At 48.8% G+C, this 133,923-nt stretch overlaps 29 protein-coding genes and 3 non-coding genes across 32 annotated transcripts; 15 read left to right on the forward strand and 17 right to left on the reverse strand.

The window, feature by feature from the left end:
• Positions 1 to 4,019: 4,019 nt before the first annotated feature.
• On the reverse strand, positions 4,020 to 4,779 carry F5B22DRAFT_650969 (uncharacterized protein; the record flags this gene model as incomplete). Its single annotated transcript, XM_047979395.1, has 3 exons — positions 4,020 to 4,348; positions 4,476 to 4,563; positions 4,618 to 4,779. The coding sequence occupies 3 exons, from the start codon at positions 4,777 to 4,779 to the stop codon at positions 4,020 to 4,022; spliced, it is 579 nt and encodes a 192-aa protein (XP_047826384.1).
• A 5,659-nt stretch (positions 4,780 to 10,438) lies between these two features.
• F5B22DRAFT_t175 lies at positions 10,439 to 10,539 on the forward strand. Its single transcript has one exon. It is a non-coding gene; the product is annotated as a tRNA-Ile (tRNA).
• Positions 10,540 to 11,863: 1,324 nt separating this feature from the next.
• On the forward strand, positions 11,864 to 12,251 carry F5B22DRAFT_650970 (uncharacterized protein; the record flags this gene model as incomplete). Its single annotated transcript, XM_047979396.1, has 2 exons — positions 11,864 to 12,050; positions 12,109 to 12,251. 2 exons carry the CDS (start codon positions 11,864 to 11,866, stop codon positions 12,249 to 12,251), a joined length of 330 nt encoding a protein of 109 aa, XP_047826385.1.
• A 615-nt stretch (positions 12,252 to 12,866) lies between these two features.
• On the forward strand, positions 12,867 to 12,961 carry F5B22DRAFT_t176. The gene has a single exon. It is a non-coding gene; the product is annotated as a tRNA-Ile (tRNA).
• Positions 12,962 to 13,143: 182 nt separating this feature from the next.
• On the reverse strand, positions 13,144 to 15,966 carry F5B22DRAFT_474127 (malate synthase, glyoxysomal). The gene is made up of 4 exons (XM_047972180.1): positions 15,190 to 15,966; positions 14,259 to 14,994; positions 13,898 to 14,140; positions 13,144 to 13,761 (listed from the first exon to the last, which is right to left on the reverse strand). The coding sequence occupies exons 1-4, from the start codon at positions 15,548 to 15,550 to the stop codon at positions 13,473 to 13,475; spliced, it is 1,629 nt and encodes a 542-aa protein (XP_047826386.1). The 5' UTR covers positions 15,551 to 15,966; the 3' UTR covers positions 13,144 to 13,472.
• A 1,974-nt stretch (positions 15,967 to 17,940) lies between these two features.
• F5B22DRAFT_474181 (uncharacterized protein) lies at positions 17,941 to 22,274 on the reverse strand. The gene is made up of 5 exons (XM_047972181.1): positions 21,357 to 22,274; positions 20,581 to 21,306; positions 18,707 to 20,520; positions 18,357 to 18,656; positions 17,941 to 18,272 (listed from the first exon to the last, which is right to left on the reverse strand). Exons 1-5 carry the CDS (start codon positions 22,025 to 22,027, stop codon positions 18,052 to 18,054), a joined length of 3,732 nt encoding a protein of 1,243 aa, XP_047826387.1. The 5' UTR covers positions 22,028 to 22,274; the 3' UTR covers positions 17,941 to 18,051.
• A 1,126-nt stretch (positions 22,275 to 23,400) lies between these two features.
• On the forward strand, positions 23,401 to 25,075 carry F5B22DRAFT_474289 (P-loop containing nucleoside triphosphate hydrolase protein). Its single transcript, XM_047972185.1, has one exon. It carries the CDS (start codon positions 23,604 to 23,606, stop codon positions 24,984 to 24,986), a length of 1,383 nt encoding a protein of 460 aa, XP_047826388.1. The 5' UTR covers positions 23,401 to 23,603; the 3' UTR covers positions 24,987 to 25,075.
• Positions 24,819 to 27,667, forward strand: F5B22DRAFT_474280 (P-loop containing nucleoside triphosphate hydrolase protein). The gene is made up of 5 exons (XM_047972184.1): positions 24,819 to 24,932; positions 25,002 to 25,882; positions 25,934 to 26,006; positions 26,060 to 26,798; positions 26,913 to 27,667. Exons 2-5 carry the CDS (start codon positions 25,037 to 25,039, stop codon positions 27,280 to 27,282), a joined length of 2,028 nt encoding a protein of 675 aa, XP_047826389.1. The 5' UTR covers positions 24,819 to 24,932; positions 25,002 to 25,036; the 3' UTR covers positions 27,283 to 27,667.
• A 1-nt stretch (position 27,668) lies between these two features.
• Positions 27,669 to 29,924, reverse strand: F5B22DRAFT_474250 (Aldehyde/histidinol dehydrogenase). Its single transcript, XM_047972182.1, has 2 exons — positions 29,750 to 29,924; positions 27,669 to 29,670 (listed from the first exon to the last, which is right to left on the reverse strand). Exons 1-2 carry the CDS (start codon positions 29,806 to 29,808, stop codon positions 27,912 to 27,914), a joined length of 1,818 nt encoding a protein of 605 aa, XP_047826390.1. The 5' UTR covers positions 29,809 to 29,924; the 3' UTR covers positions 27,669 to 27,911.
• A 579-nt stretch (positions 29,925 to 30,503) lies between these two features.
• F5B22DRAFT_660664 (uncharacterized protein) lies at positions 30,504 to 35,607 on the reverse strand (the record flags this gene model as incomplete). The annotated part of the gene is made up of 3 exons (XM_047980311.1): positions 30,504 to 31,912; positions 31,965 to 35,083; positions 35,140 to 35,607. 3 exons carry the CDS (start codon positions 35,605 to 35,607, stop codon positions 30,913 to 30,915), a joined length of 4,587 nt encoding a protein of 1,528 aa, XP_047826391.1. The 3' UTR covers positions 30,504 to 30,912.
• Positions 35,608 to 40,776: 5,169 nt separating this feature from the next.
• On the forward strand, positions 40,777 to 43,249 carry F5B22DRAFT_474412 (uncharacterized protein). Its single transcript, XM_047972187.1, has 3 exons — positions 40,777 to 40,895; positions 40,947 to 42,303; positions 42,371 to 43,249. The coding sequence occupies exons 2-3, from the start codon at positions 41,050 to 41,052 to the stop codon at positions 43,196 to 43,198; spliced, it is 2,082 nt and encodes a 693-aa protein (XP_047826392.1). The 5' UTR covers positions 40,777 to 40,895; positions 40,947 to 41,049; the 3' UTR covers positions 43,199 to 43,249.
• A 380-nt stretch (positions 43,250 to 43,629) lies between these two features.
• On the reverse strand, positions 43,630 to 44,882 carry F5B22DRAFT_474330 (ATPase, V1/A1 complex, subunit E). The gene is made up of 3 exons (XM_047972186.1): positions 44,646 to 44,882; positions 44,033 to 44,541; positions 43,630 to 43,916 (listed from the first exon to the last, which is right to left on the reverse strand). Exons 1-3 carry the CDS (start codon positions 44,676 to 44,678, stop codon positions 43,766 to 43,768), a joined length of 693 nt encoding a protein of 230 aa, XP_047826393.1. The 5' UTR covers positions 44,679 to 44,882; the 3' UTR covers positions 43,630 to 43,765.
• Positions 44,883 to 46,396: 1,514 nt separating this feature from the next.
• Positions 46,397 to 48,336, forward strand: F5B22DRAFT_624903 (magnesium transporter NIPA-domain-containing protein). The gene has a single exon (XM_047976149.1). The coding sequence runs from the start codon at positions 46,477 to 46,479 to the stop codon at positions 47,980 to 47,982; it is 1,506 nt and encodes a 501-aa protein (XP_047826394.1). The 5' UTR covers positions 46,397 to 46,476; the 3' UTR covers positions 47,983 to 48,336.
• An 827-nt stretch (positions 48,337 to 49,163) lies between these two features.
• Positions 49,164 to 51,276, reverse strand: F5B22DRAFT_639389 (ATP-dependent RNA helicase SUB2; the record flags this gene model as incomplete). The annotated part of the gene is made up of 5 exons (XM_047977710.1): positions 49,164 to 49,212; positions 49,268 to 49,525; positions 49,574 to 49,934; positions 49,980 to 50,390; positions 51,054 to 51,276. The coding sequence occupies 5 exons, from the start codon at positions 51,274 to 51,276 to the stop codon at positions 49,164 to 49,166; spliced, it is 1,302 nt and encodes a 433-aa protein (XP_047826395.1).
• Positions 51,277 to 51,812: 536 nt separating this feature from the next.
• Positions 51,813 to 52,739, forward strand: F5B22DRAFT_474693 (RNAse P Rpr2/Rpp21/SNM1 subunit domain-containing protein). Its single transcript, XM_047972189.1, has one exon. The coding sequence runs from the start codon at positions 51,981 to 51,983 to the stop codon at positions 52,527 to 52,529; it is 549 nt and encodes a 182-aa protein (XP_047826396.1). The 5' UTR covers positions 51,813 to 51,980; the 3' UTR covers positions 52,530 to 52,739.
• A 711-nt stretch (positions 52,740 to 53,450) lies between these two features.
• Positions 53,451 to 55,037, reverse strand: F5B22DRAFT_660668 (uncharacterized protein; the record flags this gene model as incomplete). The annotated part of the gene is made up of 5 exons (XM_047980312.1): positions 53,451 to 54,088; positions 54,142 to 54,370; positions 54,505 to 54,649; positions 54,706 to 54,810; positions 54,873 to 55,037. The coding sequence occupies 5 exons, from the start codon at positions 55,035 to 55,037 to the stop codon at positions 53,596 to 53,598; spliced, it is 1,137 nt and encodes a 378-aa protein (XP_047826397.1). The 3' UTR covers positions 53,451 to 53,595.
• A 789-nt stretch (positions 55,038 to 55,826) lies between these two features.
• F5B22DRAFT_624910 (PTPLA-domain-containing protein) lies at positions 55,827 to 57,309 on the reverse strand. The gene is made up of 3 exons (XM_047976150.1): positions 56,735 to 57,309; positions 56,542 to 56,681; positions 55,827 to 56,447 (listed from the first exon to the last, which is right to left on the reverse strand). The coding sequence occupies exons 1-3, from the start codon at positions 57,145 to 57,147 to the stop codon at positions 56,368 to 56,370; spliced, it is 633 nt and encodes a 210-aa protein (XP_047826398.1). The 5' UTR covers positions 57,148 to 57,309; the 3' UTR covers positions 55,827 to 56,367.
• A 4,307-nt stretch (positions 57,310 to 61,616) lies between these two features.
• On the reverse strand, positions 61,617 to 64,023 carry F5B22DRAFT_650982 (ketopantoate reductase PanE/ApbA-domain-containing protein; the record flags this gene model as incomplete). The annotated part of the gene is made up of 4 exons (XM_047979397.1): positions 61,617 to 63,213; positions 63,281 to 63,713; positions 63,777 to 63,817; positions 63,869 to 64,023. 4 exons carry the CDS (start codon positions 64,021 to 64,023, stop codon positions 61,617 to 61,619), a joined length of 2,226 nt encoding a protein of 741 aa, XP_047826399.1.
• A 14,790-nt stretch (positions 64,024 to 78,813) lies between these two features.
• On the forward strand, positions 78,814 to 80,414 carry F5B22DRAFT_474888 (class I glutamine amidotransferase-like protein). The gene is made up of 3 exons (XM_047972190.1): positions 78,814 to 79,750; positions 79,844 to 79,915; positions 80,058 to 80,414. The coding sequence occupies exons 1-3, from the start codon at positions 79,322 to 79,324 to the stop codon at positions 80,193 to 80,195; spliced, it is 639 nt and encodes a 212-aa protein (XP_047826400.1). The 5' UTR covers positions 78,814 to 79,321; the 3' UTR covers positions 80,196 to 80,414.
• A 7,231-nt stretch (positions 80,415 to 87,645) lies between these two features.
• Positions 87,646 to 88,523, forward strand: F5B22DRAFT_624956 (hydrophobin-like protein). Its single transcript, XM_047976151.1, has 3 exons — positions 87,646 to 87,903; positions 88,008 to 88,093; positions 88,164 to 88,523. The coding sequence occupies exons 1-3, from the start codon at positions 87,747 to 87,749 to the stop codon at positions 88,212 to 88,214; spliced, it is 294 nt and encodes a 97-aa protein (XP_047826401.1). The 5' UTR covers positions 87,646 to 87,746; the 3' UTR covers positions 88,215 to 88,523.
• A 2,580-nt stretch (positions 88,524 to 91,103) lies between these two features.
• F5B22DRAFT_t178 lies at positions 91,104 to 91,193 on the reverse strand. Its single transcript has one exon. It is a non-coding gene; the product is annotated as a tRNA-Arg (tRNA).
• A 2,274-nt stretch (positions 91,194 to 93,467) lies between these two features.
• Positions 93,468 to 94,775, reverse strand: F5B22DRAFT_475392 (uncharacterized protein). Its single transcript, XM_047972193.1, has 2 exons — positions 94,479 to 94,775; positions 93,468 to 94,421 (listed from the first exon to the last, which is right to left on the reverse strand). The coding sequence occupies exons 1-2, from the start codon at positions 94,647 to 94,649 to the stop codon at positions 93,567 to 93,569; spliced, it is 1,026 nt and encodes a 341-aa protein (XP_047826402.1). The 5' UTR covers positions 94,650 to 94,775; the 3' UTR covers positions 93,468 to 93,566.
• A 2,310-nt stretch (positions 94,776 to 97,085) lies between these two features.
• F5B22DRAFT_475346 (uncharacterized protein) lies at positions 97,086 to 98,128 on the forward strand. Its single transcript, XM_047972192.1, has 2 exons — positions 97,086 to 97,678; positions 97,750 to 98,128. Exons 1-2 carry the CDS (start codon positions 97,366 to 97,368, stop codon positions 98,001 to 98,003), a joined length of 567 nt encoding a protein of 188 aa, XP_047826403.1. The 5' UTR covers positions 97,086 to 97,365; the 3' UTR covers positions 98,004 to 98,128.
• Positions 98,129 to 99,502: 1,374 nt separating this feature from the next.
• F5B22DRAFT_650989 (uncharacterized protein) lies at positions 99,503 to 103,108 on the forward strand (the record flags this gene model as incomplete). Its single annotated transcript, XM_047979398.1, has 3 exons — positions 99,503 to 99,969; positions 100,024 to 100,741; positions 100,898 to 103,108. The coding sequence occupies 3 exons, from the start codon at positions 99,503 to 99,505 to the stop codon at positions 103,106 to 103,108; spliced, it is 3,396 nt and encodes a 1,131-aa protein (XP_047826404.1).
• Positions 103,109 to 103,507: 399 nt separating this feature from the next.
• Positions 103,508 to 108,732, reverse strand: F5B22DRAFT_475263 (raptor N-terminal caspase like domain-containing protein). Its single transcript, XM_047972191.1, has 3 exons — positions 107,987 to 108,732; positions 104,184 to 107,791; positions 103,508 to 104,132 (listed from the first exon to the last, which is right to left on the reverse strand). The coding sequence occupies exons 1-3, from the start codon at positions 108,575 to 108,577 to the stop codon at positions 103,907 to 103,909; spliced, it is 4,425 nt and encodes a 1,474-aa protein (XP_047826405.1). The 5' UTR covers positions 108,578 to 108,732; the 3' UTR covers positions 103,508 to 103,906.
• Positions 108,733 to 110,209: 1,477 nt separating this feature from the next.
• Positions 110,210 to 111,440, reverse strand: F5B22DRAFT_639397 (kinase-like protein; the record flags this gene model as incomplete). The annotated part of the gene is made up of 5 exons (XM_047977711.1): positions 110,210 to 110,279; positions 110,363 to 110,522; positions 110,556 to 110,740; positions 110,793 to 110,865; positions 111,395 to 111,440. 5 exons carry the CDS (start codon positions 111,438 to 111,440, stop codon positions 110,210 to 110,212), a joined length of 534 nt encoding a protein of 177 aa, XP_047826406.1.
• F5B22DRAFT_624975 (phospholipase/carboxylesterase) lies at positions 111,183 to 112,881 on the forward strand. Its single transcript, XM_047976152.1, has one exon. It carries the CDS (start codon positions 111,562 to 111,564, stop codon positions 112,486 to 112,488), a length of 927 nt encoding a protein of 308 aa, XP_047826407.1. The 5' UTR covers positions 111,183 to 111,561; the 3' UTR covers positions 112,489 to 112,881.
• Positions 112,882 to 116,626: 3,745 nt separating this feature from the next.
• Positions 116,627 to 120,004, forward strand: F5B22DRAFT_475654 (uncharacterized protein). The gene is made up of 3 exons (XM_047972195.1): positions 116,627 to 116,902; positions 116,957 to 119,862; positions 119,919 to 120,004. Exons 1-3 carry the CDS (start codon positions 116,742 to 116,744, stop codon positions 119,957 to 119,959), a joined length of 3,108 nt encoding a protein of 1,035 aa, XP_047826408.1. The 5' UTR covers positions 116,627 to 116,741; the 3' UTR covers positions 119,960 to 120,004.
• Positions 120,005 to 122,139: 2,135 nt separating this feature from the next.
• F5B22DRAFT_475605 (uncharacterized protein) lies at positions 122,140 to 124,031 on the reverse strand. Its single transcript, XM_047972194.1, has 6 exons — positions 123,743 to 124,031; positions 123,540 to 123,686; positions 123,391 to 123,490; positions 123,250 to 123,335; positions 122,741 to 123,193; positions 122,140 to 122,676 (listed from the first exon to the last, which is right to left on the reverse strand). The coding sequence occupies exons 1-6, from the start codon at positions 123,885 to 123,887 to the stop codon at positions 122,243 to 122,245; spliced, it is 1,365 nt and encodes a 454-aa protein (XP_047826409.1). The 5' UTR covers positions 123,888 to 124,031; the 3' UTR covers positions 122,140 to 122,242.
• A 3,941-nt stretch (positions 124,032 to 127,972) lies between these two features.
• F5B22DRAFT_639401 (putative nuclease S1 precursor) lies at positions 127,973 to 129,197 on the reverse strand (the record flags this gene model as incomplete). Its single annotated transcript, XM_047977712.1, has 4 exons — positions 127,973 to 128,148; positions 128,223 to 128,447; positions 128,607 to 129,041; positions 129,131 to 129,197. The coding sequence occupies 4 exons, from the start codon at positions 129,195 to 129,197 to the stop codon at positions 127,973 to 127,975; spliced, it is 903 nt and encodes a 300-aa protein (XP_047826410.1).
• A 1,598-nt stretch (positions 129,198 to 130,795) lies between these two features.
• F5B22DRAFT_660683 (PQ-loop-domain-containing protein) lies at positions 130,796 to 132,454 on the forward strand (the record flags this gene model as incomplete). Its single annotated transcript, XM_047980313.1, has 5 exons — positions 130,796 to 130,879; positions 130,944 to 131,043; positions 131,231 to 131,696; positions 131,750 to 131,799; positions 131,853 to 132,454. 5 exons carry the CDS (start codon positions 130,796 to 130,798, stop codon positions 132,086 to 132,088), a joined length of 936 nt encoding a protein of 311 aa, XP_047826411.1. The 3' UTR covers positions 132,089 to 132,454.
• A 600-nt stretch (positions 132,455 to 133,054) lies between these two features.
• F5B22DRAFT_475844 (uncharacterized protein) lies at positions 133,055 to 133,625 on the reverse strand. The gene is made up of 2 exons (XM_047972197.1): positions 133,277 to 133,625; positions 133,055 to 133,200 (listed from the first exon to the last, which is right to left on the reverse strand). Exons 1-2 carry the CDS (start codon positions 133,417 to 133,419, stop codon positions 133,185 to 133,187), a joined length of 159 nt encoding a protein of 52 aa, XP_047826412.1. The 5' UTR covers positions 133,420 to 133,625; the 3' UTR covers positions 133,055 to 133,184.
• Positions 133,626 to 133,923: the final 298 nt, after the last annotated feature.

Below are 133,923 nucleotides of genomic sequence, written 5' to 3' on the forward strand. Positions count from 1 at the left end.
GTAAAATTTTGCAACCTGGTACTGCTGGGCAATGTTTGTGGGTTCGTTGGGTTTTAATAACTACCGGGGCACCCTGTGTTGGCAAAATTCGCCACCCCCCCCCCCCCCCCCCCCCCGAGGTGGGATGACCCAGCCCGGCGAGGGGGAAAGGATCTAGTTCCTCAGATCCTCATCAAATTTCGTTTCATCTTCTCTTGAGACAGTGGGGCCTCGAAAGCTTCTAGCGCTTCTCACTCGTCTCTTCTAGAATCTTGCCGGAAACGGTAAAAAAGAAATGAGCCATGACGAAAATATAGCTTCGTCGGACCCCTTGTCATCCGGTCATTGATCCGGTGAAATCCTCCCAGCCATATCGAATGCCAACAACAACCCTGACGGGTCCCCGCAGCCATGGGTCTTTCTTGGTCTTTTCTGAAGTGGTGTGCGGAATTCTAACACATACACTTCCTGGCACACATGTAGGTACAGTACCTAACCAAGCGCCGAAAGCGCACTACTTACGCCATGCCAAGGAAGTATGCCGCTAATGCGTGGTTTTTTCTAATGATAGAAATTCTCATGGCCCGTTAAATACCTTCTTACTAATGCATGGTCTAGCGCGCGCTGTGAGTATACTTGGTACGTAGCTTGACAGTAACAACCGGATAGGCCTGTTGGGTAAGAGAAACTTGACATACCGTATTATCAAGAATTACGAATTTGTCCTCATACAATGAGTGATGGGTTCGAATGATCACCTGTTCAGACAGTTACGTTATGTAGAAACAAACGCTCTCTCTCTAATCTGCATACAGAAACAACGTCGGGTTTACGTGGACAAATCTTAATTGTTGCTAATTAGGGAATCCGTCGTTGCTCTTCTCTCTGTGCCAGTCCCAGGATACGTCGTGTCGCGGTTCGTTCTTCGCTAGCTAAGTTAGACATCATCCATCCGGGGTTCGGATACCGTTACTACCAGGGTGCACGCCGCTCAAGGGCACCCCGGCTCTAGCCGTCTCTTTACCCAGTCGGGACAGTAACCCTTTCATACTAGTCAAGACATAGGCCGCCTAAGCAACATCTGGGGAGTTTCATATGCATCCGATGATGCTACTTAGGCTCACTTGTCTGTAGTGATGAAGTTTGAAGTTGATACATTACCCGGTATAGTCTTACATGGAGGCCATCGTTGGAACATACGGACCACTCCAACTCTTCCAATCAACCAACCATGGTTGGCATTCGCCAATGGTCAGCCCGGCGGTCAGCTTGAGCCCGTACCCACGCCAGAGAACATTTCGATCCTTCGATCCTTCAACTCTAGTTTGCTGACAGCATATAAGTTCGGAATAAATTGAGTATCTCCGTGTCCATAGAGCCCCAGGTGTGAGTAAGACGGGGCAACTCCTAGTTTAGAGGGCCCACGAAAGTGTCAAATAGAAACTAGACGCACATTAGGTCTAACAGGAGCCTAACACGGAGCAAGTGGAAAGTGTATGTATCTATACCTGGTGTACAAGATCAAGGCTAGGGTTGTGATAATTTCTTGGTGGACGGGATTTTTACCCATGCCACATGCTAGCGCCCCTGATTCCCCGGTCCTTGCCGCGCGCAGGTGATCCTAGCCAGGAATGTCGTAAAGTGGTCAATGATGGAAAGCAGGGAAAAGGCGAGCAAGATGGTAATATCTCCCGACGTCGTCCGCTCCGAGAGTTTCAGATACTCATGACGTTTCGTTGGCAAAAGTACTGTGCACTGTACCCAGTTGCATAGTCCGTCTGGAGAAAGAAAAGTTAAACAAAGTGGCCGATGGATACTGTGACTAGGCTGCCTTTATGATGCCCTGTTATAACCGCATACTAGCTTACGTATTACATATGCACGCAAGGGGAGATACCATGGTGCATGAACCCGCGGTGCATGAAAGATAACCAGAACCGTGGTCTCCGTCGTACTGTATGTACGTAGAAATAGCTATGCAGAGAAGCTTGTGATCTGCAGGGTACGCAGTCCCCAACTTTTCGGCTCTAGGTACAAGAGCGTAAAGGTACCAGGTTGCCCGATTACGGCGGGAGAGCGAACTCTTGTAATTAAAATAGAAAAAAAAAAAAAAAAGAAAAAAAAAACCCGACGCGTGCGGCTTCAAGGGGCGTTGGTACGGCGCATGTAGATTCCTTTTTTATTTCGTTTAAAGATTCAGTTCGTAGACGAGATCCAACTATATACTGTGTTTCTCTTATTGAGGAAAACCCCGATGGAGATTGTATGCTCTCAAATGACGGCGCGGGGAAAGTATATCGGCGGCAACGAAGCCATTAATGAGGAACTTGGGGGGTCGCATCGAGAATGCAACGCTCGCACGTTTTTTGAGTAGCAGTGAGCAAAGCTAAGAGCAACATTCCCTGCACGTGGGAGGCACAGCGGCTTATTTATTCCAAGGTAGCGTCCAAGGTAGCGTACATGGAGCAGGATCGGTGACGATCTACACTAACAGAAACTCGCATGAAGTCGGTTAGAACGCCCCCTCTCTTGGGTAGTAGTCAGTGAGGGGAAGATAGCAGCCATTGGCCTATGCGCAACTTGAAACAAGACCTGATGAGCAGTAGTGTTCGCCGCTGTTTCACTCCTCCTCCGACAACGTTCACGTGGAGTGTCCAGTTTTTGTATTTGTCGGCCGCGGTCGGATTGGTCGAGGGCCTGTGTCGTCAATAATGCGAATGATGAAGAGGTGGACTAAGCAGTAGCAGGACTACTATGCCAATCCAGGCCCAGCGCAGCCCAGGTAACAGTAATGACGCCTTGGCTGGGACGGTTTGGCGACAGTATATTCCAGATTGTCCACAGCTACCGGTAGGTAGCTGATACCAAGCACATGGTCGAGACCACCAAGCAAGGCCAAGCAGGGGACTGTAAGTACTGTATGTGAAGCAGCAGCAAGACCAGGACCGAGACAAGATGCCAAGGCAGTGTACGTACGATATTGCGACACAGAAACAAGAAAAGGTACAGGGCGCGGGTGATCGCCGCTGCAAGATGGCAGAGCGAGGAACTCAGTAGGACACGTACACGTTCATGTACCGAGCCGGTGTGTATGGAGGAATAAATCAAGTTCGCTTATGCTTCGATAGTCCCCAACCTAAGCCCTACCTATACTCCAGACACCAAACACAGGCTAATCTACGGATACTATACAATACAAGACGCAGACGCAGACGCAGTCATCCCCCGAGCTGGCAGCGGATGCGGCCGCTCCTCGCAGTGGTCGGTGGTCAGCGCTGACGCCAGGTCCACTGCATGAAGAAGGGTTTCCCAACGGTGTGATACCCAACTTCCAGTAGACTTGGCGAACCCGCGTGGCACAGCAGCAACCTCTCCGTCCGCCGGTAACCAACCAGCTGTACGGAGACCAGAGCTGAACCTAGCTTCAGCCAGTCACTCGATGCAGCTCTGGCCCCCCTCCCTCCCCCATCTCCCCTCTCTTCTCTTTTCCCCTGGCATGGCTGAGTTTGCTTGCTTGGTTGCGTGCATGCTCGTGCCTGTGTATCCTGCTAGTTCCCATTTTCGACATGACCATTATTACATTGTGTATAGAATTAACAAGAGCCTCGAGAATCATATATCCGTGACACACGGACGGGTCGCAGCCAAAGAAAAACACGGCTTGCAAGGCAGACGTGCAGCGCAAGCCGATGAACCAGCAAATCAAACGAGTAACTGAGTCAGTGAGAGAGTGTGTGCGCGGGACGAATGGCGGAATTGACGATCTTGCTGCTGCTTATGATGATAAGCAAATGAGTAAGTGGGTGACTGCAGAGAGGGTGATGAGAATGAGCATGAGCGGGAGTGTATGAGCCAGCAACACTCTAGATGCTACCCTCATTCCCCGGGTTCCCTTCTCCACAGCGCATGAGCTCTGCTGAGCATATTCCGAAACCCATGTCGCATATGGGATTGATTGACTTCTGACGGGTTGCGACGAGGTCAGAAGAAGCGAGTGTAAAGGGGAAGAAAAGAAATGTGGAGGGTAATGGACTCTCAAGTCAGCAAAGAGCTGACGCCGGAACCGGGACTTGTAGGATAGCAACTGCGATGCCCTCTTCTCTCTCCATTCTTTTTCGTCTTCCGCCCTTCCTCCCTGATTGTTTGTTCGTTGCTTGACCCTTTGTCCCGCGTGAGCGTCCGTTCGTGGAGACGGAGGATTTCCGTTGTAGGCCACCCCCTTCTGGGATGGCTGCAGGAGAAAGTCCCACGACCCATCCAGCAACCTCTTTGCCTCCTTTCCTATACCCCTTCCAATCTCTTCTCCATTTCTGCCCCCAATCCCACTCTAGCTTGCGGTATTCGGTCTCAATGGTGGCTTCCGCGCGGTCTGTTCTTTAGCATCTTCCACTTTGCAAGTCTCGTCTTGTACATCTTGGCACTAAATACGACATATTTGAGTCAATTACCACATTACAACGCTCGGGACCGAAGACTGCTTTCTCTTTTCCCCTCACGTGTGTATAGAATTTGAGATTTTGATATTTCGCGGGGGAGTATGATATAGTGCAACTTGGGATCCAAGAATAGAATGCCGGTTTGGGACTAGGGATTAGTGACTTACGTAGCGCGAAATCCGTACTCGGTCTCCATTATTACCACGACGTCTTTGAGTGGTCTCTTCTCGTCCAGATACAAACGCCGAATCGTCTCTTGGTGTCTGTCCCAGTCTTCTGGCGTTGCCCAGTTTGGGTGTCTCGAGTACTCATCCTGTACATAGTCTTCCTGTGCGTACCCATTACACAGGTTATCGATCGACATAGCGTGTGAAGGCATTCCGAACTTTGGTTCCCTTTTTATAGATATCGACAGACCGTCGGGATAAGTCTGTGGCGAGATGTCAGGTTTAAAAGGCCTTGTTTGCTTGTTTAGTCTTAAACTATGCCAGGGAGGAAAAGCAAGAACATAGGTGCATATGCCACTAGTGTTGAGAAATAGGGTATGTGAAGTATATGAGTTTCGAGACGCTTTGTATCTGCCCTGGTTGCTGGTTGCTGGTTGCGTAATGGATGCACTGCTCAGAGGTACGCCGAGAGCATCGTCTACGGATGCTTTTATACCATTACTTCAAACGAAGCTTTCTAATCATCTCGCGCCTAGTGTTATTTTGAATCGACGCCCTGAGAGTAAACTCGCACAGCCACGAAAGAACCTTGCATACGTACTACTGACTCTGTAGTGAATATTGTTGTTGGTACTGTACAGTATCGTTACGTCTACACCCCAGCCTGTTACCTAGCTCTTCAGAGCGTAGGATTTTGCCAAGCGAGTCATGGCTGACGGGGTGCGTTGCACGAGTTCTGCAAGCACCTCAGCTGCAGACAGATTCCCTGTGCTTGCCACGATACACACAGGGTTCCGAGACGTACAAGGGTAAGAACGAATCCTCTGTTAAGCAAGCACGTTTTTGGCATGCACCCACAAAACCAAGCAGGCTCGGCAGGGCAATTCAGCGCAGGGCGGTTGTCACCTGGTTGATGGAAAACAACACCGGATACTGGATACTGACTGATTGGACTAGCAAGGGTCGTGACTGATCAGAGGGAAACTCTTCTCCTTTCACTAGCTAGTGGGGATACTAGTGACAGACGGGCAGAGACGGGCTCTGTTGCGAGGAGCGCCACAACGACAAATTGCCCTATCCAGGGTTTACTGGAATGGGATTTGTCAAACACTTGATCCGGATTCTATTACGAAAATTCCCTGTGCCCTCACCACCCTTTCAGTGAGACCGGCGCACGCCGTTGCCTTCTGATACAGTACAGTAGATGTTCTGTATTACGGCATGACCAGAGGATGAGGCGAAAGCGGCTGAGAGACTCTACAGTGCTGCTAAACTGAGAGCACACGCTATTTGGTATAAGCATCTCAAATGATCGTGCTCAATCTGTATCACGGCTGTGGCGAAAGCCGAAGAGCCTCTCTTGCGAATAACAACAACATGCCAACGCCGCTTTTGCCAGAAAGAGCCGCTTCGGAGGCTCTTTCTCAGCTGTCAGAGTGTGTTATGATTCATCGATCACATCAGCCTCCCATCCGAACAACCCGTGGGTACCAGCGACACGACAATACGCCACTCACGTCTTCATACCCAGTAGGGTAAACAATCATTGCCAACTAGATGAGCCCGCGCAAAAAGAGACCGCTTCGGGCCACACTCGCTCGCCCATCAGCTCCCTCTAAGGACTCAGCTCGTTAATACACCAACGACGGAAAACAGACCCTAGGTAGCTATCACCTACCCAGGTACCTTATCAAAATAGAGCACTTGTGAACTACGAGGAGCTGGTTAAGCAGAAGGTAGCCGTCTTTAGGGACGTATGGTCGCATCGGCTACCAACGCTAGGTTATAGCCGTTCCAAAAACTCCAGATACCGCAATACACTACATCATGCATATGCACCCCATTTCTGAACACTAACCAGTGACGTGGTACTCAAGTATACCCTACTCGTGTGATCAGTCAAAGGATTGTCTCGTGTTATAATTAGGTCCATGTCGCTTGCAGCCACGTGGGTGAGAAACCAACCTAGTCCTATCATCATCCCGTACCAAGTTACTCAGTATACTAGAAAGCGGACTTGAAGCGGATTCCCAAGGCAACTTCTATACACCACGCTCACTCGGGCCCTTTGGCGTCTCTAATTTGATCGGCGGCCACCTTGGTGTTGTTAGCGTAGTATTGTTGACAAACAGTTGTTACTTCAGAGCCATTTGGACAGCTGTATATCGAATGAAATATAGGCACAACACGGGTTGGATTACCTCGGACGATGATATCGCAACGAGTACAGCAACGCAGGCTAGTAACGATGGCCCATTGACAGAACCCCCTATAGCTCTGAACGCAGGGGTTCCCACGAGCTCGCATCCGATACTACCTAGTGAAGCTCTGGGTTTCTGCAAATGGTTATGTCGACCGCTAGCAAACTAACGATAACAGCTTACGTGCTTAGAAAAGGATTCAATCGAGCCGTAACCAGCCAGTGAGAAGCTTGAGTACTACGCACTCGATAACCCCTTTCAGAAAGGGGGGCATGGCACTAACCTTTGGGTTTGGCGATTCAGTTTCTAATTGATGACTGTGTGTATGAAGGTATCAGTCGCGACAACAGACTCTCGATCAAGATACTTGCCATCCCACTGTCACATTCAGGATATCGTGCCTACTCCTGGTCTTGAAAGATGTGGAAAAACATGTCATCTTTCGATCATGTCTCGCTTGCTATTGTCGTAGCCCCCAAGGCACGGTCACCGATCTACAGGTCGAAGAAGAGTTACCGTGCGACCTGCCGCCGAACCTCGGCCAACGTGGGGTCCGTTGCGGTCTCATATACCGGATGAGTGGCATTTGGTGATACTGTTCAATCATGTTATGTTTTGTTTAATTTTTTGGCCCCCCTCTCAATGTCTTTCCGCTCTAAGCTTGAGTGGCCCAACATCGTAGGTGGTCGCTATATGGCAGACCGCGCTGATGCCAACTCATACATACACGCGCACGCAACAAACATCTACACGTAAATTTATGACGTTGAAGGTGTCGTGTTAAGGTCATGGCCGAGGCTATGTCGCAATGTCTTACTTGCCATCATGATAATACCGCCGATAAGGCTCCTAAAGACAACTCAGAGCCAGGCCTACAGGTAGGGGAGCAGCATGACGATCCGACTTTGAACTCGACACTGCTATATTAAGAAGTCCGGCGTCCAATGTAAACAAACCAATATCGGAAGCGGCAATGTGGCATATGAACTACTGACGAACAACTCATCAATCCAGTTCCGAGAACAACCCCTATTGCCCCCATTCGTATGTGTTGGTTGTATTGTTTCGTAGAGACGTAGCATAACTCTAATGCATGAACTCCAAGTATATGTCACTGTTAGGTCGCAGCGTGGTCAGTCTTAGTTTCCACTCGATGCCTCTGGAAATATATCGGTGATCGTCCAGCGTTTGTTGTTGCGCTAGAGCGTCACGCGGAGAATTAGAGGCCATGCGTAACAGCACTCGATCGCCATCTCGTAAAGGATTCCTATCGCTGCGACTGTGGAGGCGGTGTCAATCTAAGACATTGAGTAGGGTCTGCCGATAACCGCGCCCCAAGTCGTCGGCGATTTTTGTTGTTTTTCTTTGAACTTCAATGTTACCAGAGATTCGGGAAATTGTCTACCCGAAATAGAGTGTCCTGACAAATATCTTCGCGACTCCCGCCTGGCTTGGGCGTGTGGCCGTCTGTCCCGCAATGGCAAGAGCAATTGTCTAGTGTCATCGTCTTAGAGCAGCCATCCTCCTCCTCGGGCTCTAAGTCCCGCCGCCTGAATCCTTCCAAAATTTCCCCTCACATGGACCGGGAATATCGGTTAGGGTATCTACTCCGGAGACACTATCATATTCTTAGACATGGTAATGACAGTGCCCATTCCATAGCTATTATCTCGAGTTAGTTATTCTTTACCAAGCATTCCAAATCATTCGAACCTCAACCTCGAAATAACGAATATTCTTGATTAGAAACCATACAGTGGCTACTGGGAGGTATCCCAATCAGCTTTGAATATCTGCGGCCGCCTCCGATGTAGGATTTTCTAGGATGGCCTCTCTTCATGTTGGTTCCTTTGAATGTAACCGATCGGAATTTCAGTTTCTAGTAAAGCTCGCCAATTATGGACGAGGACGGCATATCAATAGCCGTAAAAGGAGTCTCTTGGCTTATTTTGTAGATCTATCATATTATTCAATATCAAGGGACACATACTAAGGCTGCTATCAGCCTTTGGTGACTTGACAACCCATTTTCTCCAAAGACTGCTCGCTTCCACGCAGTTGAAGGGCCGCGGAGGGAAATATGCTTTACGAGCTTACAACAGAAACAACTATTACAGCACCATTCACCAAACAAAGTAATGATACCCTTCTCCGCATATCTGCCATCCAGTGAATCTATTAATCATCAACCCTTTTCCTGTTATGCTACGATGGTGGATTACCGTTCAACTGCAAATAGGGGATCCTCGTGAAAAAATCGCCGAGAGCTTGCTCCTCCGTCTGATCTCCGCATCTATACATTGGTAACAGGGTTCCCCACGAATACCTATCCACCCATACATGAGACGGTTTAAATCATATGATATAACCGAAGTAGGCACCAAACCTCACAACGGGGACAAAATCCAGTGTTATCCCAATCAGTGTTTTAGATCCGTTTCTTCTCCTTGAACAGCGATTAATACCTCATTTCAATCTGGATGCCACCGAAAATTTGTGCAATACCAATTATAGTTTATGGAACTCTGTAGCACCTCGTTCACATATATCATTTAAAGGCCTGAGATGTTGGCTTTTAGGACTCGGACTTTTTGGGATCCGAAAAGGAGTCGTCATACCCTTCGCCACGAAAGCTGGCTATGCTCGTCATGACTGATACATAGCCACTCTGATTGAGCAGCAGATTGCATTTAAGCTTGAAACATTCTTTCCGAAGGAATAGGACACACAGAAAGCTCAAGAAAAACATACCGAGAAAAAAAAGGTGCGAAAATTAGAAGATAGGGGAATGAAACTACAGCCAAGGCAATAAAGTTGAAAAGTCATCACATCATATCATGACACAGAAAAGCAAGCCACACTTTATATTTTTGAAGCTAGGACTAGAAATCCTTAAGCCCATGCATGAATCTACAGAGTGCGTAATATTATGTGGCTTAGTCCCTACAACCGAGTTCATATGGTATAAGGAGAGGCCAAGGCGCTGTCTGATATACCTTAGTCTGGGGCCCTGATTTCTGCCACAATGAGTCAGAAGACCCTTCCACTTTCACAAGATTCAATTCAAAATCCAAACATGGTTAAAATTATGTCTGTATTTCAACTTTCGTGTTGCTTACCTGGGTATTTGCCGCTTACATGATCACAATATCGTAGACTACTTTTATTCTAAACCCTTAATACAGAAAGTCTTTAGAAATCCAGGAATGAAGATATTCAATCTCTCTAAGATTAACTGTTACCTAACGATATCTAAATAAATTTATAGATTACATAATACGTATCGTTTTCCCTACTTCGTGGTGTCTGGCTCGCGCTCTTCTCACATAGACTATGAACCAAAAGGCCCCAATGCTCCATCATTCCACGTACTAATACATGGCACCAATTAAACACGGAGACAAGAGAATTGAAAGACAAAATAAGTCAAGGAAAAATAAGCAACCCCAAAGGGTTCCCTCCATTAGTCGAAACTTACAGCATCACCACCTGAACTTTCATATGATGGGTTTAAGTAACAGGCTCAGCCTGTTAGGTTTAGGCTAATGCTGTCAACTTTGAGACTGTAGACAAGCTTGGTATGAGTTACCGGATCTGTTAAGCAATTACAATTGTATGGTAGCTAATACACGCAGTTCATGCCATCAATCTGATTGGTCGGTTAGCTCAGTTGGTTAGAGCGTCGTACTAATATAGTATCATCATATACTATACTAAGTGATGCGAAGGTCATGGGTTCGACCCCCATACTGACCAGTATTCGGTTTCTTCTTTTGATAATCTTCATTATGAATAAAAATATTTCCTTTTTCTCCGTCTGGAGATAAGATCCAAGTAGTCTTCTCGGCGTTCACGAATACAGTAGCTCTAAGTGGCTTACTCTCTCTAGGTTTGGCAAGCCGTTGCAAGCTTTTAGAACTGTATTCGGTGCCGAGTTCACCCAGCCCGGCATATGCAGCAACATAGTTCATGTACTTGGTTTCCGGTTTGAACAAGGTGATGATGGGGAAAGATGGCCTCTCGGTTTACCCCCCTGTACTTTTATACCCAGTATGAATAGCAGATGGATACGTTACCGACAGTCAACGGTGTCATCCCTCTTTGTATTGGTTGCTGGGTTAAGCTCGAGATGCTGAACCGAAAAATTGGGTTTGTTTCCAGGTATTTCGGAGTACATAGGCTTCAATTAAACTTGAGCAAAGCGTGATCTCGGATATCCCGGACACGGCATGGAGATGACTCCGGTCTACCACGGCCTCACCAAAGTTGGCTTGCGTGTACTATCGGCGAAGAGAAACATGTGAGAGGGGGGGTTTCCCTTCCTTGACCACTCACATTCGGAGGTCAAGTCTGATTTCAAGAACAGCTCTACTAGCCTGCTGCAAGGAACTTCGCTGCCCGGGCCACTGTCTGTTCTACATTTCGGTCGGACCGGCGTCGACATGAATCAAAAGTAGATACAGGTGGCGACCCATTATCTATCAAGGTTGGCCAGCGATGATGTGGACGGACGCTACAAAGGTACCTGTGAACAAGGGATACCTTCACATCCGATCTTTTTGGGCATGGACAATAGTAAAGGTTTCACCATATGGCAATAGTTCCCGTAAGTTGCGCCTTGCTTGAGGTAGTTACACATGTCGAGAATGTTGCGTCATTTTGAGGATTGGCAGGTTCGCTTTGAAGAGCTACGTGGCTTATGCTTTCCCTATACCAACTTTGATAGTAGTTCAATGTTTCTTAACGTGATCGATACGCCGTTTCTCTTGCCAATACTATGAATCTTGACCTTGAGAGCGTTGTCCATGTTCAAGATTATCTTGCGTGCCTCATTTTCATCGAAGGTTTAATTGAGATTCCGAAGTCGTTGGAAATAAGGTGCTACTGCAAAAGCCACCCCTTTACTCTATTGACAGTGGACAATGAAGAGACAGTTGTTTAAGGGGGTCGCTCTAAGCTACTTGCTCAGTCAATTGCGTCAGCCGTTGAAGATAGGATCGGGAACGGCAGATAGCAAGCCAATACGCTAGGGATCAAATGCTGTATTAGCTGAAGTACAATGCATATTGAAACTGCAATCATGGGGTACTATATCGATACTTGTTGTTACGCGAGGGCCTCGGACGCCCTCCCACACGCCATCGAGGACATGGTTGCTAGGCTCAACGAGTTGCGCCACTGCGTCCAGAGCTTGGAGAAGAAGGTTGCCATACCAGCTTTGACTGAGGAGGTCAGGCTGGACGAGGAGGCGTACTTGGACCTGGAAGGTTAGGACTCAATCGATTCCTCTATTGAGCCGTATACTACCTACTTGGCTGCGACTAGCCTTCTATTCACTCTGGGACACCCGCTTCGGACACGAGGGCAGTCAGGGCGCAACGGAGTATTCAATCGATTCCACCTCTCTCAACCATCAAGGGCGCACTACCCCTACACATACCCAGAAGGACCGATATAATTCCCCTTAGAGGTCTCTGTGACTATATCTCCCGAGATGTCCGGCGGTTATTTATCTGCGCATTCAGCACGCCAGAGCAAATCGTAGACGAAGAGTATATCAGGCTCTCGTCCTTTGCTACGGATCGTAGCACCGAACAGTCTTCAAATAGGTAGTACGTACCCCTTGGTACTAACCTCACGATGGGTACGCAAGGAACGCCCGCAGTTAATCAGATCTTATTCTGAAGGGACCCTGATATCAAAGCCTCCCATAGCATCGTGACCTCGTATCTGGAAGATAGTGTAGTTAGTAAGCGCGTGTGAAGGCTGAAAGCGCATAACCTATGATTCGGGTATCTACTGATTTCCGTCTAATTCCAATGATACATATCCTCTCCGTCACACGCAAGTGCAATGGGAACATTGGAATAACTGAAACACAGATACCGACTGCAAAGCAGTATAGACGCTCGATTTTCAACTCAATATTGAAGACTGGTTGGTGTCTATTATCATAGTAAGCAATCTATGGGATGAATGTGGTTGGAGGGTAGGTAGGTATACTGGACGTTGATTGATTACCAATATAGTAGTAAATACATCGCCGGAATTGCATCACTTGCGGATGGACTCCAGCGTAAGGGGTCGGGTATGGTAGTTGGTTAGAGCGTCGTACTAATGCAGCATTGAATTGCATCAAGTAAATGCGAAGGTCATGGGTTCGACCCCAATACTGACAAAGTGACGATAGCTTTTGTCATGTTCTGTTCTTTTGTTATTTTTTTCTTCCAGATGTTCCACAACCTCACTCACTCTAAGAATTAATATCTTTCTCCTTTTTAATTGTAATAGATTTCTTTACGCTATCTTTTTCAATAAAGCTTATATAAAAAAGTAGGTAGGAGGTTATGAAACTGCTATTAGGTTAATTTAATATATCTTATTCAACATCTACTTCACTTCCGACAACCTATGTAAACACAAACCTACTTCGTCGATGAACACGGAAACATAACATATGATAACCATCAAGACGAGACGAACGAAAGTGACCCATAAAGCGAATGAACTTGAAAGCTCATGAGATTCGTGACTATATCATTACATAATACTCCTACCCTACCCCATACCAGTAGATAAAACAATACCCAGCCTAGACAGACATCACCCAAACAGTGCATTTTTCTTCATTCTCTTTTACAGCACATTGCTTCCACCATAATAGATACTCCTATAATTACACGCCCTCTCTACAACTTGCTCGCAGGCGCCGCGTTCCCAACGGCCGTGATCTCATTATACAGCAACGTAGTCAAGAAGTCGGCGTAGTCCTCGCCCGTGACCTGGCCCGCGAAGTACTGGCTAGCGAGGCCGAACTTGTGGCCACTGGGCGCCTTGGCGGCGAGCGCGTCCGTCTGCTCCTTGAGGAGGCGCAGCGCGTAGGCCTTATCGACGCGGTGGCCTTCGGCCGTCGTTACGCCGTGGCGCACCCATTGCCAGAGCTGCGAGCGTGATACCTCGGCTGTGGCGGCGTCTTCCCTGTTGTTGGTGAAAAAGAAAGGAATTAGCTACTTAAACGATACGGATAGGGTGGGTAAAGTATGCTGCCGAGTGAAGTACATCCTACAGAATGTAGGCAAGGTGCAGACGGGAAAGGGGGTGTAATATCACGTACATGAGGTAGTTGATTGGCACGCAGCCGATACCCCGGATCCAGGCCTCCATGTATCCAAGACCGATGGCCAGGTTCTTGCGGATGCCCTCCTCAGTGATCTTGCCGGGAACATTCATATTAAGCAGGTCACGGGGGCCGATCTTGACGTCCTCGCGTCGTACGAATAGCTGGTTTGGCGTCGGCATGTGCTCGTTGAAGATGTCGCTGGCGATCTTGGCGAGTGCTGGGTGGGCGACCCATGTTCTATAAACAGTAATGTTAGAGAATCAAGCTACTGTAGGATATATTTGTTTCCAGTCCCTGTTCGTGATGGAAAGTCTGCGGGCAGAATTTCTTGGGAAAAGGAGGTTCGATAACGTACCCATCGTGACCCGCACGAGCTTCGCGCAGTTTATCGGCGCGTACACCCTCCATGGCCTTGTCATTCGCCGCAGGGTCATCCTTGATAGGGATCTGTGCGGCCATACCACCCATGGCATGGACACCACGCTTGTGGCAGGTCTGAATGAGAAGCTTGACGTAAGCATCCATGAAAGGCACGGTCATGGTGACGCAACTTCGGTCAGGGAGAACGAAGTCGGGGTTGTTGCGGAACTTCTTGATCGTGCTGAAGATGTAATCCCAGCGACCACAGTTTAGACCGGAGCTGTGGTCACGCAGTTCGTAGATGATCTCTTCCATTTCGAACGCCGCGAGAATGGTCTCGATCAAGACCGTTCCACGAATTGTGCCCCGGGGCATTCCGATGTAGTCCTGAGCAAGGTTGAAGGCGTCATTCCATAGACGAGCTTCGAGGTGTGACTCCATCTTGGGTAGGTAGAAGTAAGGGCCGTATCCCTTACTTTGGTATTCGAAAGCATTGTGGAAAAAGTAGAGACCGAAGTCGAATAGAGAACCAGAAATGGGCTCTCCGTCAACTGTGACGTGCTTCTCCTCCAAGTGCCATCCTCGTGGTCGTACGATTAATGTCGGTAACTTGCGGTCATTTCGCAGTTTGTATTCCTTCGGACCCTGCTTGAAGTCCACCTGTCGTCGTACAGCGTCGTATAGATTTACTTGACCGTTAATCATGTTATCCCACGTCGGGGCGCTCGAATCTAGAAAATTTGTCAGCCTCTCGTCGTTTGCCTCTTACTGTTTGATGCATGTATAACTTCTACCCGGGGGGATTTCCACCGGTGACACGATATTGATTGTTGGAATACCCATCTAACCGAAAAACTCCGATGCGAGAAGTACGCCTTTTCCCTAATTCGAAGAATATATCAAGCATAAGACGAAAAGTAACATACCCTCGAAATCCGCCATATATGTCCAGACATCCGAGTTCAAAGCATTTACGACCATCTTGCGGTCAGTGGGACCAGTGATTTCGACACGGCGATCGACAAGTCCCGGAGCGGGCGGCGCGCCCTTCCATGATGGGTCCTCGCGAATGTGACGGGTCTCGGCGAGGAAGTCTGGGAGGACGCCGCGGTCGATCTCGGCCTGCCGTATCACTCGGCGCTCTAGCAGCTTCTTGCGTGTGACATTGAAAGATCGGTGCAGCAGGGCCAAGAATGCTAGCGCCTCGGGTGTGAGGATCTTCTTGTGTTCGGGACCTATGGTCCCTGAGACGGAGACTCCTCGTAGGATGGCGTCGGTAGTGGCCATTGTGTGTGATTTTTGGTATGAGAGAGAGAGGTAGTGGTAGTGTATAGGCGCGTATGCGCGTGTGAGCCCCAATTCCAAAACGAAGACTCGGTAAGATTAAGTGAAGTATAGATCTATCACTTTTGATGTCTAATGCCTTGGCAACGCTACAGGAATGTTCTATAACGAGTTAGTGATTGGCGCAAGTTATCTGTGTAAAAGCTCGGCTTCGAGATACAGATCAAGATTAACTGAGGAATTTCTCAGCCTGCCGTAGAAAAGAGGGTATGTACCTTGAAACCACTTCAATGACTCGAGGGAGGGGGTAATGAGGTGACTATATAACTACGAGTGTGAGTGCCAGTGTAGGACGTTTGGTACTAGACAAGGTGAATGTCGAAAATGACAGGGGAGGGCAAAGCGATGATGTATATGTATGTGTGTAGGTGTATATGATATGTAACTATATGCCGGTGCTGGACGTCTGCTCGGCTTGTCACAAAAGAGAGCTAGGACGAACGGACAAGGTTGTTGACTGGGCTCTTTGGTGGCTGGATATGATGGTATGATGTTATAATAGGTAGGTATTCTGAGTTTCAAGCTGGGGAAAGGATAGGCTAGTGTAGGATGGCGATGGCGATGGGCATGACGTTACCTAAGCTTAAGCTCGGCGATGATGGGGTGGTTGACAAAGGCCCTGGTCTTTCGGGTAGAAGGACGATAGCTGAGTGGTTGTCACCGGTCTGATCTAGCCGGCCGGGGGTGGCTAGTCGGGACCTGAGGCAGGGTGGATAGGCAGAGAGCGAGCTCGGGAGGCTCAGGAAGCTTGTGAAAGTGTGGGGAAGGCTGAACTGATGGACTTACTTACCGTGAGTAGATGTGAGGTGCAAATGTCGAGTGAAGCTACGCTTCTTCAGTTGATGAGTGATGTAGTTGAAATCGAGAATGTCTTCATGTTCATGCCCTTTATGAACAAACAGCCCGAGGGACGCCGGCGAACTTATATATATATATATAGACTTGATTCTAGGGCCAGAACCATACCGGAGCCGGACAGTGATCGCCGGGTTATGATATCAATGGCAAAAGCGTCCTTGTCCCGCCCGAACGGGGTGAAGCTCTCTCGGAAGAGCATGCGAGCTCGGGAGAAGATGGCGAAAGGTCTTGGTAAATCTGGGGTGCCGAAGCTGTCGCTATCACATGTTATAGCGCACGTGCTAGCATGACACTACCTCGACTACGGCGTTACACTACAGGCGGAGTGCGGGGGGTCTACAGGGGCCAGCTTACAGGGCAGAACAGGGCAGACAGGGGTAGCTCTGGAGAACCTGGCGAGGAATTCGGTGACGCACCTTCACTCCCCCTACCACATTCCCGAGAAAATAGCCATCACATTGATTTTCATATAGTAACATTCCAGACCTCGACGTTTATATATGCTCTAACCCTGACTGGAGTCATACTGTGATTCAGTGGACATCGGGTAGAGAAGTAAACAAACGAGAATCAATGGAGAACAAGCTAAAATACCTATGTCTGTCTAATCTCGCAAGACAGCACGCGCGTGTAATTCATTCGTGTCAGTGTTCCGCTCCACCTGCTATGCTACAGCACTGTACTTAAGTAAATAGTATACAATCTTAGTATCTGATCTGGACCGAACCTCGGATGCCCAGCCGGCTGCGTCCCCATCTTCACAGCACAGCCCATCCGTGCTGCCGATACTTTCCGAGCTCTTAGCCGAGATGGCGATATCATCCCGCCACGGCCTTTACTTATGCGTGCGTGAGCTACGTAAATCTTCGTCTGATCGTAATTCATACCTATACTATGTATGTTGCTGTAGGCTGGATACATCAGTGAGTGTCTATCTGTACACTCGTCGAATAGGACACGCCAAATGATATCTGTATGCCACACACATGGAAGTACGGTATGTATCTCTGTAGACGATATTACACTAATCTATTACACTGACCTATCTCTGTCCGCGGTGAGCGCCGTCCAATAGTTCCGATGCTAGACTAAGTAGTTCCTCGCCAGATTTTTTTGTCCCTTTTTAATCCACTGACCTCAACACGATCCTTCTATTCAGGAAGACATGGGACCCGCATCCAATGTCATCCATACAAGAAGCATTGCATAGCCCAACCAATCCCTCAACGAGTCGCACATACATACCTGGGTACATCCCTCTTTTTATACCTGAAGTCCAAGTATACTATCGACAGCCTCTGGTGACCTTTCTTTGTTCTTTGTATACCTGTAACGCCAAGCCCACTCTCAACTTTTGTACATGATCGTAATGCATACACGGATGGCTTCGAGGCTTGCCAGTGAGCTAGTGCGCGATGCTCTCAGATGCAGAACTAGAAAAACAGGAGGACAGGAAATTACACAGAAGCTCTTCTTCCCGTGAGCTCAACCTCATCTATAGCGCGACTCCCTGGCGCCGTGCATGCCCATAATGGGGGGCGGGGGAAACAGTTCCTAGAACATCATCTTTTACAGCAAAGTACCAGTTACGAATTGAGCGTCTTGATCATCATCTTGCTCTTTCGCTTGTCGGTGACAAGAAGGCCTCGTTCGCTGAACACTGAGTTCATAATTTCGATGACCTTGAGAAAACTGCTGGCAGCTCCGCGTTCTTGCGTGACGCGGACAATGCATAGCTGACTGCGTTTTCCATGCTCGATTACTCTCATGATTTCAGCAGCGAATGCCACTTTCTTCATTTTGAGGTCTGGTAGACGTGTTATTAGCCGAGGACAACCCGTAATCTAAAAGCGCCGTAATGAAACCCATGGATGGTGATGGAGTGACTTACAATTGTCTTCGTCGACTCGAGCAAAGACGATGTTCCTGGCCTTATCGACTTCTACGTCCCGAATGCCGTATTTCTTCCAATCTTTAAGCAAGATCACAATCTCCTGCCTTGCGCGTCGACGAGAAATAGAGAAGCAAAGATATTGAGTAGCCGGTTTCACCCTGAATAGGCGGGCAAGCCAGCTCTGCTGAGGTTCAATGTTACGGATCTTCTTTTGATCTGCCCGCTCACTGCCGCAAGGAGGCCGGGCTGGATGACTGAACATGCGTGCGGGGATCGACGCATCACTCGGTTTAGATTCTGCAGCTGATTAGTATCGACGTCTTGTGGCTATGAACAACGTGACTTACCCGCGATCGACATCGGTGCTTGGGCCTCATTCTTGCTGTTGCGCCAAAAGGCAAGATTGAAGCTCTTTTTCTTGAACAGAGGTGCAGGTGCATCTATTGGAGAAGGATCCATGGCCGTGGATGTGAGATGGTCAGCTCCATTTAAAATGGATTCTCCCGCGGTACTGAATATAGTCTCTCTATCCTTAGACCTGCGCTTGAACCATGATAGTCTCTTCTTCACATTAGTGGAATTCGTGCTATCTACCGATATGATTTCTTGTGCGTTTGCCGAGGAGCTCGCCAATTCATCATGCATGTACCGTTCGCGAAGGTTAAGCTCATTCTTGGTCTGATCATGAGCTGTGGCACCGTGAGACATGCCTTTGTGTAGATTGAGTGGCTTAGGGACTTCAACGTCGCCAAATGGCTTACCCGAGGGTGAGGTTACTAGACGTATTGTATTGTCCTGCCTGGACAGGAACTCCAGGTTCGCATGATCATCCGTTTCGTGTTGCTGGTATTTAGCTGGAGCAGAAACGATTCGAGATCTAGGGTCACCATCATTGTTTCGAGACTTTTCGATGATTGATGGTAGCGGAATCTTGTCCTTTCCCCATTGAGTGCTGTACTGCGAATAGATTGGTGCCGAGGAAATTCTGAGGTTTGAATCACCCTGCATCGCTAGGTCTCTCATAGGAGGTATACCATTCGGCTGAAAGGTACTGCGATCAAGATACATGGATGTATCCCAGTTGTTAGAGTTCGCACCAGTTCTCGGCCATGCTGTTGCTATTACGTCCATTGCTGATGCCGTAGGTGACGGCGTCGGTGGTAAAGGCCGGTGATCCCAAGGACGAGCCCTCGCGTGCGTATGTAGGTTACCTGTGGGAGCTGGTGTAGGCGTTGTTAATCTATTAGGGGGCGGTGCCGAATCCGCTAGAACTGACACCCGGCTTGGAGTATTGTCTAGGTATGACTCAGGCCCAAGCAAAGAGCTGTTGAAGGCATCATCACAATCCTTCGCAATGCTGTGACTAAACTCACTCACTTCTTCATTCCAAGGCGGACTGTTGCCACTTCCGTGAGCCATAGTCGTCATGGACTGGGTCGTAGCTCTAATTTTCCTATGCAGTTTTCTGGGCGGTTTGGTATCTCTAACCAAGTCTATGGGGGTGGCAGGACCGTAAATATGTTCTGTATCGCTTCCAGCAATACCCGCCTGGGCGTGTGCTATTTCGCGCTGGCTTTCTGACTTCATTCGAACTTGGGAGAAGTCAACGCCTCTCTTACGCCTAGAAGCCGGCCTCATGTAACGACTGCTCTCGGTGCTCTGAACCGAGCTCAAAGACTGTCGCGAAGGGCGTGAAGCGAGAGGAGTGTTAATGTAGCGACCGCCTCTCTGCTGTCTCGAGCGAGTAGAAGCAGTTTTGAATGACCCGCTTTGGCCACGGTGTGATGTTGAAGAACGACTCGACTTGTTCGCGACACTGCCATTTCGGTGGACGACAATTTTGGCATGACTAGCATGAGCATTTTCAATGATTCTCGAGGACTTGTAAGGATCGTAGCTCATGGTTGTGTTGCCTCCGTCTGTAGCGTTATCCGTAACCTCAAGTGTCCCATCTGTAGGAACAGTCGATATCACAGTGAATCGTGAAGGTACCCTCTTGTACCTGGATGGAAACTCAGCCGTTGTGAATTTTTTCCTCCAGTTGACAGGTCGCAGGTGATGATAATCACTTGCAGAGTAGGTCAAATCGGCATCATAGTTTTCTAGTTTCTTCTCTCGATAGCTGATGAGCAACCAGTAAAAAAGTTTCTGGTCATTTGGCCTGGCACAAAGTTAGCTTGTCGGAATAACCCGAACTGAGAGAATAGGTATGTGGACTTACAGTGGATTGGTCAGTTGCATGGCGATTTGTTTCTCAGAGAATGTGTGCCACATTGACTTCAATTGGCGTAATATCTGCAGATCAACCTCTTCAGGTGGTACGGGCCTAGCCCTGTCACTCGCTCGACAGTCAGGTGCCGGGCTATCGGTATTCAAGCTATTTAAATCTTCATATTTTAGCATGAAGGGATGCTGCCAAATCTTTCGAATCGATATACGCTTCGCCGGGTCAACCGTTAACATTTTCCTAATCAGATCTTGGGCCTCCTTGCTGAGGGACCTTGGCATAACATAGCTGCCTTTTGCTGCCTTTGCGAGTAGCTTTGGCACGTTTCCATCAGGATCATCGAATGGGAGTTGGCGGGTAAGAGTTGCATAGAGTAAACAACCTAAACTCCATATGTCTACCTTGCTACCTTGGTAGCGACTTCGAGAGATTAGTTCTGGGGCAGCGTAGTGTGGGCTACCGCACGATGTTTTCAAAGCATGAGTCGGGCTTTGTTGAATTGCCGCCATGCCAAAGTCGGCTATTTTTACTACGCCATTGGAGTTCATAAGAATGTTCTCGGGCTTGAGATCCCGGTGACATATGTTGAAGGAGTGAACGTATTCTAAGGCGCTGAGTATTTGGTAAAAGTAGGCTGCCATCTCGAATTCGGGTATCGGACCGCAGGCGTTTATATATGTGAACATGTCACCACAATCCATATATTCCAGGACAAGATAACTAAGATAATGGTAAGCACAGAGGCAAGCGCCAGACATAGTATGACTTACATCTCGGCGCGGTTCTCCCAGATATCATGCAGCTTGACGATATTGGGATGGTCGATAAGTTTTAGCACGGCAACTTCGCGCTCGATAGACAAGGGCATCTGTCTTTGCGAATTAAACTCATTTCGCGTGCAGTCCCATTTCTCTAGCTCGGCCATACTCCCGGCGGCAGTTAGTTGGGTCATGTTCTTGGCGAGGATCTTGACGGCAACGATATCATGGGTGGTATGATGTCTGGCTAGACGGACACGGGCAGCTGATCCCTTGCCCAAAGTTTTTCCGAGTTCCCATGGGCCTATGTGGGTTTTTCGATTGCCACCCGAGGCGCAGCTGGACGTCGAGATAACAGACACACGTTGATCCCCGTTGGCTTCACTAACACCAGGGGTTGGTATGTGTTGACTAGCGGAAACTCGGTGATTGGCGCTTCTAGATACAGCGAGATCTTTCGAGTTGGACGCGACACGGCGTGGTGATAAGGATGTACCATTTTGGGATGGGCCTTTGACTGGGACACAACGAGTTGGATGGGCACGCAACGGGTTTGGTTGAGGGTTTTGGGATCGACTGCGCTTCTCACGTTTCTGGGGCGAAGTGTTGATGATGCGATCAGTTGCGTCTCCTAAAGGAGCGCGGCGAACATGATGAGCCTTGGAGCCCCCACGATCAGCCATGTCTGAGGCTAAGAAGCAGAGCAGGACATCAACATATCATATCTGTGCTAATCCCAATCTAAGAAGGTAGTGATGCCGATTCGCCCCGGTAGTGGGAGCTTTTGGACAATCCAATTGGAGACAAGAAAACAGAATGTGTAGACGGCGTAATTAGTGCTAGTCAAGCGAAAGAAGCACGCAAGGGCAAGGGCGTGGCTGCAAACTGTAGGCAAGGAGAGACTGAGAGCGTCAAGTAAAGTAAAGGTGGAAATGATAGAGGGGCGCGAAGAAAACCAGGGGGGAATAGCTGTGCAGGCTTGAAGTTGTTAGTAGTGACAGTCCCAAGCTGTGAGGAATGTTTCTGAGAGGGGCCAATTTAGAAGAGATTCGAGGCCGCGAATGTGGCAAGTGCTTCGAGATCTACTTGGACAGAAGATGCGGGAGAAGGTGGCCATGGACAACAAACATTGAATGATGTAAGTACCATTATGGATAAAACCTAAGCCAATGTACGCCCTACTTACCTCTTCTCACCTCTTCTTGACGCACCCTCAATGGCCATATAGGGTATTGTCGAACTTGAACATCCCCCATTGTCGCCGTGTTTGCGAGCGTGCTCCATCCATTGGCGCTTCCAAAACACCCAAGACAACCTAAAAGCATTGATATTGATGTCTCATTGCCTAGGTGACCTCTAGACTGGTTTGCACATGCTCTCACGCTCTCACGTGCCTGTACATTCTTCAGCATTGCTTATTGTCCATTGCTCATTTTCATAGCTTAGTGAAGACGTACCATGAATGTAAAATAAACAAAGGGCTCAAGATAGAATACTATTATATGTACCCATTGATTGTTAGCCACGGACATAAGATACTTCACGTACATGAACTGCAACCCGAGACCAGCAAGATATATATTTATACATATATATATTTGAGCATGTGTCGAATCTTAAGCAACATGTATTTCACATGGTGTAGGCACCTACTCCATGAAAGCTACATTAGTATGATGCTATGAGGTAGCCAACATGGGTATTGGCTATCTGATCTAGGTGCGCACGAGATGACTTAGCAGCGGAAAGGAGACCAGAGAGCATATAAGAACTAGATTGATCACGAAGCTGGGAGATTAGGTAACCTTTCCATGTGCTCTCTCTCCCTCGATCCCAGGAGGTATGATGTACTACCTATGTAGGTGAGGTTCGGCATGTTGGAAATGCGCTCACTTCTCTGCTTTGTTGCATACTATGAGTATATACATAAATGTATGCTATGTGCATGTGTTTAATCATATGGATATTCCCCTATCCATATTCGCACACCGCTTAATTGATATCCCCACTTTTATCGAGTCCGAACGCGTCTTGCTGGTACAATACGCGTTGAATCCTATGACTTGGAGTCGTTAGGCGACGAGTTAGTTGCATGTTGACGACAGACTCAACCAAGGCAATGACTGAACCCACTCCTGGGGAGAATCAGGAGAATCAATACCCTATCTTCGAATAACAGGAGATGGGTGTCAACTTGCCGCTTTAATAATTTCTGTGTTTGCTTGATCTTAGTGATTCACGCCTATTCTACACTGCACGATGCCGTCGCTCGAACCCCGCCGACGGCCAAGGGCTGTCTACGAGGAGGACGAGGATGCCGAACCTTCGCCAGCCACTTCTGACTCTTCGAAAAGACGTAAAAATGGCATCAAGGGCCGCGTGGTCGAGGAGGAGGATCCAGAGGAAGAAGAGGGCGAGGAAGAGCAAATGTCCGATGGCTCCCCCGCACCCCAACATCACAAGCCCGATGGTTACTCTTCAACGAATGGCTTTGCTCTCGGTCCAAACGATTTTCACCCTGGCGCTATAGTCCGAGTCCGAGTCACCAACTTTGTCACCTACAAGCAAGCCGAATTTCTTCCGGGTCCTAACTTGAATATGGTGATTGGTCCGAACGGGACCGGCAAGAGCTCTCTGGTCTGTGCCATATGTCTCGGCTTAGGTTACCACCCTAAACACCTTGGTCGCGCCAGCCACGTTGGCGAGTTCGTGAAGCATGGCGAGGAGAGCGCAACAATCGAAGTAGAACTGCAGAAACGACCGAAGGACCGAGCAAACCATACCATTCGCGTCCAGATAAATCGGGAAGACAATGGGAGAAGGTGGTGGCTGAACGGCAAAGAGAGCACCCACAAGGCTATACAAGAGCTAACGCGGAAACTGCGCATCCAAATAGACAATCTATGCCAGTTCTTGCCTCAAGACAAGGTCGCCGAATTTGCAGGCCTGACCCCCACACGCCTCCTTGAAGAGACTCTTCGCGCTGCCGCGCCTGAGGAGATCCTCGAGTGGCAACTACGGCTGAAGAATCTACATAAAGACCACAAAGAGATGAAAGTTCAGGTTGAGAACTGCGCCGAGCTTCTAAAAAATCATGAGTCTCGCCAGCAGGGCCTCCAGGCTGATGTCGACAGGCTTCACGAGCGTGAAGCTATACAGAAAAAAGTCGAAGACCTTGAGAGTGCACGTGCTGTCGCTGAGTACAATGACAAGCGTTCAAAATATGGTGAGGCCAAGAAACGATTGAAGGAGGCAAAACAAAAGCTAGATGATTTACAGAAGGCTTGTGGGCCTGCTTTGGAAGCCGTGAATCAGAAACAGGCATACCAGGCCCAGATTGAGCCTGTTATAGATGAGCGGAAGAAGGCTCTTCGCGATGCGGAAGTCGCCGGAGAACAAGCCTTACGCAAAATTGAAGTATACGATGAGAAGATTAAGAACGAAGAGAATAAGGTGAAAGCCGAGGAAGACTCATTGCGAAATATCAAGGCAAATATCCAGCAGAGACGTAAAGCGCTCACGGATCTAGAGGCTAGAATGAAGGACAAACCCCCCGAATTTGTACCTGCTGAATGGAACACCAAGATTGTGAGTCCTCTCTTACAGTATTTCCTGCTGCCTTGGCTCATACCTATTCTCTGATTTAGCGCCAAAAAGAGGGCAGCTTGCAAGAGATTCAGGCAGAACGCCGCATGCTTGATGATCGGTTTGACGAGCTCAAGGGTCTCAACGTGTCCAAGAAGTCTGCATTGGCTAGTTTGCAAGGAGAATTTGAAAATTTAAACTCGCAGCAAGGAAAAAAGCTGGCACAGCTGAAAAATGTACACGCAGATGCTGCCAAGGGCTGGGAATGGCTCCAGGAGAATCAGGACCAATTCGAGAAAGAAGTTTTCGGCCCCCCAATGCTCACCTGCTCCATTACGGACCAGAAATACTCGGATCAAGTCCAGGCATTGCTTAACCAAGACGACTTTGTCTGCTTTATCTGCCAGACACCTGGCGATCACAAAAAACTCAGCAGCCAGTTTTATGGCCAGATGGGCATTGCCGTTTCGATTCGAACTTGCAGCACCGAGTTTTCATCATTTCGATCTCCTCTATCTAGAGACCAGCTTCGTGAATTTGGCCTTGATGCCTACGCCATTAACTTTCTGGAGGGCCCTGAGCCCGTGTTGGCTATGCTATGTGGAGAGAAGAAACTTCACCTCTCAGCTGTCGCTCAACAGGATATCAACAACACCCAGTATGAAAAATTGATGGCTTTTGAAAGAATACCAAACTGGTCGGCTGGTAAGCGAATGTATCGCGTTATAAGGCGCAGAGAGTATGGTCCCAGTGCTACGTCAACTAGTACCAGAACCATTATGCCGGGCCGCTTCTGGACAGATCAACCTGTCGATGATAGCGAGCGAGTAGATTTGGAAAGGCGAATGCAGGAGATTCGGCAAGAATTGGAAGCGCTTAAACAAGAAGGATCGGAGATCCGAGAAAAGAGGAAAGGCCTGGAAGATCGCGAAGAAGAAGTTCGAGCAGAAATTGTAGGTCTATATCTATTGGCCATCGAAAGAATACTAATAAACGACCTCTAGGATACTTTAAAGCAACAGAAGAATGAGTTGCAAAAAGCTGCCACGTACTATGCAACACTTGGAGACAAGATTCGTAAGATGTCGTCCGGCCTATGTGGAATAAATACAACAGCTAACCAGACGTAGCTATTGTGAAAGGGCAGCTAGAAGACGCCCAGAAGTCCATATCAGAAACCAGGATACGTATCTCCGAGTCTAGCGTTCGATCAGACGAACTTGTGCTCGAGAGAGCACGAGCCGTTCTTCAACACAAAGAATTGCTTTGTGGCATGCGAGATAGTCACCAAGCCTTGTTAGATGCTCAGATCCGTCTCATTGAGGCTAGATCAGATGTGAAAGCGCTTGAAGTGCGTAACGAGGAAATCAGGCAGCGTCTCGAGGACGAAAAGACACAAATTCAAACGGCTCGAACAGATGCAGATCGGCTGAAAGCGGAAGCAGCAATTGCCAGAGACGTGGTTTCAGAGGCGGTGGCGGAAAACCCAGACCAACTACCCTATCTGAACGAACTTGCCGCAGGCAAGACCGTTGAGGAGCTCGATAATGAGATAGGGGCTGAGAACAGCAAGCTGGATTATGTTCACGCTGTTGACCCGGCAGTGCTACGACAATTCCAGAAGCGTGCGCAGGAGATCCAAAATCTCACACAACAGAGGGAAGAGCTCACCGCCAGGTTCGACTCGCTCTCCCATAAGATCGACGAGCTGAGGCAGAAGTGGGAGCCACGCGTAGACGCCCTCATCACAAAGATCAACGATGCGTTCGCCTACAACTTTGAGCAAATCAACTGCGCTGGCCAGGTGGATATCTACAAGGACGAAGAAGACTTTGAGCAATGGGCTATTGAAATCAAAGTCAAATTCCGGTTAGTACCCTCTCGTGTCCTCTTACTTCTCAAAACCCCTTGCGTAACTCCTCCCACTCATCTACTACAATCTCCACGGAACACGACAAGTCCCAATGACTAACACAAAGGCAGACAAAACGAAACTCTCCAACAGCTCAACCAACACCGGCAGTCGGGTGGTGAGCGCGCCGTGTCGACCATCTTCTATCTGATGGCGCTACAATCGATGGCGCAGGCCCCCTTCCGCGTCGTCGACGAGATCAACCAGGGCATGGACCCGCGCAACGAGCGCATGGTGCACGAGCGCATGGTCGAGATCGCCTGCCGCGAGCACACGTCGCAGTACTTCCTCATCACGCCAAAACTGCTCACGGGCCTCCGCTACGACGAGCGCATGCGCGTCCTCTGCATCGCCTCAGGCGAACATATGCCCCCTGAGGGCCGCAAGCTCGACTTCGGCAAGCTTGTTAGTATCAGGAGGGCCATTGGCGCAGCTGCTTGAGTTCTGCCGTACGGGCATTGGCGTTCGTGGGCGTATCTGCGATTAGTTTCTCTGCTCTCTCTCTCTCTCTACCTTTGCCTAGGTCTTCCAAATAAGTTCATTGAAAAGAGGGCAAAGGCCAAAGTCGCTAAGCTGGCATAGATGTAAAATATAGCGGCTCATCACCCGGTAGGGAAGATTTATGCGGTTTATGGGGGTTTTCAGGCATGGACTTGATGGAATTGCCCTTACGCGTTCGGAATACCAGTATGTAAGTAGGTACCTATGTGATGGGTACCTATAGGTAGACAATGTTACCTAGATAGGTATTGAAGCGCGCTTTTGAAGAAATGAATACCTCAATCTGTATGAGATCTGTACTTGCCTAGTAATTTAGGAAGATACGATGTTGTAGCATGCGTGAGGATGATATTTGTCGTTGAACACTACATCTATATCTACATATTTTGTCTCCGACAGAGAGTCATTGCCTCCGCGAAGATAGTGATTACATGTGTTGATCTAATATTAGGTATTTCGAAGTAACCATCTATGATATGCCGGTAGCCAGGTAGTAGGTACGCTCATCATTTCTTCTTTTTATCTTATATATACACGTCTTGATTAATCTCTCGACTATGAATTCCTCTTCACATATTCCTCAACACATCCAGCACAGCCCAGAACTTATCCGCCAGCGTTAGACCGTACCCGATCCCCACAACGCCCCTCGTGAACCGCCATCCGCGCTCCTGCGACGCAACGGGGTATCTCGCGGGGCCGGGAATGGCAGTTCGGATGCCGAGGGCGCCGAAGCGGTCCTCGCACACGCTCTTCATGTTACATAGCCCGCGCAGTCCCTCTTCGCCCGCGAAGCGGCCGTATCCTGACCCGCCGACGCCGCCGAAGGGGAGCTGGATGGCGTAGTACACGGCGAAGTCATTGACGGCGACGCCGCCGGCGCGCACGCCGCGGACGATTTGGCGCAGGATAGGGTCTGAATCGGAGCCGTAGACGGAGGACCCCAGGCCGAAGGCGGGTGTGTTGGCGAGGGATAGTACGGCGTCTGCGGTGCACGAGGGCGCGCGTAGGATTGTCATTATTGGCCCGAAGCATTCCTCGTTGGCGATGGCCATGTCTGGCGTCACGTCGACGAGGAGTGTAGGGGTGAAATAGAAGCCGTGCGGGTGGTCTGGGTGGATGTATCGCTTTCCGCCCGCGAGGAGTCTGGCGCCAGCTTTCACGGCGTCAGACACGAGGCCCTCGAGACGTGCGAAGGAGGCGTCGGAGACCATGGCGCCGACGTCCTTGTCAAGGCCCATGCGCAAGGCGCGCACGCGCGGTGTGAGCATCTCCACGAGCTTGTCGTAGACCTTGGGCGTGGCGATGATTCGCTCGATGCCGATGCAGTTCTGCCCGCTGGCCTGGAAAGTGCCGCGGAGGAGGATGTCGGTTATGCGCGGGAGATCACGGGCCGCTGAATCGAGGATCATGGCTGCGTCCTTGCCGCCGAGTTCCGCTACCACGGGCGTGAGACTACGTGCTGCGCTCGCCGCGACATGGTGGCAGACAGGCCGGCTGCCGATGAAGGTGACGTGTGCAACACCTGGGTGGCTTGTCAAGTGGCCGGCGGTCTGCGGCCAACACACGACGCTCTGGATTAAAGCCGGATCGTGGCCGTGCGCTACAAGGGCGCCTCGCGCGATGCTGGTGTAGTACGCCGCGCTCCAGCACGTCTGCTCGCTGACTTTGACTACGACGCCGTTGCCTGCGAATATGGAGGAGATGATTGGTCCCATTAGATTATGGAATGGGTAGTTCCAGCTGACGAGGGCTGCCACGACGCCCAATGGTTCGTAGTATACGGTGCCTTTCTTATAGGATAGCAGTAAATTCGTCGGCCGCTTCGAGGGTCGCAGGGCTTTCTCGCCGTGCTTGATCGTCCATTGCAGTTTCTCAGCCGTTACCATGATCTCTCCAAGCTGGGCATCAACCATCGTCTTGCCCGAGTCGAGCGAGCTGACCCTGCAGATTTGCTCCTGATTATCGAGGACGTGCTGGAGCATCGAGCGTAACACTTGCCTTCGCTCAGCAAAGCTCGTCTTGGCCCATTTTCCCTGGGCTACAGCGGCTTGAGCGATGGATCGATCGAGACCGGCAGGGGTTGACGGGTTCACGAAGCCGAGGAATTGGCCAGTAGCAGGAGCGTAGCATTGTATAGCTGTTGTGCCTGAGGTCTTGATCTTGGGGCTTTCGAGCACCTTTGATTCTTCAGGTAGTGTCGGTGGCGGAACAATATATTGGAGGGGCTTCTCTCCCGAGCTGAAGACGGCGAAGAAGAACAGCAGGGCACCTAACACGACGCCAACGATAGGCAGGGGGGGATTTGCAAAGCTAAGATCCTGTATCCTGAGATGCACCATGTTAGAACATCACGAACAGGAGAAATGGGGGCTTGAATCAAGTATCCTTCCAGACAGACACATACGGAAACCGTCGCAAGTGCAGAGTTAACTGACCAAGCCAAGCCTCTAGATCAGGCGTCATCGTTGCGGTTGATGATGGTGGCAGACGAGGGAAGTAGGTAGTTTCCAGATATACTGAAAGTGCTGGACGACGACGGTCCAACGCAGGTACAATGAGATCAGCACTGCTATCCCCCGCCCACCAAATTATTCATCACCGTCTTCATCAAACGAGTGTGCAATGGCACGATATTGGTGTGACTTGCCAATGCGCTGCCGGCCGGTGTTAATTAAATTATCCCATGTAAAAATACCTACCTAAATCTCAAGGGTCTTGTGGCTGGTGATGGCGTATTTCGACTGACGTGGCTTAGCTGGCAAGAGGACGGCACATCTACCGTAGGTGGGCAGGCAGTTCGATAATGAAAAGATGAATCGTGCACATTGCGCATAGTGGTTAGAAGCCTTGATTTTACTGCTACTTTACGCTGCATTACTATATATACCCCGATGAATCTTCGTCATCTCGCCATATGCCTTCTAGCCTGTCGCCAAGGGTCTATATACACAGGTCGAGGAGCTTTAGCGCTCCGTTTTCTTTGAAAATGGCCGAAGCAGCACGTTTCAACGTCCCCTCTCTCTCTCTCATTTCATATAACAAATGCCGTCGCTCTCCAGTGTTAAGAAAGACCCGATTCTTTATACGCTAAACGCCGCCCTACTCGTGCCCAGAAAATGTCGAACACGAAAAATCAAATGCTGACCGTGCAACTGACGCGAAACAATCCCAGCATCGAGAAGTGGCCATAATGTAAATATACGTGATGGGGTGCAGTAGAAAAGTCTAGTTCCAAAACAGAACAAAAAAGGGTGCAAAAGTGAGGATAGAGGTTGGAAATATTGTGACTTTCATCGTCTCCTCGTACAGTGGCTGCGCCAATAATATGCACCAAAACAAAGACGCCAACGCCAATTCCAGAAAAACAGCTAAAGACGCGTTGAAGTAGTATGCGCTATAGTTGGTGTCTGGCAAACCAGTCATGCCTTTAGGTATCATAGATTGCTCGTTGCAGATCGTGGAGTGCTGGGAGCATAGTTTATCATTTGAGATGAAAAGAATGGGCCGAGGCGACAACGACAATCCTTGGCCCCAAATAGTTCAGTTAGTCGCTCAAGAGCATATGTATTATTCATGTTCTTGGATGTGATTGTTCTGGTCTTTATGGAATGCGAAGGCTGATTTGAAAGACTTCCCACGCGTGCGCCTTCGAATCTTGTTGACTATGCCACTGCCTTCAGGTTCTGGTGGCACTGATCGTGTGGATTCGAAACGGCTTAACATGGCTGCACTGGTAAAGTCGTTCGATGCTTCAAAACTGGCACGAACATTTCGATCCATCCGATCCATTGACGCCCGCATCCGATCATATGATGGTCGCACACGATCAACGGATGGACGGATAGGGACATCCGGCAGGTCGGCCGGCTGGTTAACGGGTGTTTCCATCGATAGATCATGCCGGGTATAATTCGTTCCGTCGCTACCCCTTTGGCTTCGAGGGCCGTGACCAGCAACAGAAGTAGCCGCGATGGATGGCGGATAGATGGGGCGAAGGTCTTCATCAATACTTTGTTGTGGTTGGTGCTTGCGACGGGAGGAGCCAGAGGAGCTAGATAAACTTTCCTTCGCATCGTGCGAGCTGTGCTGATCTTCTCTCTTCGCCACTCTGTCGAACTTACCCGCAGACACCTGTTCTCGAATAATATCTACGTCGTATGGCCAGAAAACCTTTTGCAAAGCCTTACTAGCATAGCGTGGCGCAATGCAGATGAGAGGTGTGAGGAACAGGACAATCCAGAATGACAGCTCGCTGTAGATTTGAGCCGCTGTGCCATAGAAGGTCGATGCAAAGCCAGCATCTGCCGATGTATAAACACCCGTCCAGAAGAAGATGAGGAGATCGCTGATAGCAATGATCAAGACTGTTAGCCAGTCCCAGGTATATGTATTAATGAGGATGTAAAGATTGATCGTGATAACTGCAGGGTGCGCAATATAGGCACCAAGCCGCTGGCGCTCAATCACATCTCTACCACTATCAGCAATCGTTGTGGTGTTAGCAACTACGAGGTAGGGTATGAAGAATGTTATGACACTTTGATAAAGACCGTCTGCCATGTATGTCCTATTACAGAATTAGTATGAGTGACTTGAAGACAAGATCTTTCAGAACTTACCAGAATTTTTGCTTTGTCCACTCCAAGCGCTCGATACCGCGCCGATAGAGTTGTGGAACAGCAAGTGACACAGAATCGGAAACATCCTGGTCAAGGACGCCAATAACGATGGGTGGGACGGATGTGAAAATGAGATTGAACAAGATGATGTACGTGTACTCGAAGAGATAGGTGATGTCGTAGTTGCACCAAATCTGATACCAGAAAATGGTGAAAGTCCAGATCATGTTTTTGTAGAAGAAATTGGCAATTGCCTCGGCCATTCTTCGATATGACCATCGACCATGTACTAAAACTAGCCGCTGGAGGAAGCGGAATTGGCCAATAGCATAATCGGCAGACATGACGGCTTGACGACCTTCGACACCAGCAATTCCGACACCAACGTCTGCCTCTTGAATCATGGCAACATCATTAGCACCATCGCCGATTGAAAGCGTCATAACATCCAAGCTATTCTTGACCATTGATACGACCGCGGCTTTCTGAGCGGGACTGACGCGGCAGCAAAGAACAGAAGCGCACTGTTTGCACAATATCAAGAATTTTTGTTTCAACCTCTCATCGAGAACCCACTTAAGCGTGAACCCGTCGATAACCAGTGCATGCCTAGGTGAAGGGGCTCCGTGGTCCATGCGCGCGTGCTTGAGATCTTCGTCATCTCCCGTTAGATTGAAATGCCTGAGCCTTTCCGTGATCTCTGCGTCAAGCTCACGGATGAACTTTTCAGTATCTGTTTGACCAGATTCATCTTCAACGACCTTTAGAGTAATGAGTTCCATGTCATTGTTGAGCAGATTACAAGAGAACCCGATGTTGATGGCGGTCTCAACCTTATCACCTGTAAGTACCCAAAGTTTAATACCAGCCTGTCCAAGTACCTCGATTGTATCAGGTACGCCATCTTGTAGGCGATCTTCGATAGCTGTGCCGCCCAGTAGAGTGAGGTTCTGTTCGATCTTATCAGCAACTTCCTCTAGCTTTTCTTCCCGGTCTTGCATCGAAGAAGCAGCTTTATCGTGTTCTTTGCGCCAATCAAGATATTCCTGCTCGGAAAGTATACGTTGTGCTATACAGAGGGTACGTAGACCCTCACGCGCGAACAACTCTAGGTGCTCAGCTGTGGTCTTACGCAGCTCTGCCTGCTCACCGCGCGTGAGCCGAGAGTAAATGATGCTGTCGGCGCCTTTACAGAACAGAATGATACGCCCATCAGGCATTCTGATAATCGCGCTCATTCGCTTTCGGCTTGAGTTGAATTCGATGGTGTTGAGAATGGTATAATGAATTTCTTCGCCCATGACGTTTAATCTAATTCCCTCGGATGTGGAGCCGAGAACCGTAAAGCCCATGTCGCGTGCCGTTGCAACTAGTGCAGCTTCATCTGGAGACTGAGCCTTGAATTCGATCTTTGGTTTTTCCCCAGGGACGTGTTCGGCAATGACGGTGTGGCAGAGTGCAAGAGCCAGCATGAAATGAGCATTTGCGTCTCGCTGTTCATCCCCATGTTCACCTCGAAGATCGTCGACAAAGTCTGGCGCTATGAACGTCACGTCTTCATCATGCAGGTAAGGGTTATCGTGAATCTTGCGGAGGCCGTCAAGAGCTTGAACCTTGCAGTGGGCGATTTGCTGCCTAGCCTCAGCGGCTTCCTTCACCACGTCAACACCTAAACGCTTTCGCATGCCGGCTTGCGCTTCTGTATAAGCCTCTCCATAGGGCTGTCCGTTGATAGTAACCTTCTTGAACTCCATAACATTTTGAGTAAGCGTGCCGGTCTTGTCGGAAAATATATACTCGATTTGGCCCAAATCATCCGAGATATTCCAGGATTTAGGGACGCAGGGGTAGTCGATCGGTTCGTAGTACATTTCCACGTCGCTATATATGAAAATAGCTTGGAGTGTACGGACAATTTCAAGGGAGATGTACAACGAGATTGGAATCAAGTTCTGGAAGACAATGAGGGCGGCAAAAAATGTTATGAAGCCGGTCATTGCAGGAGTTCCACCAATTGCACCATAGTCAAACCAAGCTGATGATGCATCGGTTTTGGCCCAGGATGCACCATTGACAATAGCACTCAACAAGCAGATACCAAATAGAATGCCAAAATTGTACAGCACTTCGCTGTTCAGTTCGCGAGCGATGCGCGCTCTCTTGCTAGGAGTTGCTCCAGCATTCATCATAATCTTGGTATCATGACCTGTAAAAACGACAAGGCCGAGAACCCAATCAGTATTTCTCAAGTTGCAACCTCTGAGGAGTAAGTTGTCAATCGTAATTGGCTCTTGCATTTCTCTCGATCCAATTCCCGGGAAATTTTGCTGCCACTTGATGGCTGCGGTGTACTTGTACAGATTGGCCTGTGGGGCTTCGCTTTCGATTGAAAATTGAGCTCGCTCGCAATCTCTGGCATGTTTTAAGGTTCGCCCACAACGGAGAGCCTGGCGGACCTTAAGGTTAGTCTCGCCATCCAGATTCTTCGTCTCGACGTAACAAGCACCGTCGGTATCTGATGTGGCTAAAACAATGACATCTGCGGGCAGTTCATCATCATTATAAAGTCGGACAAAATCGCCAACTTGAAGATTCTTCCACATATCCTTGTGGAATCTTGCTTGGCCGCTAATCTCTAGGTCATGGTTGATCAGATCGCCCTTCTCGCGTGCAAGAGCGTCGTGTTCCATAGGATTCACGGTGGACGTTCCTTGGGGTGGCAATGGTGAGGACACTGGGGTCATCTGTATATCTTCGAAAGCCGAGGCGACTGACTTTCGATTTCCTTTTGTCTCGATCGAGAATCGGGGATTGGACGCGGTTTTACTTCCCACATCCGAATCTGAGTCTTTCGTCCATAAACTCTTAATAGCATCCCATAACAAACCCATGAATCTCGAGGTGGCCTTTTTGATCCTCCGCCATGTAGAAACATTGTCGTCCGCGACATTGACATTCTCCCAGCCGACGAGTCGATGTACAGCGGCGTTGTTGAGCTCATTGTCGAGTACCGTTCGCCGGTAATCTTCAATGCCGTCTTTGATAGCCGTGACAGTAATAATGAAGATCAGAGGTATCGCGTTGACGCCAGGATTTACTCCTCCGAAAATAGGGAAAAACTAGAATCGAAGTTTGGTATGAGAAACAGATTACGAGATTTCAAGTCTTTACTCACTATTAGGATAACGTTGAATAAGAAAAATATGTTGGCAATTTGATGGAATTGGAACCAGATGTTTTTGGGGATGAAAGACAAAGGCGTATACTTGGCTGTCCTGATCTTGTTTCTCGTATATATTTGGGAGGGGTTGCCTTCCTCGTCCTTAAAACTTTCTGGCAATGGTAGATTGAAAAACAGGGTCCTCCCCTCGCCTTCGTCTTCTGAAGTCGTGGTGCTATTGGCGTCCGTCTCATTGCTGGGCTCCTCGTGAATCGTCGTGCTAATGATACCTGGACTGTTATCCGATTGACTAGACCCTCCAGACTCGCGTTTTTTTTCTGTCGAATCGGTCCTCTTGTGTATCCTATCCATGATGTTGATTCGTTTGACGCCGCTGCTCTTTACGGTGAGCTTGCGAGTGGCCCATCTTGACCGCGTTGGCGCAATGTCCAGCGAATCGTCGTTCTTGTCGTCCTTCGCCATGGTTACGGGTGTTTCGGGCAGCGCCCGTCAATTACAATCCTCGTCGCCAGACTCGCTTATGGTCCAATCTTGACTATCCTCCTGCTACTGGTTGCGGTCGGGACTGCGGGAAGGAATAGCCTGCTCTAGCCACGGTGGAGATATTGAGACGTCGCAACACAGCTAGCTGTATTCGGGGCGGCGAGGAGCAAGATGAATTACCTACTACAGGCGCTGTTGATGGAAGGACACACGCAGTGGTAGGTGAGCGCCTGTGTAAAGCTACGTGGGCATTGCCCGACGGTGGTGAAAGAAAGGTAGGACGTCGTTGTCGCCGTTGGTGTTTGTTGGTTGTTGATGGGGAGACAAAACCGGCTGGACGGGCTGGATTGGAAAGAGAACAGTGGAAAGTTTTGGGTGATTCGCTCGCTGGGTTGTCGATGGTACACGGGGCAGTGAACATGCCGGATGGACCGGGGTTCGTAACTGTCCGTCCCAACTCCCTCCATGTACCTACCTACCCAGGTCTGCCAGGTAAGGTACCTACCTACTGTGTAATGTCTCCTGCTCCTATTTAGCAGGCCTGTCTCCTGCACATGTGGGCATGGAATAGTGGGCTTCTCTGTCAGCATGCTGCTAGGTACTTTACCTAACTGGGCTCTGAAATGACATCGCTGGAGTGCCCACTAAGTCATACTGTGCTGCCCCCCCTGGAATCCCGCCCCCATCGTGCATACTATGCATACTAAGTATAAGTACACTTCATCTACAGGCGTTGTGCATCTCTTTGTAACCCGGAACAGTTCTCATTGTCCACGACTTGCAGGAGAGGAAAATGAGATTGGCTTGCCAAAAAAACGAGGCCCTTTTGTATTGTTAGGTATGTAGGTATTCACTACCTGTACTTACCTACGGTGCAGCGCTTACGGGCCATCGACGTATAGACTACTACAGTAGGTACCTACTGCGTAACAGCGGCAATACATGTACCTACCTATGGCACAAGTAAAAATAGTGTGGCGCAAGCGCGAGTGCGAAGGCCCGGAAGGTTTCTGGAAGGTCTCTAGCTCTCTCTCATAAGGCATCGATTCACTATTTATTTACTATAGATAGATATATAGTACCGGTATTGCTGAAGCACCGGACTGATGATCAACGGGTTTAAATGTAATTGTCGACGCTGTCGCTGGGTAGGGCGGCGCCAAGTGCCATTACCTCCTTTTCACTGCTTCCCTATCCCGACTTTTACCACTTGTAATTTCAACACACTGCCAAGGAGGAGCAGGCTACAGGTAGGATCGACATGCACAGCATATGTTCAGTTCACTACAACCATTATCAACCAACACCGACCTCATTGAGCCTGAAGGCCAGGTGTCTAGGTAGGTGAAGGAACCCTCGTGCTCTAGGACGTAAGTAACATCCATGATACCTAAGTATTGTTGTGGCTAAGGTACTGAGTCAAGACGACGAACTGGTCTCGGGAGTGAGTAAGTGCCTACCATTTACCTGCCACTTCCATTTGTCAGCCGCAAGATCCTCCTTGTTCTCGAATCAGCGTTATATCACGAAATAAGTAGGTAGTGTACACCAGGTAGGTAGTAATACGCGCACCGCCTTCAATGCTATGCACCTAATGCAGGTAGTACGGTACCTCCAGCCTGTACCTAGGAAGGAGATAGGTAGGTACCTTGATGTTGTGTCATTTGAGGCTGCAGTATACTCCGTAGGTACGGATAGATAGACATCCATTGCATCCAAGTTTTCCCATCACCTACCTGGTTGACGGGTACATTACTTACATGTTCTTTGCCCTCATCAAGGCTGCACGCATTATTCGCGAGTAGTTGAATAGGAACGACTCAGTCAAGTGGTGCTTTATCTCCGAGTTCTACTGTACTTACTATATGAAAGAGACGGCTATCCTAGCCGCCTTTTCAGGGTCTTGATCCTGTTGGTGGAGAATGTTCTTAAATAGATATGCCACTAAGCGGTTACCATCTCATGGCAGATCGATGAAGGCAACTATGTAGGAAGGAGACATATTCTATAGTATAGGCATCTTATCATTGTATGGATGTTGCTAACACTCTCTCATTTTTCAGCCGGCGAGTTAACAGAGAGAGAGAGAGAGAGAGAGAAAAAAAAAAAAAAAAACTCTTCAAAGAAGATTCTCAATGAGTCAGCTACTACCCGTAGTACTTACTAACTAATGGGAGAACCAAACAAGCTCTAACTGCCCGCCTCGCCTGCGTAGGTACTATTATAAGTGGAGGTAGGCATGAGAATGTATAGATTTGCATGTACATCCCACCCCTACTTGGCAGGTCGCCAAGTAGCGAACTAGTGTATGACAATCTCATATCCAAGCATAATTTAGGAACGTCCAGGAACGTCTATATCTAAATGCTTCGTCACAGCCACCGGTACCCATCTCCTCAATGGAGACTGTTAGCTGTTATTACATAGAGACCAACTGCATATTCTTCATTTCGATTACGGCTCTAAACCAACACACACTCGAAATGTGGGTGGCACAGAGTTTGGGGCACTTTCCCGCCGTCATTCGTCCTGTCTTTTTTTTATCCTCAGCGACTGGTATAACCAAGTGCACTGCCTAGTACTACCTACGCCAGGCACTGTACACTATACTACATGTAGCACAAATTTCAGAATCTCACCTGAAGCATTCATGATTGCACTAACGAATTATTCGGAAACTTAAAGCGGAAATAAACGCGACCATCCTAGTCAGCACTTCGAACTTGACACAGTGGCGCGTGGTACCGTACATCACTGGGTGTAACCCACGACCCTTTACTGCCTATTTTGACAGTAGTGCCGACTTTGTCTTTGTCAGGTATGGCTCGCCTGGGACATCTGTATACCTACTCTGACCTACCTACTCAAGGTAACGAGGAATGTTTCCTACTACGGGAGAATGTGGTTCTCTGATAGCCATTGTTCAGCAAGGACGCGCGTAGACGGAGAAGCTGGGTCAAATAGACTGGCCAACCACCCCGCTCCTTTACTCCTTTGCTCCTTTAAGTACGTCCAAAAGGTGTAGACGCCGTCGGCTGTCTTCGAGCACTGACCTACATTATGTGATGCTTTAGACTCCACACCGGCTAGAGGTCCTAGCACAGCCTCACTCATTAGCCCCGAGCAGCCCCGAGTTTACAATACCTACCTAAGTGTTACTTGGTAGTGTCAGAAGATCGCATCATGGCGAAGCTCATAACCCGAGCTCCCAGCCCCGGATAGCCGTCCCACGGTCACAACGATATCTCAGGGCCCGGTGCTGAGTTTCAACTTCAGTAGTGCATCAAGATCCCTAGGTATGCCTTTTGCGCCGTAAAGAACAACAGGACACATCCCCAATCCTGCCTGGCATTCCGTCAGCAGGTGACAGAGAGCTTATGACAAATGTCAAATACCTACCTAGGTAGGTAGCGTACATTATGCCTGGCCTCCCGGCAATGGCAGGTGCCACTGTCCCCGTTGAGACATGAACGGCCACGAGCAGGGTGTCATCAAGGTGGAAAGGCATGAATTACTCCAACCAAGGTATCGCTATCAGTCAGTACTTCGTACGGTAGGCATGCGAGTACCATTAATACAAGGAGAGCCTTGTTCTCTGCCCCCTGCTCGGTAACAAAGAAGTGTACCTATGTACTTATAAACTCCCATACACTACAGGTATCGTACTTACAGGACACATCAATAAAACACTGCTCGGTGTTGTGTTTCTAATCTATCTCACATGCAATACCACGCCATCTTACAATTTGACGGAATACTGCTGGATGGGAATTGACGCAGAGTTCGGGAGCCCGACTCACCCGGGGCGGGACGAGCTTTTAGTGTGAATCAGCTCCAAGGCCTCGGGCGCTTTCTTGACCCCGACGAAGTGGAGACGAGTATTCCAAGTGCTGTACAGTACCTAACTTCATGCTTGCTTGACATATAACCACCTAGGTATTGGGCTAACACATAAATAAGTATGTACTGTCAGCATGTGAAGACCACCCAATCCTTCAGATTCCATCTGCACTCGTCGTTGAAGCTGTCGGGGAGTAGTGGTAGACAATTACTCTTACACCCGATGCTCCGAGTTATCATATGGTCAAGATGGTGGCGTAGTCAGATCTTTATGCAGAGCTTCCTCGAACACCGAATCTCATCGAACACTTGCGTCATTGTGTTCATGAATCAATCAAGAGGGGTGTAGGGCCATTGGGGCAAAGAAAGTGGCCATTTTCAGCTCGTCGGGATTGGCAAGTCGGCCATACGGTCCTGAGACCTGTAATGTGGCAGCTTCCCGGATATCGAACCGAGAGATCGAAGCAAGGACACATGGGCGCCTACAAACTATCTGCCGAGGGCCCAGCAACTGGGAATGAATTGAGAGTCCCTCCCTCCACCAGACTGCCAGATTAGATCGTCTTGCATCCAAGGCCCAAGACCCCAAGACCCGACATTCCAGGTAAGGTAGGCTGCTTACTTGTATTTTTAGAAGGATGCTGTCATACATTCCCAAGACCTCTCAAACTCCCACAGACACCCCCTTAAAACAACCTATCAATTCCATTCCCGTGCCGGATCCTTAGCGTAAGATTAGAAACTGTGAGCCGCCTTGTGGGGTATGGAAGCGCCCAGGTTGAGGCATGCTCATAACGGTCAGCAGGCATTGTATCGTGCCTTTCCTCCCCGGCCTACCTACCAGAGCCTACCTAGACTGATATTGGAGCATGGAAACTCGATGCACAGAGTGAATGAGTGCTTACCAGTATATGAAGCGCCTAGGCAGACCAAGGTAGGGTTGTAGCTGATTATGAGGTTTTCTTATAGGTCCCTTTCAGGATTTCCAGGGTCGCTAAACGCACCATTCCCATCGAATTCCGGGCCTTCTAGGTTAGGTACTTACCTATCCCAAGAGCCACGGGGCTGGAGCCAAGCATTCTACTCACTAACACAACTGAATAGGCCCAGCTGCCCTGTACTATAGAGACACCCACCACCTACAGTACCCCTTGGACCAGTACCTATGGTTCCTAGTTAGGTACCAATTTAGTGTTGTAGTACCGGTACGCCAGGAACGCGTCAACGTCGTGTCATTTTACCCAAGTAACGATCTAGCCTACCAGTACTGCACAACGCGACAGAGATCCGAGAATACCTACCTAAGGTACAGTCCGAATCCAGATATGCCAAGCGTTCGGTAGTGAACCATTAAGTACCCATTTGTCTTTTACTTACATGTCAAGACGACGCTCTGAATCTCAGATCGGACGCTTTACGAAGTACGAGTAGGTCAGGTCACATGATTTTGAGTGGCATAATCAACTTAGCAGCCGTAGCTACCTGTATCAACCGACGAGGCTGTAGAATTGTCAGGGATAAACTTTCATCTACCCAATTATTTGAGGAACAAGTCCTTGGCGCTTCCTTCATCGACGCAAGATGAGTTCAAAGAAGAACGGGGACATTCGAGGGTTTTTCAAATCTGCTGGCGCATCCAGTTCTCAGACTCAGAAGCAGCCAGCCTCGCCAGCCTCGCCTGCACCTCTAGGCTCGGACATCTTCTCATCGCCCCAGACCCCCAAGACCCCCAAGACCCCCAAGACCCCTAAAACAGCCCCACGTGTATTCAAACGCGACGACGAGATCAAAGGGTCTGATGAGTCCGATGACGACTCAGATGATTCGTTAGGTTCAATCACCGGCGCCCTCGGTTATAGAGCCGGCCCTGCCACTCATAGGCGTGATCCTAACGTACTATCCACACCTCAGGCTAAAAGAATAGCTTCAGGCATACATCGCTCGCCTTTGACGCTACAGCCAAAGAGGCACAAGTTTGACTTGAAGGCTCTTATCAACCACTCTCGGGAGATAGAACGAACTGAGGAGAGCGTTAGGAGGGCTGACGCCTTGCTCGCCCAGACGGAGCAGGGGAGCGACGATTCGGACAACTCGGATGCCGAGAATGACCCAAAACGACTAGATGAAGTCGCCAACCACCTGTTGGCTGGTGATGACGACGAAGGAGGAAAGGGTGACAAGGTTCGCAGAGCTTTCAAGCGTTCCAAGGATGATGAGGCATCATCGCGCAAGCATTGCTACTTTTTCTCTCAAGAGGAGCCCCCCTCTAGCCCCGCCAAACATACCTTTCCACGCAAGGGCGTCGTTGGCCCCTGGAAATGTCTATCTAAATCAGGCACGAGGCGTCAGGCATTCTTAATGGGCCTGCCTTACACGTTTCTTGCCAAAGGGGAAACTCTTCCGGATGAGCTTTTCCAGTGGATCCTCGATGAGATCTGCACTGAACAGAACCTTGAGCTACGGAGACAGTATATCAACTTGGCTGAACTAAGCGAGGATAATACACACCGCCTCATTAACGATATGCGGCTTTACTCTTTGCTCGAAGTCGTCGGCGGCCCAAAATATGCTCGAGAACACAGCAAATTCAAGAGCACGGCAGAAATTCGACAAGAGTATCTCAAGCGAAATTGGACTCCTTTGGTTGCTTTCTTACAGCTACTAGAGCGAATAGCGCCGTCTCTGCAAATATCATCAGCTATCAGTGCAATCCAGCTTCTACTACGTATGAGTATGGACCCAGTTGTTTCTTCAGTTGTGCGCGAATACCATACGCGCGCAATGACAGTGCTAGTATCAAGTCTAGCAAAATCTCAATCTCAATGGAACACTGCAGTATGTCTTTGATCACTTCTATCTACCCCATTTGATTCGCGTAACACACAGCTAATCTAAGGACCAGTGTGATGCCATATGTTCGTACATCTACGAGAACATAGATGATCCCGAGCTCAAAGTCACAGCTCTTGTATCAATACCAAGCTCAAGCTCACACCTAGTTGACCTGCGGCGGCGCATAGCAGCCGAATCTTTATTCAACAAACCGGGACTAGGCCGCAAGCCTATAGACCGGTACCTCAGTTTTGAGAGGATCCGCAACCGTCTCGATGCAGACGACTTCAAGCCTACGAACAAAGCCGATTTCGACTTCGAACAGCTCAGGGCTCTCACGACGCTCATAGATATCGTCATCGACCGCGCAGATTTCATGATACGTCGCGACACAGAGAAGACCAGTGGCGCCAGGAGCTCAACACCAACACCCAAATCCAAACCTAGTATTCCGGAAGCAGAAATAGAAATACCAGAAAAGGAAGGATCGGCAGCCGCAGAGCAGCAGTTCAACGCAGAAATCGACATCCTCGCCGCCCGCGTCAAGGTCATCCACGACCGGATTCGCGACAAGGCCTCTAGGAAGAACGTGAAGCTAAGCCTCCTCGGCCTCGAAAAGCGGCTTAAATACGCAGTACGCACGAAACCGCCGCCAAAAAAGAACATCTTCGCGCTGGAGGAGACGCCAGCGACTGCCGGGGATATCAACGTGCCTAAACAGCGGGATTTCATGCGTCAGTGGGCGCAGAAGAAGAAGGATGCGTCGGCGGAGAGAGAACAACAGCAACAGCAACAGCAACAACATAGGGAAGACGATGTGCTGGAAAGGGCCGGTTACGCAGCCTCCCGTGGGCGACGGCGGGGCGCGGCGAAGAACGTGCCAGTGGCTGTGGGATAACAAATTGCGGATACCAGACGATTTGTTTGAATTGCCGTTGTAAGAGTAATAGTATATCTGTTCGGAGGTCGATTCAAGATATAAAATAATATTTGATTCAATTATGACACCTCGCCTGCAATGAGCTCCATGTAATAGCTTTCCGTATGATACAACTGACTGACTTTGTCTAACGAATACGAGCAAACAAAAAAATTTAGGACAGAACGCATTAAGACTTGTCTGGCCCTCACTGATGGGTGCATGCAGGGGTCGTCCTTGATCTCCTCCTTCTGTTTCTTCGACGGACGGGACATAACATGCTTTTTTCCACGGAATGCCTTGCTGATACCACTAGCTAGGCATCCAAGTTTCGTTTCGTTTCACTTCACTTCACTTCGCTTCTATTTCCATTACCGAGCTTCACCAGCCCCCGTCTTCACTCAACTTCAATAAGCCAGTTACTTGCACACACGAAATAAAGTGTGTAGGGAGTAAGTAAGTAAGGTTAGTGAATGGGGCGCAGGGAAGAAGGGGAAATAAGCAACCCCCAAGTTTGTTTATCAAAGGAGCCGAGTTGCCCGCCTCTCAATCGAAGAACTTGCGGTTCGGGTTCGGCCCGAACAAGGCTTTTCGCACAGCTGGTAGGGCACTCAGCTGTAGCAGTCGCAGGCGTTCCTCGAAGGTGTTGTTGATTTCGATCTTGCCGTTGCCTCCTACGATGAACACACCGCCCGATCTATTCGTGTCAGAAATGGTCAGCACATAAAGGTGAGAACGGTGGCGTGTAAAGGGGTAACATAGCAGGGACCCGAATCCAGGCCCCTCGTACAACAAGAAAAAGAGAAAACTTACGTTCCCTCTGGCAACGGGTTCTTCTCATCGAGGTTCACCTTGGAGCTCTTGCCCGTCTCCTTCTCGTACACCTTCTCGGCGTCCTTCGCAGCGTCTTTCACGGCGCCGCTATCGGCCTTGCGCGCGCGGACGACGACCTCGTCCTCGCTGAGAGCATACATGCCCTCCAGGATCAGGCCTTTCAGCACGGCCTTGTACTTGGCCTTGTCCTTGGCGGCGTCGGCGAGCTTGTTGCCGGCCTGGTCGAAGATGTCGTCGAGCAGCTCCTGGCGGGCGCCCAGGACCCGCAGACGGGTCTTGTTGGCCACCGTCGACCGCGTGATCTGCTGCGTCATCGACGCCTGCTTGAACTTCTTGGCGTAGGCGGCGTCGATGGCGTCCGTCTCCTCGCGCACCAGCTTCGACTTCTCGATGCTGAACTCCTCGTTTGCCTTGATCTCGATCTCGCGGGCCTTCTCGATTGCTTCTTGCTTGATGAAGGCTGTCATCTTCCGCAGCTCTTGCCCGACCTGTGAATTGGGGTCATTGTCTGTCAGCAAGGAGCTTCCTACTTGGACGGGGGTATATTCGTGCTTGGAGTTGAAGTGATTATTAGGAGAGTGGAGCTGCTCACCTGGTCGTCGGACAGAGCGTGGACTTGCGACATCTTGGAGGTGGGTTGGTGATGTCTGTGGTTAGGTAGAGGGTTAATAGAAGGATTTGAGATCGTTTCCTCCTAGGATCGGATCTTCTGGTCTCACGAAGGAGCTGAGTGTGTCTAGATGGTTAAATGATAAGAGGTTCGTAACAGTCTGGTAATGGCTGGAAGGCTGCTGCTGGCTGGCTGGCTGTGGTGGAGTTGCAGGTGCTAGGACAGGGCAGCTTGGAGCTCACGTCGGGTGACGCACTGCGCAAGCCACACCGGCCCAGAGACAGATCCACCGCCCGAGGTTGATAGGAGGCTGATAGGAGGTTGCTAGGTGTGGCTTCAACATGGACTCACGTGGAGCTGGATTGGTGCACAGCCACTTTCCCAAGCTCCCCCAGCTGCATGCTGCAAGCCGACGGGTGCGCCTATGCGGAATGACTTGGTGCCGGTGCTTCGGTGTTGGTCACTTGCATCGATTTACCAGATTTACAAGACACTTGAGCAGTCGCACAGTTGCACGGCCGTAGGTCACACCAACGGAGTTGTTTGGAGGGTTGTTGTTTGCAGATCAGCTGTTGTTGAAGCATGCCCATGGCTATCACTAACAAGTATTCCACCGCCAACTCACACACCTATCGCACCTGATCGTCCATCTTACACGATCCTTTTGATTCTCTATACATCATGCTTAGTCCACGGTTTATTCAAGGGAGCACTGGTTCTCTTCCTTGTTCTCCTCCTAGACTTCTATATAATAGACATTGCCTAGGTAAGGTGAGGCAGCATCACAGTGTTCCAGGACCAGCGTTTGAGCTCAAACTATTTCCATGACTTACTCCATGACTTACTACCTACGAGCTAGTGGTTATTTAGACTGCTTAATATGAAGCCCCCTAACCCATTATAGCCTTTGTACGTCACCTTCTGCTACGAGTACGACGTACCCAGGTACAAAAAGAGCAGCGTTTGTTGAGCAGTGGATATGGTGAAGGGACAGGGTAGCTTGTACCTTGTTTGTTCAGAGCTTGTTCTCTGCACGCCGCCCGCAATTCTCCAGCGTCGAACACCCACTCCACATTTATACTTACATACCTAGTACTTACATGGTCTCAAGTACCGTCCGTATCCATTTGGTCCCTGGCTGGCCTCTTCCTCCGTTCAGACTCCGTTCTACGACACCTCTAATCCCAACACATGTTGTCTCGCCTCATTTATCACTACACCACATATCTATATCGCCTGCTTTACCGCTAATACAACTTGCCGAGTGACGAACAAGCGGATCCTACCGGTTGTATTCAATCCGTGCATAATTACGCTTCAGATTAAAGCTGTGCTTCTTAGGTCCGTTCATTCTGACCAAGCGCAAGACCCCGGCGTCCAAAACCCAGCAATCCTCCCTTCGCGTACCGATTCAGAGCGTCCAACTAAAGGAGACACCCCACTACTACTAGCGCTTCGAACCACCTCGTCACGGCTCATGCGCTGCTGTCAAGACTCTCCTTTGTCTACCACCTATACCAGATGATCATTGCTTCGAGCTTCTCGCCATGGGGCTACTTGGCGGTGTGTCGCCTGCGGGCACACTCGCTGTAAGTCTCCGTTACTGCATCTGAGAATAACCAAGGTCCGTATGCATTGTCTGCTAATACTTGCTTGTTGTGTGATATAGATTGGGATAGTGGTCGGTTTGATATCCACCAGCGTTCAGTCCCTCGGCCTCACTTTGCAACGAAAATCCCACATGCTTGAAGAAGAGAAACGACCGCATGAACTACAGAGACCCCCATACCGGAGGCGGAGGTGGCAGCTAGGGATGGGCATGTTTGTCATTTCGAATGTGTTTGGAAGCTCGATACAGATTTCTACCTTACCTTTACCGGTCTTGTCAACTTTGCAGGCCGCCGGGCTTGTCTTCAACTCAATATGCGCCACCTTGATACTCAACGAGCCCTTCACGAAATGGTCCTTCTGGGGAACGGCACTTGTTGCTCTAGGGGCTGCGCTGATAGCCGTTTTCGGTGCCATACCCTCCCCAGCGCACAGCTTGTCAGAACTGCTGGAATTACTGGGAAGGTGGCAGTTCATTGTCTGGATGTCACTGCAAGCCGTGATTCTCCTCACCATTGCCTTGTCCATTGAATTCATAAATCGATTCAAGAACATCTCACAGAATCCAAAGTTTCGCCTAGCAAGAGGCCTCACCTATGGTTGCATCAGTGGAATCCTCTCCGCGCATTCCCTGCTCTTTGCCAAATCAGCTGTCGAATTAATCTTGAGAACAATTGCCGATAGCGATAACCAGTTTGTACACTGGCAGTCATGGATTCTTGTCCTAGGGCTGGTCGCCCTCGCTTTGAGCCAGCTATATTATCTTCACCGCGGCTTGAAACTAGTTTCCACATCAGTATTATACCCACTTGTATTTTGCATTTACAACATTATTGCCATTTTAGACGGCCTGATATACTTCCGCCAGACGGATCTAATTACACCCTTGCACGGCTGGCTCATTGCCCTTGGCACTACTATTTTACTTTCGGGCGTTCTAGCCTTATCATGGCGCCTCAGCGATGAGCAACACCCCCCAGCCGTGGGTCAATCATCTTTAACACCAGGATTCGGACTTGTAGAAGACACAGAAGGCGAGGATGATTCAGCAGTCGATTCTGATCTTCTTAGTGAAGAAGGGGAGACAATTCGGCCTACATATGATACATTCGCTTCCAGCCATGAGACGATACCCTTTTTATCAAACCACAAACCAGGTCAACCCTGGAATACAGAAATCTGGGACGAACTAGAGGATCAACAGCTCTCTAGGCCTAGTAGACCACGGTCAAGTACCTTGCCAACAGGTCACACACTGAGCGAGGGCACCCCGCTGCTCTCTGGGCGGCGAATACCGCCAGGTGGACCAGCTGCGCCTGCAAGTGGTTCAGGGGAGCGCCATAGCGGGGAAAGTCCACGTAGAATGTTCCGCCGCCGACGGAAATCTACGGGGTTCCCTGGATTCATAGCACGTAAGCACGACCGCCGAAGGAGCTCCTCCAACCTCGGTGTGCAAGATGCGCTGGGCGGGATCTTAAGGATGAGGTGGTGGCGGCAGGCTGGTGGAAATAGCAATAATGGCAATAGTCACCTGGACATCGCCGTCGCCAGTCCAACGGGGAGTAGTAGCGGGCAGCCTTGGATATTAAGAAGCCCGAGGAGATTGCAACGGCGTGAAGATGAGCAGCAGCTGCAACAGAGGACTTCTAGAGCAGATTCTACTAAATCACCCCGGCCCGATGAGGGACCAAGAGGTGATGACGCTGTTTGAAATATTAGATATGAAACAAAGATTAAGATTAATAGCACAGAACCAGGAGAACTGTTTTTTGGCATTTTCCATTTTGGGACGAAACCCTTTGCATTACTGATATTGGCGCCATGTGATGCGTGTCTAGATACTATACAAATTAGTGGAATATTCGCCTTGCTTTTTGGAGCGAGATAGATAGAAAATTGACTACCTACCTAGTCACCTAGACAGAACAGACAGGCAGGCAGGCAAAGCAAAGAGAAAGAGAAAGAGGTGTAAGTAAATCCACCAAATTCTCAAATATCCAGCCATTACTCTTCCAGAGAAAAATGAAAGGAATGAATAAAAAAAATCCTTCACAAACGTATTTATCAGTCGAATACGCCCCTATCAGTTGCTCCTACAATTCACCTCAATCTACCTGGAACGAACTACATATCTATCTACCTATATAGCAGAGAGCGGCCAGGAACAAACGATGTTATAATACCTCTTAAATGAGAGTTACACTTCCCAACACGATACCTACCTATCCATATACTCACAAACAAACATCATAAACCCTAGCTTCTTTTCCAAAGCAGATATAAATAACCAGCAATTTATTTCATTTCTTTGCCATATTTTTTCGCTTTTACCTTCCCGTTCTTAAATTATACCAACCCAATACATCGTCATAGATAGAATAGAATAACATGTACATATAGCGACTATTATCATGATAATTGACAGGACATACTACATATAAATATACAAGAAATGTGAATCACGTAATTTCAAATCATCAATAACTAGCAGTTACCACATATATTTTGATACAAGTCTATTGTTGACTGTTCCTGAAATCATGAAGGAGCTACGAATCCTATCTGTCCTCCATTGCTCAAGACGCATTGCACAAATATGTCACACCTGAGCGTGATAAGTATTGAATGAGCGTCGCCTCCATAGAAATCTCATCAATCTGCGATCTGAGCCGGACAGCATCCTTGCTGAAAGCGAAGAATGGGGGAGTCGCGTCCCTCTCGTGTAGATGAGCATACTTTTACAGAGAAATCCCGCGCAATACCCTGTTAGACGAACTTTTTCAAATTCCTTAGTTGACTTAAGCACTGCACTAAACTAAAATCGAAACTCGAGGAAGGCGGCTATGAAAAACCAAGTAGCAAGGAGAGATCGATACTGAATTGTATCGAGGCTTACGATGCCATATAGGTGCTGGCATCGATGCCATCCTTGGGAAATTCACTATGGTCCTGTCAGTCACACATAGATTTGAATAAGATAAGAGACATCTGCTTACGGTAGAGCCACTTCAAATCGCTTCTCAATGGCTTTGAGAACCTCCTGGTCTGCATCGGTGCTCACAAAAGATATCGCGAGACCCTTGGTACCAAAACGGCCAGCACGTCCGACACGGTGCAGGTAAGAGTCAGCATCCGCGGGAAGATCGTAGTTGATAGCTAGGTTGATACGTTCAATATCGATACCACGACCAAAGACGTCGGTTGCAACGCAAATTCGCTTGTTGAACTCTTTGAACTCCTTGTACCGTTTGATACTATGATGCATTAGGCTCCGGTCCCTCAGCTTATGTGAATTTGCTTACCGTTCCTCCTGACTCACGCCAGAATGCACTGCGATGGATGGGAAGTTGCACTCTCGGAGCAGTTTGTCAAGTTCAGTGGCACGAACAGTGCTCTTGACGAAGATGATGACTTGGTTGAATTGCAGCTCGTCAAGAAGCTCGTTCAGCTTTCGATTCTTTTCTTTCTCCTCGAGCTTGAGATAGTATTGCTGAAGACCGTGCAGTGTCAACTTGGTGTCTTCGTCGACATAATGTTCCGTGGGGTTCTGCATGAATTTGCGGCAGATGGGTTTGATGTCATCAGACAGAGTAGCGCTGAACATCATAACTTGTTTCTGGGTTGGGGTTGATCGAAAGATCTCCTGCACATCACGGCGCATATCTAAGATGGTTAGTTTAGCTCAATACAATTATATTAGTGACTTACCGATGGCGTCAAGCATCTTATCACATTCATCTAGGACGAAGATTCTAACACTTCCAAGACGAAGGAACTTGTCCCGGATCAGGGCGTTCAGACGACCGGGCGTACCCACAATGATGTGTGGGTGAGTCTCCTTGTTCTTGAGGATCTCGGCATCCTTCTGTATAGGCGTACCACCGTAGAATACACCCGTCTTGATATCCGGCATGTACTTGCTAAAACGGTTGTACTCGTTACGAATCTGGAAGGCCAGCTCTCGGGTGTGGCACATCACCAAGACTGAACACTCGCCAGCAACCGGCTCGACTTGTTGGAGGGTTGTCAAAACGAAGACGGCGGTCTTTCCTAGACCAGATTTGGCTTGGCAGATAATATCACCACCAAGAAGAGCTTGGGGAATACAGGTCTGTTGGACTGCAGGTATCGATCGATGTTAGACTAGGTTCCCAAGATGGATGCAAGAACGTAACGTAAGGGAGGTAAGGGATCGGCAAAAGGAATCGACAAAGGTCCGTCCATCGCGTCCGTCTGTGCGTCATCGTCGAGTCGCTCGCTAGGATCGCCGAAATCTATCTCGGGCCAAGATCTACCAACCAACATCGTATCAATCTTCGACGCGGGTGTCCGCGGACGGCGAGGAACTACATGTAGAAGCCGCCATCAAGCTCCCGACGCATCATGAGCCAAAAGGCAGTGATGGTCAATTGTCGTCGACAGAGGCAGATGGGTATTGAAAGCTTGCGCAAATACGTCATCTGCCTTAGGTGCGAAAGGCTTAACGAAAAGCCAGTCAGACCGTGGCCGTAGACACGAGTCTTGAGATTGCTGGAGCAGGTTTGTTCCATTTCTCCTCTGCTTCAACGTGGGGTACAAGCCAGATGATGTCGCCAAAATCACAGGCTGCCCTTGAAGGAATGCGTCCCACCATTGCCGGCTGGTGTGAATTCCTTGGATGACGATGACATGCATCGACCCATGGCTTGCGACTAGACTTGCTTGACGGACGACAGGACGGACGCTTGAGGGAGGGATAGGTGATGCTTGCTTGGTTTGGAACGTGTAAGATGTAAGACTAACCCTCCGAAGGATGCTCGAATCCGCAATCGGCGATGGCCCGAACAAGCTCGGGCTTCAGTAGGAAGTCACGGAAACCAGTGGAGTGGATGCCGACATAGGAAGCCTTCTTGTCGACATTGTTGCCGGACTGGGCAGCATCTGCCTTCTTGCCGTTAGCAGGCGCGGTGTCGTTGGTGGCCAGCTCCTCATCCGAGTAGTCGATCAGATCCTCCTCGGCAGACATGTTGATAAGTTTGTTGGGGGGGCGCGCGAGGCCGTAGAGCCTTGTAAGTATTGAAAGAGCAGGAGGAGGAAGGAGAGCCGTGCGACTCAGTAATTGATAGCAGCAGCAGCTAAAGAAGAATATATATGGATGAAGTTGTATCGGACCGACAGCAACGTGATGGTTCTGCACAAATGGAGAGGAAGGGAGAGAAGAAGAAGGAGGGTGAAAAGGCAGAGGTGGACAGACAGTGTTGACAGAGAAAGGCTAGACAGGCGAGACAGGCAAGCCGCGGAGGAGATCAGCGAGCAGGTTGGAAGGAGAAATCAGTGATGGGCTGGGCCAGGCATTGCTGGTGCTTGGAGGGACTAGTCCCGAAACGGACTAGGTGGGCTTTTGAGTCAGAAGGAAAGGCTGTGCAAAACTAACTGTAAGCAAAACTGGAAGGCGCACAGGGCAACCAACTGGTACATAGTACCTACTATGTGTACTTATTGTGGCCGCTCAGCTGTCGACAGATGGAGCTTGGTTCCCACCAGGTGCCTGCATACTGCATTCCGAGATTGGGAATGTACTTACGTAGTACAGTAGATAGGTATTGTGTGTGAAGATTATTCTACCTGCATCTCTATTCGCATCTCTATTGATGCTACATAAGTAGATGCAAAGGATATAGCAGCTAGCTGGGCTCACCTCAGGAGAACGAGTAGCTATCCGACTCATCCATGGGGAAAGCAAAGACAAATGGGTCAATCCCAAATAAGCACCTCTATTCGCGCCTATCCTATTTACACCAAGCAGCAGCATTTTTGGGATCACAACTTGGGAAAACTCCCATTTCCCACCAAAACGCCGCCGTATCTGACATCTCTAAGGATACGTCGGAACCTTTAGCTGCGCAGCCGTCCCCTACTTCTGACCAGCTAAGGCTCAACTTTACCCGCCATCTACTGACTGATCTTCGAGCCACGTCTCTCAAAAGCCAAATACGCCTTTCGCCAGCAATAAAACACACAATCTGCAAGTACTGCGATACATTGCTCGTCCCAGGTGAGACAAGTACGTCTGTGGTTGAGAACAAGAGCAAACACGGCAAGAAACCCTGGGCAGATGTCCTGGTCGTGAAATGCAACACCTGTGGCCGAGTAACGCGGTGCCCTATTCACACCCCACGCCAGAAACGCCGGCCAAACAGGATGCAAGCATCAGATAACATCCCAGAACATGCAAGCAAAAAACTAGAGCCGGTTAATAAAAATATGGACGCTGCCTGAAAGATAGCTTGAGTAATCACTTCGTCTCCCCTCGCAGTCGTGGAACTAGGCTACTGCGTATGCACTTTGCTCCGCTACCTTTCTTGTTGCATTTGCACCCCGACCAAGCTTAAAGGTTGAAGCTGGGAAGAGGCGGTCGGGCCAGCGGCACCCATGAGCATTATCAATACGAATATCAACCTATAATTTGTACTTCATAGCTCACTGTAAGCCATCCAGACTATCCACTTCCGATAAAAAATCGTGGCTAATTCGATGGCTAGGTGATAATACAGTAGGCCGAAGAAGAGGACTGATTACAGGACAACATTCAACTCCATAGGCGTCAATGCCGGTCAAGTCATCATTCGCGGTCGCCTAATTAAAAGATGAAGAAACCGAAAGGGCCAGGTCTAGATTAGGAAATAGGACTTTTCTTAAGACAACAATAGGCCCCTATTCAGTCAGAATCACTACCGGCAAGTGAACTGGATCTCTCACCGCATTCAAAATAGACAAGACCCAGCCTGGTTGAGCGACTCTAGCCACAGCACAGGTTCCATCAGTGTAAAAGGGAAGAAAAAGAATACACTCTATATCCATTGTCTACGCAAAGGCAGCGCGACACGTCCTTTGATGTCGCTAGGTCTGGGGTTCACCAACTGACCCCTAAACACGATCTGTTAGCCAAAATGCGAATCTGAAGCCTCCTCGAATCCATCTACAACGCATGGGGAGGTCTCGGCACGTTCTTGCATGGACCCCGACCTAGAGGCGTTCAGTCATGATCTAATAGATAGCAACGTTGCAGCACTATCTGGTCGGACGATCATAAAACATATCACCTAACTTAGCGGTGGCCCTCGTACTAAGCATCTTCACCGCAGTGAGGTCATTAGTAGGATATAATTAACATAAGTTGCGCTCCTCATCCACGGCGCCGTCGTGGAGACATCTATGCAATATAATATTGAAAATACATGTTCTGTGATACGTAATTCTGATAGAAGTGAATAGTCGCTTCATACACCTCCCCTCTCAAATGCTCGGCCTGCCTAAATCCATCTCATAGTCTGGTAGTTTGCTTTTACTCGAAGTATTGGGTCTTTTTGGGATGATACTGCGACTCAATATCTCTCTGAACGTGGATTCCGTCTTGGCTATGGCTCTGCAGTAGCGTCTCATGTTTTGGCTTGAATGTGCACTCCGAAACGACTTTGCTCTCTCCCGTCGTACCCAATCTTATCGAATTGTCCCTGCTGACAATACGATCTGCACTCTCGTTGAGCTCGCTGTAGTTTTGAACTCGCTTCTTCGTGCCGGAGCTACCCCATGTCCTGAGATATAAATTGTTTGGCCCTGACTTTGGGGCTCCCATGGTAGTTAGGCCTAGTTTGCTGAAAACCGGTTTCATATAGGCATTGAACAATGGTCCTAGCGTTGGAATACAGACGGCAATGATTCCTAGGTAAAGCTCGAGCGTGGCGATTTCTCCTACCTTACACAGTGACCCAGTCCAATCCGGAGAGCCTCTTGTTCTTACGGTCACAGCTGACCGCCAAGAAATAAGCGCGATAGTACTGTATGGACATCGGTCAGTATTTAACAAGCGCGGATTTGGGTGGTTACTCACACAAACCCAATACTAAACATGGCCGTGACTGTCAACTTGTCCCTGATCGACATCTTCAAGGACCAAAGTACCGGCATAGGTAGAATAAGGACAGCAAGATCAAGGAAGAAGTTTGCAGCAACCGTGGCCATATCATATATGAGCGTGTCTCGACACCACCCACCCGGCTTGGGATCCCAATACTGAGATAGAGGAACGCAGTTAGTTAGCAACAGAGGAAGAAACGTTACTATCGCATTCACAGTCAGCAATCGCCATTTTCGACCATGATGAGAAGGATATTTTGACAAAGCTCTGCAACTCGTGCTGCTTCCCGACGAGAACCGTTCGAGTTAGGAAAAGGTAATTCAGTCGACAACTTACTAATATACGCAACGACCAACGCCATCACGAAATAGTTCCAGCGCCTAAATGTTGGTGTGGTGTAAATCCTATGATACAAGCATAGCATGGACAACTTGATTGCGGCTGTCCCCAAAGTATAGGTGAATTCACTGATGAGCAACAGCTGTGGAAGAGGCGAGTTAGCTGCACTGCACGAATCCTCGTCAAGAAAATACGCACTTTGACTTGAACTGTAAGCTGCTGTAAGTTGAGCAGATAGATATGCTTTCCCAATCCATTGAAGGTGCCCCAGAAAGCCGCGCCCGTCAGAACAGACTTAGCCACCTGGCGATACGTCTTAGTCAAAGCATATTTCAAAGATATACCAAGTCGATTATGCAACTCACAAATGCGAAAATCACGAAGATGTCATCCGGATATAGCTTGCGTCTCGAGATACGCGCAGACCAGAAACGCATCAGCAGGAAGCCGATGGTTACAACGGTGAAGACGATGTCGACTACAAAGAGCTCCCTGCCACAGGCGCTGATTTGGTTGATGGTGAGCCCCATGATGGGTAGATTCGGGTCCCGGTGTCAAGTAACAGGCAACGTCAAAAACTGAATATGTATCACGATGTCGCGACGAGGATGCTGCTTAGCCTATTGAGCCTGTACGTACCTCAGCAGAGACGAGTTTCGGCTCTAGAGTGAGGAAACGAGGTAAATACTTCTCAGGTCGGATAGCGAAGTTGTTTTCAAGTTGCATTGTCTTTGTGCGGTGCTCTCTTTCAATACGATCTCCCTTTAACCTCATGTTCTTTCAATCCTCGATGAAAAGCTCCCATTGAGCTCTAGCCCCCGACACAGTGGCAAGTAACATATGCGAGGAAGTCATTGGTCATTTTCCGAGATTAAAATTAATATCTCTGCCCTGGTGAATCTGTCGCCAGATCACAGACTAAGAACTTGCTCCCAAAGCTACTGTGTTCAATAGAACCTTTTCTGCTAGAGAAGGAATCTTACCATAAGACTTAAATGGCCGTCGTCATTCCATGCCGAATCTTGACACACTACTAGTATAAACTCGTAGATTAGAAACTTATACGCTCTAATACAAGATCTAGAGCCATCTCTTTGAAGCCCCCTTTTCGGCCACGGGCCCCGGCCTCGGCCGTCATTCACCCATCCACACGGCTAATCTTAACGTTATTAGGAAACGTGGTTTCTTTGATCAACAATGGTTTCAATCTCAGGGTAGAACCTTTGCCATTGTTATGGCAAGTTTCCGATAGGAGCATCGCGCGCATGTCTGGGGTGCTGTTGCCAGCGATTTAGATGATACGAGTTTAGATATGGAGCCAGTTGGCGATGGATGTATTGCAATTGATAGATATAAAGGCTAGAAGTGTGCTATACTATGTAGGTACCTGGAGAATCCTTGAGGCCTGGAATACACTACAAACTATAGGGCCTCTGGGCTTGATGATCTGTCTCGTAGGTTTTGGATAGATGGTAAAGAGCTAGTCTCTCAAAAACGTGCATAGCTCTTGTTCTTCTCGTCCCTTCCTATTCATCCCCAGCCTCTATCACGGCGAAGCCATCTCGTGACGGAGCAAATGGAGCTCCTTCGTAGGCACATCTCGACTGGACAGAGAGCCATTGATGCACCCCCTATTGAGATGCTTGAAGAGTGCTACCCCTTGCCAGCCCTTCCGGTATCAGAGACATTCTTCGCCAAAACTTAATGGCTCCGAATCGGTACCTCCTGTGTCACGGCGCACGTGATTCGGCTGTCTGGCTGCACCATAGATAGCCACAGGAGACGTGAAGTAAACAGGATGGTAAGATACCAAATCAATTTTCTGCCACGCACACTTCCTTGAAGACCTCACTACGACCATCACGTCCCTTTGGCGCGCCCAGCCTGAGCCAGAGCCCGACGTCTCTGCGCAAACATATGCGTGTACAAGACATAGCTCGCTACAAACCCTCATCAGCACGTATTTCTCGCCATTACACAACTCATGGCCCTATTCCGCAGCGAGGGAAAAGAACAGGACAGAAAGAAACATACCTGGTATATACGACAGCAACCCCAGAAACAAATATCCCCTATAAATCGGCCCGATACCTTCTCCCTCGACAAGACCAAGGTACACGAGCGCGGCCTCGCTCAAGAACCCTACGGGGTAGAGGATTATGAAAGCGGAATACCTAACGCACTCATCAGCCCAATCAATCTATCAAATGGAAATAAAAACACAAACCTCAACCATCTCAACCCCTCCACCCTCCAACCCAATCCATTCCCCACAAACAGCGTAAAGCGCAACACATCCGCGACTCCCCAGGCCATCAAACACGCCACAAACGCGAATCGCCCAAAACCTCCGCCCTTCCTCTCATCCCCGAGAATAAGATCCGGGAAAGCCCTCATAACAGTCCAGACGACCAGATTCCGTCCGCCGACCTGGAGCGCCGCGGTCCGAGGCGAAGCCTTCACGAGTCCCAGCGCAGCATGTACAACGTCGAGGGCCGCGACGCTTTGCACAGGCGTCACGAGCTTAAATATGTCATTTCGAAGCGCGGCGGATTGAGAGGCGTGTGCGAGGATGGCGAGGGTTTGGTAGGTCCACGACAGTAGGGAGAGGGTGTTGTAGAGGAGGAGGTAGAAGGACATAATTACCAAGTAAGTACCTAGGTTATGAGTGATTGTCTGACTTATATGTCGGATTGTTATAAGGGAAATATGAGAAGGGGGGAGGAAATTAGGATAGAGGAATAAGTTTGGTAAGCAATGAGGTGAGTACTTAGTTAGGATCGTGAAATGACTCGTTGAGACTGTCGGTTGGAGAAATGTCTATTCCTACTACGTAAGTAGAGACCCGCAAATATCAATCCGCCAACGTCCAGCACATGGCATCCTTTCCACCATTGAGATAAAAAAACAGATGCCCGAGTAACAATGAGAACACAAATTACTCGATACCCACTAACTCCCGAGTATAAAACTACGCTGGCCATCCATGGGTCGCACATAGACGCGCACTTTGCGACCAATATACATGATCGTCATACTACGAGATGGATGAATAGCATGTAAACAAGACCTAAATCCCATCAAATTGAGAGAAACAAAAAGGTCCTATAAATATTGCCCAAGCTCACTTGAACAGGAACAGGAACAGGAGTACATAGCGAGACAACGCACAAACATTATTTATTTATTTATTTTTTTCGTGGCACCACTGTATGTGATTCTCATCATTCTTGTAATCGTCTGTCTTCACCTATGGACTCAAGACAAGATATCGAATGTAGTCCATCACCCACACAGGGCCCTCAAGCACAGCAAACAACAGTTCACGTTTATTTTCCATTCGTACCCGCGATCCTATTCCTCGAAGACACACGAAGTCGTCTTGTACCTCTAAGATCTATCGAGTAAGCACCGCCACCAGACAAGCAACAAGGGAGCCGTATATCGTTCGCTAAAGGTATGACCATAGTTCGTCCACTAAACACCTCACCACCTAAAGTACCAGCAATAACTGTGTCGAAGGGGTAATCTTTTATTTCTGATCGGGCTGTTGATGTTCTTTAGCCGACTCCTCGCCTAGGACTTTGCTGGCCGCCATAAACCTATCCTCGAGTTAAAATATGCTCCCTTATCTCAAACGAGCTTCGCAGTGACATGGGGCTATAAGCAGTAACTATAACAAAGGGCTATGAAACGAAAAAAGCAATAGGTCCTTTACAGCTTGATTTCGCATGGAACGAGGTGGAACAGGAGAAAATGTGATGAACCAGACAGGGGTGAAAGTCAATACTCACATCGCGCCATGCCAGCTACCCAGTCCCCTCATGGCATCTGCCTGTCCACTCGTCATGCGCAGGAGGTTTTCCGTGTCTGCTAAATTCGCAGAAAGCTGTGCTAATTGCGAGTGTAGATGTGTCTATGTTTTTGTTCCACAGCTGTCAGAAGATGGCTGGTCTAGAAACAATGAGACAAGGCGAGCATGTTGCAATGCTTTTGGCATGTCGGGACCCCATTTCACAGTTGAATTTCATTTTCTGACGCTCAACTTAATGGCATGGTAGTTGTCTCCAGCCGTTTTTTTGGGACAAATCGGAGAAATGGATGGAAGACATGAACCAACAGGCGAACCAAACGGACATTGAGAACAGGTCTAAAGATGATAGGACGACGGATGAAATCAGGGAGAAGTCGCACTCACTAATTGTCTCGCCTTAACCACTCCTCCCGAGGCCTGCGGCGCCATAGAAGGTCTCGTCGTACCTCCACTGCCGCCCATGTTGCCGCCACGACTCGCCATACCTACCCCTATCTTTCACACTTTTCTTCTTCCCTGTCAACGCTGAATATGACTATCGCGTATTCGGCTAGAACCCCGCGCAGTAGCTCGCAGTGTAAATAGGGGGGCGGTGCGAGCCGGATCGAACGATAAAGCAGGGAGGTAGGTAGATAGACAGACAAACAGACAGAGAGAGGGTATCGGAATGCGTCTGCTTTCTGCACCGGAAATTGGGGTAGACACCACAGCAGCAACACAAAGCACACCCCAAAAGATACGCAGGGCGAGAAAGTGGATGTATAATTCGTCAGGAACCGCAGAGCACCGGGGACGTTGATCTCGTGCCAAGCCCAAGTTCGTATGTAGGTATCCGTCGGGTGGGTGTCGAGTCCTTCCCTTCCTTTCACACTGGAAAGAGATACCGTGCTCAGCAATAAATTTCTTCCCGAGGATTCCCCCCCGGTGCTAATCCACACCCGCACACGCACACGCACACGCACACGCGGCGTCGTAGATAGTAAGGAGCAAGTGTCGTCTCGTGATTTGATGGGATCTGCGGGAAGGGCTGTATGAGATGCGCAGGCTCCCTCACGATGTTCCGGTGGCGGGCAGCTAACGCGTCTTTGCTTGCTTCAATGCGACGCAGCCAAGACTTTCAGCCCTAATCCTAGAGTCTTGCTTCGCAGCCCTTCGCTTCAGTCTGTACCTCTATTGCTTCTTTCAGGCAATACTCCCATAGACGGGAATACGTGGCGTTGACTCCTCAATCTCTGCTCCCCCAGCTGCACTGCAATACGCGGGCGAGGGGCTTTGTCTCGTGCTGTACGGTACAGCACAGGATGAAGCAGCTCGTATAGTGACGCGTTGCGGTCCTCGACGTCTTGGCGTCAGTGTTATAAAGCAGACAAGAGAAGGCAGGCTGGGCTTCGTAGGTACAGATAGACCAGAAGCGGTGCGTATTGTCGTGCCACAGCAGAGACGGCTAGCAAATATCGAGGAGCTGCCGTAGTTGTAGTTGTATGTAACGGAGATCTAAGACATCAACACCCGGTCAACACTAGATAGATTACGACGCTTGTCGGACGGCATGAAAAAGGAGCGTGGGGGGAAAGACGCCTCACGTCATGCCACTGGCTGTTTCGATGTTTTGAGAGCGATCCGGCTAAGTTGATGTGCATGCAGAGATGGTGAGATGTCGGAACTTATCTGTACCTAGGTAGACTGTTAGGTATGTAGGCAGGCTCTGAGCTGTCCCATCCATACCAAACCCCCACTACACACTGCACGCTACAGGCGGGGTAATATACACTCACTACAGTGACCACGCCTCAGACCTACTACCTGTCCGCTTGATAGAAACTGGAGAGAAGAACCCATCATTGGAACCCTCTCTATTGTGACGGAAATTTAGCTATATGTCCTTATGATTACCTACCTACTACTAGGTAGGTAGGCAACAAGCCCAGCCATGATAGATGACGAAGCTGCAATACGAGTCATGTCACTAGATTGGTGTACCCAAGCCTACTACCATTCCATCTTAAACATTCTTTCATATCAAAGACGCTACAAAACTCGGCCAGCGATGGAAAACGGGAAACCAAAGGGGGGGTTCCTAAATAGATAAAAAATGACAATCACGTCCATGAGTCAAATTGAAGTAGTCACAAGTGAGATTGCATTGAGCTTGGCACCATTGTGTCATTTTACCCCGTCGCCATGATAAGCTTGTAGCTTGTATCCTCCCTCCTTACTCGCGAACTGATGCTTTCATACCACTGAACTGCCTGCACCGAGTTTGCCCAGGTACCTCTCTGGTACACTCTCTGGCATGGTTGTGACATCTTGATCCGTGTCGCTTGCAAAATATCTCGCCCTCCTTCGGTACAGCATTAATTGTTCCCATTATTGTAGCCCTGCCCCTCTAGCTATAGTCGAGAGCATCCCCATGATATTAAACTCCACCTGACACGAGAAAAGGGGTCATGGAAATAGTGCTCTTCCAGTAGGCAAGCTTCGTCATTAATATACCAGAATTATGTTTTAAGCTTCTCCATTCGGTGTCTGCTTCCGTAAATAAGAACCCCAGCATCTGGCGCCGTCTTCCCGCTCAATTTCTGGCTAGCAACCCACATGGTAGGTTTTCTAACCCTATTTCCCTTTTCCTTTTTTTAAAAACGCTTGGGCTGGCAAACCAACCCCATTCGACAAGATTCAAATCAATCATGATGCGGAGCTGCGAGGACTAGGAACAGGCTTGTAGGCACTCCAGTACCCTTGCTGATTATACACACCACTGCCGCCTTCCCCATCCCACCCGACCTGGTCATTGTCGTCACACACTCCTTCGCTACGCCTCCAAGCCTTGCGATGCGAGTTTCTTGGGAACCTTGGTTTGTCTGAGTCGATATTCCGGAGTCCAGCGCTGCAAGGTGAAATGGAACCTTCTCTCTAGAGAAAAGTGATACAAAGGAGAAACAAGTATATGCGTTTCGAATGAATAGAAGAGAGCCCGCATCCCAATGCAATATTACCAGAAATAAATAACAACTGTCTTGTCGTATCAAATGCCTATGTACGTGACTCTCTTCAACCGAATAGAATTAATGTGTCATAAAGGTGGTAATCCAAACTGAAGCCCTCTAAACCGGTATGTATGCGCCGTCGTCCGAATGACTCAAAAATTTAGAAATCGTCGTGACTTTTGATTGCTTGGTAGGGCAGCCACGGCCGCCTGCAGATTTCCGCTCGCTCGGCCGCCGAGACCTCGTCCACTTCCCCAATTGCTGGTCCTTGACGGCTCGCAGTTGCGTGCCCTAGAATATTCGGGCCATTACCGAGTGCCCAAGGGAGGTCGCGGTCCCAGACTACTCTGGCTACTATGCGCCGAAGGCTCCGAGCCTAGGTTTGTGGAATCACCACTCCCCGCGCTGGCACTCGCACTGCCGGTCAGACTTCGCATGGGTTTCACGTGGGGTGGTTGGAGAGTGCTCACCCCGACTCGTTGCTCAACCTGCTGCGGTGCTACGGTATTGCCGTGGCCAGGGGGGTACCGAGGAATGGGTTGCTGCATTCCATTAGGAGGAGATGGGCGCCCGTTTCCACCACGCATGGAAGGTGTGTATGGGTTTCCTGGCGACTGACTAATCCGTCTAGGGTATGCACCATTCATGCCCGGTCCATTCTGGAACTCCTGTAGGTGAGAGGTTGTCAAAGAATTTGACCTTGACCCTGCATGAATTTGTCCCCGGTCGACATTACCGTACCGATTGGAAGAGTAACTCATCATAGGATCATCCAAGATGTTCTCGTGTAGATTAGGGATGGAATTTATGATTTGACTTGAGCGGTTCCTCCCAAAACTAGGTCGAAATCGGTTACCCCTTGATGATATGCCATTTTCGCGCCCATTGAGGTGACCCGAGCGGATCTCATTCTGATTTGGTGGCGGCTTCGAACGGTTCTTCCTGGATGTGACGCTCATCATATCGAAATTATCGGGGTCAATCATGGGCGCCCCGGGAGTTGCACTCGTGTCGAAATAATCGTCGTCCTCATCTTCGTCATCGTACATGCCGGCACCATTCCGCATGAGAGGAGCACGCCTCCGTGGTCCTCCATAGCCACCTCGACGCATGCGCATTTCTTGCTCTTTTAGATCCAACTCACGCTGACGCAATTGGAACTCCCTCTCTCTTAATGCGACATCCGACGTCTCTCCGGGATAGGTCCCACCATTGGCTCCCTCTGCGTCATCATAAACCACCAAGTGACTAAATTCTCCCAAGTCGTTATCTTCGAAGGATCCGCGTCTCGAAGGCTGTCTCGGATAACCATTAGGCGTGCCGTTCATAGAAGGGCGCTGTCCATTTGGAGGACCGCCGTTCGGAGGGGGGCGGCGCATGCCAGGAGGCGGCGGGCCCCCAAAGTTAGACGATTGCCTCGGCCGAGGTCGAGGCATCCCGTTTCCATTGGGCATAGGACGTGGGGGACCACCTGATGAGATTCGAGGCATCGGGGACGAAGATGACGGTGAGCCAGGCGCAGGCGAAAGTCCATTAATCTCCTTAGGTCTGGTTTGGTTCACCGTGTTTATATTGTGAAAAATTGCATATAGAGTCTCAATGCGAGGCAACTTCATCCCCAACTTCTCTGCCAATTTAATGGGAGAGCCGAGAAACGTTTCTACTTCCATCGGTCGCCTCGCAATGTAGTCTTGCCACATGATACTGGTGGCCTCAGAAGGTTGACTTAGATCCTTGATCGTCCTGTCCTTAAAGTCGGCACTAAGTGCACACCCCTCGGCTTTCGCAAGACTTATCAATTCATCAATGACATCGGAAACCATCTGCCGAACCCCTGGCTTCTCTAGAAGCGCAGCGTGTGAGGGGGTTTCGAAGATAACGCTAGCGGGATGGAATGCGATAGGCCTACAAAGTTAGTTGATGCGTTTTTTTTGGAAGAGGTGGGGGTGGGAGAGTGAGCAGCCAAGCTTACCCAATTACTCGTTCAAATTGTTGCTGTCGGATGTTTTTCGAGACTTTACAATCCACCTGACCTGAACTCAAAGTCATTGCAAGAGCCTGAGCCATATCTTCTTGAATCGTTAAAGGAATATTGTTGTTTTTGTTTGCTGGTCCAACCCAGATCTCAGTGGAACCGCTGTGCTCAAATTCACTTGTTCCTAATTGCGATATCTCGGCATTGGAAACGAGAGATAATACAACATTGGTCGGAAATCGTTCTTCAATGGTGGCTTCTACACCAAGGGTATGAGTAGTATTTACTAAAATGCATGTGTGCTGGGGCGTAACGACAGAATCAATGACGGCGGCGATGTCGTAAATGTCAGGCAGCGCTTTTATACAGACAATGACGTAATCATATGCGCCACCTTTGTTCTGTGCGGCTTCTTCTGGTGTCCTAACCACTGCATAATGCGAAGCTTTGGGTCAGAGATACTCCAAGAAATTTAAAAGTATGGGAAGCATACCGTGTCGCGGCTTGAAGCGCTCGTTACCGAAGGTTGCCGACCTAGTAATGAATTAGATAGGTTTGTTTATGGAGAGAACAGGGCCTGCTTACTTGAAAGATATGCCGTATTGGTAGACGCTCTCGAATCCCGACTTCCACACAAGCGTCACATCGCAGGCGTTCGTGGCTTGTAGCCTCCATGATAGAAACGCAGAAACAGCATTACCTCCAACTGAACATACTTGCATCAGCTCAGATTCCTCCATGACAGCGCTTCGCACGGCTGGCGTGGCAGATGGCACGGGGTCGTCAAGCCCGCTCCAAAGATGGCAACGTAAACGAGTGTGTTAAAGGAGGGAAAATTTGGGATACTACGACGTCGACATAGGAACACGCGGGCACCTTCAAAGGTAGCACGAGAGGGGGGTGGGCGGCGCAAGGCCTTCTTAAAAGCAGTTCAGAGAGCGGGATGGGGACAAACGAATAACACGCACCAGATAGAATCTTTAGACGGGGCGCCACGGGAGCCATGATGGGCTACCAAATGAGGATTAGTGGTCAACGAACTAGAGATAGTCGTGTTTCTGTGGTGTGAGTGGGTGACAACGGTGTGTCGGAATGGCCACCCTAGCCGAGATAGAGGCGCTTGTCTGACTGCGTCTTCAGCCCCCAGTCGCGAAGATGCGGGTGCAACGCCTCCCAATGATTACGTCCAATTCCCTGCCCAGACTCTGGAAACCAGTCGTCCAAGCCGTCAAGAATTGCAGGCTGTCCGCTTTCGGCAACCGTAGTATTTAATAGTCGGAAAGGAACTAGACAGATGCAGGCTTGAGTTATCGTCAGGCGTCGCAATGGCCCATTCACAGCAGTCGTTGGGACGTAGGCCAAGCGCAGGACAATGATTGGATGGCTGCAGAGGCCTGACGCCGAAAATTGGGTTACACTTAGAAGTAGGTCAAGATATGGTGCCTATGTAGGTAGGTATGGACAACTGTGCTCGATAACAACGTGAACAACGACAGCTACTAGAGGGAAGACGATGAACAACACAACGCCACCAACAATGCTTGCACCAACGCCAGCTATTGAAACTGTAACGAGCGGGAAGGAGGTTGCTGAGAGATAGTATCGAGCAAGAGATGGACGAGGGATAAGATCGAGCCAAAGCCAAACAGCGGGAGCACGAGGTCGAGATAAGGTCGCAAGTACGGTGCAAAGTTACGGCTGTATAGGTAGTGAACGTCGAAAGCTCAGTCGTGAGTGGTGCAGTTTCTGGGATGTCTATGTCGTAAATGGTGTCGATCGGTATTACGGAGACTACTGACAGGGAAGGGCGGACGGCGGTCGTGGTCGCCAGGCACCGCTCGCGTGTGTACAGTACAGTACTATGTTATGTAATTTGGCAACCAAAAGAGAGGGGACAAAAAAAATGAATAGTACAGAAACGAATGGACACAACGACTCAATCCTGTGGGGGGTGGTTGCGGGTCGGGTCTGTGGAGAGGAGGAGGAGGAGGCAGCAGACAACGGTTCGGGACACAGCTAGAGGGCGATGCTGTACGATGACTCTGGTGAACGTTGCCCAGTGACGACTCGGAGGGAGGAGAAGGGAAACGAGAGAGGAGAGAGAGATAGGTGTTGATGGAAAGGGAAAAAAGAAAAGCGCAGGTGCAGAGTCGAGTAAGTAAGGCCGCAGAGGGTACCGCACATTGCGTTCCTTGGATAAAAAGGTCGACCGACATCCATCTCATAGGAGGCGTATCTGTAAATATGTACAGTACCTATGATGGGTAGGTAGGCGAGGGAGGTACCTTCCTCCAAGCTCCTACTGGAGTACATATATGGACGCTTGCGCTAACCAGGTATGTAGACTAACCTATCTAGGTATATTTGTAGGGCTACTGGCTGACTTCACCGTGTCTGATAGCACTTTATATATGTACACACTGGGCAGTACATTTACCTACGATGAGGTAGGTACATACCTAGGTAGATGTCCACCTCCTGATAATGCCAGGTACGGACAAGCTACAGCAGATTGAGCCTCCAAATATCAATACCCTAGAGATGTAGGTTGGTAACTTTCTACCTCAAATGGTGAATGAAGCTGCTCTTCAAAAGTGTGGCGGTATCTAATCCTCGTTGCTTAAAGGAGGCCACGGAAGAAGGGGGCCAAGAAGGCCGTCTCTACGACCTGCTCTGCTCGAGGGAGAAAAAAAAAATCATCTCTACAAGGAATGACACCGTAACAGCGCTAGAACAAACACAAACTCGTGTGGCTGAGCACCCAGTCAGTAGTACGTACTTAGGCATGCCAGGCTCCTCCAGTCGTAAATAGTAGAGTTGTATTATAATAAGGCAGGCTAGGTATGTGATAGATGAATGTACAATAAATGAAAAATCATGTACGTGAGAATGTATGTGTAAGGGGGTAGCTTATAGTCATAGATATCTATTTAATAATACGGTCGCCTTCGTGTTGCAAGCCATGCCATCCCTTCGGCGAGAACGACAATACCGTTCGTTATCAGTTAACGGCAGCGGAATGGTGTCAGCACTCGGGTTACATCAAGAAAAGCCCCCAATATCAACGTGAACAAACCAGGCCGTATACTTCGTAAGCTGTGTACATAGTAGGTATAGTAGAAGGATGCAGTTCAGAGGCAGCAGGATCAATATGTTGAAACAAGAGGGATGGGACGTCTAAGTTAACTACCCGCGGGCACGCACGCAAGGAGCACCACGATCTAAGTACATACCTACCTACCGTAGTAGGTATGCTGGACTGGGCACATGTACTCTGTAGGAGGTAGGTAATCAACATCATGCGATACAGGAAAACAAGAAAGGGCGCCATCAAGACGTGGACATCCACGATTTGGCTGATATCTACGTCCATGGACACAAATTGCTGTCTAAACGAACTGGAACAGGCTCAATCGGAACGGGGCGATCATGGATCATGCAGATGCTGCAGCCGATGCAATGTGGCTTGTGTACATGTATATTCAGAGTGTGTCGGGTGCCTGGGCAAGATCGTACAGTGCGAGAGACAATGGTGACTGGCCCAAATTATGTACCTATGGATATAAATAACTTCATGGGTAGGCATTCGGTAAGAGGCGGCAGAGAGGCATGTAGATACCTAGGATACCGTGGGCATGTTGGGAGGCACTTATCAACTTGCTCTTTTCTACAGCTCAAAATAGCAGAGGATTCGCGATATAGAGAACAGTTGCTGTTGTCGCGAATAAGCGTGGGCTGTCTTCCGAACACTTGAATGTTGGGATGGCAGGTCGAATTAACCGGAGCTACCGGCTGGCGCTTCACACTAACTGCCATTTTGTTTGATTTCAGGGGCATACATACAGGAAGAAATCCAACGCTTTAAAGAAACAAAATCGCCTGACAACGTGGCCCGGCTTACCTACATGTACATAGTACCTCTACTTATAGTGGCATGGCACTGGCATTTTCTCTTTCCACAGCACTACCGGTGCACTTGGGCGCAAAGACAGCGCTAGCAGCTAAGGAGACAGAGGGCACGCGTGCATTTAGTGTCTCGCAACATACGGTACCTCTGCAAATGAAAGGTTTCTCTTTAAAGTACCCGGGTTTTCAGAAGCCATAGGCAGAACAATTTTGAAATATGTAGCGTGTGTCTGTCTGAGTTATACACGCGCGGCTGCCAGAAACTCTAGAGAACGGGCGTGATTTTCATGAGGCCTGTAGTTGAAGCTTCGAAGCTCAGATATGTACCTGGCTGCACAGTGTGTGCCTTCGTCCACATTTACTATGTACCTACACGTACCTGCTTGATTTCAGTCTGTTACTCGAAAGGGTAAGTAGTAAAGTCTAGACACTTGACAGTGACGTGTTTGGTGCCTGACCACGAATCTTGGCCCGTGGCTGTGTCCTGATTTCTAGTCTAGATCAGTGCAGAATCAGTGGGTCCACGTACAGTGCTAGAGACGTTTTTGTTTCTCTCAGATCTGCCGCTAACATGCTATTGGCCCAGTCGTACAGACAGACAGTTCCCTGCTGTAAAACATTTTATTAGAATGACGTCGTCGTTAGGTAGTGTGCAGCTGCTTTTTATTTTGGGGTGCAACGGTAGGTGAGTAAGTAGATATAGTACGTGAAGGGGAAGGCACACAAAGGGAGGCAGGAGAGGCAAAAGGGAAGAGGAAAGAGGAAAGGAGAGACAAGAGGGAAGCAGACTTGGGGGAGTGCAGAGCAACTTCTATACTTATTTACTGGATAGTAGAGATATCCTCATTGCAAAGCCCACGGAGGAATAATGTCAAAATTCACAGGCGAGAGGTACCGTAAGTCGGTACAGAATCTAGACGCATCCCTATCCCTAGTGGAGGGAAGTAGAGAAGAACCCTGCCCAACACGTACTGCGTCTCCACTGCACGTCGGAAGCAATGCTGGCAAATGCGTGACGAGACTGCGCGACAAGAATGCAATACGAGAGGCCGCGTGCGCGCAGAAGACAAGGCAAGACAAGGCAAGACAGGCAAGAAATACGGCCTGGAAGACAATGCAAGGGACCGCATGGCGCGCCCTGTCAGCATGCCCGCTACCTAAATTTATGGTTAACAAGCCAGCAATGTTGACCACCTCGCCACCAAGCCCGCCCGCTATACACATACTTACATATCCTACTTAAGGATGTAGGTAGGTATCTAGGTACGCCTAGGTACTTAGTATCTACGGGACAGAAAAGTCTGTTCCTGTCATACAAATAAATGCTATCGCTACCTAAGGTAGGCAGACGAGGCAGAGAATAGGTATATGATGCGGTATGTGGTATGATAGGCATGCTGTACTACTACAGCAGTTAGTTGTATATATTGGATAGCAACCTGCTTGGCGCAGCTGATTTCGTATCCCGAACCGACCAACGAACACAGCTTCCTCTCCATCGAAGCACTTCACGCAGTGTAGCCCTGACCGAAGCCCTGCAGCTCAACAGCCCGTTATCATCTATCGGTCCATACAAGAAACTGACCGGTGCCGAATCAGATAGCCAGGCTGACTGTCTCTATATCTCGTTTGTCCGGGATAGTAGTGTCGACCTGCCGCGGGCGTGCCTGTCAACTGATCTCAGTCGCATCGAGCGCAAGTGTTTGCGCCTCTACCTATCTCGTGTTCAAGAGATTCTGCTGACGGAACCATGACCATGGCCGGCCTACACTCCCCGCAATGCAGCTGCACGGGCTAACTAAAAACAATTGCCACCCGTGCTTGCTTGTTGCCATTCGATAATGGCCACACGCGACAGACAGCTCACTCGCCAACACCGATGCCCATCTCTAATAGGTAGGTATGCTGTGTGAGTATGTTCTCAGTGCCGAAACAAGCCATGCAAGACTTTCTTGACCCATGAAATGTCCGACTGTACACTACATACACCTAGATCTACTACTGTATGTACTTCTTCGCTTGTACCGCACTCTAAGAGTAGGTGCTTACCTAGACACCTACATGTACAGTACATATAGGGTTCTTCAGCCGTGGCGCGATCCGGAAGGCCGGAATCAGAGATTGCAAGAAGTGCAGGGATTGCCCAATGAAACGGGTCAAACCTTGAAAAAGGAGATTGGCGTATGATGCGATGCCGATGGCCCACGTCCATGATCAAAGAGCATGGAACAGTGCAAATCCTCTATTCTACCCACACGCTAGCCTTTGATGGACAGCAGGACCACACGCAGCCATCAACTACCTAGGTATCTGTGCAGGATAGGATCTATACATGTACCCGGGGAGACCAGAAATCCAACACGCCATTCAAATTGAGCAGCTACCGGTACCTCAAAGGGAACAGGCCTCGAGCTCTATTCCCCTCGGCTCCATTGCCTGACTTTAAACGGTTTTCACTAAAGATAACCTTATCCCTGTCGCCCCCACGGATGGCGCAACGGTTTACAAGCCACAGATGCTACGCAGCAGCGCAAGGCCAGGTGGCTTGATACGCCATGCCGACGATGACGTAGATAGCTTCTCCAGCTGTGTTCGCAGATTTGTGCGCACACATCTCCTATCAACCAAGCTGTCCGTCCAGATAAATTAGCAATATTGATATCAGCGCTGAGGGGGAGGCCTGGACAGACCAGGAGAATAGTTGTCGCAGGTATCGGCACGAGGATATAACCGACTCTGTACTTACTGGCTTTCTCTTAAACCCGCCTTTATGGCCGACGTTCGTTGTTCGATGGTGAGATTATCTCCAAAGTACATTACGCTAGCGCGATGCAAGCTCCTTGGTAGGCCGCCACCAACGTTGCACAACCAGACCTGGTACCTTATCAAAATTGCAGACCCTTGAACATTTATATTGTTGTGTTTGTGTACATATCAGTGCTCGCCAGTCTGCGAGAAGCACGCATTACGAACCGAGAAGTAAGTATTGTACAGATATTGTACTCGAGCATGTCGAGTCGGGCTATGGAAGTAGCTCCACAGACTGTGGCCTGGACTGGTTTAGCCAATGCCGGCGATCGAGATCAACCACCGTGGCTAGTGGGCAGTGACCAGGTACGCGTATATCCCAAGACAGCGGGAATCCAAGACAGCCCTTCATTCTCGAGTTTCGCGCGACGTCTCGCGTTGCTCGTACTCGCAACATAATCTCGCCAGCGAAGGGACACTTCATCAAGGCATGACCCTAGCACGTTAATAGGTGGTTAGAGATGATGCATGATTTGCTCCCAACGACACATTTCACATTCCTGGTACATGTAGGAACACATAGTAAGTATGCAGGCGCTATATTGTGACGAGCTGGGGGTGTGCCTTGGAACGGACTTCTTATTTTTTCCATGGGGTGTATCAAGATTCCCATCTTGAGTGTTGATACCTGGTTAGTATGCTGCACTAACAGTACCTACCTAGGAAGGTAGCGCACGTGTGGCTGAAGGTAAGTGTTCACGCTACTACACTAGATACGTGGATACTGGTACAAGCGAGCAATATCATCTGATTCCATCTAATAATATAGCACCCAAATTCCCCGTTGCTAGCGTCATTGCTTTGAAATAGCTTAGACAACGGCGGCGGTTCTGCTCTTCCTGTTCTTCTCCTTCTACTTGAACGCCGATCATGGCGCCTACTGGTGCGTTAGCGGTATATGATGGCTGATGATATAACTGCCATCGGACCCTCTGACTGGTTCTTCGCTTCGGCCCTTTCCCCGTCCTTCATCTTGACGTTGCTGACAGGACGGCAAAAGGCATAAGTAATCACGTATTGAGCTGCGATTGTTACCTGCTAGAAACCTTGCGCAACGGCGAAAACGCGCTGCTTCGCGCGGGGCAAAACTTCCGCCCCAGTCGATTTTCCCCCACAGCCCGAGTAGCCCCAAGTTGTGGGAACCTTAGCAAACGCTTTTATGGCTCGTCGCTAGCCAGCCTAGCCAACCTAGCGCTGGCGACGTAGCATCCAAATCCTATCCTTCAATCAAGCCCGACCGTGCTCATCGACGATCGCAACACACCCTTTGCGGAACTCGACAGTCCCCGTCGATTCAGGTACAACCGAGATGTGAGATCCGGCGCTGTGGCTAATTGCCCGAATCTCACTTACAAGGGGGGGGGATTCGCCATTCCCTGTTCCTCGAGCTCTGGAGCCTTACGATGACGCAAACTCTAACTCGCCAGCCAGATAATGAAGTGCGCGCTCTCCTCCCGAAATTGTACGCTTTCACCGTGATCGTGGCCCGATTTCGACGCAGCAACCCTATACCGGGCAGATTGCCATCTCTATACTTGGGATGGTTTCTAAGTTCTGTCCCGAAGAGGAGTATGCCCCAGCCTCGGTAAGGTACAAGCTTCTGGCGCAAACTCGCCAAAGAGGTAGGGATTGTCGAAGTCTTATGCGTACTTACCGAAAGACTATGCATAACCATCTTTACAGCCACGAATAACATCTGGATTCAGACTTCCAACGGCTTTCTCCGGAAACCCTTCGACTAAACTCATTTACGGTAGCAGACAAGTTTCAAAGTTGAAAACCATGCTTCCTTACTATTACCCTAACCAGGAGAGCTCACTATCCACTCACGATGTTCAGCGCCGCCTCCAACGCTAACATTTTGGAAGGAAAGATACGCTTTCATGGCGATGCTCAGATGCGCTACTTACTGACAACCACAGCTCCTCTGGCTTGGCGCATATTCTCGGCAGCCAAATTCCCACCGATTCACCTGCCCGTGCTTGACCGCCGCAGGCACCACCCATCAAACTGCCAAGGCTCATTAGGCCAGCCAAGCGCTCACGATCCGGCTTCGAACTTCACGCTGCGCCAAGCCAGAACTAATGTGCATCCGCTCCACTCTGTAAACTGCTATGTACATGGTAAAATGTGACTGATATGTAAGCATATTGCGTCTGTGCGACGAGATGCTCCAGCCTTACGAAGTGTACCTCCTGAGCGTCTTTTGCCGTTCCCTAGAAGTGGTCCCCGGTACCTCGTCCATAAAATAGGAGATACATCATCCGCGTTTGTGATCTTTCGCGTTCTCTGTCCTTCTGCTGTTGTGGATTGTGTAAGAGTATATGGTGATTCTACTTATATGTATCAAGTCTTGCATGTATCTTCATGTCCCATCTCACTTTCGATGTTCTTAGGTAGTGTGTGAGCCTAGCTCTAGCTAGCGCCAGTCTCGAGATGAGTGAATAGATGTATAAGTATGGTAGTAACTACATGTACATATAAACAAAATTCTCGAGGCTGGGGAGTTCCTCTCTCCAAGACCCATAAGCACGCGGGGGCAGTTACTATGATTTGTGTCAGCCATCGGCTTGTTTCGACATTTGGCATTCAGTGTGGGCTACCTACTCGCAAGCGAGATATATAATCGCTCCTTTAAATATGGGTTTGTAATTGCAACTAGGGAGATGCCGGGCTATCTGACATCAGACCATAAACCCCGAGACTTGTAAGGGTAAGGAACGGCTAGGTGGTGCTTTCGGAGATTGCGCTTGTTCATATGACGAGTGAGATGCTGTAGGTGTTTGTTTGGTGACGAGGCAGATTCGTGGTCAGCTGGGCTGAGATAAACTTGCTTGTTGTGAGGGCGCGGAATCTTGGTGAATCCAGGGTGTTTCGATCGCCTATTTGTTTTCGACAGGTATTGTCATTCCGCGATTGCTAGGGTGATATGTGATATCGTGAGGAGAAAACAATATTGCTGTGATGATCTGGTAGCTCAGCTATCTTGAATAGTTTCTGCTGGTACTAGACAATCTGTTTATCATCTATTCTTGTGATCAATGCCACTTGTTTGTGCTACTTGGTTAAGGCACTAATTACTCAGTAAGAGAGAAGGGTGTTGTGTCGTTCTCAATATGTAAATATTAAGCTTGTAGTACCACTATAGTGAAAGGGTAACGAGTTGTCTACACGAGTTGAGTCTGCGTACCCTGACTGGGATTAGTTGACTTTACTCAAGGGATGGCCTTATGGATGAAACGTATTGACGAAGATGTAACAAGTGGCGCCATACTACCTTTGTTGTTTCTCATGGTAATGGCTCGCATCAATGGTAGCAGCGTAGCGTAGCGAGATTTTGCGAGGACCGTAGATGTCTTCCGATAACTCTTTTCTAGACTGTATTGGAGAGTATCGTCAAATCTCATCATCATTGCTCATCTGGAGGCACTCCCCTGAAAGAGTACCAGGATGTAATTGGGCAGAAGCTACATTTTATCCTTTTGAAAACCCTCACCAGAGTCGGCGAAATAATCAGTCTTGGTGTGGCCCAACAGGTTCTGATACGGGGGAATGACCTCTGCTCATGAGGTCAGGATATGGCCCATCGAGCTAATGTTCGCATCTAGAATATGTGTATATATATTGGACCACTTACCACGCCAGCAATAGACAGTTACTCTTACAGCAGCTTTAGGAGCTGCAACGGAGCTCATCCTTTTGATATCAAGGTCTCCCATTTGATCGATTAATCACTACAGGCTGTCATGGCTGTGATGTCATGAAGAAGTACCTAGGCAGTGTAAGACATTCGCTAAGTGGTTATTGATGTTGGCTGACATTAGGGAGCGAAGTACTACACGCAAACCAAGCAGTATCAGTCGTAGCTTACAACTCCGGGTATCAACTCCTACCAGATATTTTCCATTATACCATCGTTACGTTATGTTTCTTATAAGTTAATCGGGTGTAAACTTACTTGCGCTAGTCTTACTAAATAAACGAAGCCGCAATGTGCCTCACTTTGAAGCTGCCTCGGTAAGTTAGATTCGTACAGGAGCTTCTCCTTCCCTGAGTGTCTGCCATTGCAATTTTAAGAATACATACAGAAATTGTAGTTGCTACGAGATCAGACACATCATTGCACCCATGAGATGAGCTTGAGGTAGTTTTCGCCTTTGAATAGTTGTGTTCTCATTATTAATAAACTATCAAGCCTCTACCAAGACATTATTGAGCAAAATAATTACATCGCGAGCTTCCAAGCACAATCATTCGCTACGCAATCATCGAACGCAGTGGTTATTCATCCTACATTGAAGTCAGATTTACCGCCCGTGCCGCCAACATCGGGTTCGGGAAACGTCGAACCCCCAGCTCACGATACGTTTTGGTCACTTTGAAACGGATTCCCTCGAGGCAAACGACAAGTGAAGAATATCTACATGGAATCTACTAGCTCTATCATAAATAACCCTCTCCCTCCCGAGATGTCGGCTGTCTCGGCTGTCCTGACCAGCGTCATTCCTTATCATACTGAAGACCTGATTTCCCTTGAAAGGTGAGTGAAGCTAATCGCAAACCAAACGCTCTAGTGAGGCGATTCTAATGCGTCTACTCAATTAACAAACCGCTAGGATGATGAATGGGGTTCAATTGTCCGATGAGACCAACACATGGGTGGTTTTGTCGGGCCTGCTTGGCCAAACCGATTATAAGACGTTGTTCCGCGCACTGCTTGGGTATGGCAAGTTGAGACATGTACAGATCTTAATAGATCCCGATACGCTAGATACGCTTATGGCTCATATCGTATTCTCCGAAGTATCGTGTGCCGTTCGATTTATGGGGCTATGCGTCTCCGGCCAATGGCGCGTGCGCGGTCATCCTGTCGATGCAAAATGGGGTGATGTGAATATCCAAGAAAACCCAGACGACCGGCGCACCAGGGTTGTGTCCATCAAAGGAAGTCCTTTTATGACGAATGTCCACTTCAGATACCGCTACAATCAGATTGTTTCTGAACTCGGCCAGTTTAACCTCGTCAGTCATCGGCACGCTATAAAATTTCGCCAAGCCCATTCTGCTTTTTTCTTCTTCCGCGATGTTAGAAACGCTGAAAGGGCGATAGGATATATTCGTGATCGTTTTATCGAATTTGACGAGGTAACTTATGCCACAGATCCATGCGGATTATTTTCCTGAAGACGAGAGTACTTTACCGTTGTGCTTTGACACACCGAGGCAGCATCACTTGATACATAAGCTATGTCAAGGCGAATTCCCGACAATGAGAATGATTACTAGCGGTTCAATATTTCAACTCATTTACGGACATACCGGATAGGACAGAACAATCAGGTAGTAATACAAGGACCAAGCGAAGTGGTGTTTCACGGACCGATTTATATTCAAGATATATACCGGCCCTCGTGTCCCTTGATGACCCCTTATGTTCTCTACACGCCTCTATGTGACACTTGTTGGTAATTTCCCTTGATTTTGCAGCCAATTTATCACTTATAGGCAATTATATCATACCCCCTAAGTCGTCATCTACCGACAAAGGAGAAATTGCGAATTTCCATAGCGTGTAATTTATACGTCAGCCAAAATCTTGAGGTCTCCTTGGTGAATAGACTAAACACTGTAACGGCAGCAAAGTATACGTGAGATTTTGATTAGTGTCTGAGGTTGTAGGATAGGGCGTGGAAAGAGGATATGTATTTGAGACAATCGTTGGCGAGGCCGAACACCAATGAGTACCCTCAAGTTCATATGGAGATGTAGCAACTTACAATGGTGAGCGTCGAAAAGTCCATGGTAGTTAGAACAGCTAATGGGCTGGTCTTAATGTCGAGGTCTCTTGCCCCGTATAATCGACCATGGTACTATATTTGGATTGGACTGGCAGCATTTAACGCCTCCGGGGAAAGCTTATATGATCTGGAGACTATAATATGTATCTGGGACGCGCGCTTGATAATAGAGTCATAATTGACTCGCACAAGACACGGGAATTTTGAAGACTGTATCTTATACTATTAAAGGTATCGTAATATTAGATTGAACTAGAATATTGAATAAGATTTACGCATTGGAAGCGTCTCTGTTCAAAATTATGTCACTAAGGAATATTTGATATAGCCAAGTACGAGATTTTTTCATATTAGTCGTCAGAAATCAAATCACAACTGTCTGTCGTAAACTACCACAGATCATATAACGAAGTTAGCCCTAGCATCGCTATTGCTGTGATTGATCATAAAGTTTATCTTGCGAATCAGCAATAAATAGTATAGAGCAGAGATTCCACTGTTTACAAACTCATTATTAATATTGAGGCACTCTATCTTGTTATACGACCATCATGTTAGGGTCTACACTAGGATCTGTTATTATTCACCAATTTTTATCTCAGAATTCTTCTATAGAAATCTGAAGTAGTTTCATGTCAAGACCGGCGCAGAGTGGTGAGGTCAGAAAGCTTTTACTCCTATTCTCTCCCTGAGACAAGCTGATTCAAATTTGCACTTTTGACAGCAATGAAGAGCGTAAAGTCACTGTAACATATAGTATATATAGGCGGTCGCGTTCCCGACCTGGCAACGTTCTACCTTTTGCGTGGAGTGGTATCTTCTTCTGTATATCTGTTTCGTCACACGTAGACAGGGATAACAATAGACCTGTTCAACGAAACTAAGTTGAAACAACCTTACAAAAAATGATAACACTCAGGAGCGAGGAGGCAAGTATTCAAAATGGTAACTAGTGTGGAGGCTGATAGACGTGGGGACCTTTCTTTGATGGACGGTTATGACCCAGTGAATGTCGGGGACCAACTATAGTCAAGCGTTTAACTTTTAATGTTGCGTGACAGCATTGGGAAGTCCTCAATACCCTTAGACTTTCAGGCTATATAACAGCTTTGGATCTGTCACGAAGCTATAAGACACCTACAAGGCTGTAACAAAGAAGACCCCTCCTGTGTATAGCTTCAGCTTTGCCCGCAAGAAGGTTGGAGGGACCCTTGCGCAACAATGGAAGTCATTAGCCAGTATACCAGGTCCTGACAGGATCCTCTATTCCGGTCCCGATGTGGTAGCAAATGAGCGATACATGATATTCCCAACGACTATGCGGGCTTTGGTTATACGCTCACTTCAGCAGGTTCACTTCGAGTTTGGTGACAAGGACTCTATTAATTATAGTTCCAGTCGTGTTATACCGATCGTGAATTACAATCCATTCTTTCGAGTTGTAAAATACATAACGGGCATCTCGTCGCTGTATAGCTGCACAATGCGATTCAACAACTCTTCAGGCGTATGTGAAAGAATGTAACATAACAGTAGTAGGGTCATGGTGATTCTTTACCGCGGTGTATGTTAGCTTGTTTGTTCATTTTCATCACGCTACCATACTCTAGAACATATCGCCTTGATAGCAAAGTGCATGGTTTTACCATCCGTTCACCATGTGCATATAATTTGCTAGGGACTACTCCCATGTAGGTACATTGTGGCACTTGTTGGGTTACGCGGCTTCTCATGGTAGGCTAAGCCTCGCACACATCAAAAGCGACGCTGTTAGACTTGCACGTCTAACAGTAGCAAATTATTCCCATATATTCTCCACCCGTGTGTGACACTAAGAGTGTAAATCTAGTGTGTTTATCATAGTCATCGATGATCTTGACTGCTTGAAGCTTTCTCCAGTGTGTCAAATCTAGTGAGTTCGTCATCAGGTTATGTATGGATGGCAGTGTCATAGCTGCACCCTATTGTGATTTTTCCACGTTGGTAACCAACACCATCATTATGATTGCGAAGCTAGGTAAATAAAACTTTGGGTTATCAAGCTAGTTCGTGATTACAATTTTCTTCTTCAAGACCAAAACCAATTTCCTGTGGTTATTGACTCACGAAATGGTATCTAAACCTTGGGAACCAGAGAGTCTGACTTATCACGATCCGGAGCAGATACACAAATGTAAGGCGTAAGCCTCTTGCTATCTGTACATAAAATATTTATCTAATTGATTTGATGCAGTAAACGCGTATCGTCATTTATGGTACTACAACCCCCCGATATCTGTTAACTTGACAAGTACTTTACCGTAATCCTACCTTAGAACTACAAGTTGATCTTCATCTTGTTCAAGGCTCACCACACGTCACCGTCATCGTCACCGTCACCTGCAGCCTCCGTTCCTAGCCGACCGCTCCGAAGAGCGACGATGGGTCGTAGTAGATAATACGTGGTAGATGTGCAGAGATCAACGGCATTGACGTACTTTGCGGCCTTTTCTAAAGGCACGATAGGCATTTCTTATGGACTAACCTTTCTATCTTCAAGTACAGTGTAACTCAAGGGCCGTATCTTTAAACCGAATAAGGTCACATTATTTTCTCTCGCTGCATCTCACTTCCGTGCCCATGCGGCCTCCACTTACTTATTAAACGGCCGTCGATCACTAACCGTTTCTCCGGGTACTCTGCGGGTACCAAACCTAGCTCTTCCTTGTTACCGGGACCGGAGCTCTGCGGAGTCTTCAACTAATTCCGATCTACCTTCAGCGAAAGCAAAGATCGGCTTCTTTACGTCAAAATGCCAAAGGCATTTGTCATCCGTCCTCTAGTTTTCTTCTGCTTCTATGATAATTGTGGCAGGGGCTGGTTCAAAATTGTTTCCTCGGTACTGGATACATACTACGTAGTCATGGAGCACGCAATACATACTAAGTAGGTAGCTAGAGTAGTATCGACATTTGATGCCGGGTCAGCTCGAGTGGGCCCAGTCAGCCAAATAAGCACTGTATCTATGCCTTATCTGCAGTGCTTCCCCGTATCTAAGGATCGTCGAGGGAACAATCCGCGCCTTGATACGAGACTCTGACAGAGTGCTTGAGTCAGAGCATCATAGGATAAACGAGAAAAGAAATTCTCATCGGCATTTGAACCTCTCGAAGTCATCTTATGCTACATCCCATAGGTATATCAGCGGCTGAGAGAATCGTCTTATATACCTGCAGGGGCGAGGGTCCTGTTAAGTCCGCTGCACGACGGGGATACGAAGCCCTAATCCAGCAGGTGACATCGTAATGTAGTGAATGAGGCCGGTTTCGCAAGCCTATGATATACTATAGGCTTCTTCTGCTATACGACTTTGCCCCCGAATGAGTACAAGCAGCCTGACATATAGTCGCGAAACCAGAGATCTTGGATAGCATCTACCTGTATATTTGAATTTTCTGGAATCTCCGACGGCGCGAGCGCTCTGAATTCTCGCATCGCCAACATAAGCTGCTGAAGGAATCAAGTAGCAGAAGAATATAACGAGAGAATGTCGGCTTTAGCTGAGAAACCGCCCACCAAGTATGGCGTTGTGGTTTTCCCGGGCTTTCAGGCGCTGGACGTCTTTGGGCCGGTCGATGCACTGAACAACTATTCCCAGACAGCGCCATTGGAGTTCGCGCTTCTCGCCGCTACGATGGACCCTGTGAGTACGAAGCTGGCGCAGCCGGGTGCCATAGGACAGAGCGTGGTGCCGACGCACACTTTCGATGATTGTCCCGATCTTGAGGTGCTTCTTGTGCCTGGGGGGGTCGGAAACCGGGACCCGGCGGTCAGGGCGCCGATAGTCGAGTTTTTGAAAAGAATCTATCCCAAGTTACGTTTCTTGTTAACAGTTTGTACTGGGAGTGTTATCGTCGCAGAGTCAGGCCTGCTTGATGGGAGACGGGCAACCTCGAATAAGAGAAGCTGGGATTGGGTAGGTCACATGGATGTCATAATCTCGTCCCGATCTGACAGTGTGTATCTGATTAGAGTCATGGCCGGTCATAACTGATAGCTCGCGTTATAGGCCATTTCTCAAGGACCAAATGTGCAATGGGTGCGTCAGGCACGGTGGGTTGTGGACGGGAATATTTGGACGGTATGTGTTAGACTTGCCCTTCTCATGACTCCCACCCATGATGTCGTTTACTGTGTATTCGGGCTATGACGTCTTTGGCCGCTGTGATCAGTTCAGAACCTGTGATGAGCACTGCGACTAACGTGTTCGTTCGTACACGTAGTCATCTGGGGTGTCAGCTGGTATTGACCTCATGTTTGCCTTCATCAAGGATCAGTACGGTGAGGAGACGTCGAAGCGACTGGCGGATAAAGCTGAGTATGTACGAAATCCGGATTCCGGTGTGGACCCGTTCGCTTGAAGAGCTACTATTTCACAGACCTGCCAATTATCGAGTCCCGTGGTCAGTCCGAGCGCATCTACTGAGGACTACTTTGTTTATCTTGGCATGTTACATTTCGCACTCCGTGTAGGGAGGAAGCAATTTGAATAGTTCATGTACGGTAGAAGAAGGTACATTATAAGCGATCTAGATCTACCTTACGCTTTTGGATAAGTCGTTCTGCTGTTATCGCTCTCATCGTAGTGTAAGAATGCGAAGACGAGCAGACTTTAGACGCCGCTGGGGTGCTGCTCTCTGTCAGCACCACTTGTTATCCAGTACCGATTACGCTATGCCGATCTCGCCTCATTTCCGACTTTATCTTCCGAAGGATCTGGCATGGAAATAGATCTTCTCGGAATTTCCCTTTTCCCGCCATTTGTTCGGCGACTCCTCAAGCCAATAAATACATCTACCTCATGCCGCAATGTGGGACTCTAAGAGAGACAATTTGATAACACGACGACTGCTAGAAGATAATGCACCATGCTCTCTATGACTTCCATGTTGTTGATGAATCGAGACAGGAATCCTCGCTCCCCTTGGGATGTCTGTAAGTATGTCCTTAGCACGCAAAGCAGCGGCGTAACCTGGCGGCGAATGAAATCCCGAGCGAGTCTTCGGTGATGTGAATTGAGTGGATGTCGGTCGTGCAAAGGGAAACTTCGTAGACTGTTCCCATTGCTTCATTTAGACAACGTACTTGGTCAAATAGAATATGGAGAGTGTCTGTAGACAACATAGCAATGTCACTTACGGAGGGTAAGGACTTCGCCTACGTCGCTGCTGGCGTCGAGCTTGACTGTCTTGGAAATTAGGCTCCTAGCCTGCACCGTGATTTGTCCGAGGCCTCTAGCCAGGAACGTTTGGCTGCTGCTCTGAGTCAATGCGTATTTCAGCTGACGACTCTACAATCTGGCTGTCATCAGAATTCTCGTTATTCGTGTTTACTCGAAAGGGGCGTCTGTGTTCATGACGATCGAAATTGTCGTTACTGGTACCACACTCTGATGAGAGCTCAAGGAGCCTTCCTGGACACATATTTGTGGCTGCTACGACAATATCCGTAATCTTTATTCCAACGAGATGATTGGTTTCTTCGGGCATTAATGTGCGATATGATGCTCAACAAGGTAATGAGTAGAACGTGAGGTTGCTTCTACGTCTGATGTACTCACTTTGTTTGATACTATCTCACGACATCTCACCGCCTGGAAGGACGATACAACATTACCAGGGCGCCGTGCCTCCTAAAATTCAAATGGGATGTACATTTACAAGGGAAGGCAAGTAGCTCTTTCCGCTGGCGACGGCATGACACGATCTGGGCTGAAGAAGCCACATTCTTACTAGCATAGCACTATATATCTACGTATGCAGACGGTAGCCACTCACCGTGTTATACATACTGCCCTTGCAGTGTAATCATTGTTCATTTATTCGCATAGGCGGTGTGATATATCGATTGGCTACTTGAAAATATACATATTCCCTCAGGAGGTAAGACGTAACCTGCGTGATAATGTACTGCCAGCGGGGTCGGAAAGTGAGAACCCTGACTAGAGCACGAACCGCAATTTGAGGGGGGCTTATAAGGTAGCGTCGCCGATGGGTAACCCAAGCACTGCAAAGGCTTAAAATGCAAGTTCCTTGGAATTCAACTGAACTTCTTATATAGCACATACGCATTGATAGGTCAGAGTCTTGCGTTCGCAGCGTGTGGAATTACTTGGAAGTGGCAAAAGGGGCAACTATGTGAGTAATAGGTAGTGCTTGTAAAGCTGCTCCTGTCCCTCCTAGGTAGGTAACATGAAAAAAACACGCTCGTCTATGGGAGACGTTGATTGTTACATTTGTCTAGATCGCAAGACATCGTGGCCAGAACATACATAGTAGTTGATATCCGTAGTGTTGACAACCGGAAATGGCAAGATTGGCAATATGCGAGATGCAATATGAACAGAGAAACCCAATTACAGAAATCAATGCCACCTATATGGTTAGATTATACCTACCAGCAGCACATGGTGTATGGTTACACGCTTTGCACACTTGCAGTGTACATCCACTTGTAATCTCCCACTGCGAGAATTTGCTCTAAGCATGCAGTACTGTAGGACCTACCTACAGCCAACGCACAGCCAACACACAGCAGGTTGCGGCAGGGTGCCCAATCCAATCCCCGGAGGGCCGGATCACTTAGGGTCTAGACTCTCAAGTTGGGCCAAATTTATTGCAAGATGCTCACAATATATTACGGCCCAGCCCCTTGGTTCCTGAAACAACCGCTCAACAAAGGCATCCTCTCCGTGGTTCAGCAACGTGAAGTCCCCAGGGTGGCATACAGTTGGGAATGTCTGGATTAGGATAACCTTTCATCTTTCTTTCACGTTTTGTACCAAGTAGGTCCAGCTGTCCAGGTTCCAATTCCCCACCTGTGGATCAGATTCGGTAGATATAGTGGTCCCGCTATGATCCCAAGTCTCGAGGGTTGTGATGTATCTATTGTACTAGGTACCGGTATGTACATTAGCTACTAATACACCCTCACTATACTGCAAAATTGTATCAAACTGGTCGTTCAAAGTGCACATTCATCAGCAGTAAGCACTACCCATCCTAAGTATATAGGTAGGGCTTGAACATGTTACTTGAGTATAATTCCAACAGGTAGGTACATAGTATATTCTCTCCAGATCACGTGGCTATCCAATAACATGCACAATGCCTGCTATATTACTCCTTAATACTACTTAGTATATGAATAATACCGATCGATCTCCCTGCTTACTTACCTACCTACCTACAGTATGTACTCAGGCGAGATAGCTGATTTAATTCACAATACGGCAATTCTTGTTTGCATGGTATCTAGCTACAGGCCTTCTCCCAGGGGTGATTAGTAGCTTACATTGTGTTCTATATACGGAATGAGTATGCGAGCAATGCTATTATGGACTTAAGATGACTCATCAAATCCCCTTGGAGCGAAGCCAGGGTTTCGGGGAGCCGGCCGTCGACACGCTGTTACCGTTGACCTCAGTTTCTTGGTTCTTGTTTCTTACTCACTCCACTTCGCCTGTTAACATGTAAAGATACCCAGGAATCAGTGGATAGATAACCTGATGTGACCTGACCATAACCAACGAAGGATCTAACGATATGGTACTTGCTTGTCTTGAGAGATCGGGGATACCGGGTTATGCCGTCCATCGTCAAAGCCGATACATATTTAACCCTGACATAAATAATAATACATCATAATTTCCCGGATCATTTCGAGTCTACGTACTGACCGCACACAGCTGTCGAGCAGTGATGCAGGCAGAACGCAGTTCAACGCAGTTCGACGCAATTCCAGCCTGCGTTTCAGAAAATGCAGCAGCCCGATTGCGGTCTGCAGTGAGACTGCAGTCATCCGATCCAGTTCCATCAACCGGGAAATCACGTGTTGTTACGCTTAGCAATAAGCACAACCGACTCCACGATGCGCACAAGGGTTTGGCCACTAACTGCGCGAAGCGTGTAAAACACGAGATGAAGACATCATTCAAGCCGAAACGGTGAAAATCCGTCAGTTCTTGAGACAGTGGTTTACCCCCTCAGACCACGATGAAGAACTAGTAAACGCGCGGCATTACTAATTCCAATTGGCGTTTAGTCTCTTTGGATGGACCGAGCTGAGCCGAAGCGGAACGCCGAGCATCTTTCCTCCCTGCGGCTAATTATTGGAGAATTCAACGTCCTGCTGTACATGTAGGTATGCTATGCTTGGCCTAGTCATAATTGGTCCTCCGACGTTGGACTCTGAACAGAAGCAGGCTTGAGAAGATGAATAGTTACCACTAATCCCGGATCAGATCTTATACAGCTTTCTTCGAGTCTATATCGAATGGAGCCTAGTTGCCACTTCATTCGGAGGTAAAATCTATCATACTCACCTCCGTTAGGTGTAGGCATCCTGGCTGCATAAACGAGTCTCAAAGGATCAACATTTTCCAAGTGGCATGCGTATTCATCTATCCAATTATTGAGATTGACAGCGTCGAATAGCCCTATCAACTTCCTATCGGCATACGACGGCAATTACCATCAGATAAGGTGCTGTCGAAGAAGGCCATTAAACTCGGTACCTTTCTCCAACCTGGTGCATGTATTAGTGTGATTATCTAGACATGGTTCTACAGGTAGCACGCAGGGATAGGGCTGGTAGGGAAACCTCTGCCTTACCCCAATTCAGACCCAAGCAGCACAGGCTCTCTTCCTCTTACAAGCCAAAGAAGCCATCATCAAGCTACTCGGTTATCTAAACAGGCAATGAGCAACATCAGCCCGAGCACATCGAACCTTGGCAGTGGAGGATTGAATTCCGCCCAAGTCACATGAATACTAGCGGAGCGGCACGCGTGGAGACGACTAGTAACACTAGGAGTGGACTATGTATGTAAGTTGGGGAATACGTGTACAACCGTAACTGCAAACCTTGTTCCCGCGACGACGTTATTAGCCCGCTACTAGGGCTGGGACCTCTCTCCCCACCCTAACGGCATAGATAATAATGTTGGCAACCGAAAACGCGCGCAGGCAGATGAATGCGATTCGCCATGAGATAAACAGTCTTGAGCCCGGAGGCTAGAGATCTACACATGTTATCTCTCCTTTCGTGCTACAGGAAAAATTATTTTATATATTGTAACATCGGCTAAGGCATGCCGAATGTAGGTTTCATTCAACACTGGCATACTGACATAGTTACATCAGTTAAAGAGGGGGGGTTTTCACAATGGGGGTCGTGAGCGTCACTAGGACTGATAATGGGATCGATGCCAACGAAAAAGCAATGTGACGACTGTGCGAAGGACAAGAGATGACGAGCCGCATTGAGGTCGGTCAAAAGCAATCCTGTCCCCTCTCTCCACCGCACTAACACAACACGAACAGAGGGAAGCTAATAAACGTGTGAAATTAGTCTACGCCAGCAACGCTTTTACTACTTAACTACGGAGTACACATTCCTTACATGAGTTAATAGGCTAAAGGAGACTAAATATCAAGAAAATTTGGGGCTGAGCTGGGACCAGGGTCCAAGCAAGGCCAACCCCAGAGGGCGAGCAATTGGATCGGATCAAAGCCAGAGCATGTTGGCTATCGCCAGGGGTTCGCGCCGCGCTCTCTACACTCAGCTCAACGGGCTAGTAGCCGCACGCGCCCAATCCGGCTTGGCTCGAGTCAGACTAAAGCATAAGTCCGTCATAATATGAGATATTTGCCGTCCTAATCCAGCGTTCCATGACTGCTTGCCCCTGCTTGTATCCTAGCAAATTCGCTAAAGTACGAATCTGGAGATGATCGGCACGCATAAGTATTCTGACAGGCACACAGCACATCTCATGCAGTGCTGATGCTGTTATGCAGAGCCAAGTTGTATAGAATAACGCCGAGCTTTCAAAGTACCGGTATGTGGCGTCGCTGCAAGACACCGAGGGGCAGCGAAGACAGAAAACCTTCATGGTTAGAAGTACCGGGTCCCAGGGTCAAACGACGCCTTCTGTATAGTACCTACAGCCTACAGGACCTACATACATATGCTTAATTAACGACCTTTGAAATGTGGACCGAACTCGTTTCGCCCAGTGGACAGGGATATTCGTCCCAAGTTGTCGATCAACAATAGAGTAACAACAAATCGGAAATGTTGGGTACGAAATCGGTATCTTCAAAATACAGTATGCTGACCGCTGCCTCGGGAACGTGATGGATCTTGTTCCGAGCTCCGTGCCAGATCCCGTACACTCTCTATTTAGCACCTCAAAGGGATGATCACCGGTGGCCGGATCGTGATCCTTGGAGGGGTAAGATGCTCATGCAGGGATAACGAGCCTACGTGCCATCACGTCGTTGCCTCTATCGAGTGTAGCGTATGTAGCCAGCCTTAGGCCACCGCGAGACAACTCAACGTTTAGAGGCGCCTAGAGTCTCCGAAACAAGCAAGTAGGAAGCGGAGCGGCAGCCGCTTCAAATCAAAGATGAGCGCTGGAGAGCGCTAATCCCACTAATGCCGGAGACTTGTGCCAAGGGGGGCCCGCTCCGTTGCTGAAGAAAGTGGTCTTGGTTGTAGGTTATTCGGGTTCCAGAAACAGGGCAGCCGGCTACGTCGTTGTCGACACTATTCCCATGTTGTGATTAGTTTCGAAGCGCACGCCAGAATCCTCGGCTCAGCTTCTTTGCCTGGTCATTCAAGATACGTAATTCTAGTCAGGTGTCAACCAATATAGTTAGTATGATGACACACCAGAAGTCCAAGGAGGGGAGATGATTAACTTGGGATGGCCTGACTGCGATGGGCTGATAATGGGGATTATTACGGAGTTGCATTGGTTCTCTAATAGGCATTATAGCGGTTAGCAATTACACCGCAACATGTAATTTCAACGCCTAGAGTTGTCATTGATCAATTGGCGAGATACGTTACAGTGCGGCGTCCACACGCAAAAGTTTAGAGGGCATTTCGGCGCCGCCGTACAAACCGGTAATATGGCTTGCAGAGTAGCATACATATGTACATCAAAAATACAGCTGGATGCTACCTGTAGAACTACCTGTGCGTGAAAAGTGACTAGTAGCCGTTGGGTACTCTGCATTCGTCTAGGCCAGTAGAATATTCAAATCGACCTTGCCAATCATGACCCGTTTCTGTCGGCCTAAAACAGAAATCCCCCCCAGACGCGCCAAGGTGCAGACGCAGCAGCAAGTCCACATCACGGCCCAGATGATTCCTGTTCCCGCCCGCCGCAGAGGTGGGAGACTCCGGGAGAGCAACACGGGCAGTCTAGGCGGTGGAGGGGTGGGTATGATTATTGCAAATTCCACTGAAGAGATGCAGCCGAGATCGATCTTCGGCCTTTCAAGTAATGTCATCGAGATACGATACGGCGGCATGGAACCATGAAATGTGGTAGTGATCATGGGTATGATTCGACAGCTGGGGCTTGGAATAACGTGGGTACTGGTCCTGCTAGTAACATTACAGCCGGCAGAGCTGGGCACACGGCGAGGGGAGCTGTACAGTTGAATCAGAGATACTCCTAACATAATTTACCTCACGAGGCATCTGGGCAGTGGCGGTCCAAGACCGTTGACTAGGGACTATTGGTATGGCTCATCTTGACGTGCATCCTTCATACGGCGACTAGTGCAATGGAGGATGCCGCATGCAGACGGCACAGAGCTAGCCACTCAGGTATGTCCATGACAGAGGCGCCAAATCATGGTCGGCGTATTGAGAAGTTGCCGGTACGTACAGATTCTTCGACGATCACTATCCAGAAAGAAGATTGCAAACCCAGAAAACGCAGCAAGATATGGCATCTCAAATGTCTATATAAGGAGGCCAACATCGCCCTCAACCAGACACAATTCTCTTTTGCTCACCAGTCCCAACCAGCAATCCCAGGAAGCCTTCAACCTTCACTCACTCGACAATCTTCAATCATTACTTTTTGTTTCTTAACAAAAACCAACCCTTTCAAAATGCAATACTCTCTGGTCGCCATCCTCGGCTTCGCCGCCGCTGCCTTCGCTGCTCCCACCGAGCCCTCTGGACCTCTCTGCCCCGTTGGCCTCTACAGCGTTCCCCAGTGCTGTGCCACCGATGTCCTCGGCGTTGCTGACCTGAACTGCCACTCTCGTGAGTAACCCCTATTCATTGGTTCTCAGATCTCCTTTGCGAGTTATCTGGAGCCAAACCAAGCCCAGGCAAGAGGAACTCTCAGCTAACGAAGCCTAATCAAGCCTCATCTGCTCCCTACAGCGTCTCCAACTTCCGCGACATCTGCGCCAACGGTGGCCAGCGCGCCCGCTGCTGTGTCCTGCCCATCGTAAGTCCACGCGTCCATCATTACTACTTGCAAGATGATCATAGCAGTGCTAACAAGCCGTCAACAACAGCTCGGCCAGGGCATCCTCTGCCAGACCCCTCCCGGTCTCGGTGAGCAGTAAATGCTCCATACCCACTCGACAAGGACCTTCGGGTATGACAGCCATGTTTGATTGGAGCAGGCTTTGATTGTATCAGCGACGGAGTGATGGGATGTTTTCTTCGGGAATGGTTCTCCTTGGAGATGCTGGCTTGGGACATTGGCCAAGATTTCCACTTTAGCCAAGGCTTCAGAAGGCATTTGTCAGGGTTGGTAGTTAGCTCAGAAAATCTTGGTCTAGGGATAGCTTCTTAATGGAACCCTCTTTGGATCAAACTCTTTTGCATTTTCCGAATTGTCTTGTGATTGCGACTCGGCGACTTGGCGACCAGTTCAGGGCTATCAACAAGATACATGGAGAAATATGGGTGGATCTCTATTGCCAGCTGGCTCATTAAGCTAAACCGTCTACTAAGATATATTTTGAATGTTAGAGTCTGGTCGATTGCGTTCCATAATGAACTCAAGCCTGCTTGTCTATTAAAGTCGATACTTGTTTGAATTATGGTCGACGTTGCGGGGTGCCCCTATTCACCATCCAAGCTTACCTCAGCATCCCACCTCTGATGTCATCGGTCAGCTCCCACAATACCGTCGGATTCAAATAGCAGAAACGCTCTCTGTCGACAGAATAGATACTAGCTAATCAGCAAATAACCCATATATCGCCGCCAGATATCTTCATTACGACTCCCTATGCGACGAGTCTATGTCTCTTTGCCCACGTGATCTTCCTAGTCATTACCTAAGTCAGCCTCTCCTTAACCTATGTTGGTAGGTAGTACGAAACATACGACGACTGGGATGTTTTCTCCCAAGCGCGCACCGTTTTGGCCTTGGCTACAGCCACAGTAACACAGAGAGATGAAAATGTCTTTATTCTGCTCTGTTCTTCTCACTAGAATCCAAGACCTACGACGTACTGTGCTCGTCATCGCGCATGCATATGCGACAAGTCACCTTCTTTACACCGGGCCACACCCACTCACTCACCTACCACGGATAATGCCCTCCGTGTACGACCGTGCGGCGTCGTACAGATATCGTCATCAAGCCACCGACAGAGCCATCCCACGTAGCCGGAACTGTCAAGGCTGCTACTAATACACCACCATTCTCTTATAACGTCTCGTGCGTTGGTATGTCCGCCGCAACGGGCCCCCGCCAGACCCAATTTATCTGCTCCATAACTCAGCTAATATGGGACGTTACACGGGCGGCATCTAGGTCGCTTCAGGAATAACTCACAGGATCGCCTGTAGGGATATATAATATATATATGCAAACCGCATGAGAACAGGTACTGCCAGGAAAGGCTTTGAAGGCTACCGGTATGTCGAAGTATGTGTATATTAAGTACGGGGCCCAACCCGCATCTACCTTGGCACCTCGCGCAATAATATTCAGCTCTTATTAAGTTCAGTATCCCCGACGAAGGACGAGGTGGGCATGAAAATCTCATAAGAGAGTCTGATACTCCGCGCCTAGCCTTACACCTAGCTCACTTAAGTAGCTACATTCGCGCTGCTTTGGCCTCGTATTCAAAAGTCGGCTCGTGCATACCTAACAAGCCAATTCCACTGTCTCAGCGACAGCGATAACGAATTGAGGAAGGGGAGGTATATAACGCACGACGAATATCACGAGATTTGGTCTACTATATATTCAACATTATTTCCCCGCGAATGGCGCAACGTTTCACAAGAAACGCCATCCCCAGGTGTTAGCTAGCGGGACGGGACGTTGAAAGCTAATTCTTGGAGCTAAGGGAAGGTATATGATACAGTACTATAATACTAAGGTTAAGTAAGTAAGTAGGCGGGATATCCCGTGCTATAAGTCATTTTCTTAGATACGGGTGTGGCGCAGTGTAGTGTAATAGCATAGCGTACTATGGTCCATACAGGTGTTCAAGTCATGACGAAATCCCCCACTCCATAGTCGACCGACCAACCTAGCTTTCTAGCCTTAAGTGTCAGTGTGTACAGTAGTGTGACATGAAAGGCGCTAGACACTTGTCATTATCACGGGGTTATATATCCTACGCCGTGACAAGGATCATACCCGGGTAAATGGGTCTGGGTATATCGCCATGCCTGCTATGAGCTGGGATATAACTTGACTCTCGAGTCTCTCTAGACTAAACAGCCTGCCGCATGTGGGTGATGCGAGGTTACAGGTAATAACATTAGCAGATATCCACCTAGTAGCCAGGTACTAGCTGCTACACTAGGTAGTTAAGCGCAAGTCTTTTAGCTTTGAAATAAATAGTTAGCCAAGAGAAAGCTTTCTGTAACTTCTGTGTTAAGCATTGGGGGGGCAAATATATCTTGTGAGGCTCGGTCGTATGATGATCCTGTTATTATCCGCCACAACCGAGCCATGGCACATGAAGGTCTGCGTTGGGAAGCAAGGACATTATTTTGAAATATGAGTTGCGAAAGGTGGTGACGTAATAAAAGAATCACCTGAGCTAACTGATGTGACAAGACTTTTAGTTAGAGGTGGCATTCTCACCGCGATCGTAGAAATGTGATACCCGGGCTTGCATTGTAAACATTGCATTATATGGCACCGTCTCGAAGAGAGATAAATGGTCCGGAGAGAATGAAGAGGCTTGCTTGTGTGCAATCAGGATGCCGGCGATTGTGAGTAGGAGCGCGTAGCCAAGGATTGACAGGACTACCAACTGGCAATGTATCACTTCTCCCCGTTGTCGTTATTGAGGTATCGATTGATGGGCTTAATCGTGTAAATAAGGCTGAGAAGTTGGTCACCTTGCATAGCTCAGAAAAAAGCAGAGTGGCTTGCTGACAGAAGCAGGGCTGAGAGAGGGAGGGCTGTAGATGGATGACAAAGAACGGTTCGAAGCGATGCGATGAGTTATGAAGGCAGCGCAAAAAAGAAGCATCACCCATTAGGGGATTCGAACCCCTGACATCTCGCTATCCAGGAGTACAGACACCGGAGACGAGCGAGCTAACCACTGCTCCAAATGGGCTTCGTGTTCTGCCTGAGCCCATGTAGATACAGGTACTTTCTGTGAGTTCGTCACGCCTTGTAGATACCAAGACGAGGTACCTAGACATTCAGGATGCAAGAAACGAGGTACGGGGAGGGCGAGGTATAATGCGACTTTCGGGCCAAAAAGAGGGCAGTCCCAACGGATGGGGCTGAGACATGCGTCTTCAGCTTGTGAAAGAGAAGTACTGGATCAGCGTTTCGTCTACGAGACATCCATCTCGAACTATTTCTACTATATTCTGCATGATAGCATAGCTTCGAGAGCATCACGATCAACCTTAGAATACCGTGGATGCGAAAGACTGAGGGATACAAACAGTAGTAGCTAGAATGTTACGAGAATTGAAGTAGGCCTTCATAGAAACCTTCTGGTCGTACTGAAGCTCCATGCTTAATCATTCTAATTACCAGCTCCTCTGGGTCAAACCAGAGATAAACTTTCCTCGATGAACTGCGTGGCAATCAGAGAAGATTTTAGAGATTGGGCACACATACATGCAGCGTGAGGGCTAGCTAGAACCTAGACCGGATCATGGTGGGTATTTGCCTCGTGCATGATGGCTTTTGTTGACTAGTTATTGTCTCAATACTTATCATGATACATATTGTGGTCCTTTCCCTCTGTGCCATAAGTGCAATATCGCGATGCTAGGTCAGCCTTGAGTGAGAAGGGCCGTAGTAAAAAAGATACAGAGTTCTAGTAGTCATTCCTATATACTCAGAGGAAGAATTTGATACGGTTACGTCGTTTAGTTTTTGCCGAAAAATAAGCCATATACGCTCGTCTATAGTAAGAACAAGGGATTTAGATATAAAGTAACTTGTCCCGTAGACGCAAGAAGAGACCGCCGTTTAAGCCGCGCTGTTTGTAACTACAGAATCTGAAACTACGAACCCATACATGGACCTATATCTGAGTATAGTTTTCTATAATGATTATTCCCATACACCAGCCATAGTAGTCAGAGACTCATAATAAAAAAAACGCAAATGAAGCATGCTACTTCTCTATGTCTATTTTCTTATCAGCTTTCCGGCGACGTGATTTCGTTAAAAGAAGAAAAATCTCTCTCCGAACTTCCCAACTTTCTGGAAGAGATCGTGGCATCATGATCTTGCATCTTGAAGTTCTATTGTGTAACAAAGTCAAGTATAGATCTTCCGCGAGGAAATTTTTCGTGGTGATATACAATAAGTCACACCCTATGAAGAATTATACATAATACCGGTAAGCACTTTTAGAGTCTAATGGGTAGATATTTATCGAGGACTAACTGATGTTATCATGACTTAGAGTCTTGCCCGGAAATCTGAAGCGCTTCGATGGGCCATCCGAGGGGGGTTGAATAGCGAGATAAAGAAGAAAAACAGTGCAGACAAAGCGGGTGCCATTTGGTGTCAAGTGTTTTATACTATATCGACCATATAGAAGACTCATCACGAATATGAGAGCAAGCAACTTCCTTTTAGTCAGATATATCCTTGATTAGCTTTAACTATTTCGCTTTAATCGAAACACTCAATACTGTGGTCACGGCGAGGTTTGCTCGTCGCATCCTATCAGTCTGAAAGCCACCCACACCTGTTGTTGTTAGGAGTTAATCATGGAAGGTCTAAGGCAGCGTATACATGACATGGTATAAAGTGATCTTTTGACATGCTCTAGCCGACTATTAACTTGCGCGCTTCACAACATGCGACTAACTCACGACACCATGGTCATGCGGGAGGGTTATCCATACATCAGGGTAGTCTCGGTTGGGCTGGGTATCATTCGAGGAGCCACCTGAGCGAGTTGCCTCTGATTGACCTAGCACCGGCGAGAATCGGCGACAAGACTCAGATACACACGAACAAGCTTGGAAGATCTAGGTAGAGCAGCGAAACTCGCTGAAGGGAAAGATGCCATACTAGTGTACACATGGAAGGAGTAAGTGTCATAAAGAAGGATAACAAACCATTTCGAGGAAATTGAAATAAGAACCCGCCTTCTGTCCGTCTTCTATAATACATTTTAGGAAAGTCGTCAGAAAGAATACATTTTTGGTAAATCCCAACACTCTTGCGTGTAGACTGCGCGTAAACTTGGCAACGCCATCCCGCTTCGGCGACATGGTACTTTGGAGACCAGAAGTACACGAGAGACTCGACATTTTTAAATCAACAACGTAGCGGCTACTACCCCCCTATCGCCCAAGAACATGCATCTGATTCCCATTGGGGGACTGCTCCTTCAATAATCTAACCTAATTAATATATATCCAAAGCAATATTCTATGGGGGTATATCAAATGCAAACAACTTTTAGTCTAAACCTCATAAACCGGTCGCGCATTACCCGCCCCCATGTTCAAGCCCCCTTTCCCGGAAATCTCATTAAGGAAATACCTGGCGAGCTTCGCCCGCGGACATCAATCGATTCGGCGTGTAGCCGGTGTATGTCGGGATAGTGTTCCAGTGGCGACAGAGGCGGCTGGTCGGTAGCTACCTGTGTGTGTCTGCGTGGTCGCGGGTACGTTCCGCTCACGCTCATCTTTCTTGGCCGCATTTTGAGGGGCGGCGAGGATAAAGGCGTAGTATTCTGCGACGATATCGAAGATGCAGAGCTGATCGATGTATCGGAGCCCCGCGTGTTGTTGAGGGAGAAGATACTCGACCGTCGCATTGCGCGCCGGTTCTCGTCTTCGAGACGCAAGCCTTCGCCAAGCTCTGATAGAATGTCTTGGGCCGAGCGCCGCTTGTCGCCTTGCTTGCCTAGTCTTCTCTCCCACCATCGTCTGTCGTAACATGGCGGCGAGTACTCTTCGAGCGTGTCGAGGGCCTCCTCTATTTTCTGCAACTTTTCTTCTTCTAGTTTCAGAGCCGAGTGCTCTGAGGCAAGCTCTAGAAGCGCACAGGCGTCCCGGGCCTCCCTCTGCTTGCTAGCATCCGATTCATGAAGACCGCAGGCGTCGGCTTTGAAGACGACGAGGTCCGGCAGAGATATGTACGGCAACTCCTTGATGTCGCCGAGAGGTTGAGCCGAGCCGGGTAAGTAAGGGCAAAGCCACTCAGGTGTGATCTTCACTTCTACTGCCCAACCCGTAGGATGTCTGTAGAAAACGCCCTGACCTTTCTCAACGATGGTCTTTTGCCCGTGAGCACGAGACAAAAGGGCCTTCTTCACTGACCCTGGGGACGCCTTGTTGATGACGAACTCTATACTCTAACAATTCCAGTCAGCACCCAGCGATGTATCAAGATTGTTCTGCTTTCAACATACCTCGGAAGGCCTCGGCTCTGCGAGATACTTCCTCAGGGCCAGATCACCCACTAGAGCAACCCGGACGTTGGCGAGCTCAGCCACACCCTGTAGGAGGTGGATGACAGAGAGCGCAGCTGCCTCCAAATCGGCGATGGACGGTCGAGCCATACCTGACGACGATAGTGGCATGTCGAGAGGAAGATGGAAGAGCCGGTTCACCCAATAAGCGCGGACATGACGACGGCTCAATGACAGACAGCCACTTCGGCTGGTTTTAAGTTAATGTTGAGGGCTCTGGACAGAGTTACGGCCTCCAAAACTCAATCAGAACCTACTAAATTGGGCTGGTGTTTGATACCTAACGTGCCTAACTAGGTATATTCGGCACGGCGGAACAGGGATGACGGCCAATAGGACGCCGGGGTCAGCTATATTAATGTTATTAGTCTGACCTCTGTTGTACCCTAAGGCGTGGTTTGTTCCCCCTTTCCTGCGCCCCTGTAATAACGATGGTCCTCCTAACTGTCAGACGATTCCTCCGAGGGATGGTCGCAGGCGCCGGGTCCTTGAGGAATTTGACAATTAAAAATTTTCGGCTGTACCTCGAAATAGACAAAACGGATAGCCAGCTGGCCATTTGGGAATTTCCCTGTACAATGCGACGGAAGGGATTAATCGACGACGGACAGAAGGGCTGACGAATTGTCACTCAGCGTGGCGGTCCGGGAAATGAACAGACCCGCCCAGAACCAGGACAAGCCGGCAACGTTGGACACCAACTCGCTACGGGCTTACGAAAGGGTGCGCAAATCAACAACAATTAGCTCTCGGAGGATGCGGGTGGCACTGTCGCGAGAGATTACCTTCTCTGGCCGGGAATCTGTTCGCCCGGAGTCTACTCTGTAATCTGCAAACCTTCTTCTTAATGACAGTATGATAATGTGTGCGAGTGTCAGTCTTCCTGTGCTCTTGTGTTCAGTATCACCATTTCGTTTGATGTTTTGGCGCTCGTCGCACATTCATTCGCCATCGTGGCCCGCGAACGCGCAAGTTAGTGCAATCCATCGCGCAACGAATTTCCTTCGCGTCCAAAGGGCGCAATTCGCGGGCTATGGTGAGACTACCTAGGCGAGAGGTGAAACGTCTCGAGACTCGTTTTGGGCATGAGCAAACACGGCCGTCATACGTGTGCATCCAAGGCCGCGATCTCGCTTCGGACGCACAGACAGGTTTGGGATACCTTTCACATCACTGCTGCCTTGAGGTTTACGTGTACTTGCAGGTCGAGAGCACACATAGGTGTCTGACTCGTCAGGCGTACAGAGCATCGTCATATCGATGTAATTCTCATCATCGCAAAGATCCATTTGGGTCTACCAAGGAAACCCTTCCGTAGCTCGTCTTCCTCCTACTTCCTCAATGTATGACGCGGTCGCCTTTGCCGTATCTTGATTGTTGGGGATGCGCAATTGGACTATTGCGCTGTTGCTTTCGACCTTTCCAGTAGCTCGAGAAATGTTTCATGCTTTCCAGATGCTTAAGCAGGTTCCGTACCATAGAGCCGCGCCTGGCTCACTCCAGCCATGATTTGGTTATCCCCGCCGTCCCTCCATAACCGTGGTCATCTCGCTGGCACCACTACATATGTCTGTCGAGAATCGGAGAGCACCGATATGAACTGCCTGCCTGCTAACTACCTAGGTACCTAAGGGAGGGATGTATGAAGCCTAGCTTTTACGAGAGCTTGGAGATAACCAACTTCTCAGAGGAAAAGACACCTATTATGAAGTTTCGACCACCCCGCGCGTTCTTGTTGCGGAATTCAGACGATGCACCTAAAGCGGTCTTACGAGCCTAGACCAAGGCTCGCCAACTTATATTTCTAATGCCGCCGATTGACCTTGTTTTACATGCACCGGAACTATCTATCGTAGATAAGGTTGAGGCCGCAATGAGCCGCCCGTAGCCCCGCCCGGAGCACCGGTTAACCACCTACCTACTCATCTTTGTTCTTGGTGAGGGCCAACACTTTACCCGTGTTGCCGTGGTAAATGATTTGTACAGTCAGCAAGACACCACACCACGAGAGTGTGGGTGTACTGAAGGCTTACAGCTAATACAGCAGCCATACTTAGTATGTTACTTGACATCATTGGCTTGTCTTTGCAGCAGCATTTCAGTCTGCTGACGTGATCATGGATGAAGCTTGTGATTCTCATATATAGGTACATGACACCGCCTAGTTGACAAGCGCGAGCTCGTCGGCGACAAGCATGCGCAGACCGCCAGTGTTGGTACGAATGAATCTGACGATGGAAACATCGAAGGAGCATTGTCTCTTCCATTTATTACCCTCGTGACAGCATCATTTGCTGCACCTAACCTTTCAACTTATGAGCGATAACATGATAGTGGAGCTATTCCACTCAACTCATCTCGCACAAAGAGATTCAGCATTTTAGCCGATCCACTAAGACCACCCGATACCACATCGTATAGGTTCCAATACGAGGTCTATCACAGGTGGTTTTCGTGCTCTCCCATTTGGCGTGCTGTCGTCTATATGTATTTCATCATAATTGGATAGCCGTCTCGGTCTACATAGCGAATAGCCTGTATTTTCCGATATGAATGCGACCGAGTGCGTAAGATGGCAACAAAGGAGGGAGGCAATGTTCTTGAGACAACATGAACAGGACAATGCAGCAATGAGTTCATAGCCTTCCGAGGCTCCGAAGCGCATACCCGAGAGGCCGAAGTGAACAATATATAAGAGTGCCCTTGATCCCGTGAATAGCATCATAAGTCACCACTCGCTGCTTACAGTATCGCTTGCTCTAGCATCGTATTTTAGCCTGATTGATCAAACGAAGCTCTCACTTTTGCACTACCGAGCTCTTTCACAATGAAAAGCCTCTTGAACCTCATCACTTATCCGATACTCGCCCTCGGGGCGTCTATCCCAAGAGGAACACAGGCAGACCTCTCGGGACCGTTCATAGCCCGCGCCTGGAGCTCTGATACCGATGCCCCCTTCCACGGCGCTCCGATCAATGCCAGTGGCGGCAAGTTCTACATCAATAGGGACACCAGCACCTACTGTCCGGATGTCTCGGGCCTGGACTGTTCGCAGTACTCAAGCAAGGAGACTACCTTCGTTATTGGTGATGGTAGCACCACGATTTCCTTGGAAGTCTCCGTCCCCGGCGGCCAGCGAGGCAAGTATTCTATTAAACTTCCCCTTTTGAATGCTAGGTACAGGTCACTAACTCACATACAGCCTACCTAGCTCCAGATGGGTCGCTTTCTTACACGCAAGCGCATTCCGCCTATATCCCCGAGGGCAGCATCATCACAGGGTTCTCGCGTGAGCAGGCCCCGGAATCCGATGCTCCCATTTACCTATTCAGCGAGCTTCAAAACTGGTATCTCTGCCCTATCACCGAGGGTGAACCAAATGAGAGAACCTATCAGGTATTTGCCTCGTCCGAAGACCTTGAAGGTTGCCTCTACGCTGAACTCCACACGGTGAGTACTTCCTAGAATAATTTCATTCCGACTCAATGCCTTGTCAAGCACAAAGGATTTTTTCGACGAGAAATGTTCAGGGCTAGCGGCGCGGAGTTTCAAGACCTTCACTGTCAAGATGGTGATACTAACCCCGGTTTCTGTGTAGTACAACCCTAGCCCGGGTCATGTGTGGCAGTACGCTTAAGCGCATTCGAATATTGGAGCATCCGAACCCCGCATGTTAAGGGCATATATTGAGCAAACGTTACGTGTCTTCTTGTTGATGATAACTTAAAAAAGGGGCTTGGTAGATCGCCACTCGCTGCGCAACTGACTGGCAGCTTTCAATAAGGTTCTAAACTGTGCGAGTATCACTAGTGTGTTGATCAACCGCACTGATATGTTGCGGAATGTCTGTATATAAGAATTGTCTTAACTCTTACAATTGCAATGACTGCCAAGTGATCACGCAAGGTTTTCCCCCAAGATGCGATAAAACTCTTCATAGCTACTATTGATTTGCGTCTCCTTGCAATCCTTGTCCATGGGACGTTAGTCGACAGGCTAGTTGACATCCTCGACGGCCTCAAGGCCTTGTCAAAAAGGGGAACTTTGATATTATACCTAGTAAATGCGTGTAAGATATTCTGGAACATGTGGAAACACCCGACACTAGCTACAACAGGATTGATATTAATACTATTAAGTAAGGTTGAAGATGCTCTTGCGCTTAATATTTATGCCGACCTGGTCTCTGATCGCTGCAGTATTTTGTTCGTATATTGAGAACGAACAACACAGATGAATAGATCGACTTTAGCACATCTATGAGCGGGCCCTAAAGTTGGGGGAACTACAGACTCTGTCACTCGCCCCAGCCTCGGCAACAGCGTAACAAGAAACCGGCTTGGTCTTTGGTTTCATGTATGTAGTCAATGGTTGTGACAGGAACTTAGGCACTCACCGGCCATTTACAATGAATACCCCACCAGAGTAGATGCTTCTCCTACCATTGGAATATTAGCCACACCTCTCCAGAAACGTGCTTGCGATACTTATGAGGTCAGATGACGCAGGTGCGCTCTTTCCGTGAAGCACCGTCTGAATGTGTAAGTAGCCATCTGGTGGTGCTTGAGAAGAAGGTAAGATGGAATATAGCAATATATCTTGCAACCCGTTGGCTTACCAAGAGAGCCCTTCGAATTCATTATCTCAGAATCTCTTCCTGGCCGAAGACAGCCCGATGTGCCCTACAGAAATACGACCAATCTCCTTATGCCATTCTTGCTCAAATTTCGAAGTATAGTTTGGAACTGACTAGTTCATATAGACCTATTAAGTCACACTCGCCGTGTCAATCGCTCGTGCAACCCCATCACTCCCCCGGATCACTTCTAGTCTGGTAAGCATTTTAGCGAGCTAGCTTCTGGAGATTATGAATACAAGACACGTACTTACTACGAGAGTGCTAGCAATATCCAATCAGCCCTTGCTACTGTTCCATAAGAATCTCAAACACGAGTGCATCCAAAATGTTCGGATCGTTGCTGCAGGACCTAATAGAGACAACAACAGGTGAGAATGAAAATAGAAAGAAAGATGACCACCAGCACAATGAGTTTGGCTCCAAAACGTGGTGCCTTACGCAGCCACCCGGCGATGTATTGCTCGAGGCTCAACGCAAAGCGCACCGCAACTATGAACCGGTGCCTCGGGGGGGACCAACCTATTTGACATTGGGATATCCTAACGGTCCTTCTCCCGCCGTGTTGAATCACACCCGCGACATCGTTTATAGAGCCGGGTTCAACTACCCGCTCAACTGGAATTATGAGGAACATGTCGGACGATCGGTTTCGGACGGTACACGTCTGCCCAACCCCGACCGGGAGCTGGGGAAAATGAAATGGCGAGCTGACATCCCTCAACCTCTAACTTTTCCTCGTCCCATCTCAAAATTCTCTTACCCCAATCCCTCTCTACAGTGGAGCAGCTCAAAGTAGGACTTTGAGAGGGGTGACCGACCTTGGCCACAGAGCAGACTGGACACGAGTGTCCCACCATTCCCACTCTCCTCGCCTCTCTGGATAAGCGGACATGGCCATGTAAAGGACCTTTTCAAAGGCTCCTCTGCGCCCAATAAGGACTCAAATCAACTCGCAGATATACCCGCAGAACAGCCTGAAGATCAAGAACCTGAAGATCTATCTGCAGCTCAACAGTTGGACAAGCTGTTTTGTGCAATGTCCAGTTTGCGTGAACATTTGCGCGACGACATCCGCTGTTCAATCAAGCCTCAAATTATGGATGATTTCATGGAAAGGCTCAAGACGGTATACGCGAAAATGGTGTCTGAGCTGGAACTTCAAGGTGATGACTCGAGCGGAAGTACCAACAATAGCGAAACCAGCACCGTTACCCTCGGTAGGGAAAAAGGTACGTTAGTAAGGCCATCTTTACTATCCCCATCCCGTTTTTATGGTCCAGCCATGGCCAGGAAACTAGCGGCGACACGGCCGATGATCCGGAGGGAAGTCTTCTATCCCCGCTGTCCAAGCTCGGTGCATCATAAACCACATTGGGCCAATAAACCGTCCTACACACCCATCCTGTTCTCAGTCGTGTCATTAAATCTTGAGGCTGATCGGGCGACCAAACGTTTCCCGCCGCAGCTGTCACTCGCGAGACGGCATCTGACGCGTTCCATGCCGCGGTCACGCGATTGGATTCGCGGGGCAACAGCTGGACCTGGAATGCGAAATTATACATTTGTGAGGCTCAGGAAAGACTATAGTAATGAATTTGTCGCAAAGCTTAACGAAGTGTGGATGGAAGGAAGAGAGCGCTTGATACGCTCCTGGAACTTACAGAACAGGCTGCCTCAGGAGCAACTCGCCCCGCTTCTAAGCTGGTCTCGTCAGCATTAGGGATATTTGGGCGAGGACTCTGAAGATGAGGAGTCACCTACACCATCGGCAGTAGAACACGAGACACCTAAAGACGAGGGCAATATATCTTGGAAAGTTGAAGACGAAGAGGAATCTACACCATCAGCATCTGAAGACGGTACACCTCATAATGATGATGATAATGATGATGATGATGATGATGATAATGCACCTGATGACGGTGCAGCTGGCGGTGGTGCAGCTAAAGACGGGGCTCATACAGACAAGGCAGACGAAGACTCCAAAGATAAGAAGTCTCCATCCAAAACATCTGAAGATGACAAACCGTCGGCAGTGGCACCTGAGGACCAGGCGCTTGAAGACCAGGCGCTTGAAGACCAGGTACTTGAAGATCAGGCACCTGCGGAGGAACTAAGCCTGTTAAGCCTCAAGGAAATCGAGAACCGAATAAACCTTTATATCGCGATACACGACGAAGTGGAAGCAAGACTGTTGGAACGCGAGAGACAGATCAAAGAAATGGAACGTACACAGGGATTGTCACGACATGTGAACAACGAGAGCAAGCTCCTCCGGGAGGCCCGCAAGACAATGGAGGAGACGTTTCCCGATTTTGAAGATGCCATCGACCAGCTTCATGCGCTCATGACACGCAAAGTGCAAGCAGTTGACGTCGAGCAGCAATGGGAGAACAAACCCTCTGATGATAACTCTCCTGGAGATACTACATATTTAAATGCTTCGGCGAAAACAAGCTCCATGGATAGAAGAGGCATAGGGAAAAGCCACCTAGAACAGAAGCCATGCCTTGATAAGGCCCTCGATAGTTTGAATACTATTTTGAAGACGATATGGCAGGACGTCAACGATGCTTTGTGGGATGCGTCGCCCAATGCGCCCCCCGCTCCGGCGTCTGATGCGCCGTCCGATGCATCGCCCGATGTGCGGCCGTCGCCCAAACGTAAACATAATAAAAAAGTTCGCTTCAATCTAAATGGCTCGCCGGCCGTCAGTAAGCCTATAACGAAGGCTCAGCTGGAAAAACGTTTGGCAGCCGACAGTAAAACTATAGAAAAAGTTCAACCTGATGACAAAGGTTTGGCGGCCAACAGTGAGACCGTAGAAGAGGTCTGCTTCAACGAAAACATTTTGGCAGTCAATAATGAGACCGCAGAAAGTAGCCAGTCCGGTGAAAAGGGGTTGGTAACCGACAGTGAAACCACAGAAAAACCTCAACCCGATGAGAAAGGCCAAGTAGCCGACAATAAAATACTAGAAAGTGTTCATTTAGATGAAAAACATTCAGGGGCCGAGAGTAAAACCGCAGAAAAACCTCAACCCGATGAGAAAGGTGAAGTAGCCGACAATAAAATACCACAAAGTGTTCGGTTAGATGAAAAACGTTCATGTGCCGACAGTGAAACCGCAGAAGAAGTTCGATCCGACGAGAAAGGTTCTGTGCCCGACAATGGAGCTACAGAAGAAGTTCACTTCGATGAGAAGCCTTTAGCGCCCGACAGTAAAGCCGCAGAACAAGATCCGGCATCCGAAAATGAAGTCGTAAAAACAGTCCACCTCGTTAAAGAACGCTGGGCGGCCGACAATGAATGGATGCAACAGATTCGGTTGGAGGCAGCAAAACAATCGCTTTTCCTGTCTCGGGGCAGATCCGTAGCATTAATCAATGTAGTCCACTTTCCTGACCAAGGATCCAAAGTCGGCCCATCCAACCGCCATGGACCAGATGACGACGATGACGACGAACCTCAAATCACCCCGATGAGACCAGAACGGGAGCCCAAAACTGAAAAGAAGAAACCTAAGCGCTCATGGCCGAAGGACAAAGAAGATATGAGGAAAAGGGAGATCAAGAAAAACTGGATGCGCCGGTTGCGTAGGGAATTCAGGGACCCGGACGAAGAGGCAATCGAGGACGACGAGGACGACGAAGAGACTGACGGCCTCCCACGCGACAGCGACATGCGCGAGGATCAGGAACCACAGGACGATGGGGGAACGGAAATGATGAAGGACGTCGCATTCCACGACGCGGACCCGCGCGAGGAAAGCGGCGAGTCATCCGCAATGGGGGCAGCGGCAGGAATCCCGTCAAGAACCCGGCCGCGCGAAACCCCCGATGAAAACATAAGTATCGACGAAGAGGATGAGGCTGAGCTACCTCGTAAGGTTCGTAAGGTTGATAAGGGAAAGGGTATTGCACGAGATTAATAGCGGTCGAGTAGCGTCTGGTGATATTGAGTTTTATCATGGGATAATGAATAAGTAGCGAGAAGGAAGAAGTCGAAAGAAAACAATAGGGAATATTAATCAAAGCGACTAGAGCATAGGATAGTATTAGATAGGATATATAACCCGATCAAGAAACGTCCTGAGCCATCTTCAAAGCTTGATGCTGTGATTGATGCCCTTACTTGAAGCTAAGTATCGAGAAATTTAGGCCATATTATTCTGATTTGACTTCTTGAATTCATCGCATTCCTTTATCCGATAAGCCCTCACTTCCACGCAGCTGAGCTAATTGTAGAGATGGAAGCCTACTAGTACAATAAGACGACATCATCATTATCCTCCGCCTCTATGTCTCCTTTCCCCCGGCAACCTGTTTCCGCCGGAGCGTAGAGACATTTTCGTCTCCGCTTGACAAACCTAGATAAGAGATCGATTCGCGCAGAACGGCCAGTCGATTATCTGTGTAACAATAAGTTCTCATAGCTTATAAAGCAGTCCTATACATGAAATTAATCCACCGCGGGATATAGTGGGAAAATAAAACAGGGTTTAACGCCGAGAGTATAACCTCTATCCCGGTAGCCGATAGAGTCAATCCTCCAACGCCTATTTCGAATTGGATACGACCGACCTTGGTAAATCTGATCGATTGATACATGCAAATTATTATCATTATGAGAACACTGTTGGTTCATCTTGTAAATAGCCATGGAGATTCCCACTTTGCTCCTGGCTGAAGTTCTGTAGCATAGGTGTTAATGGGGCCACATCCTAATCCTATAGCGAATTCAGGATCGTTTCTGGCTTCTCGCTGGCACAGGTGAAGAGATTGATGTGATGATCGCCTCGAGCAGCGCATCCTAAGATCATACGGTGGGGGTGGAAGGCCGTGGCAGCGATAGGAGAACTGCGGTTCTGCTGTAGGAAACTTGAATAGGGCTCCATCCGGGAAAGCTCACGGCCTTCAAGATTAAATACCTTGACTGTATGGGCAGAGGTACCGCTATAAGGGGTTAGTAACGATTTGTAATTCGATAATATATATATCACTTACACGGAGAAAACGGGGAGGTGTTCATGTGTACTGGCGGTTCGAATCGTATCACGTGACGCTTCGATAACACGAAGAGGGTTGTCCATTCGAATATCCCAGAGCTTTACTTTCCCGTTACGGCTGGCAGAAAGAAGCTCTCGTTGGCCACCACGCTGCATATGTACACTTCGTATCCACTGCATGTCGGAATGATCTTTCCATTTCTTGACCATCGATTCCTGGGGCCGTAAACGCGTATCAAACACCCTCACGGCTCCATCACCAAAGCCAGCCACGAAGATGTTGCCAGTCATTTGATCTGATGTCAGTGAGGTGACACATGACCCTGACCGAGCAGGAATATCCGTCACACACGTCTCCGATGCTGCAGCCCAAACACGTATGACACGGACATCTCCGGCAACGAGAACCCTTCCAGTTACTTGTTGCCAGTCAAAGACCATGCCGGAATTAACATTGCTTGGGACCATATGGGTCAGTGCCCGCCAGGCAGATGCAAGCTCAATATTCTTTGAAGAATCGTAGTTTCGGTAGATCCGTAACACGCCATCGGATGACCCTGTCATTAGAAACGCGGTGTCATCCTCATTGATAAATTTCATGTCGCTGATTTTTGAACCTTCCGGGTTGCCGTTGGAAAAGCGGTGTAGCTTCTGTTGCTTCTTCCAATCCCACACGTAGACAGTATTACTGTCATCGGCAACAGCAAGGTGGTCCTCAAACTGGTGAAACGTCATTTTCGTGGGTTGAGCACCATTATTCATGATACAAAGCTGATTGCCCCACCTATGTTCTCCGGCGTAAGGTTTCTGAGGTTGCGTTTCTCTTAGTATCGCCTCATTGCGGGACCGTCTCCAAAGGCGTTCGTTGTACTCCGTGCTTCCAGGTTCCTCAGCCTCACTAGGCTTCATCTGTGGTTCGCGGAAATACTCGATGGACCAGTCTAAGAAAGTACTATTCAGGGGCAGTGAAGGTATTTCGTGCAGCTTGCGTGGCTTAAAATTGCCAGATACTGGTTCCTCCGCTACATGGTAATGAGCTGGAATATATGCTTGGTCGTTCTGCTCTGGTGGCGCTTTCCAATCAGCGGGATACCGGAGCTTTTGAGACAGATTTCGAGTGAGATCGGGAGATGGCAGAGGAGATGAGGTATTAGCCTTGTCATCAGTGCCCCAGATACTTGGTAGCTGTAAGAAAAGGCTGGCAGTTCGTTTAAGTAGCCCAGGAGAGGACTCAGATTGAGTCATGTACGAAGTTGGTCCACCAACCATACTATTTCGGGATGTGGACAACTGCTTCTTGTGACCTCGAGACCTCTGGGCGCTTTTGCGGATGTCATCAGCTAACACCTGAGCTTGAGCACCAATAGATGAGGTCAGTAGCGCATTGTGCACATAATCCATGATTATAGTTGCATCGCGCTGGACCTCAGGATGAGGGTCAACATTTAAAACAAGGATGTGCTTCCAACAAGCTGCAAAGACTGTATTGAAAGACAGGCTCTGAGCAGGAGCTTTAATGAAGCCACTGTCATCTCGGTCTCCAAGGAGCTGGGCATCTCGCGCATTTTGCGCAGAAGGCTTATTATACTCTTTTTCTTCTAGCAACTGCTCGAAAGCCGCAACAATGAACTTGTTCTCGTATCGAAGTACGAAATTAGATAAGAACACTAATAGTTCTTTTCGCACAAGCGGGCTTCCATCGTTGGCCATCTCAAGTAACGTCCAAGCGATGGATTCTTCAATTCGGGCTACTTCGTCAGTGAGATCAGGTATACCTAAGAATGTCGTCATTGCATGGACAACCGCCGCCCTAACTTCGGGACAGGTGTCCTTAGTCAGAGTTGAAAGCTTCGTGGGGGCATTTTCTCTAATACCTCTCCACTTTGCATCGGGAAGATCAAGCCACAACTGGCTGATACAGAGACAAGCCCATTGCCGAAGCAGAACGTTCTCATCATTGTTAAGGTGGGCCAAACAGTATGTCATGACATCGGTCTGGTTGCAGACAACTTGACCAGGCTTGTAACCTTTGCAAAGCATTGCAAGTACGAAAGCGCACATTGCCTTGTGTTCATCGCTGTTAGCGACTGGGAGACCTTCAGACGGCTTAAGTATGGCAGCGAAGTAATTGTAACCACTGTCTTTGATGAGATCTGGTTGACAGCTTATGTCGACAGCAAGAACTCGTGTCCAGATGAAGACCATGACTGGTTTCAGCTCCGACGCGGCTGATTGTAAGAGCTTAAGAACGTACGGGAAGATGCCGATACTTAAAGCAAGCTGGACTGCCCAGGGGCCGAGATCTAGGAACCTACCGAGCAGGATGAGAGCACGAACTCTATGTTGCTGGCTAAGCAACACTTGCAAAACAACAGGAAGCTGATCCGGGGGTTTCTGCAGAAGGGCGTCGCCTCGGCCGAGGTATACTTCAAATGCAGTGAGCTGCTCAGCGAAGAAAGTTGAACTCTGGTATTCGTATTCGATGGCTTCGCTCTCCTTCTTCTCGAGCATTGGTAATTGGGCCAGAGCCAAATCAACCGCCAGATCCCAACTTTCCCACAGAGGATGCTGATGCGTATCGGGGAGTGCGGGATACGACTGAGGATGACATCCATAGACCATCATGATCCTTTGAGCCAGAATAAAATTCCTGAAGAGAGCCGCTACCATGAGATCCTGCCGGAAGAATTTACGGAAGAGCTGCCGAGGCAGGGACGTCCATGCAATAGTGTCTGTAATCGCAGTGAAGATCCAGTTGAGCTCTCCGAGAGGTGTCCTACGTTCTTGCAGCCGACCGGGTAACTTCTTGGCGCGCTCTGGCGTCAGATTCGTCTTGAGGGGATTCTGTAACACGAAGAACCATAATGCCATCTCTATCGGCGTTGTAAGACAAGCGGTGAATAGATCGGCGGGTAGCAGAGGGTTCGTCGGAAGGTTCTCTTTGACGGAGCAGGCTGCTAGGTGAAGATACGAATCGTACTTGACCTTTTCATAATTTGGGTCGGCGGCTGCAGTCGCTTCTTCCTCTTCTTGATGTTTCTCCACGAAACGGTGGTAGTTATTAAGAATGTTGCCTGCTTCTGAACAATCCCAGACATAGACTGTGGGAGATTGCAACCAGTGCTGAAGATCATACAATGATATCGGGATATACTGTGTGTAATTTTTATTAAAAACCCAAATCTCGCCCGACGCTGTAGGCTTTGGAACACCATGGCCGTTGTAATGTAACAACACTCGCTCGTCCTTCGCGTTTTTTCGAAGGGACATACAAAATTTCTTCGTCTCTTCAACAGAAGGATCGAGGTATTGCTTGTATCGCGTGCGGACGGAGATGTTTTCATACTGAGCCTGTAAAGCCTTTCCTATGCTCTCTAAAGCTTTAGTAGCTGGAGGCACAAAAGGATCTTGCCACGCCTCGAGTTTCGCGCCTGGGTTGGTCTTCAGCTGATCGGGTGGCTCAACTCCTATGTTAAGACACACCGCGATAGCAGCTGAGACGGTCTTCAAGCGATCCCTCATGCGCCAGTCCTCAATCTCGTAGTTTGGCGTCTTGGGCTGCCCAGTCGTTTCGTGGCGCTTGTCGGTGAAATACATATACCAGTTCTATGACATGAGTTAGTAGAATGTTAGGCTTTCAACTAAGTAACCTTTTCATATGGGTCGTTGAAGGAAAGGGAGAGGGGTTTGTGGCACACTCAGACGAATCGGGCCATATCAAACAGGAAAGCGGAGGTTGGCTACACCAAGCCCACGACAGCTGAAAACAATTCCCTCATTGTTGAGAGAAAATTCACTCACGTTCGCTAGTTGCGATATAATGTCTTCCGACTGATAGTGATCTTCGAACCCATGGCGTGCGCCCCATTCGTGGACCTGACCCTCAACAGGCTCCTGGTCGTCACGCCGTACAGCATAGTCGCTCTTGGATCGTACCAAGGGTGGCTTGGGACGCTGTGACCGGTCCGAGCCGTCATCCTGGGATGTTATTATGGATAATTTTTTAAAATTATGATGACGTTCGATAGTTCTAGGGTCAGAATCGCTGCTGTCTGCGGTACTGTTTGTTTGACCGTTTATTGGTTCAGTTTCCCTTTTCTTCAGAGAGGGAGCAGGATGGGGATCCCCACGCTCAGCGGTAGGAACGCCGTTGGTGCCCGATCGCGAAGGCATAGCTGAGCTCGGGGCTGGGTTAGGGCTGTTGCGCGTGGATCGTAAGGTGGTGGTGTGATTCGGAGATTGTGTCGTGGAGTTGTGAGCGGTGTTTTCGGCGGCGTAATGCGGCGACGTTCTAGCTGGCTGGCGAGATGACGATGAAGTACCTGGCGCGTGCTGCTGCTGCTGTGGGGGATATGCGCTCTGGTGATAGTGATGCGCTGTGATGGCGGTCATGGTGAATAATGGCTGCGGTCGCGGGCTATTGCAAGCGCGACGTGCTTTAGCAGCAGCCGACGGAGGTGACGAGGGTAGCAAGCTACCCTTAGGCGAGATTCAGTCGCATAGGGCCACGATGGTAATAGCTAGGGAGAGAGAAAAAGCATTAGAACGAAGAAGAGAGAGGCGTTTGCCTGAGGGGTTCCGAGACAGGCCGGTCAGGCTGAGTGAGCTGAGTCGGTGTGTCGTCTGGTAAACCCGCCCTAACGGACGTTATGATTTGGCCTGGTCTGAGACACAGAAACCAAGATTTCCAACCAGATCTTACCTACCTATCTGCGGTATCACTGAGCAAGGTATGCGAGGTATGGCACCAGGGCAGGTGGTCTAGAATCTCACGGGGCCCGGGTGCTAGGCGCTCTAACAGGCGAGAAGGCAAGCTGTAGTATGTTTGTGTAGGCTTGGAGTGGCGTCAGGGTCTCAGGACGTCGACGTGAGTTGCACTGCAGGGAGAGAGAGTACCTCGACCAGACCAGGGAGATTAGGTACCCCAGAGCTGGCGGGCGTCTAACTTCTACGAAGTAAGTACCTAGGTAGGTACCTAGGACTTAGGCAAGCAAGCCAAGAGTTCAAGTTGAAGTGGGCCCTTCCTGCTTGCCTACTGTAAACTCCCCAATAGGCGTCGTGGAAAACACGTTGGCTGACCATAATGGTGACGATGTATCTATACTTGTGTTCCGCGCTCACCTGCACCATACGAAGTATGTATTTAGGTACGGTATATGTGCTAATTACGTACCGAAACTTCAATGTCCGTCAGGTGACATCACATCTTACAAATGTACACACATCACCTGATGTGCATTCGTCTATTTACCTTGGGAAGTCGGTTGTAAAAAAAATACACTTATATAACAAGAAGTCTTCAAGGAATAGTAGGATAAGTTGAGTACTAGCTGAAAATTTCAAGTCGATGTAAAAACTCATCGTCTCGTTATATTCATCAGCTCATTACACTCTTGGCCTTCGTGTAATGGAAGAACTCTCTCATTATATTATGTCTTTGAGCATAAACATCATCGGCGTCTAAGCCGGAACCGTGATCGATATCTGATGTGATTATTCTCTCATTAGTGAAAAGGTGAAGGCCATGTCGGTTCTTGGATGACAATCATAAGATCAGTACAGATGCTTCCACAGTCTGGGCGGCATAGCCATATTGCCTATGTGGGCCAGATATCACGCATCTATTCCAGCCAGTGTCTCCGTTACGCATGTTATTAGGAGGAGAGGGCCGTCCCTACCACAGATGGATGAAAGGATTTGTGCGAATTCCACCGCTTGCAGCCAACAGCCTGGCGGGAGCCGTCTCCCCATTGGATAGGCCAAAGGTCTACACTAGATCATCACTAGAGTAGATCAGTTTCAAGCTCTCCGTGTGAGCATTTGTCACAGGTAGCTAGAGGGGTGGCCGACTTAGTGATTTGTCGTGGCCTTTGCAGTAGGTCTGGTAATACCGCGTCTTGGACGGCATTCTCGGGGAACGGAAGGTGGGATGCGCAACAACTCGACGATATTAGCACAAGCCTGACAAACGTCAAGACGATCACCAATATTTCTTACCAGCTACCAGATGATCTCAGATGTATTTCACATAACCGACAATTCTATCAACCGGGGTTGCAATATCTTATCCAATGCCCTCTCTTGGATCCAGCCACTTTGCCAGTCTGGTCGTTTCATTGCCTTGCAGTATTCCCAATAGTCGGAATAATAACCTGCAAGCTCCCAGTCGATCCCTACATAAGTATGTTTCTAGGGGCAAAGTCGTTATGCGTGAAGCCGATCTTGTGTCCTTTCATGATCTCGAGAAAGATGTCGCAGGTAAGCTTGACATCCACGTGAGCATGTGTTTTGCCCTCCTTTAGGGCCTTGACAATGCTAGCATTGAAATCATCTTCGACTTGGAACGGCCCCTAGTCTCCACGCTGATCACCGCACCAGGAGGCGTCAATTGATCCGATGAAGGTTCCTTTAAGTTGACTAAGCTCTTCCATGTAAACCCGTAATTGTGCGATCACCGACTCCTTCTCCGTGGCCGAATATGTATCCCACGCTTCATCTAGTTCGACACCTTTAATGAATTCTATTATGATGCGAGTGTGACTAGATTCCTCATCTCTGTAGGCATTAGACTTCGGGTATTGGAATGCTAGCGTTTTTGCGAATGAACCTCATGGGTTCAGCTTCTGAAAGGCGAATATCTTTACTAGACTTTACGACAGTCTTTAAATCAACCTTGTAGACTGGAGTGAATTCACCAAATCGTTAGGCGTTGGCAAGATCTTTTGATATTGCCTCGGCATATTGATGTTCGAGTTGTTCATTTGCTTGAAAAGAGAAAGAAGGTGTAGAGGAGGTACGCACACGCTTCCACAAACTAGAAGTGCAGATTAGGGGATAGTTGTCCTGCTCAGTTTCCTGGGGTATTAGACTACCTAAGTATATACCTGCTGGGTATCTAGGTAGGTCCTTACCACCTGGGGGGTTAAGTAATACAGCAAGGTCAATTGGGTCAGTATGCCTTTCTGCAAGTGTAAAGAGTTGAACACACGAGTTCTGTTGAAATAATATTATATTGGCTACCTACCTATAATTACCCAAACGCGGAACATGTGGGACGTGCATTCCTGAAGGATTTAAAGGGTACCCTTCGCTTCATACGAATTTTCGACCCTTTGACCTTTCCCCTTGTAACGTAGGAAAAGACTATGCCCATCATTTCAACTTTACCAAAACTTTGTAGAGTGCCTCACATTTTTGGAGTGTACCTACCCATGTGCTTAAGTAAGCATGCAGCGATGCCCAGTATGTTCCTCATGGTGGCGCCTGCGTCCTGCTAACAACTACCATATATCAACGTGATACGACAAGCGAATTATAAAACTAACGGCGAAAGACAACCGACGACTTTGGCCGAAGTACGGACCCAAAAGTAAGCCATGGAAATGGACACTAAGCCACCGTCAGCTTCTGGGGAGGTAGCGCGGCGCTACCAGTCGACATACATCGTCGAGCCTACAGGCAAACACTCCCACACCATCATTCTACTTCATGGTCTGAGCTCGAATGGCCAGAAATTCGGCCAAGAACTCCTGGAGACAGGAAAAACGTCCGCTGGTGAAACGTTACCTGAATTGCTACCAGGCGCTCGCTTCATATTTCCGACTGCTAAGCTCCGGCGTTCTAGTGCCTTTGGCAGAAGTAAACTTACTCAATGGTTCGACATTGCCCGTCTCCCGGATCCTTCCTACCGCAAGGAAACGCAGCTGCAAGGGTTGGCGGAGTCGGCAGTCGTAATTCGGGAGCTTCTTCGTCAAGAGATAGAAGTGGCGGGAGTGCCTCCGACGAACATCATTCTCGGCGGACTAAGCCAGGGCTGTGCGATGTCCCTCTCTGTCCTTCTGACCCTTGAATACCCACTTGGAGGCTACTTCGGTATGTGTGGGTATTTGCCTTTTCAACAAGATATTGAAGATGCAATCAATAAGGAACATGGATCGGATGACGGCATGGATGACGATAACCCATTCGCGACATCGGACCAAGATGGCCAGCCCGAAGACCCGGCACTGAGAGCTCTAAACTTTGAAAAAGATCTTCTCTGTATTGACACGCCTCGGGACACCACTGTAGAACAGCTACAGACAGCGTCATCGACCCCAATTTTCCTCGGCCACGGTGATGTGGACGAGAAGAAACCATATGTACACGGTGAAAACGCCGCCCGTACTATGCGTGCTGCTGGGTACAACGTTGATTGGAAGTTATATCCTGGGTTGGGTCATTGGTATAAAATTCCTGATGAGATTGATGACATTGTGCAGTTCATTCGTAATCGTGTGGGGTGGGAGATGGTGAAGCTGTGATGGGGGCTTTTTTTTTTTTTCGTTCTTTCTTTTCACTTATTGGAAACGAGATGGAATGGAGCCTAGAGCAACTTGCATGGACACGGCTCAACAGGTATCCTCTGAGTATACATACGTGAGCTACCAAGTGACTTTCAAACCACTCTTTTCTAGACTTCCTGGCGGAATATATTAATCAACAGTTGCCCATAGACCCCATCTTGAGCTGCAACACATTGCTTTCAAAGGCCATCCAAACCTCGACAACCTCGATAACTGTGGTTCTTGGCCCCATAGATAAATCGCCACAAAGTTGAGGGAGGAGACAAGCAGATATATTGTTCTTGCGACGGTGTAGGATACAAGACATCCATCGCGAGAGGTTGCTCCAATATCAAGTATATAATATCTAAGGATCGTTTCGCTCTGTATACTAAAATGTAGCTCCTAGTCACATGACTGACAATGGGGCGAGCCGAGCCTGAGCAAAAGCGGCATTTGTGCTAAGCCCAATTTGTCGTAAGCCAATATATGCTGCCAGATCCTGCCTACTGTAAATGGCTAGGGCACTGCTAGGGTAGGAATAGGAAGGAAAGCATCATCCACGTGCAGATAATCTCCCGCGTTTCAGACGACCTGTTTAGGTAAAGTCATGACTACCGACATGCCATAGTAGTCGTGGACTAGGTACTGTACTCCATACCTCTCTACTGCCTGTCCGTGCCTACCAGGTATAAGCTGTGCAGACCCTGAAGGCTTCGACGGCACGTATCTACATGTACCTACATACAATTTCATCCTACCTCGCCTACGGTAAGTCTACTTAAGTAGCGATCGTCTGGATTCGGAAGTCTACGGGAAGAAAGAAGTCTTGACCCTAGTAGTAGGTAGGCTACACTAGCATGTTGTTTTAATTAATTCTGCCTGTTGTACCTCTCACTAGCTACCTAGTCGAGCTAGTTAAGGTCTAGGTATCCGAGGTATCCATGATCGCTACCATAAGTAAGACACAAAGCGAATCACTCAAGGAATCGCAGAGGATAAGAGATTTGACGGGCTTTTAAATATTCGAGCTAAAGGTTAGTTGACTTCGAAATATGCTATTATTACGGATTATATGTATTCCGTTCAGTTACTTACCAAGTCATGAGCATACCCACCCGAGTGCGTTGGCCGGCGTGCACAGTCTTGCAAGAGAAGTACTTCGTAGGTAAGCCTCCAACTGTCTTTCGGCAAACAACCCCCCGGTGATTTCATGCGTCCTGGTCACACTTCATTACCGGTATTGTTCTCAATGGACGCTCTCTAGGTCCTTCAATGCAACAGAAGTGAACAACGAATCACCGGGTTACTTGACTGTTACAGCCCATGCAGCGGCGCTCTGGCCACGGGATTGAAACAAGTTTGTCGTAAATCATCGGAGATCTAGGTGTCCCTGACCCTTTGATGTTGTCTCCCACCCAGGTATACGCAGATACTATGTAGAATTACATACATGAAAGCATGAGAGGAGTTGTCACAACCATGGTCATCGAACTATCAGAAACCGATGTTCCCTTGCATACTCTGAGGTACTAATACCTGCCTACCCTCCACTCAATGCGCTTCGAGTTTAAGTAATTATATACGTCTAACGACCTTAGCCTCGTACTAAGAAGGTCGTCGTACATTCTAAGTGTGTTCGAATTACTACCTAGTACTTACATACATACTTAGTACTTGCATATAGTACGTACATAGTATAGGTACTGTAATTAGACGTAGGTAGTTCCATGTTGGTGACGCTGGCTTGATCACGTAGGTAGCAGCCATCGATGGGGAATGGAGAAGGGGGGGAGGATACCTACTATGATAAATGGCGTGATATATGTGAAGCCGATAATGATATCCGTTCAAGATCTCCGACTCGATTCCATCTCTCTTTTCATACTTATTCTTCTTCCCTGCCTTTCAATATACCTGCATTGCTGCATAGTAGAAAGGTAATATAGGTGTACATGGATGGATGTACACGGATGAAATTTACGCACTAACCACTTTCGTGGCAGCCTCGACTATCCTCGAGCCAATCACGGTCTTCCGTCCTTCGAGTTAGCGGGATGGCCTCTGCAATACCTACCTGCTCCATATTTAGATGGGGAAATCACCCCTGACTCCCGGCCCCCGACAATTGGAAATGGGAATGATGAAAACTTTCAGTCGAACCCATCATGCTGTATGTACATGGTACCTACCGAGCCTACTGACCTACTGGAGGCGGCATACTACACGTACCTAACTTAGGTACCTAGATATGGTAGGTCCAGGTATCACAGTACTGTAGGTGTCGAGGGTGCTATGATTAGAGTAGTTACCTAGGTACATACATAGGTAGTACGTAGTGGAGGCGGCGCCAGATTGCAGGCTAGTACCTGCCTAGGGGACCTGGCTAGGGACGCTAGAACAGGTACTTAGACACAGGTAGGCACAGGTAGACTCATGTAGCACACGCTGTGCCGCGGTGTCTTTTCAATGTGCGATGGCTGCTTTGGGCGACAGAGCACCACCGGACGTTACACTAACAAGTGCGCTGGAGCACGGTTTGGCGGCCAAAAGGTACCAGCCAACTCTATCACTGCGCCCTCCGACGCCCTCCAAACCACCCCCCCAACCCTGCCTGGCCTGGCAGTTGCTGCTGAATTTTGGGAAATTTGTCGCAATCCCCGACCAACCTCGTCGCCGGCCTCTTCCCCTTACTTTCTCAATCCTCCACGATCCTCCCACCCAGCCTGCCCTTTTTTCCCTTTTGTTTCTGCCGTCCAGCGACTCCCTCCGATACGAGTTGATGTGATCGGCTCAGGAACAGATACACTACATCCAGTCGCTTTTGGTTCCGAACAGTAACGACGGCTGCACTGCTAATTCTAGACAACTTATCCAGGTCGGGTCCGGAGTATGCACCAATCGCCGTGTCTTTTATTGTACAGCAAACAACTACCGCGCTCCTCGGATCTGTCCATGCTCTTTTATCCTAATATCGCTCGGTTCTGTAATTGCGACTATTCAATCCGGTGCGGCGGTGTCTAGCTTGGGGTGTTCGACGCTGGAACCGATAATCAGAGGATTAACTTGAGCTCGGACTCCGTTCTCCAAACTTTGGTCAAAGACATAGGTGCCGTGTTCGGGCCTTCGGCTCCTAGTTCGAACGCCAACCTCGCCGTTGTTGAACCAGCCACTCCAGTTTCCAGTTCCCATTGGTGTTTCATCAGTCTCTACTACGTGCATTGTGCTATCATCCGTACTCGAATTGGTCTGTTACGTCGTCGATACCATCATTGCTCTTACAAAGATAGGTACTAAGCTTGACCTCGAACGCGCTGCAGTCCTTTCTTAGGGACGCAGCTTTGGCTCCGACATGGCTTTCCTTTTCAAGTCAAAGAAGAACCAGGATAGAAATGTAGCAAGCCGAGATGGTCCTCCCCCAACAGGTGTTCAGAGTCCGGCAGGGCGCATAGCAAGGGACGAGAAACATTCGCGATCTACGCCAACGGGTAGCTTACACTCCTTGGATGAGGCCGGTGGAAGCCCTGATGTCGACAAATATGCTGCTCGGCGGCCCGCTCCGCAGGACCAGCCGCAACAAACGCAACCCCAACAGCAGACGAGCGATCTACCTGTAGGTCCAAAGTGCCTATCAACTTTGCTAGATATCACAGACTGACGTACTTCCTAGTTCCGAAATATTCCCCAGCAGAACGTAAACGCATCGTTATACCCATGGTCGCAACGCCGACTGACTTTCACTTCCAACGTACCCAGCCCATTTCCACGATATGGCGCCGCAGTTAATTCCATCTCCTCAAAAGAAGGCGATATCTACATCATGGGTGGCTTAATAAATAGCTCGACAGTTAAAGGAGACCTGTGGATTATCGAGGCTGGAGGCAACTTGGCATGCTATCCGCTAGCAACTGCTGCTGAGGCACCCGGCCCGAGAGTCGGCCATGCCTCGTTACTGGTTGGCAATGCGTTCATTGTCTATGGTGGAGACACAAAGATTGACGAGACGGATGTTTTGGATGAAACTCTATATCTGCTTAATACTTGTAAGCATTTTCATCTGCCACTCCGTCTAATCCGCCATATTCCGTACGCTGACCCTTTCATACCCAGCCACAAGACAGTGGTCTAGAGCATTACCCGCAGGTACTAGGCCGTCTGGCCGATATGGACATTCATTGAATATTGTAGGATCAAAAATTTATATTTTTGGTGGCCAAGTGGAAGGATATTTCATGAATGATCTCTCTGCGTTCGACTTGAATCAATTGCAAATGCCAAATAATCAGTGGGAAATCTTAATCAAAAGTTCCGAGAATGGAGTTACACCGAACGGCAAGGTGCCCCCTGCGAGAACCAATCATTCTATGATCACTTATAACGATAAGATGTACCTGTAGGTGATCCTAGCCGTCAATCTTGCTCACTCGTCTTTTGCTAATTGCGATAGTTTTGGCGGAACGAACGGCTTCCAATGGTTTAATGATGTTTGGTGTTATGACCCTCCCACGAATAAATGGTCCCAGTTGGATTGTATTGGGTACATACCATCACCACGAGAGGGCCATTCAGCCGCCCTTATAGAAGATGTCATGTACATTTTCGGTGGCCGGACTGAAGAGGGGACTGACCTTGGAGACCTGGCTGCTTTTCGGATTACCTCACGCCGCTGGTATACTTTCCAGAATATGGGTCCGACGCCCTCGCCTCGATCTGGCCACAGCATGACCGCTGTGGGAAAGTCTATTGTTGTAGTCGGAGGTGAACCAAGCTCCGCCACGAACCAAGTCAACGATCTTTCTCTTGTCTATGTTCTTGATACGACTAAAATTCGCTATCCTAACGATGCGCAAATACAGTCTAATACACAAAAGCTGCAGCAAGCCAGGAGACCAAGCGGAGAATCTGCTTCAGGTCGTGGACCACCATCAAGGGAGGGATCAAACGGGCCAGATCCGAAGAGACTTGCTGGTGGCCCGGCCAGTCCTACTAGTCGGGGGCCGAGCGGAGCAGATATGAGCGGGCCTCCTGTTAGCAATGGAATATCAAAACTTCCACGCGCAGCAGGTACTTCAACACCTTCTGGCCCACCACCACAAGGACAACCCCCACGGCCAACCGTTGATACGAATAGCGCAGCCCGGCGAATGCGTAATACTTCAATCGAACGCATAGAACGAGAAGCGGCTGCGGTTGGCCCGGCTTCCGCAGGTAGCCTAACACAATCCCCTATCTCTCGAGAAGCTGTCAAAGAAGAGACTCCAGCCGTTAATGGCCGTAGGACACCAAACCAGCAACCTAGAAGCGGCTCAAGCACTGATGTCGTTGCCTCTGACCCATCCAAGTCTAAACCATCTCGCCAACCTCGTGGTCAAGGTTCGGTTGACAGTAATACCGAACCCACTATAAGAAGTGCCACGAATCGGCCTTCGTCACCACCGCCACCAACTCGTCAAACAAGCAATCCTTTGTCGCGGAGAGGCTCTAACAGGAATTCACAGACAGTCGCGTTATTGAAGGAGCTGGATTCTGCGCGCAATCGAAACGCATGGTATGCCTCAGAACTTGAACTAGCCCGCAAGTCCGGGTACACGTCTAATGCCTCGTTGAGCCCTGCACTTGAAGGGCGAGGGGCTGAGACGTTTGACGACGACGATAAACCTTTGATCGAAGCCCTTTTGGCCATGAGACAAGAGCTGGCTAATGTTCAGAGCTCTGTAGACAAGCAAGCTGTTTTAGCGGCAAAGCAGATTGCTGAGGCAGAAAGACAACGGGATGCCGCAATCCGAGAAGCTGTCTATGCTAAGGCGAAAATGGCTGCGCAAACCGGGGGTGTGGTGAGCACATCGCAGACTGAGACTGACCGCAGTGCCGATGCCAGCGATCACGGCGCTGAAATGAGTCGTAAGCTCGCTGCAGCCTTGAATCTACAAAAAGAATTTCAGAACAATATGTCGCGTGGTGCGTCTGATCTTGCGGCAGAGAAGCGTGCACGACAACTCGCGGACGAAACCCTTAGCGCAGCCCAAAAGCGGATGGCAGAGTTGGAATCATATAAGCATGAAACTTCTTCTGAAATTGAACGATTAAGGGCTGAGCTGCACATTTCCCAACGCGAAGCTCGGGAGCAATCTGTCCTCGCAGCCGATGCCGTTGCGGCTACGAATCTGTTGCGCATTGAGAAAGACGAGTTCGAGGCCAAGTATAAATCGATGGCTGAGAACAGCGAGGAAAGGGAGGCATTGGATTCATTGCGCAAAGCTATTGCCATGTCAACTGATATTAGAAATCATCTTGAGCGGAAATACGACGAAGAGCGATCTCAACGGGAGGCCGCAGAGTTGAAACTAAACCAACTTAGGACTGAGCATGAGGCAAGCACAACTGAGCTAACAGCAGTCAGCCAGAGGTTACGAGATGCTGAAGAGCTCGCTGAACGTAGCGCGGCTGAGGCACAGGCCCATCGCGAGGCAGTACTTTCTGGACTAGAGAAACTTGCAGGTGACCCAAGCAAGGTTAGCCGAGCTGATGCAGAACGTATCGTTGTCCTTCAAGCTCAAGTCGGCGAAGCCAACGCCCTCGTCAAGAAGTACCAGCAGGAGGCTGATACTGCTGCTGATAAGCTTCGTAGTGCTGAAGAGCGTATTGCTGGACTCGAAGCCTATCAAGAGCAATCCAGTAGGGAGGGTGTCACTATTCGCAGACAGCTACAGTCCGCCCTTAGGGATACTCAGTCATTACAGGCTCTTAATTCGGATCTCAAGAACCAACTAGCAAATCAGCAGCTCGAAACCAACGCTATGACTGTGCAATATAACACACTCAAGAATATTCTAGAGGAGAGAGGCATTAGCCCTACAGGGCTCTCTCGTGTGCGAGGTATAGGAGCCCGTACGGACTCTCCAGATGTGACTCGCGCTGCAGAACTTGAACGGCAACTCGCCGAAGCAGTTGCAACACACGAGCAGGCAAAACAGACTTTCATGGCTCAGGCACAGGAGAGTGAAGCAGCTTATCGTGAACGCATAGTGCAGCTCGAAAATGACTATCAATCTGCTGTACATTATGTCAAAGGCACTGAGAAGATGCTAAAGCGGATGAAGGAAGAGTTGGCTAAGTCCAAAGCCGACAATACGCGTCTGAAGAACGAGAATTTCGATCTTGAAGCACGAGTGGGTGCTTCGGACAACTCAGCTGCAGCTGAATGGGAAGCGGAACGTTCGACCTTAGAAGCCAAGGTACAGGCGCTGGAAGACGAGATGAAAGCGTCCTCAGTACAGCTTGAGAAGCGACTTGCCGAGTTGCAGAAAGAACTTGACGTCGTCAAAAAAGAACGTGACACTGCCACAGAGTCAAGTGAGAACTACTGGCAGCAGTTGACGGCTCGGGAGAAAGACGTTGACCAGCTGCAGCAAGAAAATGCTTTAGTCGAGAAACGGGCCCAGGAGGCTGAAGAAAAGGTCAGTCTTCTCCTTGACCAAGTTGGGACTTCGGTAGGCAACTACCGAAGGCGGAGTCGGTTGAACTCAGATCCAAATGCCATTACTCCAACCCTGAATGGCAGAGGACATGTCCGGCAAGAAAGCTCAGAAGCTGGAAGTCTTTACGAGGACCTCGGCGACAATAGGAACAGCGCAGCTCTAGAAAACTTGGCCAGTGAACTTGATCAGCTTCGAAGTCACTGGGAGACAAGGAACAAGAGCTACCGACTTTCCAATCCATTTGATTTCGAGACGCCCAAGAGAGATGATGACGGCCCTGGACTAGGACTCAGTGAAAGTTTGGCCGATTGGAGGAAGCGACTCGATACAGAAGAGCGCGAGAACGATGACCGAGCCGTGAAAAGCAACGGCGGTCAATAAGACATAACATCATCCAACTGACTCTCGGCCACCCGAGAGTCGTAATTGAAATTGTAGTCTTTGACGAAATGGAGACGATACCCTGTATATTCCTCTGCGGGCTTCCGCGCGTTGCGTAATGTGTAACACGACATGTTATGGCACTTTATCATTTTATCATGTTTTTCTCAATGTTTTAAAACTTTGAAGTTTCTCGCGACTTTTCATCCCGGCTGGTCAACGATAGTGGCATTTTCCAATTCGAATTCATCCGCATTACTAGTAATTGATGCCTTGTCTGTTTTTGCATTTCCACTTTCAAAAATGGTCTCCTCTATTTTACCCTTTCCGACGATAACGGGACGACATCGTTTGTCCATGGAGGATTTATAAGCGACCTGCAACCTTTGCTGGACGAGCATAAGAGAGGCTGGAGAGTCGATGAGTTCAAATTTTTCGAGTCTCGAGACGGGGTTTTCGACCTGTTAAGGCCATTATGTACAATTCTAGCACAACTTTTTAGCTCAGCTGTCACGAAGAAGATGATGATGTGGGGTTTGTTTGTGTGGTGAACATTGAGGCCGCGATGGGAAAAGCCTCGTTATGTCTGATTGTGCAAACACCGATAATTGATTGATTGTACTCGTCAGCTAAATGAGGAATGAAGTTCTTTTACTGGTTGATCTACATAGTGGTCTTATTCTATCTATCTATCATGCTGGGTTTTGGGAACACGTAGATACGGGGTGCTATTGTAATAGCAAGCATAGGTATTTACTTTCAATTGTATGGATGCCCTGATGTTGGTTGATGGTGATATCTGTCTACCTTGTACTTACAAGTTTCTCTTGACGTGCGTGCGTTCACCTCACAGGATAGGTATCTACATATTGCGCAAGTGGCTGCTGACAGCAGCGCGCCACGACCAGCCACAAATGCAGCATTGACATGAACCTAACCTAACCTAACCTACCCAGGGGATTTTTAAGGGGGTTTCGGAAAGCCCATCTTCCAGTCGCGAACATGAGACACGCGAAGCGCCACTTCCGTGTCCCAGATGCGACGGCGCTGGCGCTGGGACAATTGGCTTGCTTACCTATATACCTGTATATAGCAGGTATATTATTAATCTCTCATGCAAAGGAAAAGAGGCTGAGTTTGGACATACCTCTGCATGTTGGTGTAAGTGAAGAAACATGCTTGGAATGAATTGCATGGGAAGAGGGGACCGGTAACGCGCTGGTGGTAGATAGATAAGATGCGTGCTTGCAGCACTTTTTGTACTGGTCTTAATGTTTCGCTGTAGCAATGATACAGAGACAGACTTGTTCAAGTCGTCAAGTCACGCGACAGGGAAATAAACTACGATAGCTGGCTGGAAGTGTGCTTGTTCAACTCGTACCTAACGGATCAGCTATGCGACATGCCCAATGCGAATTGGCTATATCCACATCCACATCCCCATCCACACAACACCATTCTTACAAAGTGACAGAGAAAAAGAAGAACTAATGTGAATAAGTAATAAATAAAAAAGGAGTTTCAAAATCATACAAAATAACCTTCTAAGAACCATCAGTATATGTTTATGCAGAGCACAAAGTTTGGTCGGCAGATATCCAGTGCCAAAGCCAAACCCCACCCCCCAGTGATTAAGGAATATAGTAGTTTGTCGTCCCGTTCCCGTCATCCCCCCCAATATTTTCTAGATTCCCTGTTGATGCTGGCGAAATAAAAAGAACCAAGGAGAAACTAGTTTGTGGGTAATAAAAATGTTTCTCGAAACAAATAGATACACACAAAGCGGACCTCGAGAGATCGAGGCCACTACAGCGACCCCCATCACCAAGTCAGGGTATGACGTTCACGGAACCCGTCCAGCGCAACCTTTGCGATCACGATGACAGGCACTTCTGTTGCTGTGCCTGACAATCGCTCACACTGAACCCGGCTCCGCTGTTGGCCGCACTGGAGCAATTGTTCTGTTGTATGCTACAACTTCGTTCTAATGCGTCTGATCGGCTGGTGAATGTATTTCCGTTGACCGCAAAGGGTCTCGAAGAGTCACCCGTGTTGGTGATAGCAGGAGCTGTTATGCCGCCTAGAGCGGAGCTATTCTGCGAGCCGTTAGCTTGATTATTATTGTTGTTGTTGCCTCCATTGTTATTACTGTTCTGTCCCTGGCCGCCTTGGCCATTGCCGCCATTGTTGCCACCATTGTTGCCGCCGTTGTTACCACCATTGTTGTTGTTGCCACCGTTGTTGTTGTTGTTGCCGCCGTTGTTACCGCCGTTATTGCCACCGTTGTTGCCACCGTTATTTTGGCCGACTACTTTGATTAGCCAATAATCCATAGAAACGACAGTAGTATAGACAAGAAGGCGAAAGCGTACCTGTGAAACGAACACAATCATCCTGGGCACCACGTTGGGCAACGGGCATGAGCACGGGCTGATGGTTGGCAGCGGATGACATTGAGCAGAGACGGTAGTTGCCAGCAGGAAGTCCACCAGCAACGGTTGCTGAGAGAAGGCCAGCTCCGTTTCCGGCATCATTAATACCCTTAAAGAAGGCAAACTGGGTCGCGTCGAGGGGTGACGTAGGGTTTAGTGAGCCGCCAAGATCCTGGACGGTAACGTGGGTGTGGCCAATGATGTTGCCGTTACCATCCAAATCCTGAGGAGCAGAGTAGTACGTGTTATCGGCGTTGGTGAAGGTACCAGGGGCGAAGTTAGCAACCTGAATCTGGATATCAAAGTCTTGGTTTGCTGTAACGTCGTCGCCGTTTTGTGGGTTGACAAAGACACTCGAAACCATCTTCCCCTTGGAAGGAATGTTACCCATCACTGAAGGCGTCAGTGTGAAAGAAATAAAACAGATAATGTGTGAATGTATGACCTACCAATACCATTGCAAGAGCCACCCTGGTTTTGAAGACCATTGGTCAGAGTTTTACCCTGGCAGAAGTTGATGAAGTTCGCGTTATCCCTAGTGACATTAGATCTATCTCCAGTGTGCCAACGCCTATTAAATTATCACTCACGTTTTGGAAGCAGATTCGCCATTAGACGCATCCGGGTCACCATCGGAAGCGGAGGCCGACTGGACAACGTTGCTATCTAGAGTAAGTCCACCCTGGTTGTCTACGGTCATGTTAGCCACTTTCTCGCATATTAAGCTTTTGCAACTTACTATTGCCGCCGTTGTTGCCACCGTTGTTGTTGTTGCCCCCGTTGTTACCGCCGTTGTTGCCTCCATTGTTACCGCCATTGTTACCTCCGTTGTTGCCGCCGTTGTTACCACCGTTGCCGCCATTGTTGCCTCCATTGAAATTCTGGTCTGGAGATATTGTTAACACAGGGGGACATTGCTGAAGGACAGGAGGGTAAACATACTATTTCCCCTGAATCTTCCATTCCCACCATTTCGGCTCTGGATGGCTCGTCGGCTAACAATATTGTCAAATGGGCGATGGATGGCAGAAGCTTCGGCGACGGCCGTGAGGCTGATAAGCCCGAGGAGAATGTTCTTCGGCTGCATGGTTGCGAGTCTTTATGCGATGAGATGGCGTGACGGTGACAAGTCCTTTTACTACCTTGGCTCGAAGGCAAGAATTGAAGTAGTGTAGAAATGGTTCCAGACCGTTTTCGAATGAGTGAAAAAAAGAATGTGTCAATAGACAGTGAATCGAAGTTAGGCTAATCTCAATAGCAATCGAAAGGAACGAATGAACAAGATACACTACCAGCGCATTATTCAGAAAGAAGGAAAGGAAAGGATGGGAAATCCGAGGTGAGGAAACGGCTTAAAGAAGAGAACTGGATTGGATTAAAACGAGCCGGAGAGAGAGGGCCAAGACTTTTCTCTTATACTAGAGATGTCCTCTGCCGGGACATGACAAGCAGGCGTCTCGGACGGCCAGCGCTTGAGACCAGGAACGACATCATAATCCCCTTGCAGGTCAGGGACTTGGAAAGGAGCCGTATCCACAGATTCAAAACAAAATGGAAAACGGTAGCACGGTAGCACGGTAGCTGAGGCGAGCAAATGACAGGGCCTGTGAAGGGGTACCCTGAACCTAGTGCGGCGGGTTATAAGAGCCTGCAGGGGTGGAGGGCGGGAGGAGTTCTCTCGAAGCCCAAGCTGCATCAGACTGAGCAGGGGTATGTGAGCTTAATCGAATCTCTTCCCAGAGGGAATTTCGAGTCGACGGAACACCACCAATGGCAATGAGCCTGTATCTACACTAGCGCACCGAGGCGCTGGCGGTACATTGACGCCATGGAGCGGGCTGTGAGCGGGGAATTGAGTTGGGATGGTTGGTACAAGAGGCTGGGATGGAGAAGGGTATCAGACATCTTGATCAGGTCAAGATGGGCGGCTGAAGCCTGTCTGACAACCAGTAGAAAACGTGGTTATACGGGCATATCGGTATCCAATTATCCAACTACTTGGCAGAAGCACTTGGCAGACAGCACCTGGGCAACCTCAACTGGTAGGAGAAGCGAAACACGTTCATCACAACGGCGTAGTTCCAGTTCCAGTTGCATTAGAAAATGAAGCTTCAGATCAGATAGGAGACGATCCTACGACGTGGAAGGCAGCAGTAGAATGTAAATCTTGATGGATGGTACAGGAGATCTCTTGGAGCAGCAGGGCATTGTCCCATGACTCCCATCCTACTTACATACTTCGTACTGTCTACACATATGTCATCCCGTATCAGTGTCGTCGTTGGGCAACCTGACCTGGACAGTTTCGAACTGTCGGCTTCGTATTGGCTGCCATGTGCACAGTCGACACGGATAGCGAAGCACCCTTGATAGGTGATTTCATATTGAAGGATTGTTCAGTATTGCAGACTCCAAGGAGAGCAGATGGGGATGCCAGGGTGGCCTGGAGAGATGCATTTCAAGCGAGAAGGATCAGATTGGAGACTCGAGAGACTTGCTCGACTTGAAGACATATCCCCACTTTAACCACATATTGGCTGCTGCAGGCATGGGATGGCTTATCGATTGCCGAGACCGTGTAAGTGAGTACATGGTACAGTAGTTCCGGGGGTGGGCCAGCGAGTGGGTCCGAGAGTGGAGGGTGGCCGAGCCGGTCGCTTTTGAGGCTCGAGATGTCGCGGATCGCGCTGGGCAAGCCCCACTATCGCAAGCGCTAGCCACTCAGCAGCCGCCGTGCCCCGGCCATGCCCAGCCAGACGGGGTTGTTATAGGCCCTTATAGGTTGTTATAGCGTCTCATACAGGGGGCTCTGATGCAAAACGCAGTCTTCCCAGGGGTTCCGCGGGGTACTTACCTAAAGTAAGTAAATGTACTTACTACCTAACCTACAACCCATCCTAACTTACGAATACCTAAGCCTTTTGCTGTCGATTCCCTAGTATCGAGATACGGCGCCTACAGAACATCCTTTGTAACTAACTCATTCTCAACATCCCAAACGACGTTGATTGTTTCTATTAATCCTCCTCCTCCCTCCCTCCCCAAATCTCATACAGTAAACGATCGGGCGCTTGGCGTTCTGTCGATGATCGCTGTCGTCGATCGCTGGGACACCAAAAGCCGGTCGGAAACTTGTTTGCTCGCCCCTTCCGATGGAATGCCATCTCAAATTGCGAAACTGCTACTGCACCTGCGCCTGCCTGCACCCTGTCCCAACCACATTTTGTTGTTGCTACTACCTACCTTAATGTCATGAATGTCGCCCATGTCGCCGCATCTGCGCCCAGACATGAGATCGACGTTGCCATGGCCTCCCGGGCTGGCCTAGATGTCTGCGCTCGCTGGCGTGCGGGCAACCGCCGCACCCTTCTATCAACGAGTAGGCTGGATTCTACGTAGTAGTAGGTAGGTAGGTGCATTCTGCAGATGATATGATAGCAGGTGTTCGGATAAGATGATATATCTTGTTTTTATTTTTTATTTTTTCCTCTGAAAATTGTAGTCAAACTTTCTATCGTCTTTGACGGCTATACCCGCTTCCAGCTTGCCGTGAATTAATTGACTAGTTCCCAGCCATTCCAACTTCAAGAGACAAAACCTGAAAGGATCAGGAAGTAATACAGCCACGATAGTTTAATCCTCGATACGCGTAGATGAGATTCCTCAATTAACCCACGTGTACCATCTTGGCGCTAAAGGCAGCACTCATTGTAAGAGGTACAGACATCCAGCTGAGGCTGCTACACAAGCATCGCGATAGGTATGCAGGTACGGGTAGGAATAAGGGGGGTGAAACTACCGCATTCCATCTCCCGCATTATCTCCGAACGAGTTCATTGCGCCAACGACCAACACGAATGAGGAAACCCTTCAGTGCTGTACTATGTACGTGTAAGTATGTAAGCCTCCTTACCTCATTTCGTCAGGTATGATGCAGGTACTCTCACTATCCAAGTCCAAGCCAGGGACCCCTGTTGCTCGGTTAGCTTTCCCGGCCTAGTATAGTCGCACTCAAATTAGACTTAAACAAGTCTTTACAGGAGACAAAGGCTCGTGCTCCTTTTGGAACCTGAGTTAGCTACGTGTAGACACAGAGCTCGTAGGGTCGACGTCCCGGAAAATACCACAAGCCATCTTCTAACATGAGTGATTTTTATGAAGCTCGGGGGGGTAAGCCACATCACAGGTTCCGCATCCCTTTTCCGGTAATTCTGATTATTCGTGCCGGATTCCGGTGTAGTCGCCAACCTCGTGGGTGACAACTTAGGGCTTCATCCCAAACATCGGTTGAAACGACAAACCCCCCCTACCCGCCGTCCCAGTTGCGGAATACGTGCGGACACTACGTGGCTCCCCCCATTCATCTCCATTTAGGGTAGCTTACACTACGTAGTCTTTTCACGTAGGGAACTAACTGAGAGATGATTATCGTCTCTATCCACATTCTAAGCGAACGGGGCTACTCATCTTTCCCTCACGTGCTACTTACAGAGTGCTGCTAATCCCCTTTATAGATCCAATGAAAGAGTCTACCAAATTCAGATGATAGGTCCGGCAAACGGCACCAGCTACTGACTAGGTACACTACTCCTACTGTAACGTGAAATTCGAGTACGGTAGGTTGTTTCGATTTCGGGTGCATTCATTCGAGATCGTATTTAGGTAGTATAGCCGCCCTGGATGCTTTATGCCCATTTATCTCCGTGCGTTGACCTTCCTCTTTCTTTCTAGATATATCTGTTGCGGCTGGATGAGTGTCGCGAAAATGCATCACCTTTGCTGACGCCACAGGAGCACCTTGTTTCGATTGAACATTGAAATCCAGTAAGCTACTTGCCTTACAATACGTAGCTGTGGCTATGGACTTCGTAGAGTGTATCGTTGGAACGAGACAACCGTGTAGATTCAGCCAGTTTCTGTTTTGCCCGCAAATTCCTACGTTGCAGGACCGTCTGGGTGGGTGGGTCAGTAAGTGGTGTTTGTGTGAAAAGTTTCCGATATCCCCCTCAAGAGAGACCAGTTTTGTAAGTGATTTTCTCAAAGCGAACTCGGCACAGCCAAGCCGATCTTCCTTCTTCTAGAAAGCGTCTTCAACGAGGGCGGCACAAACCTACGACCAATGTCTGCATTGGGCCTGCCCAGGCGGGCGCATGCAACAATAAAAGGGCCCTGTTACAACTCCCCCAGATCCTCTTCGCTCCGTGACATCCTCCCGGCGATGAGATCCAGCCACGCCGCAAGGCGGTAGCCTGCCTTCGCGACCTGCAATTCAATGACAGGCGCCGCTTTCTCGAAGTACTCGCCCGCAAGCTCCTGACCTGCAATGGCCGTGGGTCCCTCTGGGAAGACTGTCGGAAGGGAAATAAGCCACGAAACTCTCTTCAAATCAGAAACAGCGTAGGAGACACAAAAAAAGACTCACCGTGGGAGCAGACGTAGGTGTTGGATTCGTTTGCCCAGACCATAGACGTCGCGATAGGATCATCGAGGAGCATCCCGTCGAGCCAAGCCGCGCTCTCTGCCTGGTATTTCCCAGACTTGATCTCGTCCGTGAGGTCCGTAGCCCATCGAAACGCGTTATCATAAGCTTTCCTCCTGTTCCCCCCAAGCATCTTCTCCGCAATGCTCGAGTCCCACACATGATGCACTAAATGAGACATATCCGTTAGAAAATCGCGTTTCTGACATCCTGAGGGCGGCGCCACGGATGGGGAGAAGAGCTTCATTCAAAGAAAGGGTTTGGTCGGGGTGTGGGAAAAGTCTCGTAGGAGGAATCAAAGCAGCGAGGTTTTAAAGACAATCCTACAGTTGAACTCATGTCCTTCCCAGTTCACGTGGATGCCGTTGCCGCCCTGGGCGACATTCTCGACGTGCAGCGGCTGGTGAATGTCGCCCACGAAGTGGACTACGAACTTGGCGGCCTGATTCCGACGCCAGGGCCACAACTCGGCGTCGAGAAGCTGCGAGGTGTAGTTCTGGAGGGCGCTGACGACGCAGCCGTCAGCCTTGCAGTCGCGGACGAAGTCGACGCCGCAATACGCCGGCGGGTCGTCCTTGGCGTCGATGAAGTGGAAGTCCTTGCTGAAGCGGCCCCATCGCGTGTAGCGGATGCTGTCGGCCCACGTCGCGACGCCGGCGAGGTAGTGCTCGGTGTCGTTGCGCAGCAGCTCCTGGAAGTACGCCGTCGTGCGGTCCTGCACGAAGTTGCTCGCGATGTAGGCGATGGTGATGTGGCCCAGACCTAGATAGATAGCTGTACTTAGCGATCTGTTGGCAGGGGATTCGGCCTTTTCGACCCTAGCTACTCTGCTGGTGGCTGCGTGCACTTACTACCCCATGCGAGAGCGCCCGGCAGCAATGAAGCGCCGAGAAAGAGGGCTCGGGGATCCAGTCTCATGGTCGATTTGTCTTAGAATAATGATACCTCAACACGATGACGGACCAGAAGTTACTTGTATTAATTATGATGTATACTGATACTCGGTAGTGTCTACAGTTTCTGTGTATAAGTGGTGAGTGAAGTCTGGAGTCGAGTACATTAAGTACAGATCAGATAAAACATCAGCGGCCATGTTGCTGCTGGCCTCATGCGCGCCTGATGGTATCTTGATGGTGCATCTTATGCGCGCTCTGTCATTGGCAGAGGGTCAAATTGTGGTGGTTGGCAAGGGAACGTGATCTGTGCGCGTGGCCATGATTCGCTCCCGAGAGCCAGGCTCAGCTGATGCTACTGATCTGCTGCAGTTGCGTTGGCTGACTTAAGCACGCACTTTAATTCCATTACCTATGTAGATATATGAACTTCTCAACTCTTTAATTGTCTGCTCATGTTGTATTAAGAAAAAGAATACCTATCTGGGCTTATAGGTGTTTCCAATCAATAGGTACTTACCTAATGTTTAAGAAGTATCAAGCGTCTTCAATTCACCCAGAGGTACCTAATCTCAAAGGCAGTTCACTGTACAAATCCGCGTACCTACCGCTAGGTAGTACAGAGTATAAGTGCAGTGTCTGTGCAGTGTAATGGGAACCCTCTCAGTGGCCAAAGCCGCACCTAACCCACTGTACAGGCAACCACCTGAATTGGGACAAGTGTACCACTAGATCTCCGGGTAACACTGCTGCTGCTGCTGCAAGCAACCAGCCGAGCCAGCCTTGAAGATTCTGAAGGAGGGGACCCTGGCTTCTATCTACGTCACAGCAGGGCTTTGCCTCCCCTCAGCTGGCTCTGCGCATGTGGTCCTTACGCGATTTGGTGTGCATGCAGAAGAGACTTTTTAAGTACCCGTGTGCTCTTCTCGGCCGGAGAGAGAGAGACTGACAGAATAAAGTAAGGATTTGTCTGTATCCATTCACTCTCCAGAAATATCTCCTCATGGAGAAGAGTCTTCTTGTCCCGATACTTACACCTCTCTGACCTCTCGATGATCAGCACTAAGCTCGTTTCGGTATCACATCAGGTGCGTCCCGGAACATGCAGTCTCGGCAGCCGAGTGCGTGTGTGTGTGCAGCGCAGTCATACTCTTCTTATCTCTTGCTCGAAAGATAAGCGCAAACACTTTCGTTCGACAGCTACCCACCACCCCAAACGTCCTACTTACAGTAAGATAGTCAGTCAGTCAGTCAGTCTATCTAGCTGGACGCCGACGCCGACGCCGACACCCACTTTGCTAACGCTTAGATCTAGGTTAGTTAGTAGCGTAGCGGGTTAGTTAGGTAGTAGCAGTCAGTAGTACCTTTCACTCGCTCGCTCCTCCCCTTCTCTTTCCTCAGCTGACCTCATATCGTCTTTATCCTCTCCTCCATTGATAAGGCATCTTTCCCCAGATCCCTTCTCTTCTCTAAGTTACCCACATGATACTGGCTTCCGTCTTCATATACAGCCCGCCCCTAGCTGTCATACCGGCAGCCTTTCCAACGTGAAAGCGTTGCTTCGGCTTTTCAGTCTTATTCACCCTGTTTCATGAGATCCAGGCGTTCAAGCCTCTGATAATCATGTTATCGCAGAACCTCACCACCGGCGAGGCCCTCTCGGGCATTTTCGGCAGCGTGAGCTTGACAGCATGGATTTGCCTACTGGTACGGTTACCAGAACGACAGCCTCGGGCTCACTACTCTCTCTAAGCTAATGCGCCGTCTGTAGATTCCCCAGCTCATCACGAATTACAAAGCCAAGAGCGCCGAGGGGTTGTCCATGGGATTTCTAGCCATCTGGCTTTTTGGCGATGTCACTAATCTGGGGGGTATGTCTCACTAGCTTCTTATCTTCACAGCTCTTGCATGCGACCATCTTCAAGCCTTTCTGTCTCGGAGCTCCACTTGTTGCGAAGCCGTCTCGTCAACCTTATTATCGGCATTGCAGCTTGTCTCTACCATGTCAAGGTTTCACTAAATGCAGGCATCATGGCTAATACAACTTTCTTGATCTAGGCGCCCTCGCGACTGGTCTTGCCCCTACCGCCACAGCGCTAGCAGGCTACTTCTGCATATCCGATCTTATTCTTATTACGCAATGCATGTACTACAATATGCGCAATGCTCACGTTGCTCGACGACGAGATTCTTCCGATACCGAGTCATCTGAAGAACGACCTTTGTTGCGGCGCAACTCCACAACCTCGACCTCGCATGCTCGACGATCCCACCACGAGCAATCGAACTCTGATGCTCTTAAGCGTGTTGTTTCAGGGGAGGCTGAAACCTCCAAGACCAGCTCGTGGCTGAGTAATTCTCTGGCCGTCTTTGCTATCTATCTCGTGGGTGCAGCAGGGTGGTTCATCTCATACCGCGCTGGAGCATGGGATAAGCCTGATGGTCCCGATGCGCCGGATTCTGACTCAGAGCCTCCCCTTGGCGGCATGATTCTTGGCTATGCCAGTGCGCTTTGTTATCTATGGTATGTCATTACCTGTGCGTGGGTTATGATGGGTTAAGCTAATAGGTCTATAGCGCTAGGATCCCTCAAATCATCAAGAATTACAGAGAGAAATCTTGCGAGGGTAAGTCTTATCATCAGCAATGCTAGGCTTCGTCAAAAGCTGACATGGACCAGGCCTCGCACTTTTATTTTTCATGTTCTCCTTGACTGGAAATCTGACATATGGGTTGAGCGTCTTCACTTATTCCCAAGATGCTGATTACATTACCAGGGCCGTGCCGTGGTTGCTTGGATCGCTGGGGACAATTGTGGAGGATTGCATTATCTTCTACCAATTCCGCATATATTCAGGTGGAGAAGATTCTGGGAACAGGTCCACCGGCGTTAACGGCGCACACGAATCTGCATAAATGCATTTGAAACATGGGACAGGAGATGAGAAGGTTATCAGCATATTGCATTTCCAAGCTATCGGCATTGTTAGGTTAGCTCTCGCTTTTCGTACTGCATACTTTGGGGCGTTCCGTTATTGGGGGCATTGTCTATCGTCTTGCTCTCTTGTTCTCGGATCACAGCGCTATGACAATTAGTGCCATGGATGTATGTTTTTGGGTTACATTCGGACTTAAACCTGGACTGGATTGGGGTTCTTTTCTAGATTGTCAAGACTCTAGAACATGCTTAATATGAGAATATCATATCATGAGCGCTTTGTCTCCTCTGGCACGTTACTTATCTTGCTTAAATAATTCCCTTGGACCGACGCATCTGCCCATCTTGACTCCTGCCTATCTTGATTGGAACTCATGATACCGCGGGATGCACAGTTGGTGGGTCGCATTCAACAGGCACACCAATTGAGAACTCTCACTAGATACGGTGTTCGAATGCGAGGATTTGGCTCAGAATCGAAAATATATATATGTACACATATAGGTATAACTATGTGTATGTGAATGATTCAAATAAATTTCAAGGCGAGATTAACGCGCGCACATAGAACATTAGAATATACAGGATCCCCTTGTGCTTGTCTGCCTTTTTCTCTCCTTCGCTCGTAACTCCTACGCCTTATTATCGGATCTATTATGTATATATATATATATATATATATGCAAATCGATTTGGACATTTCTTTGAGCACTGATATTGACGGGGTCTGGTTTGCGTGACAAGAACGAAGACGGGGGTCCGCGAAGACAATAAACTCTTGATTGAATAGACCTGTGGACAGAGAGAGTACCATGGATAGGTGTGTAATAGGTGAGCCCGACGCTTCTGTTTAGGTCTATTTTTCCTGGTCTCTTCATGTAATTGCGCTCAAGTGCCACTGCTGTTGATTGACGTAGGTAGGTAGGTAGGTAGGCAGATTGTATACTCTGGATACGGCGATTCGGGTATGAGCCAGAGAGAACGGCAAGTGACTGATTGTTGAATTTTGGGTTTGAAGCTTCAGATGTTCAACCAGGAGAGCTTATATCCCGCGTAATCAGCCCGTGACTGTAATTATCCCCGTAGAGGCCTTGTGTACTCATTAGTTCGATATTCAGAGATGAAAATCATGTCGTATAGTGAGAAGCTAGGCAAAGGAAACTCACGCGCAACCATTCGGCGTCGCCACGCCATAGAAGCAATCGCCCTCGACCCTATCCACGACCTGATCCTGGAAGACAGGCGTCCTGACAAGGCCAGCACTAGCCAGCGAGGCGCAGAGGGCAACGAGGAACATCGAAGTCTTCATTTTGGGGGGGTGGAAAGAGTGCCGGATTCGACAGTAGATAATATAAGACTGGTAGGTTTCTTTATATTTTTCCACGGCCGTTTGAGCGTCGTTGACGAAAGCGAGCAAGTAAGGTAAGTAGGGTATAAGATAGCCAGAACCAGCTGTGCTGTATAGGAGTTCCGAAGTCGTATTGGAAATATTCTTGGCGATGCAAGGAACGGACGAACGAACGAAGGGGAGAGAAACGAATACACGCGCAGCGTAGATCACGGAAACATAACATGCACACGCGCGCGCACACACACACGATATGGATCAATTAAGCATTAAGAAGTAGGAAAGGAAAGAGCTGAAGCCGGCGGGCGGGATGAGGGAAGGGTGATGATATGGTGACAGGATGTTAGGTGAGGGTGAGAGAGGGATGGGGTTTGATGTCCCACTTTGCGGCGACGGACGGGGCCGGATTGACAGGCTGCCGACTCAAGCGAGCGGGCGTGATAGGCTGGGTGCGCGTGGGATGGA

This window comes from Xylaria bambusicola (assembly GCF_022495145.1).
Source record: "Xylaria bambusicola strain CBS 139988 unplaced genomic scaffold F5B22scaffold_61, whole genome shotgun sequence".
In the NCBI taxonomy this organism is placed as follows: domain Eukaryota; kingdom Fungi; phylum Ascomycota; class Sordariomycetes; order Xylariales; family Xylariaceae; genus Xylaria; species Xylaria bambusicola.

Bases quoted from the DNA above. Each gene is read 5' to 3' on its own strand.
- F5B22DRAFT_475654 (XM_047972195.1), top strand. From the start codon at position 116,742: ATGAATGATCTCTCTGCGTTCGACTTGAATCAATTGCAAATGCCAAAT. The intron at 116,903-116,956 runs GTAGGTGATCCT...TAATTGCGATAG, and splicing joins TATAACGATAAGATGTACCT to TTTTGGCGGAACGAACGGCT. The intron at 119,863-119,918 runs GTGAGAACTACT...GACCAGCTGCAG, and splicing joins TGACACTGCCACAGAGTCAA to CAAGAAAATGCTTTAGTCGA.
- F5B22DRAFT_474330 (XM_047972186.1), bottom strand. From the start codon at position 44,678: ATGTCGCAAGTCCACGCTCTGTCCGACGACCAG. The intron at 44,542-44,645 runs GTGAGCAGCTCC...CCCAATTCACAG, and splicing joins ACGCTCTGTCCGACGACCAG to GTCGGGCAAGAGCTGCGGAA. The intron at 43,917-44,032 runs GTAAGTTTTCTC...TGACACGAATAG, and splicing joins AACCCGTTGCCAGAGGGAAC to ATCGGGCGGTGTGTTCATCG.
- F5B22DRAFT_474280 (XM_047972184.1), top strand. From the start codon at position 25,037: ATGCTTGATGATCGGTTTGACGAGCTCAAGGGTCTCAACGTGTCCAAG. The intron at 26,007-26,059 runs GTAAGATGTCGT...AACCAGACGTAG, and splicing joins AACACTTGGAGACAAGATTC to CTATTGTGAAAGGGCAGCTA. The intron at 26,799-26,912 runs GTTAGTACCCTC...ACACAAAGGCAG, and splicing joins GAAATCAAAGTCAAATTCCG to ACAAAACGAAACTCTCCAAC.
- F5B22DRAFT_474250 (XM_047972182.1), bottom strand. From the start codon at position 29,808: ATGACGCCTGATCTAGAGGCTTGGCTTGGTCAGTTAACTCTGCACTTG. The intron at 29,671-29,749 runs GTATGTGTCTGT...GGTGCATCTCAG, and splicing joins CTGCACTTGCGACGGTTTCC to GATACAGGATCTTAGCTTTG.
- F5B22DRAFT_475844 (XM_047972197.1), bottom strand. From the start codon at position 133,419: ATGAAGACTTCGATGTTCCTCGTTGCCCTCTGCGCCTCGCTGGCTAGT.
- F5B22DRAFT_624956 (XM_047976151.1), top strand. From the start codon at position 87,747: ATGCAATACTCTCTGGTCGCCATCCTCGGCTTCGCCGCCGCTGCCTTC. The intron at 87,904-88,007 runs GTGAGTAACCCC...AGCCTAATCAAG, and splicing joins TGACCTGAACTGCCACTCTC to CCTCATCTGCTCCCTACAGC. The intron at 88,094-88,163 runs GTAAGTCCACGC...CGTCAACAACAG, and splicing joins GCTGCTGTGTCCTGCCCATC to CTCGGCCAGGGCATCCTCTG.
- F5B22DRAFT_474412 (XM_047972187.1), top strand. From the start codon at position 41,050: ATGAGTTCAAAGAAGAACGGGGACATTCGAGGGTTTTTCAAATCTGCT. The intron at 42,304-42,370 runs GTATGTCTTTGA...TCTAAGGACCAG, and splicing joins AATCTCAATGGAACACTGCA to TGTGATGCCATATGTTCGTA.
- F5B22DRAFT_474127 (XM_047972180.1), bottom strand. From the start codon at position 15,550: ATGGCCACTACCGACGCCATCCTACGAGGAGTCTCCGTCTCAGGGACC. The intron at 14,995-15,189 runs GTATGTTACTTT...CAAATTTTCTAG, and splicing joins ATATATGGCGGATTTCGAGG to ATTCGAGCGCCCCGACGTGG. The intron at 13,762-13,897 runs GTACGTGATATT...CACCAACAACAG, and splicing joins GTGCCAATCAACTACCTCAT to GGAAGACGCCGCCACAGCCG.
- F5B22DRAFT_624975 (XM_047976152.1), top strand. From the start codon at position 111,562: ATGGAAATGGACACTAAGCCACCGTCAGCTTCTGGGGAGGTAGCGCGG.
- F5B22DRAFT_624903 (XM_047976149.1), top strand. From the start codon at position 46,477: ATGGGCATGTTTGTCATTTCGAATGTGTTTGGAAGCTCGATACAGATT.
- F5B22DRAFT_474693 (XM_047972189.1), top strand. From the start codon at position 51,981: ATGGGGAAAGCAAAGACAAATGGGTCAATCCCAAATAAGCACCTCTAT.
- F5B22DRAFT_475263 (XM_047972191.1), bottom strand. From the start codon at position 108,577: ATGACCGCCATCACAGCGCATCACTATCACCAGAGCGCATATCCCCCA. The intron at 107,792-107,986 runs GTGAGTGAATTT...CTCATGTCATAG, and splicing joins TTATATCGCAACTAGCGAAC to AACTGGTATATGTATTTCAC. The intron at 104,133-104,183 runs GTAAGTGATATA...AACCCCTTATAG, and splicing joins CACCTCCCCGTTTTCTCCGT to CGGTACCTCTGCCCATACAG.
- F5B22DRAFT_475392 (XM_047972193.1), bottom strand. From the start codon at position 94,649: ATGCCACTATCGTCGTCAGGTATGGCTCGACCGTCCATCGCCGATTTG. The intron at 94,422-94,478 runs GTATGTTGAAAG...TGGAATTGTTAG, and splicing joins CAGAGCCGAGGCCTTCCGAG to AGTATAGAGTTCGTCATCAA.
- F5B22DRAFT_624910 (XM_047976150.1), bottom strand. From the start codon at position 57,147: ATGTCCTTCTACCTCCTCCTCTACAACACCCTCTCCCTACTGTCGTGG. The intron at 56,682-56,734 runs GTTTGTGTTTTT...TGAGTGCGTTAG, and splicing joins GAGGGGTTGAGATGGTTGAG to GTATTCCGCTTTCATAATCC. The intron at 56,448-56,541 runs GTATGTTTCTTT...GAGGGTTTGTAG, and splicing joins GTTGCTGTCGTATATACCAG to CGAGCTATGTCTTGTACACG.
- F5B22DRAFT_474181 (XM_047972181.1), bottom strand. From the start codon at position 22,027: ATGGCTGATCGTGGGGGCTCCAAGGCTCATCATGTTCGCCGCGCTCCT. The intron at 20,521-20,580 runs GTAAGTCCACAT...ACTTTGTGCCAG, and splicing joins ATGCAACTGACCAATCCACT to GCCAAATGACCAGAAACTTT. The intron at 18,657-18,706 runs GTAAGTCACGTT...AATCAGCTGCAG, and splicing joins AGCACCGATGTCGATCGCGG to AATCTAAACCGAGTGATGCG.
- F5B22DRAFT_474289 (XM_047972185.1), top strand. From the start codon at position 23,604: ATGCCGTCGCTCGAACCCCGCCGACGGCCAAGGGCTGTCTACGAGGAG.
- F5B22DRAFT_474888 (XM_047972190.1), top strand. From the start codon at position 79,322: ATGTCGGCTTTAGCTGAGAAACCGCCCACCAAGTATGGCGTTGTGGTT. The intron at 79,751-79,843 runs GTAGGTCACATG...CTCGCGTTATAG, and splicing joins ATAAGAGAAGCTGGGATTGG to GCCATTTCTCAAGGACCAAA. The intron at 79,916-80,057 runs GTATGTGTTAGA...TCGTACACGTAG, and splicing joins TGGACGGGAATATTTGGACG to TCATCTGGGGTGTCAGCTGG.
- F5B22DRAFT_475605 (XM_047972194.1), bottom strand. From the start codon at position 123,887: ATGCAGCCGAAGAACATTCTCCTCGGGCTTATCAGCCTCACGGCCGTC. The intron at 123,491-123,539 runs GTAAGTTGCAAA...ACATGACCGTAG, and splicing joins TGGCAACAACGGCGGCAATA to ACAACCAGGGTGGACTTACT. The intron at 123,336-123,390 runs GTGAGTGATAAT...TAATGTCACTAG, and splicing joins GGCGAATCTGCTTCCAAAAC to GGATAACGCGAACTTCATCA.
- F5B22DRAFT_475346 (XM_047972192.1), top strand. From the start codon at position 97,366: ATGAAAAGCCTCTTGAACCTCATCACTTATCCGATACTCGCCCTCGGG. The intron at 97,679-97,749 runs GCAAGTATTCTA...CAGCCTACCTAG, and splicing joins CGTCCCCGGCGGCCAGCGAG to CTCCAGATGGGTCGCTTTCT.